Source organism: Schistocerca serialis, chromosome 1 (genome assembly GCF_023864345.2).
Source record: "Schistocerca serialis cubense isolate TAMUIC-IGC-003099 chromosome 1, iqSchSeri2.2, whole genome shotgun sequence".
Taxonomy (NCBI): domain Eukaryota; kingdom Metazoa; phylum Arthropoda; class Insecta; order Orthoptera; family Acrididae; genus Schistocerca; species Schistocerca serialis.
The window spans coordinates 579,179,384-579,323,562 of record NC_064638.1 but is presented as its reverse complement, the minus strand read 5'-3'; the positions used below and the strand labels follow the sequence as shown (position 1 = coordinate 579,323,562).

Here is a 144,179-nt window from a genome sequence, read left to right as displayed (position 1 = left end):
CGTCACCAATAACGGTACAGGAGAGGAATGGTTGGTGTTGTTCACGAGACAACTGATGACGAGCAAACAGAGATGCACGTATGGCCACCCGTTGATTTTTATGATTTTGGCTTCGAGTTTGCGGTACTCATGACCCGATTTTTGAGCATTCCCCCGTTGCATCCAAATGTCGTACGATGATGGAATGGTCACAGTTCATCACATTTGCCAGTTATCGAGTGTAATGGCGCGGATCCTTTTGCATGAATACGTTTAAACGATCTTCATCAAACCTGGAAAGTCTCCCTGAACGTGAAGAGTCGCAAATGTCAAAACTATCTTCTTTAAAATGAGAAAACCATTTTCTTGCCCTGCTCTGTCCAATGTCCATACGTGGCGCAATTGCTTACGGCTGCCTCCGCTGCCACCCTCCTATTGAACTCAGACAGAAAAATGTCGGAAATGTTCCGATTTCTCCATTTGGAACTACATTTTCTGGCATACACAGTTCCACTCATTATCTCCAGATGACAAAATGACAATATGTAAATTCAAATAGCAACAGTGAACTACAGTTCAAAAATGGGAACCGATAAATAAACCCTTAGCAACCGGAAAACCGAAATGCAAACAGAAACGCTACGAACTTAAGCACCAACCTAATACTTTCTTCGAATTCACTAAGAACCCTTACGGAATTACTGTCATGCTAAATGAAAATTGACTACAGATTTTCATGGAAGGAAATAACATCAGTTGGAAGAGCTGTGTAGGCGCATGTATAGATGGAGATCGTAATAAGATTGGCTATTATGCTCTTTGGAAACACTGTTTTACTCACAGAGATGCAGTTGCATCAAAAAAGTGTGAATCCTTTCTTTCTGTTCTTCATTCAGTGAGCTAAGCGGTAGACTTCATTAAATGTCGGCTACTTAAGTCGAGACGCTTTCAAACTCTGGCTTTGATATCAGAGCTGAGCACATTTTCCTGATTTCTTACGATAACTATCACTGGCTTCCACGTGGGAATGTCTTGAAAAGGATCTACGAATTGTGAAATGAACTTGACTCTTACCTTATTCAAGGGAAACATTTGAGTTCGGAGAAGTTCGTAGACAGTGACTGTTTAGAAGCTGGCTTGTCTTTGTAATATCTTTGAAAAACTCAGTTCATTGAATGTATACCTTCAAGGCAATGAGAAAAACGCACTGCCACTGTTAGACAAAATTTCAGCTCTCAGGAAGAAACTACTACGGTGGAAGATAAAGTTGGGTGATAAAGATACACGTTACATTTTCCCTGCTGTTCACACGGTTTTAGAAGACAATGACTCTCAGTTAAGTGAAAAATTGAAGTCTGTGTGTTTGTGGATAATTTAACTGAACTCAATGATTACTTTGTGCAGCATTCCTATAACAAGTTCGAGACAACTGGATCAAAGATCTTTTCAGTACGGAAGTTCCATCAGTACTGACCACTGAAGAACAAGAGAAATTTATTGATATTACTCCAGACTCCACACTGAAATCAAAGTTCGTTTCCTCATCACCGGTTGACATTTAGAGCTTGGTGAAGAGGTGATATCCACAAGAAGGTAACATGACTATTCCAGTTTTGATGCTATCTGTAATATCCTAATACGCGTAGTAGGTTTTTCAGCATTGGCAGTCATCAATACCGACTATAAGGTGTGAATGTATGTAGAGAAAGAGATACAAATCACAATTTTCAATCTTGTGCTGAGATTTGAAGAACTGAAGATGCACAAGAAGCAAGCTCATCCTCCCCATTGATTTCGTTGCAAGAATAAAATGCAATAACATTAAAAGTTCGTCAAAATGTGTTATTGCAACATTTAATAAACAAATAAGTACTGTGATTGATTTTCCTCAACTTAAGTTTATTAACCCTACACGAGTCGGATGTTATTTTGAAAGGAGTCGCGAGTGTTAATGTTGAAGTCAACGGAGCCCCAGATCAAAAGTTTGAAAATCACTGCTCTAGATGATTACATTTGAGACTACCTAATATGTAGGACTGAGCACGAGAGACATGTTAAGATGTAATGCATAACGCTGGAAGGTCCATGAGCTGTTACTGGAAGGTATTGTTGTTTAAATGGATGTTACCTTTTTAATGACGTAACATGTGTCGAATTTGTTCAAGCAGTAACAAGATAAGAGCGTAGCAAACCACAGCCCTGCAGCTAGCAGAAGAGGTACACGAACCTCTGCCCAACACTGTAGTTCAGGAGAACTCATTTTCGAACATGAACTGCTAACGTGCACAGGCTGTTAATGGCGGCGTTGCACTATATGAACCACATTGTGCCTAATTTCTTTGGGACTCTCGGCTTTAGCGAGATGTAAATCTGGAAGCAGAGTATTCGCTCGCTGACGACGAAGTGTTCAGACGCATTCAGACGTCGCTCCTCCGCGTGACGCCTTGGATTTCTTTATAGTGTGTGAATACTAGTCTTACATTTGATTCAACGCCCCCACTCAACATCAACAACAACCGGCTGCCAAGCGGCTACATCAAGCTGGAGTTCGCTTTCCAGTTCCTCCAGGAACTACGCTGGACAACAGGATGGGTGCTATCGGGCACTTTTTACCGGTCGTTCGAGGTGAACCCGGAATACAGCCTGAAGCACGGAAGATTGAGTTATCAGAACAGGATTCCTCCCTTTTTTCCAGCGCGAGAAATAAGCGGCGAACTGAGATTAGTCTGCATTTAAGGAATTTAAAATTCTTCATGGTAGCAGGTACTAATGCATCGAACGTAACCGTTTACCTTTGTAACAGTAGGTTACCTTCTTGTTTCGCTCTCAACCAACAAAATATCTTCAACACTTCTTCCGAATGCGAACTGCAACTACTCAGCGGCGTCCTAAATTCTACGACATACAGACAGTGCTCGTACTTTGTTGATATCGTAAATCTGGATAAAAAAAATAGGCCGTCTGTATCCTATGGCTGTAGTTAAACTCTTGTATCTTTCCTTACCAGAATTCAAGAATGCTTTAATTAATATCTCTTCTCTGTTAGAAACCAAAGCGAAGGTCGAATTGAAAACTCAGGCCAAACTAATTTCTTAGTATGCAGTGAAGTATTAATGGTTAAAAATGTAGTAGCTTACATTCCTTCTTTTGCTGTCCACAAACTGGGAGTAATCAGAAAAATAGGTACAGAACTTGTCGAAGCGGAGATTTTCTAAGTCGTGCATATTTTCTTCCTCGTTTTAGGTGTTCTAAGGTTTACAAAAAGATGGGTAAAGAACAAAGTGTCAAACTGCAGACCTGCTTGTTAACTTCGACTCTCAAACTCTGCCGGAAGCTGTGTCTGTTCATGGAAACATATGCCCTGTACATCTTGAGGTGCTAACTGCCTGGCAGTTGTTTACGTTACTGGTAATGAGCAAACAATGTCAGTCCCAGGTGAGACGCGTCAGATGTAGTTGGCCTCATTCTGTTAAGCCCTACGACTCTCCTATTGCTATCTGTGCTTAATGTGGGGTACAACACCCACCCACAGATCGGTCTTGCCCTGAATATTATATATGGTGGCGACCTCGAGAACTAGGCACGTTCATAACAATGTGTAGATGTGCATCAACAGACAGTCGCCGGTTACAGACCTCCTCAGTTGCAGGCGGATATAAGCGAACGCAGTGAAGTAAGTAAGTGAGTGAGTGGTCTCAGTACCGCAGGCTGCTATACCCCACGCAACACTCAGCCGCACCTGTAAGCAAGAATCCCTATCAGTTTGGTGCCGGTAGATTAGTGACTCCACAAGTACCGAAACAAAGACAGCCTATAGTTCACGATGAACTCATCGATAAGATACGTTATTGACATTGTCCTTCAGAATCTGCGACAGAACAGTGTTGCGAACGATAAAGGTATGCGGCACCTCGTGACAAACATATTTCATTCTAGGATAGTCAGTCCCATTACTTGCTGTGATACTTTCTTCTACTGGCAGCGGTTTCTGTCCTCAAACCTAGATTAATAAACCCTCGCAAAATTTATGATTGGAGTTGAAACCAATTCGCGGTTCTCGCCACTTCCGTATCATCAAAAAATGCTCTGAGCACTATGGGACTCAACTTCTGAGGTCATCAGTCCCCTAGAAATTAGAACTGCTTAAACCTAACTAACCTAGGGACATCACACACATCCATGCCCGAGGCGGGATTCGAACCTGCGACCGCAGCGTCCGTATCATCGGTATAGGGCGTAAAACATGGCATTTCGTACTTATTTTGTATGTAACATACCACTGGAGATATTACAACTGTAATTAACTATTACATAAACTAAAAATTATGATCTGCTTTAAATAAAATATGGAGTGGTAAAATTTACAATGGCTTAGTGACAATGTAAATTTTTCCCCCTTTTTGCGTTCTACGGTTAATACAGTGTGAAATATTAAAGGTCTCTCTGTGCTCAATAATTCACAGAACCAAGCCGTTGTACTCAAGTTACGATAAAATTTCTTCAGAATTACCAATAGTTAATTAAAGTTCTTCAAAACCTCTTTCAAGAAACATAAATGACCGTGCTTTTGTAGACGGTTTCATATCCTCTTTAAGAGGAATTATATTCCTATTTCTGTTTACGTGTATTGTATATATAAAATTCGTTTAGTGTGCCTAGGTGGAAGGAACTGTCTTTTAAATTTATAATAAATCGTCTTCGTCGTGTAAGGTTTGCATTCTCGCTTCGCTAAAACAATGGCACATCAACTTGATACGATGAAAGTCGATCGAAGACAGATACTCTTTAACAGCAATGCTGCGTAACATTAATATACACACTAAGAAAAAAAAAGTCGGCAGATGTGATATATATGTACAGACAAACAAATTATTACAACTTCAGAAACACTGAATGATTCATTTAAAAGAAAAAGCTTCACAAACTGTGCAAGTCAGTAACGCGTTGGTCCACCTGTAGCCCTTAAGCCAGCAATTATTTGGTTTGGCGCTCATTGATACTGTTACCGGATGTCCTCCTGAGGGGCAGTGTGTCGAATTCTGTTCCGCTGGCGCGTTAGATCGTCAAAATCTCGATATGGACTGAGGGCCCTGCGCATAATGCTACCAACGTTCTCAATTGAAGAGAGATCGACCGACCTTACTGGGCAAGGTAGGGTTTGACAAGCACTAGAAACTCTCGCTGTGGGCTGAGGGGCATTGCCTTTCCGAAATGTGAGCCCAGGATGGCTTACCGTGAAGGACAACAAAGCGAGGCGTGGAATAAAGCCGACGTACGGCTGTGCTGTAAGCGTACCGTGGATGACAAACAAAGGGGTCCTGCTATGGAAAGAAATGGCAGCCCACACGATCACTCCTGGCTGTCGGGCCGCAACGCGTGCGACCGGTAAGTTCGTATCCCAACGCCCCCCAGGACGTCTCCAGTTATGTCCTCGGCCTGCAATCTCACTGAATAGAGCTGAACTGCCTTCAGTGGTGAGTCCCCCTTCCAATTTAATTCTATGACCAGTAAATGCGCGTCTGGAGACGCCCCAGGCAGCAGTGGGGTACCAGTCTGACTGTAGCCCAGCATACGGCCCGACAACTCCATCGGTCGTCTGGGGTGCCATTTCTTTTCATGACAGGGCGCCCTCAGTTGTTAACCGCGGCACCCTTGCTGCAGAGCGATACGTCGGCGATATTCTACGCCGAGCAGAAAGTTAAATCATATAATTTACCTGATGTCGCTCAAGCGGAAAATAAGGATGCTGCTGGTCACTAAAGCTGGAACACCACAATTCTCTTACTGCCTAAATTAAAAACCATATGGCAGTACTGCACTCGAACATGAGATCAGCTAACTCAATCGGAGAAATCTTGCAACGACGCTTATTCATTAGTAAGCTCGATATCGTACTACTATGCGAAACTCTCCAAGTCCCTGCAAACTCTCCGCTTTCAAAATGATTTCAGAAAGAAATTTCAATGAATTACAAAAATCAGCTGTGAACGACGGAGAGAGTTGAAAATGTGTGTCCGACCGGGATTCGAAACTGGGATCGCCTGCTTACGAGGCAGGTGCTCTAACACCTTTCTTTTTCTTTTTGGAAGCAACAGGACCTCGTGGCAAAATTGAAGACACAAGTAATAACTCAAAATCTGAAAAGTGGAAAAAAACCATATATGGACTGTAACTATCGGCCGATCGCGTTTTCGTCATGTGTTGCAAAAATGCAGGAGCGCAAGGTAAAAAGAAGACTGGGGTGGTGGCTTGAAAATAGTAATCTGATGCCTCCGAGTCAGTACGCATTCAGAAAAGGAAAAGGGACAATCTGTATTCATACCACGGCAACCTTTGTAACCAAATAGTCGTCGTCGCTTTTCATTCTTCTGAGTTATCAGTCTTCTGACTGGTTTGATGCGGTCAGCAATCAATTCCTCTCGTGTGCCAACTTTTCCGTCTCATAGTAGCACTTGCAACCTACGTCCTCAATTTTTTTTTAATGTATCCCATTCTCTGTCTTTCTCTACAGCTTTTATGCTCTACAGCTGCTTATAGTGCCATTGAAGTTATCCCTTTCTGTCTTAAAACGTGTCTTATCATTCTATCCCTTCTTCCTGTCGATGTTTTCCATGAGTTGTTTCCCCGCCCTTTTCTGCGGAGAACCACCTCATTCCTTACCTTATCAGTCCACCTAGTTTTCAACATTCTTCTGTTCCACCACATCGCAAGTACTTATATCCTCTTCTTCTCCGGTTTTCCCGCAGTCCATGTCTCACTGCCATACAATACTGTGCTCCAAACGTACATTCTCAGATATTTTTTGTTAAAATTAAGAACTATGTTTGGCACTAGTAGAATCGTCTGAGCGAGGAATGCCCTTTTTTCATATATAGTCTACTTTTTATGTCGTTTCTCGCATCCGTCGGCCGTCGTAATTTAATGTATATATTATTATTGTTATTATTATTTTTTGATTGTTGCCGACTTACGTGGCGGGCCTTCATAAAAATGATATTTAAGTTGAACAATGTAATAAACTTTTCATATAAATTTCCTCGGCTAGTCAGTTGACGTTAAAGCAAAAGATCTTTAGTTATTAATTACAATTGCGACCCACACACGCGCGAGAGTATTTTTCTTACCTCCGTTAACCATTGTATTGTAGTCAGAGTCCTGGCTCTGGGTCTCGGCTATGCTACTGAAAATAAGAATCTTAAAGCTAAGTATTTCTGCAACTTCGTGCGGCTGTGGAGAAAAATTAATATTATGCTAATAGCGGGCGAGTTTTCCGCTTCCGCTAATTTTTCATAAGTTAATATCGCCACGTAATGGCGTCGTTGGCTGCATCGGCCGCTGCGATTGTTGAGCTGTAAATTACTTGAATGCAGGTTAATTCAAGGAAGGCGGACATGAAATCGGGATCACCTCTTACAAATTAAAAGTGCACAATAATATTGAATAGTTATATTATATGTTTAACTCATACAAATACGCTTACATTTGTCAGCACACGCAAGATGTCCCTCTAGACACATTCAAGACAAGCGAAGAAGTAAGGTCGACTAAAAAATTAACAAAAGAGTGTAACTGGGCGTCTCTTTAGATCATTCTGTCATAAATTATTTCTTTGCAATCTAAACCTACACAGAGAAATTATTATTTTACGGCTACACGAAAAAAAAAATCTCTTACAAATTATGAATGTCTTCTTTATAAATATTGTCTTTTCGTAGTATGGCACTGGGGACGCTATACGTTCTTGCTCCGTTCGTCATGAGTTATTTTTCTGCCTAGGTAGCAGAATTCCATAACTTCACCTACTTCGTGATAAAAAATTATGATGTTAAGTTTCTTCCTTTTCTCATTTCTGCTACTTCTCATTACTTTCGTCTTCCTTCGATTCAGTATCAATTCATACTCTGTACTCACTAGACTGTTCTTTCAATTATAAGCCACATATTCTGCGGATACATATTGTGTATCCTTAACTGGCTTCCATTGCCATCTGCATCCTCTTACCGTTGATCATTGCTGATTGTTACGTCTTTTAAGCGCACGTTCGCACCCCAAGCGCAAGAGAGTGCGCTGAACTTCTGTCCGTCTCGCAGCCCTCTTTGACAAGGCCGTTGGCTGAATGAAGGTGACTTTTGTGCCAGAAATCTTCGGCCGCCATTGCTGACGTTGAGGGAGCGTATGAACACGTTCATATATCGATTCTCTTGGACAATCTGGCGGGATTCGGAATTCCTTCGATGATGATGTATGGTGCCATTAGCCTAGTCGCTCAAAGAACAATCTGCCAGATTAAAAGGCAGCTTGCACGGAGCTTTTCTAGTCTCCCAGGGTCTGCCACAGGATGCAGCTTTAAGCAATCTCCAGTATACTCTGAGACTCATGATTAGACGACATGATCACTCCCAAAACTGGAATACATTAAATAATATAAAATGTAAGAACTTAAGACATAACTGAGATGTTTGTTGGCGGTTTGCTTCTACAAGTATGGTAACTCAAATTGTTTTATGTGTTTGGTTCAAATGGTTCAAATGGCTCTGAGCACTATGGGACTTAACATCTGAGGTCATCAGTCCCCTAGAACTCAGAACTACCTAAACCTAACTAACTAAGGACATCACACACATCAATGCCCGAGGCAGGATTCGAACCTGCGACCGTAGCGGTCGCGCGGTTCCAGACTGAAGCGTCTAGAACCGCTCGGCCACTACGGCCAGCTTTATGTGTTTGCTTGCGGCAATTGGTACAGCGTGCGCATGCATGTAATTGCTTTCTTCACGTAAATGCGTGTCAGCAGCCATATGGACTCCACAGCAGATGTTCAGTGAGCTTCCTCTTGCGCAGCTGAAGTCTGTTACACTAGTACAACGTCGTTAACGCCGCCAGTATGGACTGCAACCAAGTGACGATGTTGCCACTTACGTAACAATCAATAAATCTGGAAAGCGGCTTCGGAAAATGAGAGTTTGCTTTCGAAGTTGGACGACCATGCGAAGCATGCAGTTCCAGACGCTACTGTTGAATTAAACCGTACGTCCTTCCAACGGAGCCCTCGTAAGTCAGTCAGACAAGCAAGTGTACCAGACACCAGTTCGTGATCTCCCAGATTTGCGCCATCGCATTCCTGCAAATATGGCAAATGTTATTCCTGCAATGCTGCAAAGAACTTGGAGAGAAATAGAATACAGATTAGGTGTTTGCCGCGCCACTAATGGTGCATACAGAGGTGTGTTAAGTGAGCAAAACACATTCTGAGTCACCATATTTGTAGAAACACACCCTCAATAAATATCTCTATTACATCTCAAGTTAGTCCATTTTATATCATTAAATGTTTAACCTGGCCTCCCATCATTACAGCATGCAGGGAATGTATGTGTTTATTCCACTGCTGAGGCCTCTTGCTAGGTAACATCGCACACATCGATGAATAACTGTCAACTAACGGGCTGCAGATTTGGGTTGAGAAATCGGTAGTCGTCCTTTATTACAAATCGCATGGTGCTCACATTGATGGTCACAACGCATGTCATGCTCGATTCCTAGAAATGAAATTTGACTCTCAGTTAAGCTGAGTGATCAAATTCGAACTAAAGTTACTAAGTGTGTAGAAGGTTTAAAGGTAATTCACTAACTCACTCGGCTGTGGTGTGAAGCGCATCAGAGTACCTTACCAACCATGTGCCGAGGGATTATTCGGTCTTGACTAGATTATGGCTGTCTACTGTAACACATGCGATTAAGGTTTAGCTCATCAAACTGGATTCCCTTCAACACAGAGCCATTCGCATCTGTCTTGGAGCCATGCGTTCGACGCCCATAAATGCCTTCTTGGTGGAGGCAAGAGGGAATTCCCTTGAGTATTACACTCTAAATGCTATCACATACACTGAAGAGACAAAGAAACTGGTACATCTGCCAAATTTCGTGTAGGGTCCCCGCGAGCACGCAGAAGTGTCGGAACACGACGTGATATGGACTCGACTAATGTCTGAAGTACTACTCGAGGGAACTGACACCATGAATCCTGCAGGGCCTTCCATAAATCCATAAGAGTACGACGGGGTGGAGATTTCTTCTGAACAGCACGTTGCAAGGCATCCCAGATAAGATCAATAAAGTTCATGTCTGGGGAGTTTGGTAGCCATCGGAAGCGTTTAAACTCAGAACAGTGATCCTGGAGCGACTCTGTAGCAATTCTGGACGTGTCAGGTTTCGCATTGTCCTGCTGGAATTTCCAAGTCCGTAGGAATGCACAGTGGACATGAACGGGCGCAGGTGATCAGACAGGATGTTAGCGTACGTGTCACCTGTCAGAGTCGTATCTAGACGTATCAGTGATCCCGTATCACTCCAACTGCACACGCCCCGCACCATTACAGAGTCTCCATCTGCTTGAACAGTCCCCTGTTGACATGCAGGGTTCATGGATTCATGAGGTTGTCTCCATACCCGTACACGTTCATTCGCTCGATACAATTTGAAACGAGACTCGTCCGACCAGGCGCCATGTCTCCAGTCATCAACTGACCATGGTTGGTGTTGACGTGCCCAGGCGAGGATTAAAGCTTCGACTCCGAAAGCCCATATCGATCATGTTTCTTTGGATAGTTCGCACACTGACACTTCCTGATAGGCCAGCATTGCAGTCTGCAGCAATTCGCGGGAGGGTCGCTCTTCTGTCACGTTGAACGATTCTCTTCAGTCGTCGTTGGTCACGTTCTTGCAGGATCTTTTTCTGGTTGCAGCGATGTCGGGGATTTTACCGGATTCCTAATATTCACGGTACACTCGTGAAATTGTCGTAAGGAAAAATCCCCACTTGGTCGCTACCTCGGAGATGGTGTGTCCCATTGCTCGCGTGCCGACAATAATACCACGTTCAAACTCACTTAAATCTTGCAACTTACCATTGTAGAAGCAGTAACCGATCTAACAACTGCGCCAGACACTTGTTGTCTTATATGGGCGTTGCCGATAGCAGCGCCGTACTCTACCTGTTTACACATCTCTGTATTTGAATACGCATGCCTATACCAGTTTCTTTGTGGCTTCAGTGTAAATGTTATTTGCAGTGCATGACATTCATGGACAGTTCTACCTATAAAAGTAGAGACTGCATTTAGCGATTGTGGAATGCCTCCTACAGAAGAAGCAAACTTTCCGCCGTCTGTACCAGCTATGATTCTTGGTCTCTTATCAACGTTCTATTTGGTGTTCTTCATATTTACCTCTTTTTTCCATACCATCTTGACACACTCAGCTGCCAGATTCCAGTCGACAATTTATTACGAAGAGCTCGGAAAATGTTGATGTAAATTGCGGGTTTAATCGTCTCGTTGCACCTCAATGGCCTGATTATATGTATATGTATATTGATGGATCCAAAATTTCACGGGAGAAGTAGAGTGTGCTTTTCTCTCCCCTCGGCTCGGAGTCCGGAAAGCCTTCAAACTGCCTAAAATGCTTCTATTTTTACGTCGAAGACTGCGACACTTTTGGAAGCACTCAAGTTTGTATCTTCAACTCATTTCTTAAGGATACTAATCGTGTCTGAATACCAGAACGTAAAAAGTATTCGCCACCGGAGATGGAAAGAAACAAATAACTTTTATATATGTTCGCTGGAATATGTTCGCTGTATACGGAGGGGCACACAATCCGTTCCCTGTGGGTGCATTGCCACGCTGGCATCCACTACAATGAGGAAGTTGACGTACTAGTGAAGCAAGCTACCTCTATAGACAATATCCTAGATTGAAATTGCCGTATACAGACTACTTATGTGAGGTCCAGAACAAAGAATGTGGAAAGTGTCTCAAAGAACGTAACGCGGTTATTATGACGTGTTACAACCCTGAATTCCTACGAAGCTGTGGTTTACAAGGACGCATTTGGACCGACAACGATTTCCAATGTCCTTCGACGCCGCTGCAACCACACATATTTTCCTATCCATCTACATTCAATCAACATTTACAACTACCCTGAATACGAGTGTGATCCTGAATCTGAAGCTGATGTAAACCACATCTTGTTTCCGAGTCCCAAATTCTACGCCGAAAAGATGGACTTTTTGAAAACATTGCTCAATATGGGATACCACCTCTATCAATCAGATCCTTCTCTTTTGTTTACAGAAGACATTCGCCTTTATAACGTGACTGTTAATTTCCTTAAGAATAATGGAAAAAATCTTTGGGTTTTCATAGTATTAACAACGCTCAACGAAAGATCCGTGCCCAAAGACTGGAAAGTTGCACATGTAACACCAATATTCAAGATAGGTAGTAGGAGTAATCCACTGAACTACAGGCCCATATTATCAAGTAGATGTACAACAGGATTTTGGTACATATATTGTGTTCGAACATTACAAATTACCTCAAACAGAACGTTCTACTGACACACAATTAACATGGATTTAGAAAACATCGTTCTTGTAAAACACAGTTTGCGCTTTACTCACACGAATTATTGAGTGTTATTGACAAGAGATTTCAAAATGATTCCATATTTCTAGAGTTCAAGAAGGCTTTTGACAATGCACTTTACAAGTGGCTTGTAAGCAAATTACGTGCTTATGGAATATCGTCTCAGTTATGCGACTGGATTCGTGATTTCCTGTCAGAGAGGTCACAGGTCGTAGTAATTGACGGAAAGTCATCGAGTAAAACAGAAGCGATTTCTGGCGTTCCAAAATGTAGTGTTATAGGTCCTCTGCTATTCCTTTTCTATGTAAACAATTTATGAGACAACCCGAGCAGCCGTCTTTGGTTGTTTGTAGATGATGCTGTCGTTTATCGTCTAGTAAAGCCATCAGAAGGTGAAAACAAATTGCAAAATGATTATGATTGATATCTTTATTGTGCGAAAGTTAGCAGTTGACCCTAAATAACTAAAAGTGTGAGATCATCCGCATGAGTGCTAAAAGGAATCCGTTCAACCTCGGATACACGATAAATCAATTAAATGTAAAGGGCTTAAATTCAACTAAATACCTAGGAATTACAATTATGAACAACTTAAATTGGAAAGAACACATAGAAAATGTTGTGGGGAAGGCTAGCAAGGACTGCGATTTATTGGCAGAACACTTAGAAGATGCAACAGATCTACTAAAGAGACTGCGTACACTACCCTTGTCCGTCCTCTTTTCGAGTACTGCTGCGCGGTGTATATCTTTACCGGATCCGATCAACGGAGTACATCCAGAAAGTTCAGAGAACAGCACGTTTTCAGTTATCGAGAAATAGAGAAGAGAGAGGCACGGACATGGTCCAGGATTTGGAATGGACATAATTAAGGAAAACCTTGTTTCTCGTTGAGGCGGGAGCTTCTCACGAAATTTCAATCACCAATTTTCTCCTCTGAATGCGAAAATTTCCTGTTGACACCGATCCAAGCAGGAAGATACGATCATCATAATAAAGTAAGGGAAATTAGAGCTCGCACGTAAAGATGTAGGCGTTCGATTCTTTCGAGCGCTGTTCGAGCGTCGAATAATGGAGGATTATTGTGAAGGTGGGTCGATGAACCTTCTGCCAGGCACTTAACCCTCCTAATACCGTGGTGTCTATAATGACCCCAGGCCGTAATTTTCTGTCAAATATACCTTATTTCCTATTCCTAAAAATTATGAAAATTCGGACTTTTCCTGAATTAAGTAATGGTTTCGTAAAATATTAATATAACTTTTTGAAAATATTTACTTTTGAAGAAAATCAAGAGAGAACCACTGAATACCATTGGGGTTAAATGCGACCCCATTTCTCTCTTGCGGTATTATTATCCAATAATGCTGCATTGAATCCCTAACTGTTGCTGTATTTCCTTTGTTTTATTCTTGTAAATATTGTTTTAACGTGTGATTGTTGCCAATACTTTATAAGCCGACAGTTACTTGTTCCATACAAGTGGAGACTACTGTTGTGTGTGTTGCATTTAGTGGAAAATGTCTCGTCACCTTTCCGAAGACGAAGTGCTTGAAATATTACTGCAGAATAATCCTCTATCTGGAGAATCAAATAGTGATATCAGCGATATAGTTTCTGATGTCTCCTGCAGCGGTGGAGAAACTGACGTCTTAGAAGAGAACATTCCTCAATCAGACGGAAGTTCAGAAGAAGATTTGGACAGCGCAGATGTCCAGCCTGAACTGGAAATAACACATATTTCTGACTTTAATATGTAAGTAAACATTGTATTTTTGTAAATGTGCGCTAGGGTCTAGCGCCAAGATATACGCTTTGTATTTTTCATTTTTTTTTTATTTTGTGTAGGTCTAAAAACAAAGAAGAATTGTGGCACAAACACGAGTTGAGAAGAGCTTGTGGAAGAGAAGTGAGAAGGAACATAATGCGAGTAACACCAGAACCAACAAAATTCGCAGACTCCATAGAATCAGCGTTTCAGTTGTTTCTTAGGAGAAACATTGTTGATGTAATTCTAAAGTGGACTAACAAAGAGGGTAGTCTTGTTTGCGGTAGTAAATGGAAACCAGTAGATGCCATTGAACTGAAGTGCTTCATCGGTGTCTTGACCCTAGCAGGTGCTTACAAGGCCCATAATGAAACAGTTACATATCTGCGGAACAAAGAGGATGGTAGACCCATTTTTAGTGAAGCAATGGCTAGAAATCGCTTTAAGCAAATTTCAAGGTGCATCCGATTTGATGACGCAGATGAGAGATGTCCCAACCGTGCTCCTGACAAGCTGGCTCCCATTCGAGAAATATTTGAAACGTGGGTACACACATTTCAAGAAGCATATGTTCCTCACAGCAACGTAACAATTGATGAACAACTTGTGGCACTTCGTGGAAGATGTCCATTTCGGCAATATATTCCTTCAAAACCAGGAAAATATTGGTTGAAATTATGGGCTGTATGTGATAGTGCAACGTCTTACGTTCTCAATCTCCAAGTTTACACTGGTCGACAAGAAAATGAATCTCGTGAAGTTGGTCAAGGCAAGAGAGCTGCTTTAGATATGGTGAAAGACTTAGAAAACAGTGGCAGAAATGTAACAACTGACAAATTTTTCACTAGCCTTAGTTTGGCGAGAGAACTTCTGAAAAGCAATCTCACACTCTTAGGAACAATTAGAAAAAATAAAGGAGAACTACCACAAGCTTTCACTCAGACTGAAGGTCGAGTAAAATATTCATCGATTTTTGGATTCCAAGAGCATGCTTCAATTGCTTCATATTGACCGAAAAAGGGAAAAGTTGTAACTTTGCTCAGTGCAATGCATTCAAGGAAGGAAGTGGAAGATCGTGACGAATGCAAGCCAGTAATGATTCTGGATTATAATAAAACAAAATCAGGAGTAGAACGTACACTACTAAGAGGATGAGCACAAGGTGGCCAATGGTATTATTTTACAAGATGATTGATATCAGTGCACTGAATGCATTTATCATATGTCTACATCTTACACCAGACTGGGAGAAAGGACCAACTACAAGAGACGGGCATGTCTCATAGGAAAGCAGCTTGTCGGAAGAAAACCAGACAAAATTATTTCCCCAGTACTTCCATCAACAGTGCAGCCAAAAAAGAGGAAGGTGTCCGTTTTTTAAAAGGTCCAAGGATAGAAAATTCACCGATAAATGTTCAAAATGTGGATGTTCTGTGCCTAAAAACCACTCTGTAATTCATTGCTGTAAGTGTAATGCGTAATAAATGTCAATTCGGAATTTAATCAAAAATGTTTGTAGTTTCATGAGAATCGTTTGTAAATTTTACGTAAATAAATAATTTAAAAAAATATGCATTTTAATTTAATGTAATGTCACTGACATCATGTTTTAGATTGTGGAAAAAATAAGGAATGTGATTTTATTCTACCGTTATTAAAAGTCTCCTTAATAAAATATAAATTCCGTTGGGGTCACTAAAGACTCCAATGGTACTCAGTGTAACAAAAAATACTCGGTATTGGGAGGGTTAAGTCTCTTTTGCAGTGTATCCATGTAGATGTAGACGAAGATATTTCATTTTTATGTCTTTCCCTTATGAAATTTCAGAAATGACGTGAACTGATAAATCAAAACTGTCTAATGTACTTCTAAATTTATTTAATAGTTTACTGTAGTCAGAACTGTGATAGCTTTGGCTCTTATATCAACAGTTATGCATTTATGTATCCTCGTCGTACAGAACAGTGTACATTGTTCTCTAGTGTTGTAGATGGCTCAATAGAGTTCACACTCTGGATGCCAAATAAAAAGAGTTCTACGACAATATAACTGCAGTATTATCACATATTTTGGTTGAAGATACCTCTCCCACAGGATAGAGTATTTTACACCAGGAGGCACAAGGCATACCATAAGATAAAAATGTGAAATGGCGGTTGAGATGCATGATGTTAAATTCGAGTTGCTGCCGTGATCGCCAAATCGTTCCGCACACAACCACGAGGTCATTGATCGCCAGCTCAGAGCTAACTGATCTCCTCCTCGTAACCTACCAGATCTGTCCATTTACATCTGGGGCCGTCATATCAGCAGTCAGGTAGGCTAAGCACTAGACCAAGGAAATAGCAAAAAAATGCCACCGTGAATAAACCGACGAAGACCACAACTGCTACAAGTGTGTCTATGAAATTTTCTTGAACCTGTGCTTCACAGCTTATATGTATAGCCTCCACAAATCTGCTAAAATGTATACTGCTCTGGAACTAGTTTCGAGAGTATCTCATCATCTGAAAAACTTTACAATCGTAAATGGTGCCAGACACATACCCATAGTTTCAAAATATACTGACGGAAAAAAGTCTCAACAGAAAGTAGTTGTGCGACATAAACGAAAGTTGGTAGGCGTGTTTCTACTTCTGAAAGATGATGTCTGTTCGGATTTCGCACCAGTCGCATAAGAGTGACGCTATTGGTGCCAGTATGAGGATGCAAACCAGGTTTGCTTTAAAAACACGCTGTAACTGCTGTGGGCGTTGATTGCCTTCGAGCCTGGACGTGGTGATTTGTTATTAGTCAAAAATTCCTTTAAAGGGACAAGGATGCCACTATCAACACCTCACTGAGTCTGAACGAGGTCGTGTAACAGGGCAACGAGAAACTGGACGTTCCTTCCGTGATATTGCAGAAAGACTTGGCAGGAATGTAGCCATTGCACATGAATGATGGCAGCGGTGGTCACAAGAATGTATGGTTGCAAGAAAACCGGGCGGCAGACGGCCATGTGGCACTACCGAGAGGGAAGACCATCGTGTTCTATGTATGGTTGTGGCACATCGTACTGCACCTGAAGCAGTAATTTGAGCAGCAGTTGGCAACACGGTGACACAACGGAGTGTTGCAAATCAGTTACTTCATGGACAGCTCCGAGACAGAGGCCCTGTAGCATGTATTCGACTGACCCCAGACCACCGCCGTTTGGCACTCCAGTGGTGTCACGCAAGAGCTCAGTGGAGGGCAGGGTGGTCGCCTGTAGTGTCTTCTGATGAAAACTGGTTCTGGCTTGGTGCCAGTAATGAATGTGCGTTGCTTAGAAGGAGGCCTGTTGAGAGCCTGGTACCAACCTGCTTGTATGCTAAATACAATGTGCCTACACTAGAAGTTATGGTCTGGGATGAGATTTTGTATGATAGCAGGAGCACTGTCGCGGTTACCACACGCACCTTGCAAATTTGTAGGTCAGTCTGGTGATTCCTATCTGTTGTGCTGCAGTTCATGAACAACATGCTAGGGGGTGCTTTCCAACAGGATACGACTCACGCACATACTGCTCTTGTAATCCAACATGCTCTGCAGAGCGCCGACATGTCCTCTGGTCTGTTCGATAACCAGCTCTTTCTCCAATCTATCACATACGCAACATCACCGGACGGCAGCTCTAGCGTCACCCACGAACGGCATTCTCCGTCCCTGTATTGGTCGACCAAGCTGTTCAACACAATGCATGCACGTTTGCATGCTTGCATTCAACATTCTGGCGGTTATGCCGGTTATTAATGTACCCACATTTCACATTTCCGTGCTTACAATAACTTGTGATCTTTGCAGTGTTAATCACTTAAATATGTTACCTAGGCAAATTTATTCCAGAAATTTTATTACTCTACATTAATTATTTTTTTGCTGTTGTGATTTTTTTTCCGCCAGTATATGATATGTATCTACATCGCCTGACAAAAAAGTGAAGCACCCAGAAAGGCAGGAGGAAATAAATTAAGCTCACTGCTTGAGAGAGCGTCTCATGTCATTTCAGTAATTACAATACCAAATCAAATGCACAAAGGACTTGGTAGTATGAGCGCACTTAACAGTATGAAGCTGCACACCGCTCTGGTCAGCATACATGTAATACAGAATTCCTTGAAGTCATTATATCCTTCGCTGAGAGCAGCTGACCCACAACTGTTGTAAATAGTCGTTAAAATCCTGGTTACTGACATTGGGATGGAGTCTACGTCCTAGCTGGTCCCACAGATATTCTGTCGGAGACAGAACCGGGAACCTTTCTGGCCACAGTAGTACCCCAACATCACACAGACAGTTTGTAGACACACGTGCCGTGTGTGGACGAGCGTTGTCATCTTGAAAAATGGCACCACAACACTGTCACATGAAAGGAAGCACATGAAGACACACTATGAGTAACACTGCTGTGCCTCTCCAAATCATTGGAAGAATTTGACCATTCCTCAGGTCACCGCCGTACTACCCGACGATGTCTGGAAATTGGAAATGTGTGGTAAGGTCTTATGGGACCAAACTGCTGAGGTCATCGGTCCCTAAGCCTACACACTACTTAATCTGACTTAAACTAACTTACGCTATGGACAACACTCACACCCATGCCCAAGGCAGGACTCGAACCTCCGACGGGGAGAGCCGGACGGACCGTGGCAAGGCTCCTTAGACCGCGCGGCTACCCTACGCGGCTGGTTACCCCGGGTACTGCAGAACTATCATGCATCGCTGAAAACAATGCGGCACCTTTCATCAGCAGTACAAGCTTCTTGATCACGGAACGAGTCGAAACGGTACTGTTTGTATTGTGCTGTTAACGGCAGCCATCAAAAGTGGTAGTAATTGCCTGATAGGTAATAGTCGTAACTCTTTATCTGCCGAGACACCGGATATAATTTTTTCTTAAAGATTCGATAGCTATTGAAACAAAATATACAGTGCTGTAAATTTTTTGATGTTTTATATTCAAATAGTGATAGGTCAATTTGCTAAGAACGTAGCAGAGGTGAAAGACCATCAGCACAGTCCAGTTTCTGTACCAAAACGATATGTTTACGTGCCAGAAGATGCTAAATTGAGCTGTGCTGGCGGATTGTGGCTTAACATATGAGTGGTCAAAGTAAAATTGATCTCAAAACTGTTTAAGACATTTCTTGTCAACGTAATCTGAACAGCCAGGAAGTCAACGGTAACCATTCCAATATATTTTGTAAAGAGAAGTTCTTCTATTCATTATGAAGGGTAACTAATTTGATGCCAGACTTAACAATAAAATTCCGACCAAGTTCTGTTTTGACCACATTTTACATAAGTTGATAGTATTGGCATATCCATTATTAAATAGGTGTTTAAGATTTTAAACAACACACAGAAGTACACCATTAATCTTTGCGATTTATTGGAACAGTGGGTTGGACACAACCACGACTTTTATGTGCAATGATGGAAGGGCGAAGTATCACCATGACCAACAAGTAGAAAATCTATGTTTTAGCTTACTGAAAGCACGGTATATGGTGCAACTCAGATGTTGGCTATAACCTATTCAATGGTTCAAATGGCTCTGAGCACTATGGGACTTAACATCTGAGGTCATAAGTCCCTACAACTTAGAACTACTTAAACCTAACTAACCTAAGGACATCACACACATCCATACCCGAGGCAGGATTCGAACCTGCGACCGTAGCGGTCGCGCGGTTCCAGACTGAAGCGCCTAGAACCGCTCGGCCACACCGGACGGCTAATCTATTCAAACGTGATCTGAGTGCTATATACGAGAACAAAAGTACTGTTGATTATTTGTTGCTTGGCCTTCGCTTAGCCTTAGGCTCTGTCGTTAATGATCGTAGTAACTACGAATTTCTGAGCAATATTTCGTGAGACAATTTTGTGCTTCATATTCTAAAACATCACATTTTTCATTTGAAACTCTGGTCAGCGTATGGCGTCCCTTACGAAATTTTCATCGTCTAATCAGTGGCTGTCCCATAATGACTTCGATGTTGAAACTCCTTTTACAGGAACTCTAATATTTAGAACCATGAATATCATTTTATTTATCAATCGCCGAATTAAGATTCACAATAAAGACAAGCAGATTGTAACCCACGAGATACAATAAAATTTTCACAATAAATCTCTAGATAATTTGCCTCTTGCCGAAGGAGACACATGTCTTTAGTTTGGACACCGGTTGTCTCAGGCCCGGTCAAATATTCATTTTATCAATTTTTTTTATCCAGTCTTTGATTACAATACAAAGTCCATCAACGATGACCGGTTTCAGTTAGTAATGACCATCTTCAGTTCTACAATATAAAAAATATATAACTAGTGGGCAGTCTATCTTACAAAATAATACAGTATTTCGTTTCACGATATACTCTCATACAAAATGGGAATGTACAGACATAATAAGGTAAAGCGTACCTGTTCTACACCAAGTGCTAATGTCATAAAACCGTAATTGCATCGTCAAAACATATGTACACTCCCCAAAGCATCGTCACATAGAACTAAAATATTGTGTAAAATAGGCCACATCGTCCACACAGTCAATCTGCAACTGGCGTTACTATACAAAACATGCTGAAGTGCAGTAGCTACGAGAAATATGTTTGCCTATATGCTTCATAGATGTCACTACTGTGGACTTAGAGGTATTCTTCATTTATGTAAGAAGATTCATTTTATCGTCAGGTATGTGATGTTAGGGCAACTATTTTTTCATCACTATACAGCATCGCGGGTAAAAAGGATATATCACAGACAGTACGGACGCGGGCAGCTTCTCTGTGGCCCACTGTTGCCGCCCAGCGATATGCACTACTGGCCATTAAAATTGCTACACCAAGAAGAAATGCAGATGATAAACGGGTATTCATTGGACAAATATATTATACTACAACTGACATGTGGTTACATTTTCACTCAATTTGGGTGCATAGATCCTGAGAAATCAGTACCTAGAACAACCACCTCTGGCCGTAATAACGGCCTTGATACGACTGGGCATTGAGTCAAACAGAGCTTGGAAGACGTGTACAGGTGCAGCTGCCCATGCAGCTTCAACACGATACCACACTTCGTCAAGAGTAGTGACTGGCGTAATGTGACGAGCTAGTTGTTCGGCTACCATTGACCAGACGTTTTCAGTTGGTGAGAGATCTGGAGAAAGTGCTGGCCAGGGTAGCAGTCGAACATTTTCTGTATCCAGAAAGGCCCGCACAGGACCTGCAACATGCTGTCATGCATTATCCTGCTGAAATGTAGGCTTCTGCAGGGATCGAATGAAGGGCAGAGCCACGGGTTGTAACACATCTGAAATGTAACGTCCACTGTTCAAAGTGCCGTCAATGCGAACAAGAGGTGACCGAGACGTGTAACCAGTGGCACCCCATACCATCACGCCGGGTGATACGCCAGTATGGCGATGACGAATACACGCTTCCAATGTGCGTTCATCGCGATGTCGCCAAACACGGATGCGACCATCATGATGCTGTAAACAGAACCTGGATTCATCCGAAAAAATTATGTTTTGCCATTCGTGCACCCAGATTCTTCGTTGAGTACACCATCGCAGGCGCTCCTGTCTGTGATGCAGCGTCATGGGTAACCGCAGCCATGGTCTATGAGCTGATAGTCCAGGCTGCTGCAAACGTCGTCGAACTGTTCGTGCGGATGGTTGTTGTCTTGCAAACGTCCCCATCTGTTTACTCAGGGATCGAGACGTGGCTGCACGATCCGTTACAGCCATGCGGATAAGATGCCTGTCATCTCGACTGCTAGTGATACGAGGCCGTTGGGATCCAGCACGGCGTTCCGTATTACCCTCCTGAACCCACCGATTCCATATTCTGCTAACAGTCATTGGATCTCGACCAACGCGAGCAGCGGTGTCGCGATACGATAAAGCGCAATCGCGATAGGCTAGAATCCGACCTTTATCAAAGTCGGAAACGTGATGGTACGCATTTCTCCCCCTTGCACGAGGCATCACAACAACGTGTTCACCAGGCAACGCCGAGCAACTGCTGTTTGTGTATAAGAAAATGGTTGGAAACTTTCCTCATGTCAGCACGTTATAGGTGTCGCCACCGGCCCGAACCTTGTGTGAATGCTCTGAAAAGTTAATCGGTTGCATATCACAGCATCTTCTTCCTGTCGGTTAAATTTCGCGTCTGTAGCACGTCATCACCGTGGTGTAGCAATTTTAATGGCCAGTAGTGTATTTTTCATATTCTTTCAACAGCTGGATATTGTTTGACGTGCTATTGCATATCTAGTGCTTATAGGCAGCTACACTCCTTGAGCAAGGTTAATTAATAATAAAATTCAAAAATTGGATAACATCACTACAGAAGAACACGACAATACCTACGCTCTTGCGTTAAGAAATGGGGCTATTGAGGGTGTGATGAATAAATTAGGACTGATCTTTCTGCAGTAGTTTGATTTGGTAAGAGAAAATAGTCCTCACCTGTTCTTCATTACTGATCAGACTGGAGTCAGGCTCCAAGAGAAGCCGCTGTAGTTCCATAAACACTTCGTACCACAGCCTGGAAGACGCCAACAGGCAACACAGTAACTCCAGTGTTCAGTCACATTAATGTGACCGCCTGTCGATAGCTTGAATAACCACATTTTTCAGCGCTGTCTGCTGCAAGACGTGCAGGAAGAGAGACGGTGAAGTTCTGGAATGTACCTGCTGGGACATGGAGCCATGCCAACTCCAGTGTCGTGGCCAGCTGTGCTACGTTTCTCGGTTGAGGATCCATGGCACGAAGAGCTTGATTGAGGTGGTCCCACAGATTATTGGCTTTAAATACCCGGAATTTGGTGACCAGGGGAGTACAGTAAACTCATCCTGGTTCCCTTAAAACCGTCTACTGTACCTTCCACAATAATGAGATTACCTCAGGGAATGACAAGGAAACATTCCCCATAACGGTCCCTCCTCCCACCCGGACCCTTCCGGCGATTGTTGCAGGGTCTCACAAGCCAACGGCCCTCTGCCTGTTGGAACATAAAACATAATTCATTTGAAAAGGCCACATGTTGCCAGTCAATGGACATCCAGTGGCGGCACTGGCCAGCAAATTCGAACCTTCGTCGCCGGTGAACAGCAGGCATATGCTGCACAGGCCCGCATGCAGCAACTTCATTGAACGGTCATTGAGGGTTCATCTGTGCGGTCTGTTGCTCAGCAGTTGCGCGTCTATTCACCCGTACACCTTGTAACCCTGCGCTACTGCGCACGATATTTATTAAAGCCTGTACTATGGTAAGTTGACGGGCTTTACCTTATAAGAAAGGATTTTGGTATAAATGTCGACCGCGTGTACCTGAATGGAGGCAGAATCAGACTTTCACCCACTCAGTAACAACAATGATACGTCAAGCAAGTCTGAAGTGCAAATACTCGTTAGGACGGACAAGAAACAACACAGCAGATGCTACCAAATTGTTAATAATACGGTCGCCAGCCTAATTAGGCATTAACTGAGTTTCTTCCCAGTACAAGTTGATGTACGTTCATACAAAACAACACGTAATAACACTGAATAATATGGTGAACTTTGGAACCAGAAAAATCTATTGAACTAATAATTTCACTTTCTGTACTAATATGGACAAACCAAAAATACACAACAATACACTTTAATGTTTACTACAAACTTCGTACTGTCTATTGATCTGATTAAAATCGGGCATAGGTTACCTTAGAAATAGCACTTTCGAAACACACATACAATGTCAATTTTGGAAAAGGTAAAACACTAATAAATTTTGGTTTTATATTGACTTTAACTTTGCTGGTCAAATCAGTTCAGTACACTTAAGAATTTAAATGGATGGAAAAGAAAAAAAGGGGGGGGGGGACCCTGAAACTGTTATGATCACTGTACTGAAAATTTTGATTATGGAATCGTTAAGCACTCAAGATTTCCATTATATGAATTACTACTCTTTTTATCATATTTCCTGCTCATTTAATTACCATTATTTTGTCTCAAATTAATTAAACTTCATTACTAAACCAATTTCAACATTATCTTCCAACTTTGCCACACCTATATTGTTCGTTTATTATTTCATTAACAACAAAGTTCTTTAAACATCATTCTAACATAGATAGGTCTGCAGGTAATTATTATTAACATAAACTTTAAATCTTCATTTCGGGACACTCGGATTGCACAACATGTGGAAAGGACCCTGTCTAGGTTAGTGATGAGGATAATTAAATGATAGGACAGTTCTGGTAAAAGTTAAGTTGTTATTGAACAGTAAGGAACAAAAGTAACACTGGCCCACACGAATACAGTACTAAAAGTTTCAACCTGTTCGTGTCGATGTGGCGGTTGGCGGGCGGCGAGATGGCGAGGCGCAAAGCACACATACAATCACAGCTTTGGTTCTTGATGTATCGGCACTTTGCTTCTTCTTAGCGTCGCAATACTTTTCCATTTAGTGCCTATGGAATATAGCCATGCTGTATAGTCGTCGGAAACGGCACATCCGAGGCTCAATGAAATCACGTTTCCCAGGAGAGCCTCCTCGATCCAGAGCGTGTCTCTCAGACCGATGCCCAACTCCGACTACTACTGCTGAGCCCGTTATGCCGTGCCGCGCCCGTGTGCATTTTCCCGCGCTCGCCTGCCATCCACCTTTTACCGCTCCCCTACAGACAGGGTATTCACCAAAGGTTTTGCATTCTACATATCCTAATACATTGCCTACGTATGGACCAGACGCACAAGTACAACTTTAACATCTTACAAAAGTTTCAACATTTCTTACATTTCCATTTTGTTATGATATTGCTTGAAATTTGACATAAATATTAATATTCGCATCGAAAATTGTTTGCAGTTTCTTTAACATAATGACATGAAAAGAAAAAAGAAATGAAATCAGAACATCGCTTACACTAATTTATCTAAAATCAGAAGAAAAAATTATTATATGTACAATAGAATAGCGTTGGTGTTGTTACAACCTCTCCGCAGCTGTCTTTAATTCCTGTCATCTTTGGCCCGTGCTGTATCACAGTTTGCTCCGGGCTGGTTTTGGATTGCGCCATTTTGTCATGTGTGGTATATTTTAACCACGGCGGCACGCGATCAGTTTACACATTTAACCGTTTCGGAAAAGCATTCACCCTCGGACCGAAAGCTAATGTTCATGACGTTTTGAGCTTCAGATAAATAGCTCCTTTTCGCATTACGGCAGCGACTCCAGTGGTTTTCGTGTCCTCCGGACACGCTTTATATACCATCCACTGCCAGTGCTACCATCTGCTGTCTGTGAATGATTACTGCACATGGACGTCGAACATAGGCGGATCGTGTATTGTAAGCACCTCAGCCTTTCCTGGCGGCCGTTGTGACCGAGCGGTTCTAGGCGCTTCAGTCCGTAACCGCGCTGCTGCTAGCGTCGCAGGTTCGAATACTGCCCCGTGCATGGATGTGTATGATGTCCTTAGGTTAGGTTTAAGTAGTTCTAAGTCTAGGGGACTTATGACCTCAGATGTTAAGTCTCATAGTGCTTAGAGCCATTTGAACCATTTTTTCAGCCTTTCCTTCGAGAATCTATAGCCATTCTGCTGTTGGTTTCAAACACTTTGACTTACAAAGAAAGTAATGAACATAAGTACACCCATATCTACACTCCATCCCACACAGCTATTGGTGGTCCTTAACGCTTTCAACCATTTACAGTAATGCAATTCACGGGTTTTTAAAGTAAATGAAAGTCTGTAAGCCTTCTGAGAAGAATAAGCGACTGCAGCAGACAAAAAGTTAGTCGAACCCAGGAGACATCATGTAAATGCCATGTAATACCAACTCCAGCGGCGAGTACGAGGGAGCACAAGGCTCCCCACAAACGTAATATTTATCTGAAGCCACTCATTGTTCCCGTATAGCTACCAAATAAAGTAGGTGTTCGTTGCTACATTTCACACGTTGTTCCATACAGTCCCAAACATTTCCACTGGGATTAAGAGCGGATGATTTAGCAATCTACTCGAAGAGCGATAGGGTGCCTATGTGATCATCAGACCGGGAACGTATGCGTGCACAACAGAGGTAATGGAGTTTCTCATCTTCGAAGATGGGAGTTTTCACAGCATACTCCTCCTTAAGATGTAGAAAAAAGGCCAATACATGATTACCCAAAACGATGAAATAAATATCTTGGTTGCTGTTCACGATAAGCTGAATAAGAGGACCCAAGACATGGTACCAAAAAATCTCCAGAACGCCACAGAACCACCTTCGGCCTGCGCTACACCCTCCACACAGTCAATATTGGGTTGTCGGTGCACTGGACGCTTTTCACCATTTTAAGAGAGGCAAAATCGTCACTTGTCGGACTACACCATATGCATCCAGTCAACACCTGTCTCCACTTTCTGAGTTGTTTGAAACACTGGGGACGTTTATGTGCCGCTGCGAACAATGGCCTTTTGGGAGGAACACGACTCCGAATGCTTAAAGCAAGCTGTTCCCTTCGTAACGTACGCTCCGAAACTGGTTGATACGGACGTTCATTCACTGACAGCCGCAAATACTTTTGGATTTGAAACTGATCGTCATTGACTAAGCACAAAACTCGTCTCTGGGTTGATGTAGGTTAAGATCGTTCAACGGCCACTCCAGTTTCACCACGTTAGATGGCTGTGAGTAGACTTTGTTGGTGTACCAGCAAGCGAGCAACTTCATTAACTTCGTGATCGCGCACACGTCCAAACACGATGCGTTGCACTCGCCTTTCTGCAACGTCTCCACGTTTATGCATTACACTGCATTGCACTGCATTCGATAAACGGTATCTGACGTTGCCTACAGCAATATACACAGCAGCATAATGAAGTATGAATATGATAGGCGTAACATCCATCAGAATGTGCAAACAAATACAATCTGTACTCCTAGATCTCACCTTACCACCGCGGCGCATTCCGAAAAGAAAAAAAATTACCGCCGACCGAAAGGAAGACAGATGATTGTCTCACTCGCAGAAATTTAAGCTATAGTTAACCACCAGCTCGGAAATCGAGACACACTCTATATAATCAGAGGCATCCAGTTAATTCCGGATTGAGCAGAAGATGTCACGAAAGGCGGATCTGTCAGTACAATAGGAGGCGAGGAGTACTGTGTTATCAGTAGAGAAGCAGTAATAACAAAATGGGTGGATCATGGGAGCTCAGAGACTTACAGAGTGGTCAAGTCACTGGATGTCACCTGGGTAACAAATTCATTACGGGCCTTTCAACCCTTCTAAAGCTGCCCAAGCCGTCTGTTGACTACGAGACGCACGCATGCTTCCTACATCCAACTGAGCGAGTTTGAAAAGGGCCAAGATCGCACGGCTATCACATGACAGATAAGAGGGCACTTGAGCCCAAACGTGTCAACACGAACTATTACGAATCAGTTATTAGCAACGGGACTATAGGCAGGCACACCTCTAGCGTGTCTTCTACTCACGCCACACAATCGATGTGTACGACTAGACTGGTGCCGGCAATAGATCACTTGGAAGATGGAATGGCGCGCCGTGGCCTTTCAGCGACGAAAGCAGATTCTGTCTGCACGTAGTTGATGGTCGGTTGTGTGTACGACGTATACCTGGCGAACACTGTCTGATAGGGTGTATTCGTCCAAGTCACACTGGACTCATCCCAGGCCTGATGGTCACGTGCGCAGTAAGCTACTAGAACTCTCGTTCACCTTTGATGTTTCTGGAGAGGACGCTAACCAACACTTGGTACATGCAGAATGTTGTTAGATTCATTCATGTGCAGTTTTTGCAACAGCAGGTGATGTGTTGTTCGAACAGGATAATGCTCACCCACACCCTGCCCGTGACATTCAGTTACCCCGTTACAAGTGGCTCCAGCAGGATTCAATATCCCATTATACAATGACGTAAAAAATCATAGCACCAAAAAATAATTAATGTAGAGGAATGATATTACGGGAATACATTTGTCTAGTGATTAACGTTGCAAGATCACAGATTAACGTACACGTGCAAATGCGAAATTCTGGTACATTAATAACTGGTGCAATCGCCAGAATGTTGAATGCACGCATGCAAAAGAGCATGCATTGTGTGGGTACAGGTGCAGCATCTTAGTTTATGAGATGGATTACCATGCCTGTTGCACTTGGTCGGCCGATGACATCCCATTTTCTCGATTGGAGACAGATCTGGTCATCGAGCTGTTGAAGACAACATTTCCAAACTTTGTAGAGCATGTTGGGTTACAATAGCGGTAGGTGTGCGAGCATTATCCTGTTGGAAAACAGCCTCCGGGATGCTGTTCGTGAAAGACAGCTCAACAGATCGAATCAACAGACTGACATACAAATTTGCATTCAGTGTGCATAGGATAACCACGAGAGTGCTCCTGCTATCACACAAAATCGCGCCGCAGGCAGTAAGTCCAGGTGTAGGTCCAGCGTGTCTAGCACGCAGACAGGTTGGTTGCAGGACGTCAACTGACCGTCTTCTAACCAACACACGTCCATCATTGCCACCGAGGCAGAACCAGCTTCCATGACAAAACACAACAGACGTCCACCCTGCCCTCCAATGAGCTCTCGCTTGGCACCACTGAAGTCATAAATGGCGATGACTTGGGCCCTTTGGAAAATGTACCTTGCAGGACGACAACTGACCGTCTTCTAATCAACACACGATCATCACTGGCACCGAGGCAGAACCAGCTTCCATGAGAAAACACAACAGACGTCCACCCTGCCCTCCAAAGAGCTCTCGCTTGACACCACTGAAGTCATAAATGGCGATGACTTAGGCCCTTTGGAAAATGTCCGCTACAGGGCGTCCGTTTCGGAGCTGTCCTTCAAGTAAACGATTTGTAACACTTCGTTGTGTCACTGTGGTGCCAACTGCTATTCAAATGCTGCTGCAGATGCTGTACGATACGCCAGAGCCATACGCCGAAAACGATGGTTCCCTCTCGGCAGCGCCACATTTTCGTCTGGAACACGGTCTTCTTGCGACCGTACAATCTCGTGATCACCACTGCCAGCAATCATGTACAGTGGCTACATTCCTGTTAAATCTTTCTGCAGTATCGCAGAAGCAAGATCGAGCTTCTAGTAGCCCTATTACGCGACCTCGAACAAAGTCAGTGAGGTGTTGATAATGGCATCTTTGTCGCCTTCAAGGCATCGTTGATTAACATCAACTCACCACATCCAATCTCAAGAGTAACACTAGCACTCACGACCGTTACAGAGTAAAGCCTAATGTGCATCAAGATAATGGCAGTTTAGACACTTTCCGTCATATAGCGCATCCCGACAGAAGTATCAAATTTGCATGAGAGTGATGATTGTAAAAATGATAGTTGACTTTTTGACTCGCTGCAGTTTACGGATCAACTGAAGAAGGGGCACAACCCGTCAGATTTCACGAGTGACGTCATACTTTACTCACAGACATTAATGTCTATATTTTCGAGCCGCAATTTAATAAATCGGTTATCTTCTATGGCGAGGCGTCATCATTGTAAATCGAAACAAATGAATGTGTTTTTAAAAGCCAGCGCTAGACATTGTGCACGATTTTTGTCCCTCGTATAAATGTAAATCGTTTGTTCGTTCCATTTCATTTGGTGCTTATTTTCATTCTTAGCCCGTTTGAGATACTTTGAAAGAATTGCTTTCCATTCTGGACAATTTTTACTTTTTGATTTGCGTTTTGAGAATGGATTTATCTATTCCTACGAATATGGAAGATTTGAAGGAGAGTTCATCAACTGCAGTAGGGAATAAAAATTTTACAGTTGTCGCTTTCTTTCGCCTTTGCTAGCACTACGGTGTTTTTCAATCGACCTATATAGGTCAACTGAAGAATAAGATACTAGTGCTAGCAAAGACGAAAAAAGCGAAATATGTAACACTAGCAGCCTGCAGCTCAGTTGAACTACAAAGGTAGCATCCTGTTCCTCAGCTGACCTATATAGGTCATCTGAAGTACGGGATACAAATCTTATGTACGAGGGTTGGAACTTTAACAGTGGCAACTATTTATTTACAGCTCGTACAAAATAGATACGTGTTTCAAAGTTTTACTGACCTTCAAAGTAGTCACCAGTATCGTGTATAGCCCGTTGCCAGCGATGTGGAAGTCGTAGGATATTCTTAACAGTGCCAGTTGTGTTGACAGTTCCTTCGGCGCAGTCTGTTGTCCGACGAATTTGCAGCACTTCTGAAGCGAATGTCGTGAAGTGTTTCCTTCAGTTTAGAAATCGAGTTGATCTCACGAGGGCTTAAGACAGTGGTGTGCAGTAGGTGGTATAGCTCTTAGCAGCCCCATCAGTAAAACAAATCAACTTACACTGTACGTGCTTGAGCATTGTCCTGCAAAATAATGGTCAGGTACTGCAGAAAGTGTCATCACTTCTGTCTCTATGGTGTTCATTTTTGGAACACAACCTACGATCAGCTTAGAGACAGAAGTGATGATTTTCTGCAGCACCTGACCATAATTTTGCAGGACAATGCTCAAGCACGTACAGTGCAAGCTGCTACTGATTTGTTTGACTGATGGGGCTGCTAAGTGTTATAACACTACTGCACTCCTCTGACTTAATCCCTCGTCAGTTCAACTCGATTTCTAAACTGAAGGAAACGCTTCACAGCATTCCCTTCAAAAGTGCTACAAATTCGTCGGACAACAGACTGCGCCGAAGGAACTGTCAACACAACTGGCACTGCTAAGAGTATCCTACGACTTCCACATCGCTGGCAACGGGCTATACACGATACTGGTGACTACTTTGAAGGTCAGTAAAACTTTGAAAGACGTATCTATTTTGTACGAGCTGTAAATAAATAGTTGCCACTATTGAAGTTCCAACCCTCGTATGTCGCTATTCTTCGCCTTCGCTAACACTAGTATCCTATTTTTCAGTGGACCGACATAGGTCAGCTGAAGTATGCGATACAAATTTTACTCTTGTAGGTTTTTTCGCCGTCGCTAGTTCTGCTACGATAATTTTCAGTCGATAATATTACACTACTGGCCATTAAAATTGCTACACTACGAAGATGGCGTGCTACAGACGCGAAATTTAACCGACAGGAAGAAGATGCTATGATATGCAAATGATTAGCTTTTCAGAACATTCACAAAAGGTTGGCGTCGGTGGCGACACCTACAACGTGCTGACGTGAGGAAAGATTCCAACCGATTTGTCATACACAAACAGCAGTTGACCGGCGTTTACTGGTGAAACGTTGTTGTGATGCCTCGTGTAAGGAGGAGAAATGTGTACCATCACGTTTCCGACTTTGATAAAGATTGGATTGTAGCCTATCGCGATTGCGGTTTATCGTATCGCGACATTGCTGCTCGCGTTGGTCGAGATCCAATGACTGTTAGCAGAATATGGAATCGGTTGGTTCAGGAGGGTAATACGGAACGCCGTGCTGGATCCCAATGGCCTCGTAACACTAGCAGTCGAGATGACAGGCATCTTATCCGCATGGCTGTAACGGATCGTGCAGCCACGTCTCTATCCCTGAGTCAACAGATGGGGTCGTTTGCAAGACAAAAACCATCTGTACGAACAGTCGACGACGTTTGCAGCAGCATGGACTATGAGGTCGGAGACCATGGCTGCGGTTACCCTTGACGCAACATCACAGACAGGAGCGCCTGCGATGGTGTACTCAACGACGAATCTGGGTGCACGAATGGCAAAACGTCATTTTTTCGGATGAATCCAAGTTCTGTTTACAGCATCATGATGGTCGCGTACGTGATTGGCGACATCGCGGTGAACGCATATTGGAAGCGTGCATTCGTCATCGCCATACTGGCGTATTACCCGGCGTGATGGTATGGGGTGCCACTGGTTACACGTCTCGGTCACCTCTTGCTCGCATTGACGGCACTTTGAACAGTGGACGTTACATTTCAGATGTGTTACAACCCGTGGCTCCACCCTTCATTCGATCCCTGCGAAACCCTACCTTTCAGCAAGATAACGCACGACCGCATGTTGCAGGTCCTGTGCGGGCCTTTCTGGATACAGAAAATGTCCGACTGCTACCCTGGCCAGTACTTTCTCCAGATCTCTCACCAATTGAAAACGTCTGGTCAATGGTGGCCGAGCAACTGGCTCGTCACAATACGCCAGTCACTGCTCTTGATGAACTGTGGTATCGTGTTGAAGCTGCATGGGCAGCTGTACCTGTACACGCCATCCAAGCTCTGTTTGACTCAATGCCCAGGCGTATCAAGGCCGTTATTACAGTCAGAGGTAGTTGTTCTGGGGACTGATTTCTCAGGATCTATGCACCCAAATTGCGTGAAAATATAATCACATGTCAGTTGTAGTATAATATATTTGTCCAACGAATAGCCGTTTATTATCTGTATTTCTTCTTGGTGTAGCTATTTTAATGGCCAGTAGTGTAGTATCGAAGGCGAATAAGAAATTTGTATCCCGTACTTCAGTTGACGTATATAGGTATACTTGAGTTGACCTATATAGGTCAAATGAAGTACTGGATACAAATTTCAGGCATGTCGGCCTTTTCGCCTTCGCTAGTAGTATTAGCAGCTGAAGAATAGGATACTAGTAGTAGCGGAGACGAAAGAAGCAACACGTAGAAAAACTGTACCCCGTGTTTCAGATGGCCTACATAGGTCAACAGAAAAATATGACACTAGTTATAGCAGAGGCGAAAAAGTCGACATGCGTTAAATTTGTAGCCCGTACTACAGTTAATCTATACAGATCAATTGAATTTTGGATTACAACTCAGATATATCAACTGAGGTATTCCATGCTGTTACTTCTGTCCCTTTTCTGTTTCTTTCGTTTTTGCACTAGTATTCCGTTCTTCAGTTTAGCTATGTAGGTGAACTGAAGAGCAAGATATTACGACTCAAATAAGCGCCGTACTTAACATTATGTTCTAAACACGAATGTACGTGATATGTGTCTACCATCTGCGTTCTGTGTCCCGCATTCCTTTATTTCTCGACATTCGTCTTTGCTGTTATATCTGTGCAATACACAATCTCTGGTAACTTCTGACGTCATTGGCCAAAGCCGACGGGTGGTATCCCCAGTTTACACCTGAGCAAAGGCGACAATTGTCGGTAACGACGATCCGTTGCCAGGCAGCGACCGACGAGAGGGGCAGCGCGCGCAGCGGGGGCCCTGTAGATGGACGGAGGGGACCTTCTGGGGCAGGAAGACTTTCTCTTTGTAGAAGAGGGCGCCGAGGAGGAGGAACCGTGGTGGGTGTCGTGGTGGCGGCAGCAGCAGCTGGTGTCGCTGTGGGTGGCCGTGCTGCTGGTCACGTGGACTCTGGTGGCGCTCAGCGACTGGCTGAGAGCGCTGCCCGCGGCGGTCGCGTGCTGCCGGAGCCTGCGGTCGCGGCGCAGGCTGGTCCCGGCTCGGCCTGCCGCGCGGCTGCCGCCGCCAACTGCTGCCGCTCTGGAGGCCGCCCCCGCACAGCCCGCTCCCACGGCCATGGCGACCTCGCCCCGGCGCGCCCCCTCTCCAGCCGCACTGGAGCCGCCGGCGCCGCAGATCGTCAAGGCGGCCCGCAAGCCGGTGCCGCCACAGCGCTCGGACGAGTCTGTGGAGGAGCGGCCAGAGCCTCTCCCGCCCGCCAGCATCAAACACGTCAACACCCTCCTGAGCGGCAGGTCAGCGGCTTCCGAGAGCAGTCGCATAACGATTATAGTGTGTTTAAAATTAGGGTAATTTCCAAGAACGATTGCCTATCGAAGTCGCTGGGTCCAAACAATACATATCGAACTTGCGATCGGAAACCGATGGGTCTAGTTTAGCAGGGGATACATCCCGTCGGCTTTGACCAATGACGTCATAATTGGCCAGAGAGCATGTATTATAAAGAGATGAAAGGGCTGAGAAGAATGATCAGAAACAAAGGAATGCAAGAGAGAAAAACTGTATATACAGGGTGTTACAAAAAGGTACTGCCAAACATTCAGGAAACATTCCTCACACACAAGGAATGAAAATATGTTATGTGGACATGTGTCCGGAAACGCTTACTTTCCATTTTAGAGCTCATTTTATTACTTCTCTTCAAATCACATTAATCATGGAATGGAAACACACAGCAACAGAACGTACCAGCGTGACTTCAAACACTTTGTTACAGGAAATGTTCAAAATGTCCTCCGTTGGCGAGGATACACGCATCCACCCTCCGTCGCATGGAATCCCTGATGCGCTGATGCAGCCCTGGAGAATGGCGTATTGTATCACAGCCGTCCACAATACGAGCACGAAGAGTGTCTACATTTGGTACCGGGGTTGCGTAGACAAGAGCTTTCAAATGCCCCCATAAATGAAAGTCAAGAGGGTTGAGGTCAGGAGAGCGCGGAGGCCATGGAATTGGTCCGCTTCTACCAATCCATCGGTCACCGAAACTGTTGTTGAGAAGCGTACGAACACTTCGACTGAAATGTGCAGGAGCTCCATCGTGCATGAACCACATGTTGTGTCGTACTCGTAAAGGCACACGTTCTAGCAGCACAGGTAGAGTATCCCGTATGAAATCGTGATAACGTGCTCCATTGAGCGTAGGTGGAAGAACATGGGGCCCAATCAAGACATCACCAACAATGCCTGCCCGAACGTTCACAGAAAATCTGTGTTGATGACGTGATTGCTCAATTGCGTGCGGATTCTCGTCAGCCCACACATATTGATTGTGAAAATTTACAATTTGATCACGCTGGAATGAAGCCTCATCCGTAAAGAGAACATTTGCACTGAAATGAGGATTGACACATTGTTGGATGAACCATTCGCAGAAGTGTACCCGTGGAAGCCAATCAGCTGTCGATAGTGCCTGCACACGCTGTACGTGGTACGGAAACAACTGGTTCTCCCGTAGCACTCTCCATACAGTGACGTGATCAACGTTACCTTGTACAGCAGCAACTTCTCTGGCGCTGACATTAGGGTTATCGTCAACTGCACGAAGAATTGCCTCGTCCGTTGCAGGTGTCCTCGTCGTTCTAGGTCTTCCCCAGTCGCGAGTCATAGCCTGGAAATGCTCCGTGCTCCCTAAGACGCCGATCATTTGCTTCGGACGTCTTCCTGTCGGGACACCTTCGTTCTGGAAATCTGTCTCGATACAAACGTACCGCGCCACGGCTATTGCGCCGTGCTAATCCATACATCAAATGGGCATCTGCCAACTCCGCATTTGTAAACATTGCACTGACTGCAAAACCACGTTCGTGATGAACACTAACCTGTTGATGCTACGTGCTGATGTGCTTGATGCTAGTACTGTAGAGCAATGAGTCGCATGTCAACACAAGCACCGAAGTCAACATTACCTTCCTTCAATTGGGCCAACTGGCGGTGAATCGAGGAAGTACAGTACATACTGACGAAACTAAAATGAGCTCTAACATGGAAATTAAGCGTTTCCGGACACATGTCCACATAACATCTTTTCTTTATTTGCGTGTGAGGAATGTTTCCTGAAAGTTTGGCCGTACCTTTTTGTAACACTCTGTATAAGGGCCAGTAGTATTTTCATGTTAACGATATCGCGTGTTGTATCTTAGCATTTCTCCGCAAAATACGATAGAAAGAAATGAATGAAATATATTACTAGCAAAGAATACATCACGTTACATGTACGTCAGTTGTATCTCGAAACTCTTTCGAAATGTATTGCTTAAGTATAGTATGGGATACAAGTTCAGTATACGTCGATTTCTTAGTTTCAACTAGCATTTCTGTCCTGTTGTTCGCTTGAACTATGTATCCCCTGCTTCACTAAACCGTAAATGAAACACCCGATACAAATTAAAACCTCACTCGAAGTGTGTTGCATAAGTACAGTGCGGAATAAGAGTTTGTCGTAAGCCGATTTCTTCGTTTTCACTAGCATTACTGTCCTGTTCTTCACTTGAACGATGTATCCTCAGCTTCAGTAAACCCTAAGTGGAACACGGGATACAAATTGTAGATGTGTTGTTTATTTCGTCTCCGCTATTACTAACAGTCTTTTCTTACCTACATATCAGTATTACTGATGACAGAATGACCTACGTATGTAATATATGTATATCAGACTTCCGTCGACCTCTATATATGGACACTGGTAACGAAAAGTTGGAAATAGACGTACGTTACATTTGCAACCTGTACCTCAATTGAACTGCACGGAGACAAGAAGACGACACATGTACAATTTGTATCCCGTACTTCACTATGAGATACAGTTTTCTTGTTGCCTTGGACGCTAATAGTATCCCATTCGTTACTTGAGATATATAGGGATACAAATTTTAGTTGTCTCGTCAGTGTAAAGGCGAAGTGAACGACGGGATACTAATTTTAGTTGTGTCGGGGGTTTCGCCTGTAATATAGCAAGTACACATTCGAAAATGTCGTACTGATACCAGTGCTGGGAAATGAAAGAAGATCGACAGCTGAGAAATTTCTATTACGTACTTCACAACACGAAAATACACATATTGGTGGAATAAAACAGTGAAATATGTCAAAATAGTGAAGTACAGTGAAAGAAGCAAATGGAAAAGTGAACTTACCACACGGAAATATTGAAGAATAACCGAAGCTCGCCTAGATAGACAGTAACGAAAATTACATACCCACAAAGAGACAAATCCATTTCTGTAAACGAAAATAAGACTCTAAAAATTGTTCTACAATAACAAACTAATACTCCAAATTACCTCAATATCATTACGAATAATTATTTTAATATACAATGATAGCACTTATCTGGAACACAGAACTGTTTTATTATCTATACCTCGAAGTGAAGACATTACTATCTATGACTAATGTATGACGTCACTGGTCAAAGTCGACGGGTTGTATCCCCTGCTTCACTAGACCCAAACCGATCATGCGAATCTGGCGGGCGTTATGAGTATGTTCACGTTGTCACTACAGCAACGACAAAAGAAGAGCGCTACAAAAATACTTGTAATTTCGAAGGAGACGACTTACCTTACTCGTCGTCGGTGTTGTCGTCATGTGAAAGTCCATTACGGTAGTCTGGATGGATAATTTGGAAGAGTCGAACGATGTACTCTTTCTGATACTCGTTACTTTTTCGCACTGTCCGCAATGGAATTGTAACGATATTTCAGCGTCGTTTCAAGGTGTGGCAGGGGGCGAAAGACATTCCGGAGGGCTGAACGGAAAGCCTCTCCAGTTTGTCTGACGAACCGGTTTCAGGCTCTGTCTCAGGCTGATACTGATCTTCGGCCTGACACGGCTGCTTGTCCTGTTCCAGAGGTTGCCCCTCAGTCTGCAAGATCCGGGCAGTTGCAGAGGGTGAGCTTACTGGTAGTTGGGAGCTCCAACGTCAGGCGCGTAATGGGGCCCCTTAGGGAAATGGCAGCAAGAGAGGGGAAGAAAACCAATGTGCACTCCGTGTGCATACCGGGGGGAGTCATTCCAGATGTGGAAAGGGTCCTTCCGGATGCCATGAAGGGTACAGGGTGCACCCATCTGCAGGTGGTCGCTCATGTCGGCACCAATGATGTGTGTCGCTATGGATCGGAGGAAATCCTCTCTGGCTTCCGGCGGCTATCTGATTTGGTGAAGACTGCCAGTCTCGCTAGCGGGATGAAAGCAGAGCTCACTATCTGCAGCATCGTCGACAGGACTGACTGCGGACCTTTGGTACAGAGCCGAGTTGAGGGTCTGAATCAGAGGCTGAGACGGTTCTGCGACCGTGTGGGCTGCAGATTCCTCGACTTGCGCCATAGGGTGGTGGGGTTTCGGGTTCCGCTGGATAGATCAGGAGTCCACTACACGCAACAAGCGGCTACACGGGTAGCAGGGGTTGTATGGCGTGGGCTGGGCGGTTTTTTAGGTTAGATGGCCTTGGGCAAGTACAGAAAGGGCAACAGCCTCAACGGGTGCGGGGCAAAGTCAGGACATGCGGGAACCAAGCAGCAATCGGTACTGTAATTGTCAACTGTCGAAGCTGCGTTGGTAAAGTACCGGAACTTCAAGCGCTGATAGAAAGCACCGAAGCTGAAATCGTTATAGGTACAGAAAGCTGGCTTAAGCCAGAGATAAATTCTGCCGAAATTTTTACAAAGGTACAGACGGTGTTTAGAAAGGATAGATTGCATGCAACCGGTGGTGGAGTGTTCGTCGCTGTTAGTAGTAGTTTATCCTGTAGTGAAGTAGAAGTGGATAGTTCCTGTGAATTATTATGGGTGGAGGTTACACTAAACAACATAACTAGGTTAATAATTGGCTCCTTTTACCGACCTCCCGACTCAGCAGCAGTAGTGGCAGAACAACTGAGAGAAAATTTGGAATACATTTCACATAAATTTTCTCAGCATGTTATAGTCTTAGGTGGAGATTTCAATTTACCAGATATAGACTGGGACACTCAGATGTTTAGGACGGGTGGTAGGGACAGAGCATCGAGTGACATTATACTGAGTGCACTATCCGAAAATTACCTCGAGCAATTAAACAGAGAACCGACTCGTGGAGATAACTTCTTGGACCTACTGATAACAAACAGACCCGAACTTTTCGACTCTGTATGTACAGAACAGGGAATCAGTGATCATAAGGCCGTTGCAGCATCCCTGAATATGGAAGTTAATAGGAATATAAAAAAAGGGAGGAAGGTTTATCTGTTTAGCAAGAGTAATAGAAGGCAGATTTCAGACCACCTAACAGATCAAAACGAAAATTTCTGTTCCGACACTGACAATGTTGAGTGTTTATGGAAAAAGTTCAAGGCAATCGTAAAATGCGTTTTAGACAGGTACGTGCCGAGTAAAACTGTGAGGGACGGGAAAAACCCACCGTGGTACAACAACAAAGTTAGGAAACTACTGCGAAAGCAAAGAGAGCTCCACTCCAAGTTTAAACGCAGCCAAAACCTCTCAGACAAACAGAAGCTAAACGATGTCAAAGTTAGCGTAAGGAGGGCTATGCGTGAAGCGTTCATTGAATTCGAAAGTAAAATTCTATGCACCGACTTGACAGAAAATCCTAGGAAGTTCTGGTCTTACGTTAAATCAGTAAGTGGCTCGAAACAGCATATCCAGACACTACGGGATGATGATGGCATTGAAACAGAGGATGACACGCGTAAAGCTGAAATACTAAACGCCTTTTTCCAAAGCTGTTTCACAGAGGAAGACCGCACTGCAGTTCCTTCTCTAAATCCTCGCACAAACGAAAAAATGGCTGACATCGAAATAAGTGTCCAAGGAATAGAAAAGCAACTGGAATCACTCAATAGAGGAAAGTCCACTGGACCTGACGGGATACCAATTCGATTCTACACAGAGTACGCGAAAGAACTTGCCCCCCTTCTAACAGCCGTATACCGCAAGTCTCTAGAGGAACGGAGGGTTCCAAACGATTGGAAAAGAGCACAGATAGTCCCAGTCTTCAAGAAGGGTCCTCGAGCAGATCCGCAAAACTATAGACCTATATCTCTTACGTCGATCTCTTGTAGAATTTTAGAACATGTTTTTTGCTCGCGTATCATGTCATTTCTGGAAACCCAGAATCTACTATGTAGGAATCAACATGGATTCCGGAAACAGCGATCGTGTGAGACCCAACTCGCTTTATTTGTTCATGAGACCCAGAAAATATTAGATACAGGCTCCCAGGTAGATGCTATTTTTCTTGACTTCCGGAAGGCGTTCGATACAGTTCCGCACTGTCGCCTGATAAACAAAGTAAGAGCCTACGGAATATCAGACCAGCTGTGTGGCTGGATTGAAGAGTTTTTAGCAAACAGAACACAGCATGTTGTTATCAATGGAGAGACGTCTACAGACGTTAAAGTAACCTCTGGCGTGCCACAGGGGAGTGTTATGGGACCATTGCTTTTCACTATATATATAAATGACCTAGTAGATAGTGTCGGAAGTTCCATGCGGCTTTTCGCGGATGACGCTGTAGTATACAGAGAAGTTGCAGCATTAGAAAATTGTAGCGAAATGCAGGAAGATCTGCAGCGGATAGGCGCTTGGTGCAGGGAGTGGCAACTGACCCTTAACATAGACAAATGTAATGTATTGCGAATACATAGAAAGAAGGATCCTTTATTGTATGATTATATGATAGCGGAACAAACACTGGTAGCAGTTACTTCTGTAAAATATCTGGGAGTATGCGTGCGGAACGATTTGAAGTGGAATGATCACATAAAATTAATTGTTGGTAAGGCGGGTACCAGGTTGAGATTCATTCGGAAAGTCTTTAGAAAATGTAGTCCATCAACAAAGGAAGTGGCTTACAAAAACTCGTTCGACCTATACTTGAGTATTGCTCATCAGTGTGGGATCCGTACCAGATCGGTCTGACGGAGGAGATAGAGAAGATCCAAAGAAGAGGGGCGCGTTTCGTCACAGGGTTATTTGGTAACCGTGATAGCGTTACGGAGATGTTTAATAAACTCAAGTGGCAGACTCTGCAAGAGAGGCGCTCTGCATCGCGGTGTAGCTTGCTCGCCAGGTTTCGAGAGGGTGCGTTTCTGGATGAGGTATCGAATATATTGCTTCCCCCTACTTATACCTCCCGAGGAGATCACGAATGTAAAATTAGAGATATTAGAGCGCGCACGGAGGCTTTCAGACAGCCGTTCTTCCCGCGAACCATACGCGACTGGAACAGGAAAGGGAGGTAATGACAGTGGCACGTAAAGTGCCCTCCGCCACACACCGTTGGGTGGCTTGCGGAGTATCAATGTAGATGTAGACGTAGATGTAGATGTAGAACCGTTCTTACGAAGTTTTACACACTTCGCACCACCACGGTCTACACAGTCCCTTCTTTCCTCGTCCGGTAGTACTCCGTATTTGCTACAAAAAGTCGAACAGTTTTCTATTCTGGATAAACGTGGAATTAGATTCTTCCATGTGAGAGAATCCACCGAAGAAACGTCAAGAACACCAGATATCCCATTCACTAACCACATAAATCGTGTGGGCTTCCCTAGCATCTGACAAATAATTCGCGGCGGTATGTAATTTAGAGTAAGTAAGGGAACAACGGAAAACAGATAAAAATGTCGATCACAAATAATTGATCACAATACCCGCCACCACGGTCGCATGATCGATTTCCGATCGCAAGTTCGATATCTATCGTTTGGACCCAGCGACTTCGATAGGCAATCATTCTTGGAAATTATCAAACTTAGTTTGCGACTTTTGGATAAATTCCACTCGCTGGCTTTCAGCAATTACGTCATACTAGAGGCAAGGACGCAAGCACTCTACACATAGGTAATCTGTGAAAGAACCGGATGGCATTCGTAAACAAACGAATGTGGCAACAATGAAATTAGTCATAATTCACGCAATTATTTATTTAGCCACGAATTATATAGAAACGAACTGAAGATAACGAAGATAAATAAGATGTGTGTGTGTATGAAATAAATTATTTTCGTAATTTATGCCAGTAAGAAAAGCATAGCGAACCTTTAAATTCCACTACAATATAGCGCGTTCTGAAGACGTAATATTATAAAATACCGCTAACATGGTAGTAATTACTGAATCTAACGGAACTACCGCGTGAAAGTGGCGGGTTTGGACGAAGAGATGCTGAAATGTAACACAACTACTGGAAAAATGAAATAAATAATAACCTATACAGGTCAATTCTAGTTACCGATTCCAATAATTAATACTTTTTTGCAGTAGTTCAGAGAGGAATGACAAACGCTGAAACGCTATTACATTTCTGTAGACAATTCTGCTGGAAAAAGCGATCTAAATAATGAACCATCTAATGTTGTGTTCCACTTAACCAATTCCCATACGTGATACTTTTTGTGTATTTTCGTTACTTGTGTATTGGCTGTTCTTTTAGAATTTCTGTGTCGATTTGTCCCCATTTCGTGCTACTGTTCTTTGTATGTTTCACATGTTATTATTTATTTCATTTTCTGTTATTGTGTTACATTTTAGTTTCTCTCCGTCCAGAACCCCCACCTGCCCGCCGTAGACCTTTTAAATTCAATAATTAATGTTATTAATTAACGCTGTTTTAAAATATCACAACTTCACCACACGCTATACTGTAATACAGGGTGTCCCACATAAAAGAGCTGTAGATAATAGTAACGTTAAAAAATATGTAGTCACCTTTTTATAAGAGGAGCTGGAAGCGGTGTCAATGGCCATCCACGCTACCTCACGATCAGTTCGACTACATATGATTACAAGCGCTTCAACTACGTATGATTGACCGGTACGTGAGGCGTACCGGTTTTGTGTGGGGACATCTTGTAGATTCAAATGTTCTCTCTGCTTTTCTTACTCGCATAAATTTCGTTAATAATTTATTCCAGATATGTGTATGTCTCGTTTTCTGTTCTTATTTATTTTAGTTATCTTCAATTCTTTTCAATGTAATTCGTGGCTAAGTAATTAGTCACGTGACCTGTGATAGTAGTTTTATCGTATGCTATATTGGCTTGTTTACGAATATGATCAGCTGTTTTCAGATATAGCCTCCGTGCAGCAATTTTGTAATTCTCTGGTCGTTACCTTAGATATGACGTTATTGCTTAAAGCCGACGGGTGGCATCGTACACAGGATCTGATCCCGACTTTTGACAGTTCAGTACGGTGCGAAAGGGGGTAGCGTTGTTAGCAGAGTGTTCTGAGCGCCTCAGCAGGTGACGGCCGATCTGCAAAGTTTTTCAAACGATTTTAAAGAAAGTATTCGGTAACAAACTCTGATTGTCGCTTATGCTATAGCTCAATTTCTTAGCTTCACTATGAAATGCCTGTCACTTCGTTAATGGTCGTAGGTATTGTGATATTTCCATGTTAGTTAAACTTCTGCAAGAAATTCTTAAAGTTTGCAATGGAAAATAGGAATAGCTAAGAATTGCATTTGGTGCATTTTAGGTCATATGTGGCTGCATATGAAATTTAGATAACGGTATTGAATTATTCTTTAAATTTGGAAGGATACCGCTGTTTGTTTCCCATGTTGGGAAAACGGAATGTATCTCAAGCACTCCATGTCGAACGCACGCGTCAGTAAAAAAGCCAGAATGAAATATTCATAAATCTTCGCGTCTTCTAAGCAGTCTACGACATCGAGACAAGACTTTGGCAAATGGTAGCAAGCAGAGAGGACAGTATTCCACGGTCTGATTAATATGCGAAACTTCTTTGTCTAATGCGATATTTAAGCAACTACAGATCTATTCAGTGAAATAATATACACTTCTGGAAATTGAAATAAGAACACCGTGAATTCATTGTCCCAGGAAGGGGAAACTTTATTGACACATTCCTGGGGTCAGATACATCACATGATCACACTGACAGAACCACAGGCACATAGACACAGGCAACAGAGCATGCACAATGTCGGCACTAGTACAGTGTATATCCACCTTTCGCAGCAATGCAGGCTGCTATTCTCCCATGGAGACGATCGTAGAGATGCTGGATGTAGTCCTGTGGAACGGCTTGCCATGCCATTTCCGCCTGGCGCCTCAGTTGGAGCAGCGTTCGTGCTGGACGTGCAGACCGCGTGAGACGACGCTTCATCCAGTCCCAAACATGCTCAATGGGGGACAGATCCGGAGATCTTGCTGGCCAGGGTAGTTGACTTACACCTTCTAGAGCACGTTGGGTGGCACGGGATACATGCGGACGTGCATTGTCCTGTTGGAACAGCAAGTTCCCTTGCCGGTCTAGGAATGGTAGAACGATGGGTTCGATGACGGTTTGGATGTACCGTGCACTATTCAGTGTCCCCTCGACGATCACCAGTGGTGTACGGCCAGTGTAGGAGATCGCTCCCCACACCATGATGCCGGGTGTTGGCCCTGTGTGCCTCGGTCGTATGCAGTCCTGATTGTGACGCTCACCTGCACGGCGCCAAACACGCATACGACCATCATTGGCACCAAGGCAGAAGCGACTCTCATCGCTGAAGACGACACGTCTCCATTCGTCCCTCCATTCACGCCTGTCGCGACACCACTGGAGGCGGGCTGCACGATGTTGGGGCGTGAGCGGAAGACGGCCTAACGGTGTGCGGGACCGTAGCCCAGCTTCATGGAGACGGTTGCGAATGGTCCTCGCCGATACCCCAGGAGCAACAGTGTCCCTAATTTGCTGGGAAGTGGCGGTGCGGTCCCCTACGGCACTGCATAGGATCCTACGGTCTTGGCGTGCATCCGTGCGTCGCTGCGGTCCGGTCCCAGGTCGACGGGCACGTGCACCTTCCGCCGACCACTGGCGACAACATCGATGTACTGTGGAGACCTCACGCCCCACGTGTTGAGCAATTCGGCGGTACGTCCACCCGGCCTCCCGCATGCCCACTATACGCCCTCGCTCAAAGTCCGTCAACTGCACATACGGTTCACGTCCACGCTGTCGCGGCATGCTACCAGTGTTAAAGACTGCGATGGAGCTCCGTATGCCACGGCAAACTGGCTGACACTGACGGCGGCGGTGCACAAATGCTGGGCAGCTAGCGCCATTCGACGGCCAACACCGCGGTTCATGGTGTGTCCGCTGTGCCGTGCGTGTGATCATTGCTTGTACAGCCCTCTCGCAGTGTCCGGAGCAAGTATGGTGGGTCTGACACACCGGTGTCAATGTGTTCTTTTTTCCATTTCCAGGAGTGTATTTAAGGACTTTCAGTGGTTGGTGATATGAGAATTGCTGTGGCTTTTGTAACAATATAAGTGAAGAAGTTACATGGTTATTTTTTTACTGAGAATGGGCTTTTTCGGAACTATTGACCCATCTTTCCCTCAGTTGCTTGTTTAATAATACACTGTTTTAGGATTGTGTCGAAATTTCAACTGCATTACAATGTTAGTGCGATCAATATTTGTAAACTCTGCTGTCTTTTGGCAAAAGAAGCAGATTTTAACATGGAAACAAGGAATGTCACCTATTGCTGAAAACCCGTCACAGTCCTTTATGAATCCAAGTCTCCTCAGCTACTTTCTTGATATGACTGACAACTCGAGACCAGTCCTATGGTGTTCCATTAGGAATGGCTTCTTTCCTCAGAATTTCATCCTCACTGAGCGTAAATTTCTTGCTGTTTTTTGCCACATCACTTTTCACGTAAACCCATGTACTCTCAGACGGATGGGGGAAGCCTGATTAAATTTCCCCCTTTAGCGTTAGCCAGTTGGTCGTCTTGGTGGCGTGGAGTTCTTGGCTTGTACAGAACTATAAGCTCCATTAATTCCGCCTTATACATGCTAGGGTCAACTTATCGAATGGGGCATTTCTTTGCACCCAGAGAAAAATATCCGCTTTCTTCTTTGTTGGAACCTTATCTATCACAACTGAGTACTATGACGCATTTTCTGTCACTACTGTCGATTTCGGAGGAATATTTTGCAGCAGAATATTATGTTCACAGACGGTGAACGTGGTCTTGATTTACAGCTTTTATGGAAAGTCTTCTGTTCAGATGTGCAGCACTGTTATTATTAATGCAACGCCAACATAAAACACTTGTTCACAACACCTGACGACTGCAAAACACTTCAGTGGCCCGAAAATAGCACTTTACAACGCGATGCATCTAATGTGCGACACACCATCGTACAGTTTCTCCACGGCGTGAACCAAACTGCTGGGGCTCGGCAGGCAAAGCCGGCTTGCAATTGGTGTTACGCGGGAACGGCGTCGCGCCCCTTCCCGTGAGCCATAAGTAAAAAGTCGCAACTAACTTTAAAAGCACAATAAACTTCATTATTACTCTGGACGGAAGGAAAGTTGGCAGTAGTAAACAGGGATAATCAAAGAATTAGTTCCACATCGTCGTAGATGTAACGCCTCTCGTAGAAAATCTGTTTACTAATTGAATCTTCAGGTAGTAAGACGTACAGCAAATTATGTTTCCTGCAAATCTAAATTTCGGTCACAGTGTGGCCATCTTCAGTGCACATAGTCCCAACTGGACTACTCGAGCCAGAGCTTAAACTGAAGCCGCTGTTTACAATTACAACACAGCTGGCTTCAGCGTACGTCATACCAATCTACAGCCGGCCGGAGTGGCCGTGCGGTTATAGGTGCTACAGTCTGGAGCCGACCGACCTCTACGGTCGCAGGTTCGAATCCTCCGTCGGGCATGGATGTGTGTGATGTCCTTAGGTTAGTTAGGGTTAGTTAGGTTTAATTAGTTCTAAGTTCAAGGCGACTGATGACCTCAGAAGGTAAGTCGCATAGTGCTCAGAGCCATTTGAACCATTTTGAACCAATCTACAGCGCCCTTCTTATAGGCATGATGCATTGTCAACATGTATTGACTTTATTTTACAACTATTATGTTTTATCACTTTATTTTATACGTTTAACAGAAAACAAATAAGATGGTTATAAATAAAACCAGTGACCAATATTTTACAGGTACACATTGTGGTAACTGTGTGAATTAACCAGTGGCGTCTGTTACTGCTGTACACTTCACAATTCAACATAGTTTTAAAAATACGAAATATCTTGTTCAAATACCTAAGATAATAAATCTTATATTAAACCCATGCTGCATACTAACTACAGTTAAAGGAACTGGAACAGACAAATTGGTGCTACAAGTCGTCGCACCATCAGTGGTATGTCAGAGAGGCCAGGAATCTTTCTGCTTTTGAACTCCTTTCCGTATTAATTTCGAAAGCAAATCAATTACAATTTACAGAGTTTGGTGTTAGAATTATAAACTGTCAACTACATCACTTAATAATGTGGCAAATACATTATGTTTGTCTCCAGAAGCTTTGTACTCAAGTGCGATCTTAGGAACGGTGCAATCATAACTACTATGTCATTATTGTCTGATCAGTGCGTCCGTTGGGGTCGGCACATAGGAGCCGCATCTCAACTATTTTTAAACGGTTCCCAAAGCTGGCAGCTTCTCGTGGCCACCTGCTCATTACACGGTGACATACGAGATGACGCCTGATCACAGTAAATTTCAAACTCCTCAGTCAGGTCCCTTCTCATATAGAGGGAACATCCTCATGTTTTATGTACATAAGTTTTTAAAAAGTATAAAATAATAAATAAAATGATAGAAGATACAAATCGTAAAATCAAGTTAATGCATGTTGTCAGTGCATCATACATATAAGGAGGGCGCTGTAGATTTGTATCACGTACACTGAAGCCAGCAGTATTGTAAACAGCTGCCTCAGTGTGAACTCAATCTCTGACATGAATTGTCCAGTTTGGACTCAACTTACATTTACTGATATGTATTTTAGATTAATTTACATTTCAGGCTTATGTAATTGTACGTTTAATAAGGCATGCACGTCACTTTATTGTAGCTGGTTCTACATCTTTTTTAGCACTGAAGATGGCGACATAGTCACCGAAATCTAGATATGCAATAAACACTGCCTGCGATGATTGCTGGACACTTTACTATTTGAAATGAAAAGAGTAGCTGGACACAACTGTTTCCCTATGGAATCAAACCTGGTAGATGGAATTTGTTGGGATTGTATTCCGTAGAAAGAGAAAATCAGTATCTTTGATTTCCCGTAATACTTCATCACGTGGTGAATTGTGTATTTTCTGTATTTGTTTTCGGCACCTGTACCAACTTCTGAGGTGGCAGTTAGGTTTTGACCGAAGAGTAAGGTTAAACTGCTATGAGTCAAATGAATCGGAACGGCTTTTCCATTAATCACTCTCCCATAAGTTTATCTATTTTGTGTTTTTTTTTTATACGTGCCACAATTTCAAAGGTGATAATAAGGTGGAACTTAAGAGCACAACTTATATATATTTGCACATTACGTTCTGTGTCATGTCGCGCATGTTTATACATGGTGTCCCAGGAGGAGAAGTCAGTATCCAGGGATATGACAGGAACGATCGTTCGAAGAAACTTGGGCTCCAGGATGCATGCCTTAATAGCTAAGAGCACTTATTAATTTTCTATACTGTGAAATTAACCTCTTCTACTGCAAGCTCTTTGCTTTCCATATTTTGGGATGATGGTACACGGACCAAGATAAAAAATAAATTATTTAGTAAACATGGACTTTAACAGGCATAACTTATGAGTTGTGACCACTTCGTATTTGCTACTGCGAAACACATCTCTTCTGAATACAAGTGCTCATAGATATAAGTTAGCAGGCTCCCATGGCCGATGTCAAATTTGGATAAAATAATTTTGGGTACTGCGCCGCGTTATTGTAAACTACTAGAACAACTAAATTGGAGACGTTTCTACCGACTTGCTGTCGTCCTCTTTAGTGAACCGCCTTGAAGATTAACTGCAGCAAGTAAGTCGGAACGTCAGCGATTTAGTTATTTTAGTGTTTTACAATGACGCAGCCCAATGCTCAAAATTATTTTTTCCAAAAAAATGCTCATAGCTCTTAATGTATACATTGTGTAGCGCATGCTTATGTTATTAGTATACAGAATTCTGTATAGTGAAAGGTCCGTGTTTTCGTAAGGAGAATTTCTGACACCAGTGTTCCCTCTCTTCAGCTGTTTCATTCAGTCTTCTTATCTCCTTCCATTTTTCACGTCATCCACATGCTGAATTCTTCTTCTTCCTCGTCCTGTAGTTCCTCCGATTTCTCCTTCAATGACGTTATGTATGAACCCCTCGCGCCTGATTATGTGTCCGATACAACTGGCCTTTCTCTGAAGAATCGTATTCAGAATGGCTTTCTTCTCTCCTACTCTTCTCAATATATCGTCGTTTGTCACCAGATCTGTCCACTTGATCTTCTGTATTCTTATACAGCAACACATTTCAAAACTTCCTTGCTATTTTTTCTCCATTTTCCTCATGGCTCCCGCCTCTACTCCGTACAGTGCAATGCACCAGTTTCTTCCTTAATTCCAAGCTCAATTTGCTGGTCAGCAGAGTCCCTTCTTGTTGAACGTGGCTTTGATCATCGAGATTCTTGCTCGAATTTCGTTTGTGCAGTGGGCATCTTTTGTCAGCAAGCTTCTCAGCTACTTGAACTTCACCATATTCTCCAGTTCTTGATTGTCGACAGTTATCCTCAAAGGTGTCTCCCGTTTCGATATACGCATCACTTCTGATTTCTCGATGTTGATTTCCATGTCAAATTTCCTTCCAGTTTCCACTAACCAATTCATAATGTGTTGCAATTGGCTTCGAATTTTTGCGAGCACTACCAGGTCATCTGCATACTCGATGGTGTTGACGAGTCATCCTCCCGTCTCAGGGTTTCGCATTCTTCCAAAGCTTCTCTTGCCAGCCATTCTCCATACATGTTGAAGAGACAAGGCGATAGACAACATGCTTGTCTAGCTCCACTTTCTATTCCTACACTGTTTGCTTCTCCGTAGTTCAGTAACACCATTACTCTTTGTCCACGTACAAGTTGAGGAATAGACTCCTCTCTTTCCAGTTGTCTCCTGTCTCTTTGAGGAGACTCATCAATTTTGTCTAGTTGACTTTATCGAAAGCCTGCTGCCAGTCTATAAAACAAGCAAAAACTTCTTCGTTAACAACCAAAACTCTCTCCAACAAAATCCTCACCATTCCTATGGCATCTCTGTTTACTTTTCGCTTCCTAAATCGAAAATGGTCCTTTCCTATTACTTCTTCAGTTTTGTGTTCCAGCCGTCTGTTGAGTATTCTTACGATGATCTTCGCCACGCGTGGGATCAGATTAACTGATCTGTAAGCACTGCGTTTCCTGGCTTTTTTCCCTCTTCTCAAGAGCAACCATGGTGATGTTAAAAGGTCGTTTGGCCATTCTCCAGTTTCGTAGACTGCTTTGATGAGTTGGGTCAACGCTTTCAAAACTCCGTTTCCGACTTATTTCGGCAAACCACTGTACGTCGCCGTCTCATGTAGCTTTTCTGCTCTTCATGTCCTTAATCGGTTTCTCTACTTCCGTTGTCAGTATGCTGGGCCGTCTTTCGTCTTCGTCAATAGCCTCCTCTGTCTCTATTTCGTGCTGACGATGTTCCTTATCGTAGAGTTCCTTTACGTTTTGTTCCCATATTTTCATCACCTCCGCTTGCTCATAAACCATTTGTCCTCTATGGTCTTCTATTCCAAAGGTCCTTACTCCATTGTTCTCGGCCCTTCTCAGCTCCTTCGTTTTCTGTTACATGAGGTCGATCTTCCTCGTCTTGGAAGTTCCTCCATTTGCTCGCATATTTCTTCTATGTGCTTTTCCTTCGCTTTGTCTGTTTCTCTCCTGAGTGTGTTATTAAGTCTTTTGTCTTCTTCTTCATTACCGTTTTTAAACTTCCTCCTTCCCTTCATCTTCTCCTGCATCTCGTTGGTGATCCATGGCTTCCTCGCTTCCTCAGCTTCCCTCCTAACTTCACTTTTTAAGGTACTCCGCAATACCAGTTTGACTTTTTGCCACAGCACTTCCGCACTTGCATTTTCACCTCTCACGTCGTTAAACTGTACCTTCAAGGATTCCCTCAGTGCCTCACTGGTCTCTCTTATCTGTTCCAAGTCCCACTTCTGCTTCCTTCTCCCACACTGTCGGATTTTTTTCAACCTTGTACTGAGGTCTGCAACCAAAAGGTTATGATCTGAATCGACATCGGCTGCTAACATAGACTTGTCATATTTCACGCTGCTCCTAAACCTCCGTTTGACGAGATGTAGTCTATGTAGTCTATCTGATATCTGTTAATGCCTCCTTGGCTCTTCCACATGTACAATTTACTCTTCGTTTTCTTGTACCAAGTGTTCGCCACCCCCAGCTTGTTTCGCTGACAGAATTTCACCGGCATCTCTCCTGTGCCGTTTCTCCTTCCTAATCCATATTGTCCCACAATGTTTGTTTCCCTATCTTGTCCAACCACACTACTCTTCATAGTGGATGATGTCTCCTATTTCATCGTAGATTTTCTCCATTTCTTCGTCATCACGTTCTGATATTGGCATGTACACCTGAACTATCAGAATTTCCACTGGTTATGCACTTATTTTCACAAACATTAAAGGATCACTATGGCACACCACTTCAGCCATACTAAGAATTATTTGATTTCTCATCACTCTTGCTACACCATATTCAGCCGGCCGCGGTGGTCTCGCGGTTCTAGGCGCGCAGTCCGGAACCGCGCGACTGCTACGGTCGCAGGTTCGAATCCTGCCTCGGGCATGGATGTGTGTGATGTCCTTAGGTTAGTTAGGTTTAAGTAGTTCTAAGTTCTAGGGGTCTGATGACCACAGCTGTTAAGTCCCATAGTGCTCAGAGCCATTTGCACCATTTTTTTTACACCATATTCAAAACTTTTTCCACCGGAATACACCATTGTGTAAGTACCTGTGACTATGTCACCACTATTTGTCCACCTCACTTCACTTAAATCCATTATGTTCACTTCTCATTTGTCCATTTATTTCTTCAGATTTTCCAGTTTTTCTGCTCTTTGGGAGTGTTCTTACATTCTACGTCCTGATCCTGAAATTAAAGTAGCCATCTATCTGATGACTTCAGACCAAGTTTAGTAGACTATTTATTTCTCATTTTGGTCTATACTACATCCTCTCAAAATATGGAAAGCAAAGAGCTAGCACTAGAGGACATTTGCTTCACAGTTTCGAGTATGACGAACTGCTCATAGCTCATAAGGTATGCATTTTGGAGCCCATGTTTACTAGACTTTTTTCGTTTCGGATGATCTTTCCTCTCACATCCCTGAATATTCTATTTGACTGCAGGATCACAGCTAACAGTTATTATTTGCAGCAAATTAGCTGCGGGGCATGAACTCAGACGTGCTTGACCGGATCCTTGGACCAGGTGGAGATGTTCTTCTTTAAACAGAGCCGTGCATAGCCCCAGTACCTGAAGGACGAGTAACCGCTGGTAAAGACCCAAATAGTTTGTTCATACGGGATGCTGTTAGGAAGAGCAGCTACAATAGCAGTAACTTTTAGGTACCATCGCACAGGGATCGTCCAACGTGTGTACAACGAATTGTGTACCACTTGCAGCCATATAACACGGTATAAGAGCAAGAGTCGTAAAAAGAGGGTAGCTGACATGAACCTAGAGAGTAGTTTTAAGGCGTGTCAATGACAGTCGGTTTCAAACCCGACAGGAATGGCTGTTGTCAGTGAATACAGATCCACCTCATGCAAGGGCATTTGGAGTCCGGTACCTTCCGAAATGCCATTGCCCACAGCAGTACATGCACGCAGTGGGCGAACATTACAGTAACTGGACATTAACTGCATTAACTGACTGGAAATATGTAGTGTGACCCGACGAGTGTGTATTTCGCCTCCTTTCAAATGATGCGATGTGTCGAATGCACCGACAGCCCCGTAAGGCATTTCACCCACTGTGTGTATAGGCAGTACTTCAAGCCGAAGGTGGATCTGTAGCATTTTGGAGGCGATTTTTGTACCAAGAGTTGGGTACACTCATTCAAGTTGTCGTGAACATGAACCAGGACGTTTATTTCAACGTAGTCGGTGGTCAAGAGTGGCCCTTTCTTCTATATTTTCATGATGAGTATGTTGTGAAACTCCTACCTTCCAAGATGACAACAGCCGTGACGACTGGTTTGCATGCTTGCATTCCATGTTTGACCACCACGCAGACATCCTATCGCACTTCGGCTGGAGCGCTAAATCGTCCAATATTAATCCCACTGAAAATGTCTGGTACTGTTTGGAACAGAGGGGGAAACGTAGCAATGAACATCTCCGCAAAGTGACAGGCGTACGGGATCAATGAGGAGCTTCAGCTGATTTAGACGGTCGTGGGAAATCTTGTGGACTCTCATCTCATCGATTTGATATCATAACTACGGATGGAGGTGGCGTTATACGGCTATAGCACGATGTCTCCTGCGGATGACTAATTTTCTGTTGGGAGTGCTTGCTTTATATATATACTGTATATACATTTTAAAAAATGTTATGTATTGGTATAATAATTAAGGACCACCAACACGTATGTCGTGTGGATGGAAGTTTATGGATGTATGTATGTTCACTACTTTCTTTTTAAGTGAAAGCATCTGAAATGTATAGAAGAACGTGTGTCGACGTGCATAGATAAGGCTGACGTGTTCATAACAAGGGTGTTGCCTGTTAACGTCTTGCAGGCTGTGGCACGAGGCATCACTGGAGCTGCTGCGCCTCGTCTCGGAGCCTGAGTCCAGTCTGGTCAAGAATGAGGAGCAGGCGAGGACTCTCCTCTCCTACCACCTCAAGATACTTCAGAAAAGGTCAGTCCTAATTTATTCTTCACACTCTGCCTTCTTTCTTACTGCAAAAGAGCTTAAAGGGCCGTGTACTTCCGTGTGATTTTTGTATTCTATTTTTAAAAATTCTTTCTCTTCTAATATAGCTGGCTATCGATAATAAATATGATGTACGAGGTTACATAATATTCAGCTGTTGGAGGAATAAGTACGTCGCTGGCCGACAACATTGGGCATAGAAGACGTTGGGTTGGGTTGTTTGGGGGAAGAGACCAAACAGCGAGGTCATCGGTCTCATCGGATTAAGGAAGGACGGGGAAGGAAGTCGGCCGTGCCCTTTCAAAGGAACCATCCCGGCATTTGCCTGGAGCGATTTAGGGAAATCACGGAAAACCTAAATCAGGATGGCAGGACGCGGTATTGAACCGTAATCCTCCCGAATGCGAGTCCTGTGTGCTACCCACTGCGCCATCTCGCTCGGTGCCATAGAAGAGCTTTCCGCTTCCGTGGTACAGCCTTATGACCCCCGATGCTCGCCAGTCGTGGAAAAAAGAGTTGTACTAGCACCATACCTCTGATGATTAAATTAAAATCTGAAAAGCGGTATCTACATCTACATCTACATGGATACTCTGCAAATCACATTCAAGTGCCTGGCAGAAGGTAGAGACAAGTAGTATACAAATTTTTTGTGAAAAATTTTCATGGTATCTGTTTGACTTTATTTTGAATATTTATGGAGCTCTGGATACTAAAAGAACAAAAAATATATAAAATTTTAGAGCCTTTAGTAGCCACTTATTGACATGTTGCCTGTTGGGTTCTTTGGCCGACGCTTGCTTGACGATTTTTCCAACGTTTCGCCAGTTTGAGAGGCTGGAATCGTCAAAGCTTCACCCTCCATTGCTTGTGGCGGAGTGAAGTCGTCCTCGCGGCCTCAGATTGTCTGCAACCGTTCACATCAACCTCTGAGGACTTTTCATGGACGTTACTGCTGTGGTTCTCCCCTTGCTACCTGCAACGCTCGTACGCTGCAGCACGGGAATCCAGGATCCGTTCACATTGAGGCTTTCTTATTTCTTACTGGAGCCGTTGTCATTTTATGTATTTCTATAGCTTACCTGAACAAGCTGGTGCGACAGATCGTTTCCGCAGCAAGAACAGCTACCTCAGCGAATTTTATTATGTGGTCTGTGGTATTGCCCAAAGATTGTGATGCTCCATCGAAGCTAGTAACGCGCGTCGATACCACAGACATTAGCTCTGTCCCGCTGCAATCCGCAACGACGAATGGTAGGCGCTCCTGAAGACACCGCCTCTCTCTAAGTGTTGCAGCGCCATCGCATGGACTTCAATACAGAGTAGAGCGTAGGCTCGCTCTGTCCCATTTGATGACCTCCGATAAAACTGTCAGCATCATCTTATTAGGATACCAGAGCTATTCAAGTTTCAGATAATTTACACTTATGTAAATGCTGAACTTGGATTTCAAGATAAAAGTTTGTGATTGTGTGCATCAAGTGAAGCTTTACTGTTCAAAGACAGTTGTAATTATTCCCTGTTGTGGCCATGAACTGTCCAAAGATAAGTAAATCTTACCGTCATTCCCGTCATAAAGTGAACTAACGTTTCATATATTGTAGTTCGATCAGCCATTTCCCAGAGTAGTCAAAGAGCCCATAGTCACGACCGGACAACTGTAGCTTCGACAGGTCATAGCGTGGTCGATCTCAACTCAGTGCGTGCTCCGCCACGGTCGATTTCTCCACTTGTCCCTACCTTCGGTGAGCCTGGTATTGATGAATCGTCAGGCATTCCCAACACAGGCTCTTCTACATGCACAAGGCATGTGGTATATTCCCGACGATGTGAGTTTCTTTTGTTCTTTGCCGTTAATATACACTTTTTGATCTTCTTGACCGGTTCGTAAATAATCTTTACTCCGCGTTTGCGCGTTATAATGACAACTTTCTACGTTACCCTAGGGTGTGTGGAAGGCCGACCAGAGTTTCAAAGGAAAAAGAAACAACGTGTGCTCCCCTAGAATGTAATGTAGAAAAGTGGCAAGCGCAATTTGCCTTAGAAATCCATAGCTCGTATGGTCATTAACGACAGAGAATCAAAGTCACGGATGACTAAGCGACAAATAATAAACAATATTTTCGTTCTCGTATGGAGAACTCAGATCTCATTTGCGTAGATTCTAGCCAACAGCTGAGTTGCACCATGCACTGTGCTTTCATGAAGCTGTTATCAAAGTGAAGTGAAGCTAAACATACGCTTACTCTTTCTTGGGAAAGATGGGAAAAACCGATCAGCTGAACCCAATATGTCTTTGGTCTAGGTTATAAACGTTTTCTTTCTTTTTTACTAATAACCAGGTAAATTTGCCATAGTAGTTTAGCTAAACGTTTAGTTTTTTACATAAATTTTATTTTAAAAGCGCGTTGTGTATTGTCATAAAATTTCAAATACTTTGAAATATTGGGTTATTACAGGTCAAAAGAGAAAAGCGATCATCGCTATTTTAATAACAACGCTGACGGTTAGAAACAAGCAACAAATATGTCATACAAGAATCTGTACAACATTTGTGAAACAATAATAAGCTTAGTGCTGTGTGGCGGGGCCTGTTAGACAATGCGTCTTTGGGAGAGAGTAAAAGATATATGCCAGGCTTGACTTTTCTAGACAAAAATATTTATTTTTGGTGGGAAGTTCTGTGGTATCATCCTTGAGTAATATCGTTTCTAACGAAAGGAGCCGACTTAAAGATAACACATTAAAGAACAAGCACTATGAACAGACTGGACAATAAATAGCGACCCATGGATTAATTCATTATTGAACTTACAAGTTATTAGGTAATTATTCGTAGCCAATGTTAACTTTTGCCTATTATCTCAATTGTTCACTTGAATGTTTTGAAAGAGCAGTTTCAGTTCTGCCATCAAAAAATAAATTGTGTTCGAATTCGTGTTAATAAGTGAATGAACATTTTTGACTACAAAATTGGTTTTCCATTCGAAATAATTAAACCAAAATAATGCTACAAATTTTACACAAGAGTTGCCATAAAAGGGAAAGAAAATTTTGGCAACAGTATTAAATTAAAATCTTAAAAATTCATTCATAGTTCATAATAAAAATAGGAAGTAGATGATCGGCTGGCTTTGTCTACATAGTATGTATTTACCTAGTTGTAGCGCTTGGAAACGGACAATTTAACACGAAAAATATTTTTCAACCTCAGTTTTCACCCTTTAGCACTGACCAATCGTAATGTCCAAATTCTGGTATGATCCTCAGTTACAACATGATCTTTGAGCAGAGTTTCAACAAATTAGAATTTTTGTAGTATTCAACCGTCATTACTTTTCGAGAAAAACAGAAAACGGTGGACGGACTTCATTTCCTTTTATTTACCTATTTTACTTGTTATATTGATTGTGCGAGGGTTGGAACTTAAATAGTGGCACCTATTTATTCACATCTGATACAAAAGAGTTATATGTTTGCACCTGTTACTGTCCTTCAAAGTAGTCACCAGTGTTGTGTAGAACCCGATGCCAGCGATGTGGAAGGCGTAGTATACCGTAAGCAGAGCCGGTTTTGTTGGTGGTGCGAATGGAGCGGTCTAAAATTCTGGTGTTCTCGTGTACGACTGTGATGGTGTTACGCTAACGCATTACGTTCCTCCACGGCAGACGGTCAATGCACGGTATTACTGTTCGCTTTTGGAACATCACCTGCGACCGACTTTGCGAAAGAAACGGCGGCACTTTCTGCGCAACCCACCCATCAGTTTACACCACAATGCGCGGGCGCATACAGCGCAAGTTGTGACTGCTCTGTTCGCTCTATGGGACTGGGAAGTCCTGTACCATCCACCATACTTCCTGGACTTAAGTCCTTGTGACTTCGATTTGATTCCGAAGATGAAGGAACCACTTTGTGGCATTTGCTTCAGAACTGTTCCAGAGATTCGACAGGCAGTAGACCGCTCCATTCGCACCATCAACAGAATAAGCTCTGCTAACGGTGTACTACGTCTTCCACATCTCTGGCAACGGGATCTACCCAACGCTGGTAACTACTCTGAAGGACAGCAACAGGTGCAAACATCTAACACTTTTGTATCGGTTCTGAACAAATAGTTGCCACTATTCAAGTTCTAACCCTCGTACATATCTTGAAACGTGTAATGTGAAAGTCTGAAGGTGTCTTAGAATTTTTCAATCTCGGTTTGACGTCTACATTTATTGCTGGAAATAATAACAATAAAAAACATAAAATTGGAACTCGGGCGTACCCCCCAGCTGTTACAAGTAACCGCAGAGATCAACGATGCACTTCCGGATTTTGTTTAAGCTCGTAAAAATCTATTTTGTTAACGAACTAGAGAATATTACGAATTTAGATAAAAGATGGTCAAAACAGAACTCGTCCGGAATTTATTTCATAAGTCTTGCATCAGACAGGCCTAAGTTGCCCTTGATAATGAACAGAAGAATTCTGTTCACAAAATGTTTATCGCTTCCTTCCTTTCTGCTTAGATTACGTTCATCCGAACAGTCTGAAGCACTTTTTGGCTCAAGTTAAGACACAATCCGCCAGCACAGCTTAATTTAGCATCTATTGGAACGTAAACTCAACGTCGTGTACTGAAATTGCACTGTGCTGACACTCTTCCACTTTTACAACGTATTTAACACTTTACCTACCGTTATTCGAACATAAAACATTAAAAAATTTACAACACTATATATCTTGTTTCAAGAAGTACGGAATCATGTTAAGAAGTACATCATCTTACTAAGAAAAGTATAGCTTTGGTGTCTCTGTAGATAATAAGATTACGACTCCTACTGCCCGTCATCGAAATATTCGTCTTATTGCGAACTATTACTTCCTGAAAGTCTTGTCACATAGGTATATGAATATAAAGAAACAAAATACATAATATTGTAGTGATGAGTGTTACTCATAAATGAATGAACATTACCTTCATGCTACATGCTGATAAAGCAATGAAGTAAAGTAGTACTTCTTCACAGAAGTATTGTATCACGAACTGCCCTCAAACAATACCGATACAAAAAAACAACAAATATTACCACTCCAAAGCATCATTGTACCCCCGCCTTGTTGGCTTGAAATACACTATATCATCTGCCATCGAAGTTCTTATAATGTCGACAAAGACAAGTTCACATTTATGCTAACGAGATAAGCTCGAGAATCTTGGTTAACACACAGACCTCGTCCAGATAACGCCGGATTAAATTGTCGTATCATTTTAGTTCTGCATAAATCCTCCAACACAGCAGTTCTACGTATTGTTCGACAATTTTCTTTAGAACGCCACAAAACTTCTAAAATCTATTTTCCTCTCCAATTAACATCGACAGTGTCTCATTATCTAGCTGATATTAAGGTTTTGAAATGGTGTGTTCCACGTGTCCGTAATATCAAAATATACTGCCTAGAAAAAACAAAAAAACAAAAACAAAAAAATGTGAAAAACCCAGAAGGGGAGGCGAACACGAAACTAAACTTCGCTGGTTGAGAGAGCGTCTGATGTAATTTCAATGAAAACAAAATCCAATCAAATTTAGAAAGAACGTGGTAGTATAATCTTCATCACCAGTACGTAGTTGCAGCTCCTCGGGCCTAAATAAATGCAGTAATTAAGTTGGAAAGGTTCTCCTAAGGCCGTTGTATCCTTTCCTGAGACACGATGGCCCACAGCTGTTGTAACTGGCTCTTGATGTCCTGGATACTGACGCTGAGACAGAGTTGAGGTCCGTGGAGGTTCCACACACGTTCGATCGGGAGTAAATTTAGGCATTTTGTAGTAATATCTCAACTTCACACGGATGGTTCACAGAGACACGTGTTTTCTGTGGATGAGCATTTTCCGGTTGACAAATTGCACCACTATACTGTCACAAGAGTGGTGGCACATGAAGGTGAAGGGTGTACATGTAGTGCCGTTGTATGGTCAGAGTACCCACGATCACTACTGGACACTGTCTCTCTCTGAAACATTGGAGACCTGGGACCACTCCCCACATCGTCACCATAACAGCCAATGACGGTCATCTGGGAGCTGCACAACTGTAATTCATGGCTGATAGCAATATGACACCATTTATCAGCAGACTACGCTTCCCGACACAGCACTAATCTAAATGCACCCACTTGTGTTGTGGTGTTAACGACATGCTATGCATGGAACAGTAACTCGCTTGTCTGGCTTCTACTAGTCTCCGTTCTGTTGAACACAATTATACAGAACATTGTAGAGAGTCCATTACTTGTTCTCGGATGGCAGGCACAGACATGAAGTTGTTAGGATGTTTTTGGTGCACAATATGGCGGTCTTTCCCTCTAGTGGTAAGTCGTGTTTCAGCAGAATTTTGGCGACAAGTGTGCGTGCTCTCACACTCCCATGCATTCCAACAATGGCCCACTGCCACATATGGATTCCCAACAAATCTGAGATATTACACGATTCGACCAGCTGGCCAAATGGAGGCCCACTATGAGGTCCCTTCCAAATTCAGTCAGACTGTTGTGACGCTGTCTCCCATAAGAATGCAGCATCTCTGTGTTATTTACAGAAATCGTGCAACATCTGACACTGTTAATGATCCTAATACTTGCAACCAGGCCTGATAATTGCACTAAACGTGAAAAAATACTAATGCACTCCGGTGGCTGTTCTACCTGTCACAGAGAATGGAAACTAATCACTTTCACACCCACGATGGTATGCACATGTACGATGTTACACTGACATCCAACATTTCTGCTGAGCGTTTTACATTTTTTGTCACGAAGTGTACAGTAAACATTTAGAACTCTGAAAGTAAGTGAGCATGGGGTTTACCCCAGTTTAGATGATGTCGTGCCATTATCCAGGCCAACTAATCTTCACAGAAATAAATAAATATACAATGCATTTTAAAATTATGTATGTATATTATACGCAATTTTAATATACCTTGGTCTACCAGATGATGAGACACCATCGGAGCTAGTTCCAGAGCAATAAAGATTTTAACTGCTTTGTGGGGCGTATACATTAAAATATAATTCACAAAAGCTGTGAAGCAGCTTAAAGAACATTTTATCAACATGTTATTGACACCTGGGTAGGAGTTGTAATCTCCAGAGAGTGACTGCACGTCAAGTGTTTCACAGGCTTACTCATGGCGGCTCTTTTTTGCCATTTCCATTTATACCTCACTGCTGAGGTGATGACTCCACATTTGTACTCTGGAAGCCACCTTATGGTGTGTGGCAGAGGGTACTCTGTGTACCACTCTGATTTCCCTCATTTTCTTTTCCATTCAAAATGGTATTCAAGAAGAAGAGTTGCTTTTAAGCCCCTGTGTCACCTCTGAACTCTCTAATTTGACTCTTACCTACATAGAAGTAGGGGCGCTGGATACGTTCAAGTACTCACTGCACTTCTGCCAGATTTCCAATGACGTAATCGAGTTACTTTTGGTTACCCGATCCCCCTCCCCCCTCCTCCACTACCGTGACATCACAGTGGACACAGGCAAATTTTCCTATGTATAGAATGCTGGGAAATTAAAAAAAAATTGTTAATGAGAAGTTAATATGCAGGAGGACTGACAACCATTCAACAAGCACTAACCAATCTTCTTCGTAGTCAAGTCTCAGTGTTACTACATGTGCATTTATTTTGTGTGTCCACTTGGTAGCCAGCACATTTGAGAATGAAACATGTTTGTTTATGCTAATTTCCAAGTAGAGTTGTGACCATCAAACATGCTGGAAATACAGGTGTTGAAAAAGTACGACATTTTACAACAGTATAGTTCGATAGTCTAGTTGTGTTTAACCCCTTGAGATGAAAAAACTGCCAGCAGTGGTAGACACCAGACCCCCATCGTCTAATAGCAGTCAAGAGCCACATCAGTTGGATAGTTTTTGCACGGGGAAGTACCTGTTCGTTATCTCACACGAGAACTTATGGCCCGTTGCTCATAGAGGAGTCATACGTCACCATTTTCAGCAGAGGCTCCGCCAAGGTACACCAGGCAGGTAGACTACTGCTGCCCTCCTAATTAGTCGACACAATTGCCAAATACACAAGTGTGCAGACGAATCTACTTCTGCGAAAGTGTGCAGAACAGTTAACTGCCAGAAAATATGTGTCACACAAAGACCTTAAAGACAAGAAAAACATAACACGGAGCACAGTAAGCGAGCTAAGAGACTGTTTGCTAATACCACTGAACACACGCCAGGACTCACAACGTGAACGTGACGATGATTTACACCATCCTACAGTCTTTAGGTCTATATTTTAAAGCAAAACCAGTCACTGCATTAGTCTGTTGCAGACCCCTCTTTCAGCTACGCAGCTACTTAGCAGGAAACATGTGATGTGACACCCTATAAGAATGCTTGCATTCAGCAGCATAATGTTTCATTCAGAGAGACGATCGAGATATACAAGGATTTTCGAGAGGTTTGGCTCACTTCGTAGGCATCCCAAGGCAAATGCTGAATCAGTCCACATAGCCACTTTTATAAAGTCAGGGTTTGTATCTTGGCAGAAATAGTATGAATGTCTTGTACTCACAAGTGCCTCAAATAGTTCTAGAAATTGTAGAGTAGTCCATTTGACTGGTGTAAGTCTTTGCCTTGTTTCATACCACTTGAAAAATGGCAAGTGTCACAGGTTTGCGATCACAGATAAACTGCAGCACAATACAGTTGTTAGGAAGAATTGTGGACGACTTGCAGATTCGTGGAACATACCCATCCACAAATGTGTATCTCACGGGAAACCTCAAGGTCAGAACACCAGTGTGACTAGAGACGCTAATGTGAGTGCAAACAGTTGATAGAGACATCTTCTGCCTCTGGGAGTACGTTGTTGAACAGGTGGAGAGCTATCACACTTTAGCAACCAACTGTCCTCGTAAACCACAATTATGAATGTAATAGCGCTTATCATATATGTCAATAGAATGTAATCTTCGTCAGATAAACCTTACGGAAAGCGATCTAGCATTCAAGGTACGCATATCAAAAAAAAGTTTTGTATCACCTCGATCCCAAGAGTTCCAGAACCTATGCAGAAAATTGGAATAAAGGTCAACATACACATCATTTCCGCCCTTTTTATTGTTCATGAAAACCATACATTGCATGTTATAGCACCACACAGCGAGACCTTCAGACGTGGTTGTCCAGATTGCTGTACGCACTGGTACATCTAATACCCAGATGCACGTCCTCTTGCATTGATGCATGCCTGTATTCGTCGTGGCATACTGTCCACAAGTTCATCAAGGCGCTTTTGGTCCAGATTGTCCCACTCCTCAAGGGCGATTCGGCGTAGATCCCTCAGAGTGGTTGGTGGATCACCTCTTCCATAAACAGCCCTTTTCAATCGGTCCCAGGCACTTTCGATAGCATTCATGTCTGGAGAACATGCTGCCCATTCCAGTTGAGCGATGTCGTTATCCTTAAAGAAGTCGTTTACAAGATGTGCACGATGGGGGCGCGATTTGTCGTTCACAAAGACGAATGCTTCCCCAATATGCTGACAATATGGTTGCACTATCGATCACAGGATTGCACTCACGCATCGTACACCCGTTACTGCGCCTTCCGTTACCACCAGCGGCGTACGTCGGCTCAGACAAAATGCCACCTCAAAACAGCAGGGAACTTCAACCATGCTACATTCGCTGGACAGTGTGTCTAAGGCGTTCAGCCTGACTGAGTTGCCTCCAAACACATCTCCGACGATTGCCTGGTTGAAGGCATATGCGACACTCATCGGTGAAGAGAACGTGATGCCAATCCTGAGCGGTCCATTCGGCACGTTTTTGGGCCCATCTGTATCGCGCTGCATGGTGTCGTCGTTGCAAAGATGGACCTCGCCATGGACGTCGCGAGTGAAGTTGCGCACAGTTTGAGTCGTGGCTTCATGAAAAGTATTATTCAACATGGTGGCGTTGCTGTCAGGATTCCTCCGAGCCATAATTCGTAGGTAGCGGTCATCCGCTTCAGTAGTAGCCCTTGGGCGGCCTGAGCAGTGCCTTTCATCGACAGTTCCTGTCTCTCTGTATCTCCTCCATGTCTGAACAACATCGCTTTGGTTCAATATGAGACGCCTGGACACTTATCTTGTTGAGAGCCCTTCCTGGCATAAAGAACCAATGCGGACGCGATCGAACCGCGGTATTGACCGTCTAGGGTGCGATGTAAGCCTATTGTTTTATGCATCTGTTCAACTACTCTTGTTGATAAAGGGAATGGTCTACACATTTTTCCAATCAGTGGAACGCTTCGCTCCAACAGTGCTACGGGAAGAGGAAAACGTTCTTTGACACTTTATGCAGTATAGTGTACAGGATGTTTAGCTGCTGGGTTTTATGCAGTCCACAACGACTTCAAAAACAGAGCATGAGATTTTCATATCACCTCTCTCACTACGCGCGAACTATTAGTCTTACAGAGAAAATAAACCGGTCCTTTTGTAGGAAATGCAATGCAGTTAAATTTTGTTCTGGAATACATTCTCGCTGGAGGCCACAGTTTTCGAGTTATTCAAGGAAACCACACAAAAGTGACCTTCAAACACGTTTTTGATGTATAACACGAAAACCATGGTCTCCAGAAAAAAACATATCGCAGTACAAAATCAATCTGCGTTAAATTTCCTACAAAATATATCCTGCTATTTTTTCTGTTTTTTTCTAATAATTTCACATAGCAAGTGAGAGAGTGTGGAACTCTCAAAGGTGGGTTTTTGAAGGTGTCGCAGGTTGCATAAAACCCATACGCAGGGGCACCTGAATCACCCTGCAGTTATTGTATAAGGTCTATACACTTTTTCTCTGTGGAACTATTTCAATCGACTTTCTAAACTGGGGTCATTTATGTTTGGTATCTGTTATTTTGACGTTTGTGCCATGATCTAAAGGAGATGTTAACGACTCAAATATTGAGAAAAGGTGACTTATAAATGTTATGTTAACACTTTTCATCTGCAGTTATTATATTTCTCTCTGCACATATGTAGTATCCTGAGTTGACTTAGACACGGAACAAATACTTTACACTCTGTACTCTTGTGTTCTCGGCTTGACCAGTTTGCTTACTTGCTGCAAGCGTTATCATACAAAAACACTTTTGCAAAAACTTTTGAGTGTCACTGTGATTTAGACATGAAGATGACAGATGGCGGTGGTTACAGAGCGAGCCCGGCGGTGCTAGCACAGATAGTGGTGCACGTGTCCGAGTGGCTGCCGGACATAGACGACCGCTGCGCCCTGCTGCAGTCCATGGGTCGAGACCTGGCCGGCAGCGACGTGGCCACCGCCGTGTGCCAGATACGTAGAGCGGAACTGCTGCTGCAGCAGGAAAACCAGAAGGGGGAGGAGCAGCAGGGCGCCGCTGCCGTGGACGCCGCACTGGTAGGAGAGAGCGCTGCCGCTGCCAGAGAGACAGGGACTAACTAGGGGGTACTGACGGAATACTGCAGAGTCACTCCACAGTAATTTACACTGCTCACCAAAAAAAAAAAACTAAAACGCCCAGAAGACACTGTCGTTTATCGATGTGCCTGATTTGGTGTACTTACGCATCATCAGCGGGTATCTAACTACAATTTAAGACAAAAAAAAAATGACGCACAACGGAGGAATTAATCGATTGAGGACGAAAATCGGTAACTGTGATGCATATGTACAGACAAAAAGAAGATTACAATTTCAGAAAAATCAGATGATTTATGCTAGAGAAAGAGCCTCGCAAACTGAGCAAGTCAGTAACACGTTGGACGATGAATCGTTGTTCCATCCAATTCTGGAAGACCATCATGGTGAATGTAGTGGCAGCCTGGAAAGAGGTCCCATTTTTCATTGTTTTTTAGACGAACTATGTTGTTACTGTTGCCATCGTAATGTGATGAGCCATCAGGTGTGAGTTCAGTTTACAGCTGGTAGTGATTTAGGGAATCCTGACAGGGCAATGGTGTGTCATACACATTCTGTATCCTCAAGTGACAGTACTGTGGTGCCAGTTTTCAACAGGACAGTGCTCGTTCACACATACCACGTGTCTCTATGAACTGTTTGCATGATGTTCTGGTGTTAACATGGCTAGCGAGTTTGTCAAATCTGTTCCCAATAGAATACGTCTGTAGCCAGCTTAGCAGTCAACTCTGTTCCGGTGTCAGTATGCACGGTATCAAGGGCCAGTTACAACAGTTGTAGGCCACATTGTCTTACGAGAGGATACAACGGTTTTATCACATTCTTCACAACGGAATCAGTGCATGTGTCCAGGCCAGAGAGGGAGCCACATATAAATGGGCTCATGCCGCCAAATTCACTGTAAATTTCACTCCGTTTTGTAGCCACAGGAACTACATTACTTATTCACTCAACCCTTGAACTTCTTTTCTTCCTTCCCTTGTAGGTGCTTCACCTCTTTTGTCAGGAACTGTATATAAAGGGTGTTTCAGGGGCAGCAGCATGTATCTTAGGATGTGGTAATATGCACTATTACGAAATAAAAGTTCCCCAAAACATGTGGCCGATTTTTGTTGGTTACAGAGATACAACCGTTAAAATGTAACCCAAACAAGTACTCACGGAAGATAATGAACAAGGAAAAACGATTAAATTCAAAGCCGATTCATAAATTTCACTTCCGAATTCAGTGTGCTTACAAATTCTCTTGACACCACCATGTGTAGGTCTTCCAAGGTCGTCTTCGCTTTCTTTTATAAAGGTACCACTGTTACTAAAACGAACGATGAATCTGCCTCCTGTGTTTGTAGGCTTCGCGTTTCAACCAAACTCACACGCAGAAATCGAAAGTTGTAAGGTCTGGGCAGCTTGGTAGCCACGAAACGTGACCATTTCTGCCGAGTCTCTTCCACGGAATGTTAGGTTTACATTATAGTTTTCCTGGCGTGTAGAATGTGCAGGCGCTGGAAAAACATACCCATCTTTGTAGCCAAAGAAACCTCTTCCTACAATGCTGAAAGCTCTTTCTCTAGAAAATCTATATAACAGTACCCTATATACAGAACCGTTTTACACATAAATTATTCATTAATGTGAAAGGCTAATTCTGCAGTGGCCATTCATTTCTCAATCCGTCATTGCAAACACTACTGACATTATAAACACATTGTTTCATAACACTACACGCACTACATACCTATTTAGCTCACTTCAGGACCATTTTCTGTACCACAACTACCTATTTGATAGCCTGAGAAACTGAGACAGCATTCCTCTATAATGCCTGAGATGTTGGGCATAGAAAGATATTAGGTCTTGGTATTATCAATTGCAAAGCTTTGGGAGCTCGTTTTAACGGGAAAATAAAAAGAAGGAAAAATTGTGGTGTGAATGACAGATGTTTTATTGACGTTATTATTATTTATTTTTGTTGTATTTTTACCACACCTCACCTCTGTTTGATCTAAGGAAGCCAGTGTTAGAATATATTACTTCATATGTTCTTTCTAATTGCCTTTTTAAATAAGCTTGTTTTATCAATGTATTTATTACCCTTTGGCAATTTATAGTACAGTTTTATTCCTTAGCGGAAAACTCTGTTTTGAGTTTTATGTTAATTCTTTCTTAGTAAATGTAAGTTCAGTCTAGTTCTTGTTCCACGGTCATCGACAGAGCTGTTTACACAGCAATTTTCAATGTTATTTTTGATATGTGCAACTCATTGGTAAATGTGTTCACATTTAAAATTCCCAATGATTTGGAAAGATCTTTACAATAAGGTCAGCTACTGTTGTTGCTTATTATTCTTATGAATCTTTTCCACAGATTGAAATTTATGTTCATGTTTTGTGCATTTTTCCCCAAAAGAATGTCATAGCTAATAGCTGAGTGTACATATGAATAGTATGTAACTAACAGACATTGGCTGCTACACACTGATGACAGGACTCTGTTGTTGTGATCTTCAGTCTGGGTTGATGCAGCTCTCTATGCTACTCTATCCTGTGCAAGCATCTTCATCTCCGAGTAACTACTGCGACCTACATTCTTCTGAATCTGCTTAGTGTACTCATCCCTTGGTCTCCCACTATGATTTTTACCCTCCGCACTTCCCTCAAACACTAAACTGGCGATCCCTTGATCCCTGAGAATATGTCCTACCAACTGATCCCTTCTTCTGCCTAAGTTGTGCCACAAATCCCTCTTCTCCCCAGTTCTGTTCCGTACCTCCTCATTAGTTGCATGATCAACTCATCTAGTCTTCAGCATTCTTCTGTAGCATCACATCTCAAAAGCTTCTATTCTCTTTTTATCTAAATTGTTTGTCGTCCATGTTTCACATCCAAACATTGCTACACTCTATACAAATACTTTTAGAAAGGACTTCCTGACACTTAAATCTATACTCGATGTTAACATATTTCTCTTCTTCAGAAATGCTTTCCTTGCTGTTGCCAGTCTACATTTTATATCCTCCCTACTTCGACCATCATCAGTCATTTTGCTTCCCAAACAGCAAAATTCATCTACTACTTTAAGTATCTTATCTCGTAATCTAATTCCCTCATCATCCCCTGATTTGATTTGACTACATTCCATTATTATAGTTTTGCTTTTGTTGATGTTCATCTTATATCCTCCTTTCAAGACACTGTCAATTCTGCTCACCTGCTCTTACAAGTCCTTTGCTGTGTCTGACAGAATTACAATGTCATCAGCAAACCTCAAAGTTTTTATTTCTTCTCCCTGGACTTTAATTCCTACTCCAAACTTTTCTGTTGCTTCCTTTACTAAGGCTCAGTATACAGATTGAACAACATTGGGGATAGACAACAACCCTGTCTCACTCCTTTCTCAACCACTGCTTCCCTTTCGGACGTGATCGACTGTCATCTAGTTTCTGTACAAACTGTAAATAGCCTTTAGCTCCTGTATTTCACCCCTACCGCCTTTAGAATTTGAAAGATGTGTTTCAGTCAACACTGTCAAAAGCTTTCTCTATGTCTGCAAGTGCTAGAAACGTAGATTTATCTTTCCTTAACCTATCTTCTATGAGAAGTTATAAGGTCAGTATTGCCTCGCGTGTGCCTACATTTATATGGAATCTAAACTGACCTTCCCCGAGGTCGGCTTCTACCAGTTTTTCCCTTCGTCTGTAAAACTGATAGTTCAGTAATTTTCACATCTGTCATTGCCTGCTTTCTTTGGAATTGGAATTATTATATTCCTCTCGCAGTATGAGGGTATTTCGCCTATCTCATACATCTTGCCAACCAGATGGAAGAGTTTCGTCATGGCAGGCTTTCCAAAGCCTATCAGCAGCTCTAACAGAATGTTGTCTACTCCTAGGGTCTTATTTCTACTTATGGTTGTCAGTGCTCCGTCAAATTCATGAGGCAGTATCGTATCTGCCATTTCATCTTACGCCATAATATGTTGGTGGCATTCTGTTTGTATGCATCTTTGTCTATTCGCACCACTTCAACCGAGAAACGATATTCACGCCCAGAAATTTTGCATTTGTTACACAGTCTACAGAGGTGGTATCTACACTTAATTTAGCAATGTCATTGTACCTCTTCCGAGTGGAATTCATTGCTTTTATTTTGTTAATATTCAGTGTCATTTTGTTGCTTATTTACCAACTGTAAAAATTCTTAATGATCTCATTTGCTTCTTTGGCATGGAGGGCTCTTGTTTTCTAAGTGACTATAATATAGCTGTCATCATGAAAGAATTTTTCCCCTTGACTAACTCTATTGGAAAGTCTTGATTTATAATAAGTACAGTATTGGTCCAAATAAGCTACCCTGAGGAACTGCTATATTGTTTTGTTTTGGTTCTGATAAGTGTAGACTTATTTGAGCTGTGTGTTATCTCTGCCTTTTGTACACTACCTGCTAGGTGAACCAGTCATTTGCTACCCCTCTTATTGCTATTGCTTCTAACGTATTTAATAGAATCTTATGGTCAACAATATCTGAAGCCTTAGACAGACCTAAAAATACGCCTGTGACACACTAGTTTTTGTCAAGACCATTAAGTACCATTTCTGTGAATTCTACTTTGAGTGATTCTGTACATTTACCACTTTGGAAATCAAACTGCAACTCACTTAAAAGTTTGTTTCCTCAAGTAATTCAGTAATCTTTCATAATTAATCTGTAGTTTTTGACAATGACGAAAGCAAGAAAATAGGCCAGTAATTTCCTACTTCTTTTATGTTATCTTTCTTCAGCAAAGGTACAACTATTGAGGTTTTAATGGTTACTGTGAAAATTTCCTTGGTGCGAAAGAAGCAATTATTAAGGGAGCTCATATACTCTCTATACATTATTTCTGGACACATTGGTATTTCTTCTAAGCCTACTACATGTTGTTTTTTAATTATTGTGCAGTTTTACTGACTTTATGCTCTGTAGTTGGTAGTAACATCATTGTCCTTAGTGCATAATTGTTTAAAGGTATTACATTTGTTTTTAGTAATTTTTGTTGCAACTTCTCTGCAATTCTTAAAAAATACACTTTCACATGGTTTGCTATGGGGTGTGAATCATTTATAAAGTTATTCCCTTCCCTTATCAGTATGTTACTTTGCTATTGTTTCCCTGTCCCTGTTTGCTTTCTCCTGAAATCCCAGACTGCTTTGTTTTTATTCTGTGCACTGCATATTATTTTGTTATTAAATGACTTTTTTGAAGCAGTCAGCACTGGCTTATAAATATGATTTTACCTTTGACAGTAATTAAAGAATTCTGGCAAACTGTAACTTTCTCATAACACTGGGGTGTTTACTGAATTACAGTTTGGGAAGATTTCTTTATACCTGTTGTAATCTATTTGTTTTTGTGAGACAGACTGTTGTCGAGACTTTCAGAAATGCCATTTAAAAATTCAGTGTAAATAATGTTGAGAATGTAGGGAATTTTACTTTTACATTGGTATCTCTATGCACTTCATACCAGATTCGTCTTGCTATTTCCTTCGAAAAATTTTGTATCTTGATTTTTAGTAAATGTGTTTTGTAGACTTCCAGTATGGGGAACTTTTTCGTACCAGATTATACTGTTATTGTTAGACAGATGGTATGACAGTCCAAGATCTTGTACAGCTGTACAATACTTTTCCCTGCCCATATTTGTTTGCACATGTTCAATGAATAATGCAATCACTGTAGTAGCCTTTTTTGCATTATTGGCCAATAGGAATGTACCAAGACTCTGAAGAGTAAGGGTCATGTTACTTTCATTTATCATATTTCTGTTTACATTTATATCTCCACACAAAGTTTATGACTTCTGTACTTGAGATGTTATTTAGAAGTTTTGCTAATTTTTTGGAAAAATTATCCAACTGTCACTGGGGGATCGATGCATAAATAAAATTATAAATTTTTTGGTGATATCAAGCGCTATTACTTCATTAGCTAGTATTGCAAACTGTACTAAGATCATAAACAGTGTTGCTTTTCTGATATAAATGCATGATTCCCCAGACTTTGAAGTAATCCGAAAATGAGAGTTTGTCCTTTAATACAATGATACATGTTGATTTTTGTGTTTCTGCACCGGTGCTCTGTGACACAACCTACTTTGCCGTTCAAAGATTGGAGCTCAGCTTCGAATTGTTTTATTTTTTTATTTTTCATTAATGGCATGTTTTGATTAAGGTTTTGTAATGCTGTGTAATGTCCCATGTTACTTTTCCTAAAGGTTCATTCTCCTTTATGACATGTGTCATTTGGTGTGTTAGAATCTATCTTGTGAGTGAGTGTTTCAGACTTTTTTAAACTAGTGAAGATATTTTTTAAGCAGGGGAAATTGTTGTCTGGATTTATCCTAAAGAAGACCAACTTCTTCTATCCAAGGCAATCAATATTTGATCATGGAAGACCTGACATCCAGCCCATATACTTTCATGAATCAGCTGTACCAATATGTCCTTCAAATTCCTGTTTGGGTCTAGGCCATGCCAAGTGAAATACCATCTGTTGATAGTCAAGATACTCACCAGAGCAACATTTGTAAGGTCAGCTGCCGTCTGTAACGCCACATTGATCCACATACAGCTCCATTAGAGGGTGGGCAATCATGACACTGGAGCAGGTCAATAAAGTGTACATTGGTGTCACAAGTCACAGAAGACATCTAGCCCAGGCCACCTACTATGTAATATGGAAAGTCCCTTTTTAAACTATTTCCCACTTCACCCACCATCACTGCATGGTCCTGTTTTGAAAAAGTCTTACACAAAGAGCTAAGTCTTTGAATTACCCTATATTTGGTTTGATAATGCTGGTATCTTGGTACGTCGCCCCTAAGTTTTCCTCCCCCAGGGGTTCTCATCTCTTTTGCGAGTACATGCTTGATCAACATGGGGCCTCTGCCACTGCAGCGCTACTTCCCGTTTTGTACTGCAAATCCATCCTTCTAATAATCTTTTTCCACTTTTTCTTTTCATTGGCTGGTCTCCTTAATGCCGACCCATGCTAGGGCTTGGTTTGTGGTTTTCGACTCAAGTTTTTTTTTCTCTTCCAGCGCTTCATATAAATTTTCATCCCTCACTAAATGGTCCCCATTGTTTAGTGTGCCCTACCATTCCTCCTCCATAGTTTACAGAAGTGCACATCATGTAGGGAATGTGTACTTTTCACCTTTCGTAACTTTCTACCTTTTCACCCTTCCTTTCTGGCAAAAGTGATACATCCAAAATCCAAAACGATAGCCATCCTGTTGTGGGGAGCAGTCAAGTACCTGCAGGTGGCAGCCTCCTGACCACACAGGAACCATACCATTGGTGCCTGTGTGGTAAATTCCCTGTGTATTTCAGGCAGCATGTGCCCATCGTGTCTGTGGCATGGCGTCTCTAGGCTGTGGTTACCCAGTCACTGCTGTGGCTTCATGGTGCCCATTGGGAAAGCTCCTGTACAGAGTAAGTGGCACAACAGCAAATGACTAGCCTATGAAGTGCACAAACCTTTTTCACTGGTGGCCGCACAGCCCCAAAAGTATCTTGTTTAGGAAAGGATGCTGCAATGCAGAGAGATATTACCCCATTGCCCTCAAAATGTTCCCTTCTCTGCCTATGCCTTAGTAGGAATGTAGGGTAAGAGGTAAGATGAGACATATTCCCAACAATACTTAGTTTGCTCTAGAACCGACAGGGATTCCTTTGTGTTGATCACGTTGAGCACAGGTTTGGGGAAGTAGCAGCAATTTCGAAAATGAAAAGTTGTTCAGTTCTGATTAAAATGACATTTCATGCTCATTTGTGGTTGCTCACCTGTAATAAGCTGGGTAACGTTCCTCAAATTATTAGTCTCAGTATGGTACAGGGTATTGTCTTCCACAGCGACGTCCATTTACAGACGGACGACGAGTTACACGCCAATTTGAAGTGATGGGTGTGTCTGTCATGTCCAGAGGAGACCAAAGGATAATAAGGTTATACTGAGGCCTTTATCTTGGCTTTTGAAGGCGACCTGTTGCGTGAAAAGTTCAAAGTGATGGTGTATCGACGCAATGTGAAACCCTGTGTTTCCCCTCCCACGCAGTGCTTCAAATGCATGAGATTTAGGCACATGTCTTCACTTTGTAGCAGCAGCGCAGTCTGTAGGGATTTTGAAAGTCAGTTACACACAAACGCTCCTTGTGACCCTCCCCCCCCCCCTCCTCCCCCCCCCCCCCCTCACTGTGTCAGCTGTGGCGAGCACCATTCCCTCTGCTCATCAGACTGCTCCGTCTTCCAAAGAGAAAAGAAAATTCAAGAATACAAGATTCTCGACCGACTCGTGTACTAGGAGGCCAACAAGAAATACGATTGTTTGCATCCAGTATGTATGACGACGACGTTTGTTACAGCTACGACGATGTCAACTTATCTGGTGACAGTGTCCTCACCCTTCAGGACTTTTATGGAAGTCATTGGGGTCGCTCAATACCACCCACTTCACTGGTGGTCGGGGCCCTCTTCCTACTTTTTGTCCCAAACCCAGTTTGTGAGCGTTGACCCCCCACCAGGAACATAGATCACCAACCCACAGCCAGAGAAGCAACACCTTCCTCCAGCGTCACTCACCAGGAAGGGGTCCATCAGATCATTCCACCACAGGACTCTTCTTATCTGCAATTGAATATCGGCCAGCAGATAAACGAGCCACAGATTACTGGTCATAGGACTTCTTATTCCTTCTCTGTCCCTGAAACTAAGGCATACTAGCCCTGGCAAATATCGAAGTAATCCAAGGAGAATAGCTGTAAAAAGAAGACCTCTCCATGCCTCCAGCCCCCTCATGCTCCTACTCAGTACCTGAGGTGGAGACCCTGGTGGCACTAGTGTATCGTCCCACACAACCTGCTTCGAATCCAACATTTGTTGTTGCCATATCCTCGCAACTGGTGACAGCAGGCTGCCCAGGGGCATGACTTGCTTCCTTGGTCCCCTCACATCACCACAGGATACCGATAGCATGATCCTCCAGTGCAACAAAACTGGTTGTCTCCACCACTTGGCTGAGCTATGACGTTTCTAAATCGTTCCCCCTTGCTTCTTACATTTCCTCTCAGAAAATTTGGTTCCCAACAATTATGCATCACTACCCTCCTTGGCTACTGGGGCGATTTTAAGAATCAAGCTGACTTTGACAGAGAATCAGGCAGACATTGCATGTACATTCTGGACTCTGACTACAGTGAACATAAGTCACTTGGTACAACTTTGGAGACTGTGACTGTTCATGTGGCGACATCTCTGGATTTTACCATCTGTAAAATGTATATTTCCCCCAATGGTGAAGTGTTTCAGAAAACATTGTCTCCACTGATTTTTCAGCTCCACCAACCCCTTCTCATTTTAGGTTATTTAAGTGCCCATTACCCTTTGTGGCGTGTAGCTACAACTTCTGGCCGCAGTAAAGCTATCGAAACTTAGCTCATGGAGCTGAATATTTGTGCCTTGAATACGGGTGGTTCCACACACTACAGTATGACGCATGGATATTCTCCAGCCATTGATCTTTCAGTTTGCAGCTCTGGTCTTCTCCCTCCGTCCATTGGACAGCCCATGATAACCTGTTTGACAGTGAGCATTTTCTGATCGTCCTGTCTCTTCCTCATAATCACTTAACCTGGGTGTCCACCCGTATAGACACTTAACAGTGCTGACTCGGATGTCTTTGCCTCTGCCATTGCCCTTCACACCCTGTCACATGGAGGTTCCAATGCTGCTCTCCAGAGCACAACCACAGATATTCTGTCTGCACGAGACTTAGCAATCCCTATTCCTCATAATCTCTCCCCATTATAAGACAGTACCGTGGTGGAGCTAAGAAAACACCGTGGCCATTACTGGTTGCAGACAGGCTCTTCAATGCCATTAGTGGCGTCCATGGATGAAGCATCTCATTGCCCTTAAACAGCGCAGCGCCCAGTGCTGCCACCTCGTAAAACGAGAGAAAGAAGAATGTTTTGAACAGTATGCTACTATCATTGAACAGCATATCCCTCCTTCGCAAGTTTGGACAAAAATACTACACCTCTATGACAACAGTGCATCACAGGTGACCCGATGTCTACCTGAAAGACATCTAAACTGAAAACGATGCTGTCACCAAGCATTTGGCTCTACATTATGCTCTGCATTTGAGAACTATTGTCGTATCAAACAGAACATCACATAGAGCCATATAATGGTCCATTTGCGAGTGGGAATGCTTCCATACCATAGCTATTTGCCCTGACATGGCCCCAGGGTCAGGCCGCATCTACAGCCAAATGCTCAAACAAGTATGAGTGGATTTTCAATGCCATGTCCTTGCCATTTTCAACCATATCTGGAGCGAGGGTAAGTTCCCATCTCAGTGGCGAGATAGTGCGATCATACTGGTACTGAAACTAGGTAAACACTCTCTTGAGATTGACAGTTACCACCCACTTAGTTTCACTAATGTTCTCTCCAAGTTGCTGGAACGTATGGTGAGCTGGCAGCTGTGTTGGTAACTTGAGTCTTAGTGTCTTTTTGCTCTGTCTCAGGGTGGTTTATTCCAATGCTATTCTACTGTTGACAATATCGTCCGCCTGGAGTCTGGTATCTGGTCAGCTTTTTCCCAGTGTCAACATCTTATTGCTGTCTTCGACTTGCAGAAGACGTATGCCACCACATGCCATCATCACATCCACGTTATCCTCTGAGACCTCTGAGAGTGAAGTCTTAGGGTCTGCTCCTGGTTTTCTTCTTGTCACAGCATACTTTGCAGGTACGAGCTGGTGCTTCCTGCAGTAGCGCCCTCCCTCATATACAAGAGAATGGGGTTCATCAGGGCTCTGTATTGAGTTTTCTTCTTTTTCTAGTGGCTGTCAATGGTCTAGCTGCAACTGTGGGGTCTAAGGTGTCACGTGCCCCGTGTGTTGACTATTTTTCCATTTACTATTGCTCCCCAACTGTGGATGTTGCTGAATGCCATATAAAAGGCATAATCCTGGACTCTCATCCATCGCGTCGAGTTTTCAGTTGCCAAGATAATCATCATGCACTTCTGTTGCTGTCGTACTGTCCATCACAAACAGAACTCTGCATTGACGACTAGCTGCTCACTGTGGTGTTTGATCGCTTTCCGTGAGTGGTCTTTGGTGCTGGTTGACGTTACTTTCCCATCTTCGCCAATTTAAGTGAACACATTGGTCATTCCTTAATACTCTTCGCTGACTCAGTAACATTAGCTGCTGTACAAATCGCTCTATACTTTTGCCACTTTACAAAGCTCTGATTCTGTCCCGTCTTGAATATGGGAGTCTGGCATTTGACTCAGCATCGCTTTCAGCATTACGGGAGCCAACACACGACTGTGATGTCTGGCTTGCAACAGCTGCATCCCAAACCAGCACTGTGAACAGCCTATTCACAGAGGCTGGGGTTCTACACTACAGCTCATGGGCCAACAACCGCTGCTCTTCTACGCTACACACACTTGCTGCTCCCCTGAGCGTCTGAACTACCATGTCCTTTTTCCTGTTAGGGAGATCCACCTTCCACAAAAGCAGCTCAGGACTGGAGTCAAATCGCAGTTTGTAGATAGTGTCTCTTCTCTGAACAGCAACTTCCTTCACTGTCGCCTCTTGTCACGGAACAATCACGTAAGCCTCCACAGTGTGTACCACATCCTTAGATCTGTCTCAAATTGTACTTTAGACCGAGAGGTTCTTCTGATGCCATTGTTTTTCACCACCTATTCCTGGTCGTCCTTGCAGCATTTCCGACTGTGGAAGTGGTATGCATTGACGGCTCTATGGGAAACCAGTTTTGCCTACATACATGCAAGGTGCAGTAAACTACACTCCCCACTGCACAGACGCAGTACATTCAATGCAGAATTGGTGGCCATCACTCGATCCCTCAGTCATTTTCATTCTTGCACCAGCGAAACATTCTTAATCGGCAGTGACTTCCTAAATAGTCTTCAGACTATCAGTAAATGCTACCCTGGACACCTTTGGATGTAACTATCCAGAATTTTCTTTCTTACCTCCACCAACATGGATGGTCAGTCGTCTTTGTCTGGATTTCAGGTGATGTTGGGATCCCAAGGAACGAACTTGCTGACTGGTTGGCCAAGTTACCTACCACAATACCGACTTTGGTGATACGGTACCACAGACTTTTGGCCAACTCTGTGGCTCAGTTATTTGTGGCTTCAAACAAGGATTGGTGCACCCTGGGTTCTCCAAACGAACTGTGCGCAATAAATAGGACCACGACCAAGTCTCTAGCTTCCCAACACAGTTCTCGCAGGGAATCTACCTTTTTCTGTCACGTTCACATTGGCCACACCTGGCTGATCAATGGCCACATCCTACAACGTGAGTATCCACCCCACTGTCGATGTGGTGCCCTTCTAATGGTGGCCCTCATCTTAATAGCTGCCCCAATTTGGCTTCCACATGTCGAAACCTTAAACTTGTTCACACACAGCCTCTGGTGCTATTGGATGATACCATAGTGGCTAATTTGGTTTCACATTTCACCTGTTGGTGTCTACTTTCTCTCTGAAGACTATTCACAGCTTTACACGTGTAGTATGGAGGGTCTGATTACCTAATAGTTGAGTCCCTTTTCCCGTCAATCCAATCCAGTCCTAATAAATTCCCTGTAACTGAGGACCTACTCCTCGTCCGTGGGTATTACCTAGCAGCGATACTTTCCTCTTAGTGCACATTCCTAGTCTTCCCCATCTTGGCTGAAATGCGCTGCACATCATACCACCAATGTGAGTACGTATGTTCCTGGTATCGATACGAGTGAAAGTGGCTTTGTCAGTTAACAGTATTAACGGATTACTAAGCGATTTCAGATTAACGAAAGATAAAATGCCACTTACCTACGTTCGTCTCCTTCTTAAAGATGTTGCCTCAATCCTAAATGATAGGGACAGAGGCCATGCGTATATAATGTCCGCTATATTTTTATATGTGGAACACTGATACGTGTAACAATTCTGTGTGTGGTTGTTGGTGGAGTAAGTTGTATCAACTGAATGCTGCACGTTCAGATGATATAGATTGTTGGGCACCACCAGTTTCGCTCATTTTAGTGAAAAGACGAGTAAAGACCCTCGAAACTGGTGTTTTGGGGTTACGAAGTCGTCTAACACATTCTTCACAATTAACAGTAACGTTTCCATTACAAAACCCGTACAACAGTATCACATTGGCATACACACTATCTTTAACTTTGTGTGTCATGCTTTAATGCAATTGTAGAAAATATGAAATTGGGTTCAAAATATTTGCTTAAATACTTGGTGAACTCTTATTGACTTAATAGCAAATTATTTTATTTTAAAAATGGTACAAAGTCATTAAAATGCATACAATATGCAGAGACTTTTAAGTCCCGATAGAATTATACAGACGAAGTACGTAAAGATACTGAGAAGTTGCAGAAGAATCATACAGCTAGAATTATTGCTTCTGGTGAGACATAAAAACACTTCTCTTTTTAATTAACGTACACAAAAATTTTATGTTCTCAACCCTTTGAATATGGTGTACGTTCCAACTTAGTAGATGTGCAATGTTCACATCTGCCTCCTGAATTAACAAATGCTGGCCAGTAAGATCCTGTATTCTGGAAACGTAGATCGTTTGGTACGGAAAACGCTTTCTCTCTTTTCCTTGAAGCTGATAGAGGAGAATTTTTATCCTTTTTGGGCCTTCCCGGTTTCTGGCCATTTGCTTTCTAGGTGTGAGTAGACCAAGTGTAGTTGTGTTTGAAATCAATGGAAGTGTCCCTTCTACGTCACAATATGAAATATAGGAATAGACAAGGGTCATATCCACCACTGCATAAACCAGTCTGTGTCAATACTTCTTTGATTTTATGTTTCGTAAAGAGCAAATACTGTGGCAGCTTTAGCTACGCCACCCACGTGTTCATTATCATATTGTACAGCTATCAGTATCCTCACCTCAACTTTTGTCCCATCTTTGTGAGTTCTGGATGCACTGCATACTTCATTTCCATGATAATTTGAAAGAAAGTGAACAGCATGAGTGTTCATCCATACTCTGTGAAGTACTAGCGCATACGAGTACCTAAAGGGATACCAGTTTGAACATTTGCTTCATTGTCTGCCTCTTCCTCATTAGTACTTAGTACAGGTCCTGTAATATTTTGTGAAGTACAACACGCCTGAAGAGTTTTTACATTATTGTTCCGAGGAGTATCACGCATTATTTCATCTTCCCTGTCATCACTACATTAGAGGGTGTATCAACGCCATGTAAAAAATTTTCTAGTTCAGTGTGAATTTCTTCGTCTGTAAGACCTCTTCAGTAATAGGTAGCCACAGCCTGAAACGAAACAAAATCTCACTAAGTTCACTTATATTTTTAAGCCACGGTTATTTCTATTTAAAAAAAATGAAATGCTGTATTGTCCTTAACAAATATATATTTTAATTTACGGAAATCCCTAAAAGCAGAAAAAGCTGTGAAAGTCAAAGCAAAGCAATCGAAAGTCAGTGTAACCTCAGCTTGTGATGCCACTACCCTGACCTGACGGTACTGACAATGTCAACCATGTTGTCCGTTATAATTGAATATTGCAAGGATACTGTATTGAAATTTTATCAAAATTAAGATTAGTTGTATAAAGGCAACTACATAGAAACTATCACGTACCTCAGCTCACATATGAACCTTTACTTTTATTTACGTAACCTTGCAGCGTTACTTCACACACCAAGCAGCCATTTTCATTACAGCTACCCATATTTCAGGCTGATGTATAGGTTTGGAAATGATGTGCACACTTTACTCGGATCCCACGTAGCAAGTACAAACTGTATAGAGAAGGACCCGTCTATTATTATTTTCTCTCTCTCTCCCTCGCTCTCTCTCTCTCTTATACAGACACAATAATGTGGACAGTGGGCCTTCAGCAATTAGCACTGAAGCTATCGTTCCCAGGAAATGATCTTACTGACTGAAATATCGAACTATGCCTTTTGACATACTCTTATTTCACTTTCCCAGTGTCTCTCTTCTACTTAGCAAACTTAGAGACGTACTGATACTGGCAGAATGAGTTTTGAGTCGGCCCATGAAACGTGGATGGACCTACATTATTACCCTCATGCTAGGCGAAGTCGCAACAGCTTGGACTCACATCAGCTAACGCTGGCCTAAACGACCAACATCGGCCCACTCACCCCGCTACCAATGAGAAGGCTGCTGTTTGCCACTAGGACTCGGTTATTACCGTTGCACATGCATACAGGGCACTTCCCTCTCATGCCACATCCTACGTCAGCGAAAGAAGCGACGACAGTGCTCGACATCTGTATGTGCAATTGTGCAGCTACAAGCAGCAGCATCGGGTGACATGCCCTGGAGTCCTGCGTGCGGACGACAAACTCTGCTACAAGATCGGTTCGAGAGCAGACCAGCTGTTTCCATATAACCGCACCCATAAACTGTGGAATGTTGTAGCTCGAGAGTAAGGCAACAAAATAAGCTTTACTTAGGAGAATAAGGCGAGACTGCTGCGCTGTGCATGATATTTACAAAGGGAGAAATTTTCATGAAGAATCTCGTCATCTACGTCATCAACTACGAAGTCCACCAAACTCTTAGAATTTACGGACCTGAGTATATTTACATTCGATTATCTTATCAATGAATTAATAACGAGTATTTCTTATGTGATCACGCACTTTGAGCGGTTGATTAGCTTGGCAGAATGACTGACGACTGCAAGTAGAGGAAAGTGACTCACCATAGCAGGAGGTGTCTCGTTTATCAGTTGCCGGCACGGTAGCTCAGCATGTTTGGTCAGACGGCTGGCTGATCTGTGTAATTAAAAAAAAAAAAACAAAAAAAAACTGTGTAAAGCATTCAGTGATAAAGGCGTGTCTTGTGACGCCCGCCCAGACCAAATGCCGATGAGGAAAGGAAAATGGCTGTGGCATCTGTGACAAGTAATTTGCTTCATGGTAGGTCCTGGGTTGAACTCATCTACATTTTAAATTTTAGCTGGCTTAGCAACAATCCTATCGCTTGTTGTGTGTTCAAAATCGCATCTTTACTCTTTACGCAGCACCGCAAAGTACATTTTCATCTAATATAGTATGTTATTATCTGTAAGTGTATATATGCTTATCCCAGTGTATCACACGCGTTACACTGCAAATAAAACACATTGAACAATCAGGAAATTTTGCTGATATTTGATTGTTGGGAACATAATTCATCAGTAATCAACGTTAATGTGAAGTGCTTCGGTGAATCTGCACTACTGGCCATTAAAATTGATACACCACGAAGATGACGTGCTACAGACGCGAAATTTAACCGACAGGAACAAGATGCTGCGATATGCCAATGATTAGCTTTTCAGAGAATTCACACAAAGTTGGCGCCGGTGGCGACACCTACAACGTGCTGACATTAGGAAAGTTTCTAACCAATTTCTCATACACAAACAGCAGCTGACCGGCGTTGCCTGGTGAAACGTTGTTGTAATGCCTCGTCTAAGGAGGAGAAATTGTACTATCACGTTTCCGACTTTGATAAAGGTCGGATTGCAGCCTATCGCGAATGCGATTTATCGTATCGCGACATTGCTGCTCGCATTGGTCGAGATCCAATGACTGTTAGCAGAATATGGAATCGGTGGGTTCAGGAGGGTAATACGGAACGCCGTGCTGGATCCCAACGGACTCGTATCACTAGCAGTCGAGATGACAGGCATCTTATCCGCATGGCTGTAACGGATCGTGCAGCCACGTCTCGATCCCTGAGTCAACAGATGGGGTCGTTTGCAAGGCAACAACCATCTGCACGAACAGTTCGACGACGTTTGCAGCAGCATGGACTATCAGCTCGGAGACCATGGCTGCGGTTACCCTTGACGCTGCATCACAGACAGGAGCGCCTGCAATGGTGTACTCAACGACGAACCTGGGTGCACGAATGGCAAAACGTTATTTTTTCTGATGAATCCAGGTTCTGTTCACAGCATCATGATGGTCGCATCCGTGTTTGGCGACATCGCGGTGAATGCACATTGGAAGCGTGTATTCATCATCACCATACTGGCGTATCACCCGGCATGATGGTATGGGGTGCCATTGGTTACACGTCTCGGTCACCTCTTGTTCGCATTGACGGCACTTTGAACAGTGGACGTTACATTTCAGATGTGTTACGACCCGCGGCTCTAACCTTCATTCGATCCCTGCGAAACCTTACATTTCAGCACGATAACGCACGACCGCATGTTGCAGGTCCTGTACGGGCCTTTCTGGATACAGAAAATGTTCGACTGCTACCCTGGCCAGCACTTTCTCCAGATCTCTCACCAATTGAAAACGTCTGGTCAATGATGGCCGAACAACTAGCTCGTCACATTACGCCAGTCACTACTCTTGATGAACTGTGGTATCGTGTTGAGGCTGTATGGGCAGCTGTACCTGTACACGCCATCCAAGCTCTGTTTGATTCAATGCCCAGGCGTATCAAGGTCGTTATTGCGGCCAGAGGTGGTTGTTCTGGGTACTGATTTCTCAGGATCTATGCACCCAAATTGCGTGAAAATGTAATCACATGTCAGTTCTAGTATAATATATTTGTCCAATGAATACCCGTTTATCATCTGCATTTCTTCTTGGTGTAGCAATTTTAATGGCCAGTAGTGTAAATAATCTGGATAAATAAATCAGAATACTTTTCTTTAAAGAAAGGTCACTATTTTGTGAAAAGATTTGTCTAAAATTAAGAAATAAAATTGGTGAGAGAAACATCTGGTGCACCTCATTTACTCTACATCATTTAGGGCGTCTTTCTCAGGCAAGTCAAATGTTTCTATAACATATCTTATTTCTTTCTTTTAGCCAAATCGTTTCACACAAAATTTGACCATTTCTCCTTTGCCATCCTACTGTCTCCTGTTCTCGAAGTGTCCTAAATTTAATATTTGATTCGATGGAAGCCTTTTTGAAGGCTAAATATCACATCTATGTGTGTTTTTATGCAAAAACTAGCTTCAACTTGAAGAGGTGACCTTTTTGATGCTTCAGCTACGTGGGTATCAGCATCTGTTCGTGAAATATTTCAGTATTCCCTCAACTCACCAAGTTTTTCTGATTTTTGCTGATTACTTTACTTTCAACTTTTTGTGGAAAACTATATCTCACGCTCGGTGGTCAATATGCTCATTTCCCAGACTTCGTTTAGCTAAGAAATTTCAGAAAAAAACCCAATGTGTAATTTATATGGAGTCTTATTTCCGCTCCACTCAAACATGTAACCATACGTTTCAAGTGTTAATCTTAGAGGAAATATGTGTCTCTTTGCCTGCTAGCATTTGCAGTAAACGTTGTTTCGACATCCTGAAAGGTTTACGAAATGTTACGATTTTTACAACCACATGATTTTCGATGTATAGGGATGGAATCGGGTCACTGCGCGTGACCAATCATCCAGGTGTAAAACCCCGAGAACAAAGACATATAGTTCGGTTCTCAGGTTTAAACAAAATTTCTGTATGTTGGCTACATTTGATATGCAGATATGTATGACGTAAAATGAACTATTTGCAAAGTCAACACAATGCGTTTTTACCTCTGCAAATTCATAAAAATTTCTTACAGTTATTTACTTAGTTTCATTCAGATCAGTAACTATGATGAAAACGTTAAGAAATTCAGTCCTTCATCAAGTGAAAATATGTAAGATGCAAAACAATCAATTTTTTCATCAAATAGTTTTTTTTAAATCAAATGATAAGTATCTCATGGCAGCTGGCGCGTCTTTTCCAGCACTCCGCGAAGAAGGGTCATAGCTATCACTGTCCCTCTTACACGTGCTGCAGTGGCTAGATTCAAACACGTTTGAATTCAAATGTCGCCAGTTATAGCGAATGACCCGCAGTGGCATGGACGTTGCCGACTTAGCTGTAACTAGGGGGCGTGTTTTGTCGCCTGAAGCTGTCGCGCGCTGTTAGTTGCTTCAGTCGCCTTACAGTGTTTCTCACTCCTCTGACAGCAGACGTCTTGCTGTTTTACTGAATATGTGAGAACATTTCTTGGGAAAGTTAGGCTCCGAGTTCCAGTCCTGCTTCAACATACAAATTTGATCTCGCTTATCTGGAGGCTAGCTTAGCAGGTTATGTACAACTACAGTCTGCTAGTGTACTGGTCCTTGCCATCAGCCGCTGCTGGTGGAGGTGGAGGAACGGCTTGTGGAGACTGCTGAGGTGGTCCCCCAGGAAGTGTCCGCCTCCTGCTACCGCCTGCTGGCGCAGTGCTACTCCACCAAGAAAGACCTGACTCGCTACCAGGACGCCGCGCTCAAGCAAGTACCAGCAAACACCAAGGGCTGCCGCATCCGCTGATTCATTTCTCTGACTTCCCATATGTCCTGGCAGCCAGCGGGACGACACTGCATTCATCAGCCTCTACAGGCGGAGATGGGAGTCTCGCGTATTCACAGAATCACCAAAGACTTCGGAGGCGGTGCCGTTTTGCTGGGTACCAGAACACAGGGGAACTCAAGGAAATGACTTAGTTGATGTGGCAACCAAGAAACCGTTTACTCTAATTTATGGGTCAGTGTGCCGCCTCCACACTTGCTCTAACACCACTGTTGAGATACAGGGTTATGCTCCAGTGGGAAGAATAGTGGCTGGAAGTGACGGAGAATAAGCTCAAGCAGGTAAAATCAAATACTTGGTCGTAGCGTACCTCCTGCTGGCCACTACGGCAAAGTGAAATCCTTCTCATTCTACTAACGATAGTTCACTGTGGAATGACATATGCCTTTCTGATCTGGCAAGAGACCCTTCCAGTTTGCGTTACCTGATGTGTACAGATGGCAGCTGAGTTTATTTTGTATTAGACAAGAGGGACAGGCTAGTTTACTTCATCTGCTGTCTGTGTATTTTAACACACGATGTACCACTTTTAATATTTTATGAAATGTCGATTGGTTGCTAAATTATTAGAGAGAACATTTTACTATATCATTGGAGTGTCTAGGTAATCATTGGTACTTTGTAAGTGAACTGCCAGCTACACTTTCCTAGTTTAGCCTTTACCATATAATTCAGTTAGGAAATTAACGGCGCATTTTAACTCTGATCAACATAACAAATTTACGTCATGTGTGCTCCGATGTGATTGGGTGAATGTGAAAGAAAATGCAAGCGAATCATTGGTATTTCACCTGAGTTTGTGTTACATGCATTTTTAGTGTTACCTTATAGCTACATTTGTCTAGTGCTATTTTAGCAGTTGCGGTAGGGAGAAAGTTGCTCAAAGCTCAAAACAATTGGAAAACGTAGAATGAAATATATTAATAGGTTAAACATGAAGATTTGCTCATATATTCCTAGAAGTAAGTGGTTGGATCGACTATATCTCTAGAAATATTAGAGACTCGTCTTCATTGTGCAGTTCACAAAACATCAAAGTTATTGGGTAACGAACAGACCTTAGCCTGATGTTACTGTGAGAGGCTGATGACCTCTTATTGGAGGAAACTAGTAAACTGAATTAGAAGAACTGCACTTCTTTCCTTGTATAGAAGTCCTGATTCCACAAGTAGCAAAATACAAGCAGCAAAACTAAACAATTTCCGCAATTTACTGACGTAAGAACCAAAGATTGATTCTCTGATGGAACTTCGGAACTTTGTGAAGAGGCATTGAACCCCATGTCATGATGAAAGCTGATGGCAACGAAAAACTTTTGGGCTCAAAGTCAAAGATAAAATTGTGATTCTTCCAATGGAAAACTCAAATGTCGTATATACAGGATGCAGGAAGTTATAATAATATCATTTCTCTTTTTTGTTTCTTTTTTCTAATGTGCCACAATGATCACAAACATATAATGAACTGGTTAGCGATTCGGTACTATGACTTTCAACCTACGGTATAAAATCTAAGTTGCACACATCAAAAAGCAAATGTTATTACCACCAACTTCTTTCGATAGACCTGATCTTATGCTGCTCTTGTCACCCTTGCATTGGTCATTTCTTGCAATACTGCTTCCTGCATACGAGTATTCCTTTAATTCTTCTACTTTACTCATATCTTCGTCAAATTTGATTTGTAAGTGCTTATAATTCTTATATTAAAAACCTAGCAAACTCATTTTTATGGTTCCTCCGGTTCCTAGGATAAGTAAATTCTCCATCTTAAACAGGCTTCTTTTAAGCCTCTCTCTGTTCTTCAGCCACAAAGGCAATGTCCTGTGCAGTCTTACTGTCACAGTGCATTCTCCGTTCACTTCTACTCATTTTGCACACTTTCGGAAGAAATGGTTTCAAGGCCCTATTCAGCTATTCTTTTCCATTGTTTTACTGAAATATTTCTGTCGAATGCCGCATAAATTCCTCAATAAGTGATTTATTTCCCAATCCTAGTCCAGTACGAGTTCCTGTCAACGGAACTTTTCACTATCCTTTCCTCTGTCCTCAAAACACAAGTTAAACAACAGTTCCGTAATCCACTCAACTCCCTTAGAATCTCTCTTAACACAAAATTATTATTCTTATAAACACTTGCTTTTCTTACCTATTGGAATTTCTCGTTGTCCATCGATCTGTTTTTTATTCATTTACCTACCTATTTTTTTCATGAGAAATACGGGCAGCGAATAATGAAAATAATGGCTATCTGGAAATAATGTCAGAAAAGCCATACAAAGCCTTTTCCTTTATAACGAAAGAGAAGGCACCTGGAGGCGGTTAGGTTGATGCTGGAGGCAAAGTAAAATAGAATAAACTTGAAAATCTATTTACAGAATATCGCGGAAGAAGAGAATTTTCCAAAACTGGAATAATGCTGTAAATGTTGTAGTTCGCAAGGAAACACACAGGCAAAACACTAAAAATATGCACACGACAGTGTTATACGCATCATACTTAAGATACCCAGTAAATTATTAAAAACTGTTCTGAAGAAACTGCATATCTATAAAGCATTGAAAGCAACTGTCTTTAATGGGGGAACCACTGCCAAGTCGTGAAGGAAACTACGGAATGGGGCAATGAGTGTGAATTATTAGTTTTTCTGAGATTCATAGATTATCCGACAGCTTTTAAGTCAGTTCGAACAAAATCTGGACCAACATCCCTTGGGAAGCGATGTATTGATTCAACTTATGTTAGCACCCTGAAGAATTTACCCATCATTGCTCCACTACACATCATCAGATTAACAGAAATTCATAAGACGGTAAATACTGGAGTGCCTACATTGCAAACAATAACTTTTACACATTCGTGTGTTACTAACGACGTGTCCCTTTATTATCTCGCCTCCTGACAAAATAGCATTAATCCTAGAAAATCTAATGGTATCAACTCATGTTCTACAACTGCATCAGAGGATACTTCAGGCAAACGTACGACTTAGCGAACGGAGACCAGACAGTGTTACACCATAATGAACACAAACCAAATGGCAATACATTGTTTGACTCTTTTCATCTCAATAGTCACTCACCAAGGAGAAATGAATCTCCTTTTTAGGAACTTCAGAAGTTCATGAGGTGGCTACTCAACACATTGTGACAACTATATGTATGCGACAAAATTCTTTCTTCTGGTCAACTTCTTTTAGACATCGGAGCGTCTAACGTGAAACTTAAGTTACCTCCTTTTGCACAACAACAAGATACCAAAGATAATAGCCGACTTTTTTTATAAATGAAACAGTGTGATCTAGCACCCAGTAATTCCTTCCCTAAAAAGGAAAGTTCCAAGTGCTGAGTGTCAGTCCCCAAAAAGTGTGATTCTGTAGAATGGAAAAGTGCATAAACATCCCGGAGAATATTTACAGTAAAATGTCAAATACAGTCTAACTTTTACTTTCCGCCATGATCCTCCGTGCACAGGCGTAACAAAAGTGTGCAACTAACACTCCTGGACACATTTCGCACCTGTATAACAAGAAAATATGTTATATAAGCACTGGTTCACAAACTCTTCATTTTCAGATTAAAATTCATTTTCTACAAATCTTCATACTGCGTCAGGTTGTAATGGTTTTGCATTTTCGATCAGACATCAATGATTTAACATGCATTGTTGATTAGGCCAAAATTCCATCACCTAATCAGCTAAGACTATGTGTCCTATTGCCAGTCATGTTAAAGTCTTGATAACATGATATTAAGAACTTTCTCAATTTGTTTGATTGATTTTGTTCTTGTAGCTTGAATTATTGTCTTTGAGGAATCGGCAATTTGCAGATTCAGCTGTTAAAGCAATATGGCCGTGCTAGCAGTCGTTCACAGCTACCGCTTGATCGTGTGCCGTAATTCGGGCAATCTACCCACACAATTATTAACGACCTTCCAGCACTTTACGCACCCATTTATTAACGACACCCTGGCACTTAAAGCGCCCACCTATTAACTACCCTTTCAATACTTAATGCCCCCAGCAGCAGAGGATATTTCTTGCCCGTGCATTCAGATTTTTAAGTTGGCGACGTTCTTGGAATGGCCTTCAATAACAACAAATTGAGTTTGTTCGCAAATCTGATTTCATTAAACGGCATGAAATTTAGAAAAGCCAGTGCCACAACATACTCGAATGTTCCCATACATCCGAGTTCGACAATAATGCTGGAAACTGATTTCCAAACATTAAAAAAAGTGGACCTTCTACATTCACAGACTAAAGGTTAGTACACTTACACAAATTACTATTTTACACCACAGAAGTTAAATGTACTTCAGTGGTTGTCACGTTTGCGCTATTGTAGCTGTTAACTTGCTCAAAAACTTTCCTGTTGCTGATATTATGGCGAAGTTAATTCACAACCAAAGATACTGCACACTTTTTTTAGAAAGCATTACAAAATTCAGGTGGCAAAAATATCTTACTAGATATGCAAGTGAAGTTGACAAAAAGGTACTGTATTTTAGCAAAATAACGAGTCTTTACATAACTTTAAGCAATACACCACTAAATCACTGAGCACTTGTCTGAGTTGTTCTTATGGTGCTGCAATAAAACTCATCTACCTTTATTAACGTTGTAACTACCCGATGTTTTCAGCGGCGTCGAGCGTCCTGTAGACTCCTCTCCTTCTCTTTTCTGGAATTCATCATTCTTGATGGCACATTGTTGGAATGGAAGGAATTCCAGGTGTCAAATCGGCTTTCCTTTATATTGGAATGAAGCTTGCAGAAAAAAAATGCCAAATATTCTCTGAATTTCAAAAATGTATTGACTCATTTCAGAAGTCCACCATGTGTCTACGGAACCTCGTCAAGTGGCACTGTTGTAGAAATTTTTCGCCTACTTCGTTACCAGGTTGCACCACCCAATGTGGAACCAATATTCTAACAGTTTTCTGCCTCTTTAATGATGAACATTTCACCACATTCCTGGCTGCGTACCTTCCTACCAATTTTTGGATTCAGAATCTGTTTTCAACCTCTGAAAAGTTAGTGACACGGTAAAGAGTCCCCGTAACCCGCATACGTGCTGCTCAACCTTGTTACAACGCTGATTGCATACGTGCGTATGCAATCACAATCACCAACACTGTTTCACATATCTTTACACTACGAGAAGACTCATTCCATTCTGGCAATGTAATAGACACAGAACTAAATTTACCAGTTTGTCTGTCACTTAGATTAATTCAGTGAAATTGGGTAGTCAACACGCATTATTATGTCTGCAGCCAACATGTGATGTGTTTCCTACCGACCACCGACCTTTCCTCCCTGCCACAGACTATGTTGCCCCTTACCCCAAAGACAAGCGGCTTCTCCCTAAGAAGACGGCCCCCATTGGCTGTGATTATCTCTTTCTGACGGGTTTTTCTATTAACTTGTTCCTTTCAATTTCCATTTACATTTCACTCTATTTCAGAAATTCAAAGAGGTCTCCACACTATGTCTACCAGTCATCAGTCACTCTGGAACAAGACCTTATATGGGCCCAAGGAAGACGACACAGCTTCACTCAGAACAAGCGTCGTAAGATTTCTCCATACCTCGAAACTGAACGTACCGAAAATAAAAAAGGTTTTTTTTGCATGCACCATATTCGTTAGCAAACTCTTGTGACAGCCAGAGCGAGAGCACCAGCAGCAGCGAGTACTGTTTGTATAAAGCGTTTATTTTGCATTTTGTTTACGACCTTCCACTAAGGAAGGGATTCTATTTGTGTTTATCTGCTCTGCATAGTAACTAACAGTTCTTGATAAAACTTTACGTAGTTTTCGTGTTAGATTTCTTAGTGTTTTCTTGATCGTTTAGAACAGAAAGCGCCCTAAAACCGTCTTTTGTTTGTTTCGCGGCCGTTAGCCACTAGTCACTTGAATCAGCAGTTGTCTTGTGACAGCCAGAGCGAGAGCACCAGCAGCAGCGAGTACTGTTTGTATAAAGCGTTTATTTTGCATTTTGTTTACGACCTTCCACTAAGGAAGGGATTCTATTTGTGTTTATCTGCTCTGCATAGTAACTAACAGTTCTTGATAAAACTTTACGTAGTTTTCGTGTTAGATTTCTTAGTGTTTTCTTGATCGTTTAGAACAGAAAGCGCCCTAAAACCGTCTTTTGTTTGTTTCGCGGCCGTTAGCCACTAGTCACTTGAATCAGCAGTTGTCTTGTGACAGCCAGAGCGAGAGCACCAGCAGCAGCGAGTACTGTTTGTATAAAGCGTTTTTGTACTTATTTGCTGCGCTTAGCTTTTAAATAGTTTTTCTGGGAAAACCTAGCGTAGTTTTCGCGTCTCGTATTTCAGTGAGTGTTTCTTGATTATCATAGTAGCTCATAAGAAGATTATCTTGGGAATTTGTCACCGTATAGAGTAGGGTAAACAGTCATGTGTAGGGACTGTGGTTGTTGTGAGCGGACGCAAGGAGAATTGGCCACTCTTCGGGGGCAGGTGGAGGCTTTGTCTGTTAGGCTCATCGAGCTCGAGGCGCAGGCGTCGGCTCGTAGTGGCGTTGGGGCAACTGTGGTGAGACCTATGCCTACTTCGGTGGCCTTGGAATCACATGGAACCCCTGATGTCGCTGCGTCTTCCGGCAGTGAGCATCTTACCGGTCAGCCATCACTCCAGGGTGAATGGCGGACAGTGGTGGGCTCACGCGTGCCTGGCCGAAAGGCGAAGGTGGGATCTGGCCGCGTGGCAGCTGCCTTACCCCTTTCCAACAGGTACGGGGTGCTTCCTAGTGGTGATGACATCGTTTCCGAGCCACCACAGGATGCCTCGCCTGTTGGGCCAGTGGCCGATTCTCCGGCAAGGTCCCGACAGTCACAGAGGGCGGGCCTATTAGTTATAGGGAGCTCCAACGTTAGGCGGGTTATGGAGCCCCTCAGGAAAATAGCGGGTAGGTCGGGGAAGAATGCCAGTGTGCACTCGGTGTGCTTGCCGGGGGGTCTCGTCCGTAATGTGGAGGAGGCCCTTCCGGCAGCTATTGAACGCACTGGGTGTGACCGGCTGCAGATAGTAGCACATGTCGGAACGAATGACGCCTGCCGCTTGGGTTCTGAGGCCATCCTTGGTTCCTTCCGGCGGCTGGCTGATTTGGTGAAGACAACCAGCATCGCACGCGGAGTGCAAGCTGAGCTTAATATCTGCAGCATAGTGCCCAGAGTCGATCGCGGTCCTCTGGTTTGGAGCCGTGTGGAGGGTCTAAACCAGAGGCTCAGACGACTCTGCGACTATAATGGTTGCAAATTCATCGACCTCCGTTATTGGGTGGAGAACTGTAGGGCCCCCCTAGACAGGTCAGGCGTGCACTACACACCGGAAGCAGCTACTAGGGTAGCAGAGTACGTGTGGCGTGCACACGGGGGTTTTTTAGGTTAGAGGGACCCCCCCTTGGGCGAAACGATAAAATACCTGACGGCTTACCAGAGAGGACATTATCATCGTTGATAAAGAACGTCCGTCCTCAGAGACCAAAAACAGGAAAAGTTAACGTAATATTGGTAAACTGCAGGAGTATCCAGGGCAAGGTTCCTGAATTAGTATCTCTTATTGAAGGAAATAGTGCGCATATAGTATTAGGAACGGAAAGTTGGTTAAAACCGGAAGTGAACAGTAACGAAATCCTAGACACAGAATGGAATATATACCGCAAGGATAGGATAAACGCCAATGGTGGAGGAGTATTTATAGCAGTAAAGAATTCAATAATATCCAGTGAAGTTATTAGCGAATGCGAATGTGAAATAATCTGGGTTAAGTTAAGTATCAAAGGTGGGTCAGATATGATAGTCGGATGCTTCTATAGACCACCTGCATCAGCAACCGTAGTAGTTGAGCGCCTCAGAGAGAACCTGCAGAACGTCGTGAAGAAGTTTCGTGATCATACTATTGTAATAGGGGGAGACTTCAATCTACCAGGTATAGAATGGGATAGTCACACAATCAGAACTGGAGCCAGGGACAGAGACTCTTGTGACATTATCCTGACTGCCTTGTCCGAGAATTACTTCGAGCAGATAGTTAGAGAACCAACTCGTGAAGCTAACGTTTTAGACCTCATAGCAACAAATAGACCGGAACTTTTCGACTCAGTGAATGTAGAAGAGGGTATCAGTGATCATAAGTCAGTGGTTGCATCAATGACTACAAGTGTAATAAGAAATGCCAAGAAAGGAAGGAAAATATATTTGCTTAACAAGAGTGATAGGGCACAAATCGCAGAATATCTGAGTGACCACCATCAAACGTTCATTTCTGAGGAAGAGGATGTGGAACAAAAATGGAAAAAATTCAGAAACATCGTCCAGTACGCCTTAGATATGTTCGTACCGACTAAGGTCCAAAGCGAGGGGAAAGATCCACCGTGGTATAACAATCATGTACGAAAGGTACTACGGAAACAAAGAAAGCTTCATCATAGGTTTAAGAGTAGTCGAATCATAGCTGATAAGGAAAAGCTGAACGAAGCGAAAAAGAGCGTAAAGAGAGCAATGAGAGAAGCATTCAACGAATTCGAACATAAAACATTGGCAAACAATCTAAACAAGAACCCTAAAAAGTTTTGGTCATATGTAAAATCGGTAAGCGGATCTAAATCCCCTATTCAGTCACTCGTTGACCACGATGGCACCGAAACAGAGGACGACCGAAGAAAGGCAGAAATACTGAATTCAGTGTTCCGAAACTGTTTCACTGCGGAAAATCGTAACACGGTCCCTGACTTCAGCCGTCGCACGGACGCCAAAATGGAAAATATTGAAATAAACGATATCGGAATTGAAAAACAACTGCTATCACTTAGTAGCGGAAAAGCATCCGGACCAGACGAGATACCCTTAAGATTCTACAGTGATTATGCTAAAGAACTTGCCCCCTTTCTATCAGCAATTTATCGTAGATCGCTGGAAGAACGTAAAGTACCTAGCGACTGGAAGAAAGCGCAGGTCGTTCCCATTTTCAAGAAGGGTCATAAATCAGATGCGAATAATTATAGGCCTATTTCGCTTACGTCAATCTGTTGTAGAATAATGGAACATGTTTTGTGTTCTCGTATTATGACGTTCTTAGATAATACAAATCTCCTTCATCATAACCAACATGGATTCCGCAAACAGAGATCATGTGAAACTCAGCTCGCCCTATTTGCCCAAGAAATTCACAGTGCCGTAGACACTGGCGAGCAGATTGATGCCGTATTCCTGGACTTCAGGAAGGCATTTGATACGGTTCCGCACTTACGTTTAGTGAAAAAAATACGAGCTTACGGAATATCGGACCAGGTTTGTGGTTGGATTCAGGATTTCCTAGAAGAAAGAACACAACATGTCATTCTTAACGGTTCAAAATCTGCAGATGTAGAGGTAATTTCGGGAGTACCGCAGGGAAGCGTGATAGGACCTTTATTGTTTACAATATACATAAATGACTTAGTTGACAACATCGGTAGCTCCGTGAGGCTATTTGCAGATGACACGGTTGTCTACAAGAAAGTAGCAACATCAGAAGACTCGTACGTACTCCAGGAGGACCTGCAGAGGATTAATGCATGGTGCGACAGCTGGCAGCTTTCCCTAAACGTAGATAAATGTAATATAATGCGCATACATAGGGGCAGAAATCCATTCCAGTACGATTATGCCATAGGTGGTAAATCATTGGAAGCGGTAACGACCGTAAAATACTTAGGAGTTACTATCCGGAGCGATCTGAAGTGGAATGATCACATAAAACAAATAGTGGGAAAAGCAGGCGCCAGGTTGAGATTCATAGGAAGAATTCTAAGAAAATGTGACTCATCGACGAAAGAAGTAGCTTACAAAACGCTTGTTCGTCCGATTCTTGAGTATTGCTCATCAGTATGGGACCCTTACCAGGTTGGATTAATAGAAGAGATAGACATGATCCAGCGAAAAGCAGCGCGATTCGTCATGGGGACATTTAGTCAGCGCGAGAGCGTTACGGAGATGCTGAACAAGCTCCAGTGGCGGACACTTCAAGAAAGGCGTTACGCAATACGGAGAGGTTTATTATCGAAATTACGAGAGAGCACATTCCGGGAAGAGATGGGCAACATATTACTACCGCCCACATATATCTCGCGTAATGATCACAACGAAAAGATCCGAGAAATTAGAGCAAATACGGAGACTTACAAGCAGTCGTTCTTCCCACGCACAATTCGTGAATGGAACAGGGAAGGGGGGATCAGATAGTGGTACAATAAGTACCCTCCGCCACACACCGTAAGGTGGCTCGCGGAGTATAGATGTAGATGTAGATGTAGATCAAGAATACTAGTACACAGCTTAGCGCTCGCCAAATACATGCTACCTATTAGAGAGAAAGATCACATGCCAACACAAGCAATGACATGAGTCATACGTCAACATTATCTTCGGTGTAATACTATTCAAAACAGTGTTTGTAAATTCAAGAATTACGACCCGACATAAACAACAGGGCATTTGAACATTTCGTGTAAGGAAGTTTGCTGGTGTCACGCAAGTACAATCAGCCCCTGATTTTTACCGTGATTTATGTCATACGAAGAGTTGACGAAAATGAGCTCTAAGAAAGAAATAAAGCGTTTCCAGACCTATGTCCTCCTAGGGAGGATCGGAAATTAAAACAATTTTTTTCTCCTCTCATATTGCAGCTGGAATGTTCAAATTTCACTAGTCTGAATTTTGCGCTACAGATGGTATTTTGTTTTAATGTGCAGCTCTAGCGAGATATGACTGAACTACGATACGAACGTGGTGCGTGCGCATTTTACTGTCGTCAACTTGTGAAGAGCAGCGAAGTGAAGCCCGATATTTGTGGGCCACAGGGATAAACCGAATGAAATTCACAGGGACATGCGTGGTGTGTATCGGGTAGCGATGTTTCCAGGTGGTGGTATGCATTCTTACAAGAGGACCGTGCGACTGGCGTGTGGAACTGCGAAACTTATCGAAGTAATTCAATATTTCCTATGATGCGGTGTACGAAACTGTTCACGACACGTTGAAATTCCGCAAAGTTAGCTCTCGCTTACAGCGAATGATGATATGCTCGGATCACTTAAAGCGTTACGTTGCAGAAGGACGTGATTCTGTAAAAGGAATCGTGACTGGTAATGAGTGGGCAGGCATCACACTATACGTCTGAAACCAAGGAGGCCTCTATGGAGCGGAAACATGCTGGTTCCCTAGTACGAAAAAAAATTCAGACTCTCAGTCTGCTAGAAAAGTGCATGGCACAGTGTTCTGGGATATGCATGGTATGTTATTGTGGACTTTGCTGAACACGGGAGCACTGTGGATGCTGTAGCCTGCATTAAAACTTTGGTTAAGTTGCGTCGTGCTCTTCGTGACAAACGCCGCAACATCAGTTTCAAACTTCTTCATGACAATACTCGCCCCAATGTTACTGTTCGTGAGAAAGTCGGCAAATTTGGGTGAGAGGTGCTGCAGCATCCACCATACAGTCTGGACCTTGCACTGTCTGAATTCATCTGTTGCGTCCTATACCAAATTCCTGGCCCGCCAATGGTTTGCGGCAGACGCAGAAGTGAAATCAGCAGTCCACACATAGCTATACGCCAACCAAACGGACTTGTGCGAACGGTGCATACTGAAACTGGTTTCTCGATGAGAGGAATGTGTTGAAGATGTTGGCGATTACGTAGTAAAGCAGGTAAAATATGTAAGTTCATTTATGGTTTACATGCCTTGTTACCTATTAAACTTTTTGGTAGTAAAATTATTGCGCATCACTTTCTAATCTTTCCTCGTAATTTCTTCTTCACGTACCTTGAAATATCGGATCTGAATCTTATGGTCACTCCTTGTATACTTATTGTTATCGTCATTGTTGTTGTCGTCGCTGTGGTCTCTAGCTCCCCACACTAGTCTCTCCTGTGCAAAATCTCTTCGTCTCTGCATAACATAATGCAACCTCTATGCATCTGAACCTGCTCACTATATTCAAGTCTACAATTTTTTACATCTCATACCTCTTCCGACTACCAAAGTAACTTGTTTCAACCTGTCCCTTCGTTTGGTCAAATTGTGCCTTAAATATCTTTTCTACCCACTTCGATGTAATACCTCATCATTGTTTATTCGGTCTATCCATCTAATCTTTGACAGTTTTCTACAGCACCATATTTCACATGGAGGCTTAACATCTATTGTTCTTCCCGCGAACCATTCGCGACTGGAGCAGGAAAAGCGGAAAATGACAATGATACACGAAGTACCCTCCTCCACATACCGTAAGGTGCCTTGTGGTACATGTCTGTAGATGTAGATTTGCAAATATTCAGTTCTCCTCTGACTACTGTTTACTGTCAATTTTTCATAACCATTCAAGTAAAACTTCAGAGCAATACTTTCAGAAGTGACCTCATAAAACAGAATTATGCTTGACGCTAGCAACTTTATCAGAAATGCTTTCCTTGCTATTGCTAGTCTGCGTTCTACATCCACTTTACTTTAGCCGTCGTCAGTTATTTCGCTACCCCAATAGCAAAACTCACCTGCTACTAAAGCTTTGTGATCTTCTTCTACTTCCCTCAGCATCATCTACTTTAATCCTATTACACTCCATTACACGTGTTTTACTCATGTTAATATTCGTCTTACAACCTCTTTAGAAGACATTACCCACTCCATTTAACGAATCGTTCACAATCTTTGCTGCCTCTGCCGGAATCACAATATCATTGGCTAAGCTTAAAGTTTCGGTTTCTTCTTCCTGATCTATAATTTTTTCCACTTTATCGTTAATTTCTTTCACCGCTTGCTCTGTGTATAGATCGATTAACTGGTGGATGCTCTGCACACATGCCTCACTCCCTTCTCTGTTCCTACTTCTTTCGATATTCTTTGACTCTCATAACTACAATCTGGTTTCTGCACAAATTGTAGGTAATCTTTCGCTTCCTGTATTTTATCCCTACTACCTTCATAATTTCAAAGTTTGTACCTCCATCAGCTTTGTCAGAAACTTTCCCTAAATCTCCAACTGCTTTAAATATGGATTTACATTTACTCAACAAATACTGCATGATATGTCGTAAGACGAAGGAACTGCTTTGCGTCATGTGTTCCTAATTTGTCCTTAAGTCAGATTGGTCTCTCAAGTGATCGATTTCTACCAATTGTTCCAGACTTCTGTAGATAATTTATGTTAGTATTTTAAAATAATAAGCTATTATACTGAAGATTCGGTAGTACATCTGTCATCTTTGATGTTGAGATCTGAGGAAGTGGAACAGTTTTGTCATGGTTCATTCTTCCGGGAATCTGAATTTATTCTGAGATGGTGTCATCTACTCTGCGTGCTTTTATTTGCTTTAGTTCTTTCAATGATCTGTCAGAATCTTGTTGCAGTGTTGTATCACTAATGTCTTCTTGGTCCACGTACCCTTCCCTTCGCATAATACTGTCTTCAGTTTTTCTTCCTTGTATAAGCCGTTCTAGCATACATTCCTTTCACCGTTCAGCCTTCCTTTCTTTGCTTAGTGCCCGCTTTCAATTTGAGCTCTTTATAGTCATACAGCTGCTTTTACTTTCTCCAAAGGCTTCTTTAATATTTTTATCTATGTTTCCTGTATTCACGCATGGCTCTACAGCTTTGCTTATCTCCTCTAGCCATTGCGCCTTCAGTCAACCTAATTTTATCAAAGTCTATACTCCCATTTTCTGGTTCTTTCTCTGCTTAATATTTTCATTTTCCGTAATTTAAATTTAGTATCTCTATCCTAAGTTTCCTACAAGGCTTTCTCAACTGACTTCACAATTTCATCCTTCAAACCTACCCATTCATCTTCTATACTATTTACTTCACCTATTTTAGGTAGTCGTTGCGTAATGCTTCCTTCGAAACTCTCAAGAACCTCTGGTTGTATCAACGTTTCCAAGTCGCATCTCCTAATTTTCTGCCTTTCTGCATTTTCTTCAGTTTTACTCTACGAGCACACTCCGCGAATAAATCGATTAATCGCTTTTCCCTACCGTTCGGCGGAAACCTTCCAAACGTAAATTTTATAAACATCTGCGGGTTGTTCACATATCATTTTGGTGCGAATCGATTGCGACCTGTCTACACGAAACCCCAACGAAGGCCTCCTCCTCACAGAAAGGCTCGTGACCCGTAGCGTATGGGCATTGTTAAACGAAGCAGCAAGACAACACCTCCCCCCCCCCCCTGACGCACTCAGCTCCGAATGTTCCAGAGAACCGGCAGTACGTAAGGAAGGGGTAAGACAGACTACAACGCACCATTATCGATAGTAGCACCCCCTACAAGGTATCTTCCACATATACTTGATAACAAGATAAAATCCCTATGCCATGAGTTAAAGATGTCAACCTAGTAAAATTACTTACGAATTAACTGCAGCTAATAGCAATTATAATTGTCTATTTCCTTAAAACACATACTACTTCGATGCATTTGTTTAATAGAAATACAGTTTGAAACTCTCTGTTCATATATAGCGAGTCCAAAATGTCTACGTATCTCCTTTTTTCGGCAGGTACCTCTGTCACGTGGACCCGATGACCCTACCTGAGGAAGAACGGAAGTTCTTAGCGACGGAGCTTGTTGTCTGCTCCCTGTTATCAGAAGACATAAACGCCACGGCCGAAATGGTAGGAACTGATTCGAATGCCTATTACAACAAGTGTTAAATTTTAAGCAGATATTAAGGAAATTGTCCTAGATATTTCGGTACTGAACTACTTTAGAATTGTAAGTGATCATAGACAAGTAAGAAAAAAGTATACAGGGTGTTTCACAGACACATAGCCTCCTCTTTCTAATGTTCAAGATACTGACTTTACGATCAACTCCAGAGAAAAAAGATCATATTTTCGTGAGACAAAGAAACAAGCAGGTTTTAGAAGAAAGTATATAACACAAAATAAATAGATATTCGTTTTTCTCGTGCACCATTCGCGAATGGCATAAGGAAGGGGGAAAACGACGGTGGTATCAAAGGTAGTTTCCACCACACACAGTACGCATGTAGGTGTACAGTGAGATACCCTCCGCCAAAGATCTTACAGATGTAGTGAAGTATCCTCCAACATATAACGTACAAATGTAGATGTACAGAGAACCATTTTCTAGTCGTGAATGAAATTATACAACGGAGTAATGAGCATGAGTTACCACTTCGCCTGGGATTTGGTTCAGTTTCCATAGAAATAAATCTGTACTAACAGCCATTGAGCAATAAGGCACTGTTATCACCTATATTGTACTAAAGAATTTATACGTCAATGCAACAGCTTCCACTGCAATGCAACACGACAATAGGAAACTAAAAATTGAAATATGAGCTAGTTACAGAAATTTAATATCACTAAAACTGTTCTAAATAGCCTTGGAGGAAGTTTTCGGATCTTTAATCTGATCTGTAGATAGCAAAGTCGTTTCTTTGAGTACGTCGTACACCAAGAGAGACCTAGAAAGAATAGCTGGATTTTTATATTTATAGCAGTTGAAGACAACGATTGGATAGAGAACAAGAAAAGGTGGGCGGAACGTACATCTATGCGGACAAATGGGAAATGAACTGAGAAAGTACTTTGCCATATTCCAAGCGACAAGAGAAGGCGGTGACGAAATAGTGGAAGGTCGGCTGATGGCATCGGAAACAGTTAAAATTCGTATCACATAAGACTGCAATGCGTATACATGAAGCCTTTACCCAGGAATGGATTTCAAATTGATGACTGATTGATTTCAAGAGTGGAAAAGGAAAACGTTGCAAATCTGACATTGGTCAAGAAAATGAAAACACAATGTATTTCTTTTTGGAAATACATGATTTGTTTCAAAAAAATTGAGAATATATTCTGATACCACAGATATACTCAGCTTACCGTATAACCGCAAAAAATGATGAGAAAATTAGAAAATACTTTATTAAAAATGTTCTAAGTGCCATTCCAAGAAAGTGTGCCAATAAGAGGGTTTTTACTAGTTCGTCCTTGTAAACAAGAAAACAGCAGCCATCCACTGTTAATAATGCTATTTATTTACACAAATAGCGCCGTTACCGGTTTCGAACCTACAGGATCATCTTCAGATTGCTTTTCACGTTTATATTACATTTTTCGTTGTTCACATTAGTTGTTGGCTGCCTGTTACTAGAAATTAAAGTAAAAGCCACAAGATATATAATATAAAGAGGAACGGAAATATTCCAGTTTTCGAATCAAGAACAACTGCCAACATGAGTAACTTAGAAGTAAATATCCTTGCTGCAGCGAAGCAGCTTTAAACACTTAAGAAAGAAAAGGCCTCCGGTCCAGATTTTATACCACTCAGGTTCCTTTCAGAGTATGCTGACACAATAGCTACATACTTAGCAATTATATACAATCGCTCGCTCTTAGAAAGATCCGTACCCATAGAATGGAATGTTGCATAGCTCACAACAATACCCAAGAAAAAAAGGTATAATCCATTAAATTACAGACTCACATCACTAACGGCGATTTGCAGTAGTAAGAGTATTTTGGAACTATACTGTGCTCCAACATTACCGTGCCTCGAAGAAAACGATACATTGACAAATAGTCAGCATGGATTCAGAAAATATCGTTCTTGTGAAACGCAACTAGCTCTTTATTTCCCGCCCGCTTTTGGAGTATTACTGTGATTAATGGGATCTGCATCAGATAGAACTGACGGAGAACATCGAAAAAGTTCAAAGCAGGTTAGCTTGGTTCGCGTTATCGCGAAATAGTGGAGCGAGTGCCACAGATTTGATACACGATTTGGGGTGGCAGTCATTAAAGTAAAGACGATTTTCGTGAAGAAACTTTCTCCTAAAAGTGTGAAAATTTATTATTGGCGGCCACCTACCATAGGAAATATGATAATCATAATAAAATAAAAGAAATCAGAGCGCGCACCGAAAGATTTAAGTTTTCGTTTTTTCCTCGCGCTGTTTGAGAGTGGAACTATAGGGAAGCAGCTTAAAAGTGGTTCGATGAACCCTCTGCTAGGCACTTAACTGTGAATTGCGGAGTAATCATGTATATGTAGATGAATAGCCTTCGGAAGATGGACCTACCTGTTCGAAACCAGTAACGGTGCTATTCGTACAAATAAACATCACTGTTAACAGTGACTGGTTGCTGTTGCCTTATTTGAAAGAATCATCTTGTATTTTGACCACAACAGTACTGAAAACGCATTTTATGAAAAAATGACACTCCTAACGTTTTCCATTTTCAGTCCACCTACAGTTCTCTCATTACTCGCAATCTTATTTCCTGGTGCAAGATTGTTCTTTGCCCTAATACCTCTCTCACTTTGTTTGTGTCCCCTCTTCCTTATCAAATACTTCACTCTCGAACTGTCAACTCAACTGGCACTGCTAAGAGTATCCTACGACTTCCACATCGCTGACAACGGGTTATACACAATGCTGGTGACTACTTTGAAGGTCAGTAAAACTTTGAAACACGTATCTATTTTGTACGGGCTAAATGAATAGTTGCCACTATCGAAGTGCCAACCCTCGTACAAAGAGCTCCCACAATTACATTCAAGGATTAGCCTCTGCATAAATACTCGTAGTTATAAAATCATAGTTATTGTTTAAATGCTTTAATTAGACATTCTAGTAAAATAATGCTGTGCAACTGTCATTTGACTACTGCAATAAACGGCGAGCGTAAAGAATTAAACTGTAAATTTGGCTGGTTTCCTGCAGTTCCGATTCATAGTGCGAAATGTAGTATATGAAAGACAGTTTTAGCTGGGTGTAGAATTAATCTGTATAATACTGAAATGCAAAAATAGCTTAGAGATCTATCTTATATGTTTATTGTAAAATGTGCTTAAAAGCTGTAAATAATTTCAATTGGTGGTCTATGAGTTAAACACTATTTTGTGTAAAGTAGTGATCACATAACCAAGTTGTGGAGAGAGAAAGCTGTGCAGGTTCACGGTCTTTTGTCAGTGTTCGTGGTGAGGGTAAGAGCTGTGAGGGCTAAGAGCCGTTGGTATTAGCGAGTGTTTGCGTCTGATAACATTATTGGCAGTTTGGACTTAATTTACTCTTGATACAACAGTTTGCAATTGTGGAGATGTTTGTATTCGTTATCTTGAACAGATGTTGCTTATCTTTGTATCAGACTGTGTGAACCCGAAAACTGTGGTGAACTAATCGACATTAGTGTGATTTCACAAAAGTGAAACATTGCATTTGTAGGAATTTTTTGCTTGCACTGTTTAAAAAAAATGTTTATTGATTATGAACATTAACCTCTGTACGGCCACCAATTGAGAAATTTTTTTTTTGACTGAAACAAAACTGTGTCTGGGTACATTATTATAGAAATGGACCATTCCCAGATTATTTGATATTTTCGTAGTCAAATATACTTCAAATTATTCATTTATTGTTCATAGGCTGGTATATTATTTATTGAATTACTGTAGAGTTCAAAGCAATGGTGTGCAACCAAATCCCTGTCCAGACAAGCCATCTAACAGGTTGTACACTCGCCCTCAGGTAACGTAGCGATCTTATATCCTTTTTCAAAATGCTTTACATCCTTTTCAGCTGCACTTCCAAGTTCTTTGCTGTCTCTGACAGAATTATGAAGCCATTGTCAAACCTCAAGCTTTTATGTTTTTCTCCCTGAAATTTAATTCTTTCTCCGAAATCTTTTTTGGCTTGCTTTTCTGCTTGCTTAGTGCAAAGACTGAATAACATCGTGGGTAGACTACAACTCTGTTTCGCTCCCTTGTCAACCACTGCTGCCCTTTCATGCCCCTCATGTCTTATAACTACCACCTGGTTTCTTTACAAGTAGTGTGTAGCATCCTCTATCTATATCTTACCCCTGCTACCAAATAATTTCTGGGAGTGTGTTCCAGTCAACACACTCAAAAGCCTTCTCTACGTATACAAAACTGTAAACAAAGGTTGAGCTCTTCTTAATCTAATTCTTAAGGTCAGTATTGCCCCACAGGTTCCAACATTTCTCTAGAACCCAAAATGATATTCGCCAAGGTCGGAATCCACCAGTTTTTCCATTCTTCCTACCTTCCCCCAAATTCTTCAGTTTTAATCTATAGTCCGTAATAACTAAAATACGGTCAGAGTCCACAACTATCCCTGGAAATGTCTTACAGTTTAAAATATGGTTTCGAAAACTCTGTCTTACCATTATATAATCAGTCTGAAACTTATCGATGTCTTCAGGTGTCTTTCTCGTTTACAATCTTCTTTTATTATTCTTAAAGTCTTAGCGGTGATTAAATTATGCTACGTGCAAAATTGTACCAGGTCACTTCCTCTTTCTAATACCACTGAAATGTGTTCTAAAAAGTGCTCCAGTGGATTTTAACAGCATGTTCCTGTGGCTTGTTTATTTCTTCTTACTATTATCGTCCCAGCTACAAACTAACAGCGTAATTCACTATGGGAGTTAGTATGCATTTGATAGTACCATTCTAATCAGTCGCTACAAAGTTATTTATTATGGCGAGAGATCTTTGATATACACAATTTGGATGTGTTTCTAATAACTGTACAATTCATATTTATGCTGCCTCAATTATCGTTTCATCAAATATATGTAACGACTATGTTGTTACACTTACAGCATGGTTGCTGATAATTTTCTGCAAGGAAATTCATTTGTGCTAAGTTAAAAATTGACCCTGAGGCTGGTCCGAAGATGTGACAGGACAGTTTTTCAGAAACAGCCTAGCCACATATGCATATCAGTAATGAAACTCCCATTTAATCAGAATACTTAATTTACATCGATAAAATCGACATACCAAAGTATTAGTGATTGTCAGTAGATAACTACAGTCTTGCTGTTCTCTTACGTTTAATTCATATTTGCATGTGATGTTTTAGTGGGAAATATTGAAACACTGGGAGGCAATGAGCCGTAAGAGATTCACACCACAGGGACAAGTTCTTGGGAAGGCCGCCGCTGGTGGTCCGAGGGATTACCGACCACCACACACAGGCTTTTGCCGTGCAGAAGTACTGCCGAAAGCCGGGCCATTGTACAGAAACGCAGATATCAGTCCCATAGAGAAAAGCTTGATGAAATGTTTTGCGATAAAGAAATGAAGTGAGAACTCGTTCTCTTTACCTGCAATGCACCTTTGTACGGAACGTGTCGAAAGCTAGCCGTTTCCGTAGAAAAGCACAGAAAACTAAAGATAAACGTCTCAGTGATTGGTAGAGGATACTCGGTCTTGGGCATTTCGAACTGTGGAAGACCATAGAACGCTCTGACTTTCTGACGACACATTTTTGACTACTCCCGCCAACATTCCATTTACGTTTTTCAACCCATCCCCACACGAAGACCACTATGCTCTACCAGCTCTGATCTTGACAGACATGTGTGACGTTACCATGCAGTTTAACCTGGATGTAGAAACAAGGTTCAGTTTGGTGTTTCTAAAATATACAAATTACACAAAGAGACAGAAATCGCGTTACGTAGCAAGAAATATCTTAGGCTCTGTGATGGATCTGAATCATAAATTTTCAGTTTGTCATCTGACAGCGACACTAATACACCCAAGTTTTATTTGTGGCTATCTTTCGCTTTTTTCAGTTTATCAGATATGAAGTGCTTCTGTGGCATTATCACTACTGTATTTTAACATTGTTGTAGAGGTGCCTGTAGTAACTATCATCGAAACATTGCCTCATGTGTGGGATCCTTCAGCTTCTATGAGCTTGCCTATTCCTTACAATAGACTTCCAAGGCCACTTGCGCTGACATAACATTTTAAACATAGTCAGTTTACTGCCTTCCAACATCTGGCAAATGAACTTGGTCCTTATATCTCTGTAACAGTTTGAGCGATTCAAATAGAATCTAGTTTGTCAACCTATTTGTTTGAGTCCAGACAACAACTCCGTCTCCAATAGGGTGCATACTTTCGCTCCCTAATGTCGACAAGTTTTAGCTCCTGATTCAAAGCATCTACTGCATTTTTACTTTTCTTTAGCTGATGGTAAAAAGCATTTAGGCGGGATTTGTTTCTGTGTTCTGTCTAAGAGTTCAACGTAGTAACTCTATTGGGTACAGTTGCATTTTAGTCTTACACGATCATGACATCTGCTTGCTAACTTGGTAACTGAGCGTGTACAAATTTACAATTATTTTACTTGTTTTATTTCATTTATATGCTTTTAAGCGTGAGGTTCACGGTTTACTGACTGTTACAAATCGTATAACTACCACAGAAAGAGGAGGTTGTATTATAATCTCATTGCACAATTTTGTTACTTGAATTGGAACATAATGTGTACGTTACTTACTGCAAGATGTGCGTCTCTTTCTTTAATTTTACCTCATTCGGATTGCACCTAGTTTCTAGCAAATCATTAAAAAGTTTCATTCGTCTACTTACTGTGCGTACGTCCAGAGCAACCACAAATGAACACATTGGTTAACCACATTATCTATCACTGGTTCCTTGACGCTCCAATCCTCCTAACTTACAGCCATCTAACATTTCCCTTAAACACGTTCAACAACACTAAATTTGTTTAATGGACCAGTTTTTAACATCAGACTTAATAATTAAATACTCCATCAGTAAATTAATCTTGTAACCTGCTCATTAACATTCAGTTTTATAGTTTTATAGTTAAATACAAAGTTTTATAGTTTTATAGTTATATACAACATAAATTGACACGAAAAAAAGATATCTTCCAATACTGCGTCGGAACTCCTCTCGTCCGGTATATTGCAGCAACTCGACGAGTTGGAATTCTTCTGCAGAAATATTGAACCATGCTACCTCTGTGACCATGCATTATTGCGAAAGTGTTGTGCTCGAACTAACCTCGAGATTGTGTCCCATAAATGTTGCATGGGATTCATGTCGACTGATCTGGGTGGGCGAATCATTCGCTCGAATTGTCCAGAATGTTCCACAAACGAGTCGGGAACAACGGCGACCCAGTGAGATAGCATCGTTGTTTGAGAACATGATGTCTATGAATGGCTGAAATGGTCTCCAAGAAACCGAACATAACTACACTCCTGGAAATTGAAATAAGAACACCGTGAATTCATTGTCCCAGGAAGGGGAAACTTTATTGACACAATCATGGGGTCAGATACATCACATGATCACACTGACAGAACCACAGGCACATAGACACAGGCAACAGAGCATGCACAATGTCGGCACTAGTACAGTGTATATCCACCTTTCGCAGCAATGCAGGCTGCTATTCTCCCATGGAGACGATCGTAGAGATGCTGGATGTAATCCTGTGGAACGGCTTGCCATGCCATTTCCACCTGGCGCCTCAGTTGGACCAGCGTTCGTGCTGAACGTGCAGACCGCGTGAGACGACGCTTCATCTAGTCCCAAACATGCTCAATGGGGGACAGATCCGGAGATCTTGCTGGCCAGGGTAGTTGACTTACACCTTCTAGAGCACGTTGGGTGGCACGGGATACATGCGGACGTGCATTGTCCTGTTGGAACAGCAAGTTCCCTTGCCGGTCTAGGAATGGTAGAACGATGGGTTCGATGACGGTTTGGATGTACCGTGCACTATTCAGTGTCCCCTCGACGATCACCAGTGGTGTACGGCCAGTGTAGGAGATCGCTCCCCACACCATGATGCCGGGTGTTGGCCCTGTGTGCCTCGGTCGTATGCAGTCCTGATTGTGGCGCTCACCTGCACGGCGCCAAACACGCATACGACCATCATTGGCACCAAGGCAGAAGCGACTCTCATCGCTGAAGACGACACGTCTCCATTCGTCCCTCCATTCACGCCTGTCGCGACACCACTGGAGGCGGGCTGCACGATGTTGGGGCGTGAGCGGAAGACGGCCTAACGGTGTGCGGGACCGTAGCTCAGCTTCATGGAGACGGTTGCGAATGGTCCTCGCCGATACCCCAGGAGCAACAGTGTCCCTAATTTGCTGGGAAGTGGCGGTGCGGTCCCCTACGGCACTGCGTAGGATCCTACAGTCTTGGCGTGCATCCGTGCGTCGCTGCGGTCCGGTCCCTGGTCGACGGGCACGTGCACCTTTCGCCGACCACTGGCGACAACATCGATGTGCTGTGGAGACCTCACGCCCCACGTGTTGAGCAATTCGGCGGTACGTCCACCCGGCCTCCCGCATGCCCACTATACGCCCTCGCACAAAGTCCGTCAACTGCACATACGGTTCACGTCCACGCTGTCGCGGCATGCTACCAGTGTTAAAGAGTGCGATGGAGCTCCGTATGCCACGGCAAACTGGCTGACACTGACGGCGGCGGTGCACAAATGCTGCGCAGCTAGCGCCATTCGACGGCCAACACCGCGGTTCCTGGTGTGTCCGCTGTGCCGTGCGTGTGATCATTGCTTGTACAGCCCTCTCGCAGTGTCCGGAGCAAGTATGGTGGGTCTGACACACCGGTGTCAATGTGTTCTTTTTTCCATTTCCAGGAGTGTATTTCCAGTCAGTGGTCGGTTCAATTGAAAACAGAGGACCCAGTCCATTCCATGCAAACACGGCATGCACCATTATGGAGCCACCATAATCTTGCACAGTGCCTTGATGAAAACTTGGATCCATGGCTTCGTTGGGTCTGCGCCACACTCGAACCCTACCATCAGCCGCTACCAACTGAAATCAGGACTCATCTGACCATGTCACGGTTTTCCAGTAGTCTAGGGTCTCATAGATATGGTCACAAGCCCGGGTTAGGCACTGAAGGCGATGTCGTGCTGTTAGCAAAGGCACTCGCGTCGTTCGTCTGCTGCCATAGCCCATTAATGCCAAATTTTGTCTCACTATCCTAATGGATACTTTCGCCGTACGCCTCACATTGATTTCTGCAGTTATTTCACGCAGTTTTGCTTACCTGTTAACACTGAAAACTCTACGCAAACGCCGCTGCTCTCGGTCGTTAAGTGAACGCCGTCGGCCATTGCGTTATCAGTGATAAGCAGTGCCTGAAATTAGGTATTCTCGGCACACTCTTGACGCTGTGGATATCGGAATATTGAATGCATTTTGAAAATCCCATGTGTCTAGCTCCAAGAACCACTCCGCGTTCAACGTCTATTAATTTCCGCTGTGCGGCCACAATCACTTCGGAAACATTATCACATGAATTATTTGAGTACAAATTACGGCTCCGCCAATGCACTGACCTCTTATACTTCGTGTACGCGGTAGTACCGCCATCTGTACATGTGCATATACACTCCTGGAAATTGAAATAAGAACACCGTGAATTCAATGTCCCAGGAAGGGGAAACTTTATTGACACATTCCTGGGGTCAGATACATCACATGATCACACTGACAGAACCACAGGCACATAGACACAGGCAACAGAGCATGCACAATGTCGGCACTAGTACAGTGTATATCCACCTTTCGCAGCAATGCAGGCTGCTATTCTCCCATAGAGACGATCGTAGAGATGCTGGATGTAGTCCTGTGGAACGGCTTGCCATGCCATTTCCACCTGCCGCCTCAGTTGGACCAGCGTTCGTGCTGGACGTGCAGACCGCGTGAGACGACGCTTCATCCAGTCCCAAACATGCTCAATGGGGGACAGATCCGGAGATCTTGCTGGCCAGGGTAGTTGACTTACACCTTCTAGAGCACGTTGGGTGGCACGGGATACATGCGGACGTGCATTGTCCTGTTGGAACAGCAAGTTCCCTTGCCGGTCTAGGAATGGTAGAAAGATGGGTTCCATGACGGTTTGGATGTACCGTGCACTATTCAGTGTCCCGTAGACGATCACCAGTGGTGTACGGCCAGTGTAGGAGATCGCTCCCCACACCATGATGCCGGGTGTTGGCCCTGTGTGCCTCGGTCGTATGCAGTCCTGATGTGGCGCTCACCTGCACGGCGCCAAACACGCATACGACCATCATTGGCCCCAAGGCAGAAGCGACTCTCATCGCTGAAGACGACACGTCTCCATTCGTCCCTCCATTCACGCCTGTCGCGACACCACTTGTGGCGGGCTGCACGATGTTGGGGCGTGAGCGGAAGACGGCCTAACGGTGTGCGGGACCGTAGCCCAGCTTCATGGAGACGGTTGCGAATGGTCCTCGCCGATACCCCAGGAGCAACAGTGTCCCTAATTTGCTGGGAAGTGGCGGTGCGGTCCCCTACGGCACTGCGTAGGATCCTACGGTCTTGGCGTGCATCCGTGCGTCGCTGCGGTCCGGTCCCAGGTCGACGGGCACGTGCACCTTCCGCCGACCACTGGCGACAACATCGATGTACTGTGGAGACCTCACGCACCACGTGTTGAGCAATTCGGCGGTACGTCCACCCGGCCTCCCGCATGCCCACTATACGCCCTCGCTCAAAGTCCGTCAACTGCACATACGGTTCACGTCCACGCTGTCGCGGCATGCTACCAGTGTTAAAGACTGCGATGGAGCTCCGTATGCCACGGCAAACTGGCTGACACTGACGGCGGCGGTGCACAAATGCTGCGCAGCTAGCGCCATTCGACGGCCAACACCGCGGTTCCTGGTGTGTCCGCTGTGCCGTGCGTGTGATCATTGCTTGTACAGCCCTCTCGCAGTGTCCGGAGCAAGTATGGTGGGTCTGACACACCGGTGTCAATGTGTTCTTTTTTCCATTTCCAGGAGTGTAGTTATGCTATGACTTTCGTCACCTCAGTGTATCTGAGAACCACGTCCCAGTAACGGCGTGCGACGCGTGTCAACTAACAGGGGCACTCCGTTCACCAGACCCCCTAAGCGCTGCTCCCTGAACGTCTTGCTAGATCTCCTCCTAAGCTTCCGTTACTAACCATTTTTAACAATTTACAGCACTACTGATTGTTTCATCGCTTGGGTTTTTGAGGCGTGCGGGGAGAGTCAGACCAGCGAAACACTCTCTGTTTGGTCAAGTTGCTAACATATCTTCAGAGGTACCTACCGAACATGAAAATTAAGTAATAATTTGTCTTCCACTCTGATTATTATCCGTAAACCGACGACAGTTATTTAAGCTTTTAACGTATTATTCGAACTTTTATAGGAAAATAGTTTGTCCTACTACTATTAGCATTCATTTGCAGCATCATTGACAGGACCGATTTAGGATCTCTGGTAAGAGCCGAATGGAGGATCGCAGGCTGAAGCTCAGACGGTTCTGTGCCCATGTAGGCAGCATATTCGTTTACTTGTGCCATAAGATGGAGGAGTATCGGCATCCACTTAATCGATCATGTGTCCGCTACGAGAAGGAGGCGGCTACACTGGTAGCAGGGTCTATGTGGCGTAGACTGGTCAATTTTTAGGTCAGAGAGTCTCGGAAAGGTTATAAAAAGGGGTACAGTGTCGAAGGGAGCAGCTCAAAAACAGGGCGAGTTAATGGCTAGAAAACACTCGCGTTAACGTTTTAAATTGTTGTAGCTGTGATGGGAAATTACCGGAGCTCCAAGCGCTCGTACAAAACACCGGAGCAGAAATCGATATTGATTTTGAAAGCTAGCTGCTGCAGTCTCCACAGACGCCTACTGTAGCAGCAAAACCGCAGACAGACCAGCGATGCGGGTTGCCGACTCCGCTGCGAAGTCTGACGCCACGCGGAGTGGCCGCTGGGTTTCGGGCGCCATGTCACGGATTGCACGGCCCCTCCCGCCGGAGGTTCTAGACCTCCCTCGGGCATAGGTGTGTGTGTGTGTGTGTGTGTTCTTAGCATAAGTTAGTTTAAGTAGTGTGTAAGTCTAGGGACCGATGACCTCAGCATTTTGGTCCCTTAGGAATTCACACACATTTGAACATTTTTTAAGTCTGGCCGACGCAAGAGGGTTTGCAAACAAGTACCACAGTTGACAACGAACACGTAGGTGCGGCCAACATACATCAGAAGGCATCAACCAGCAGCAGAGGAAGGTGGCGCGACGATCAACGAACTATTTCCTGGCGATCACGTGTGTGCAAATAGTCCCGGACATATCCTTCCTCCCGGGAATATATAAGCCGGCGCCTGGCCGTTCAGGAGGCAGTTCTCGACTCGCCGAGCGCGGGGAAGATCGACCAGTCCAGCAGTGTGCCACCTCTACCATCTTCTTTCCCGCAACGATTGTGATTCGTCGCTTCCGTCGTGTTAGGCTATGTAACAGCTGCTAACAGCCGACTTCTACGTAGGACAGTTGTACGGATATAGAGTGAAGGGAGCTCTGATTATAGGAATTAGTTGTTATTTACTTGATCCGCAGAAGGGATCCTTATTGTTTTTTTGGTTTTGAAGAGTGTGTTACTGTTGGTGATTTATTTGTAGTTTCCATGATAAAAACAAAGTTGGCGAAACGAGTTGGTTCTTGCTCTGTAGATTTAGCAGTAGCAAAAGTAGGAGATACGTTGAGCTGAAGCTTTCGCCAAGAACCAAATGGTGTTCAGAATGATGCATTCAATTCAGTTGATGGTGACGTGTTTGTTACTGTGAGAAGTAGCTTATCTTACAATCAAGTGGAAGTACACAATTTGATAAAAAGTATCCAGATACCTACCTATTAGTGTAAATTAATTTGCGGTGAGTCTGTTGGGGACAAATTCAGTGAGGTGTCTGAATGTCCGTGGAGGAATGGCACCCAAAATGGTTTGTGTTAGATTCAGGTCGGCACTCTGGGTAGTCGGTCCATTTTAGGACTGTTACTGTCCACAAAACTTTGGCTCACAGATGCTAAATTTTGACAGGGTGCATTATCACGCTGAAACAAAAAGTAATCGCCTCCGAAACGTTTTCCACTGCACGCAGCACGCAATGTATTAAAATGTATTGATATCGTACCGCATTTATTATTTTTATAAGCACAATGCGGTAACTACATCCTCACAACGAAAAAGACACCTATGCTATAACACCACTTCATCCGTATTTCACTGTTGGTACTACATATGATGGCAGGCAGCGTTCTGTAGACAGTCACCAAACTCAAAGCATTTCATCGCTTTGCCACAGGGTGTAGCGTGTTTCATCACTTCAGATCACTCTTTTTCAGTTATCCACTCCAGTGACATCGCACTTTACATCAATTCGAGCTTCGCTTAGCAGCGCATATAGAAATGTGTAGCTTATGAGGAACTGCTCACCGCTGACAGCGTTCTTTTTAACTTCCTACGCCCAATCGTTGTGCTAGCGGACTACTGGTAGCACTTTCGAACTCACGAGCGACTTCTTCCGCTGATTAAGAGCGATTTTTTGCGAACACCCTCCGCAGTGGTCGAAGGTCCCTGTCCGTCGGCACATAATGTCTGCCTGCTGCAGCACGGTAGACGATGCAAACCAATCGTGGGAACCAGTGACCTGGCAGAGGGTCAAAACTGCCTTTAAGTCTGCCCTACGTACTGCTACGCCACACTTGTACACCACAAGTATCTCGATTAAATAGCGACAGTAGCAAGCGCACAACAGAGTCAAATGCGCGCCTAAATACTGCCATATTTCGCACAAGCGACGCACTGCTTTGACTGCCAGTTACTGTTCTTCTAGGAAATACAGTATTGAGTGGATTATTTGACAGTGTTGTTTCTGGAATGGTTGGAGGGAACCAAGGCATCTGTCTTACGATCAGAGGATTGCCTGTGTAACAGAATATCAACACACCGCTGACAAATCTACATTGACCAGCCAGAAGATTATGACCTCCGACTTACCATCGATATAAACGAGTCCAAGCGACAGCAGCGTCACCTGGCGAGGAATGAATGCTAGTCATACACATGCACGTTGCATTAGTATGTGTGTAGGACGGGGAAGGCGCGCTATCTATCTGAGTTTGACCAAGGATAGATTGTGATGACCCAGAGGCTCGGGACGAGCATTTAGGGAACTGCACGACTTGCCGGGTGTTCGAGGAGTGCTGTGATGAGTGTCTTCAACACGTGGCGAAACCACGGTGAAACCACGTACAGACATCGTGGGGTTGTGCGGCAACTCCTCATTATAGATGTCGGACGTCACTGGCTGGGCAGACTGGTAAAACAAGACAGGTGACGAACTAAGGCAGAATTAACTTCCGACTTAAATGCTGGGCAGAGAACAAGTGTGTCTGAACACAAAGTGCAGCGAACACTCCTAACGACGGGCGTCTGCAGCCGACGACCAATACTTGTGCCAATGTTAACATCACGACATCGGCAATTACGACTGAAATGGGAATGTGACCATCGGCACTGGAAGTTGGCGCAATGGCAGAGCTTTGCATGGTCTGGTGAATCCCGGTGCCTTCTTAATCACGCCCATATGAGGGCATGAATCCGTCGTCTTCCAAGAGAACAGCTCCTTAACACCTGTGCTGTGGGACGAAGATAAGCTGGCGACGGTTCCATTAAGCCCTGGGGAACATTCACGTGGGCATCCGTGGGTCGAGTGGAGCTCTTGCAAGGCATCATGACGACCAAGGAGTATTGTACACTGATTGCAGACCACATACAACCCTTCACGACGATCATGTTTCCCGACAGGAGTGGCATTTGTCAACAAGATAGTGCGTCATGTCACAAGGCAATGAATGTGATGAAATGATTCGAAGAACACAGTGGCGAGTTCCAATAGATGTGCTGGCCTCCCCACTTGTCAGATCTGAACCCGGTCGGACACATCTGCAACGTGATTGAAGTGGTATCAAATCTCATCGCTGCCCCTCCCGGCCCCTCCCCTATGGGAATTAAAATTAGGTTACTTTTGTCTGGAGATTTGGTGCCAACTCCCTCCAGCAATCTACCAAGACCTTATTGTCTCCAAGCCACAATTTGTCGCCGCTGTTATCCTTGCCAAAGGTGAAGTATTAGCTATTAGCTAAGTGGTCATGATGTTTTAGCTGACCAGTATAGGTACAGATGTATGTCAGTATGAGAAATTTTAAAAGTGTGCATGCTCACATTAAATATTTTTCCAGCTGGTACTTAGCTGATTTTTATGCTGGCTTCCTTAACTTTTTCTGCAGAGTATCATTGGCTCGAATTTTTCCTGTAGGACAAAATCTTTAATTTTCCAGAATTGTTCGATTTTGTGGGAAACTTCAACTAGAAAATAATAATAGTTTGTTGCTTTATGCTTCTGCATTTAAGAATTCTCAAACGACTGGTTGATAAATAATACGCAACTTCCATATTAATACGAAATACATATGTTCACATCAGCTACAAAACCCTAATTGTTCCTTATACCTCCACAAAAATATGTACGACCATTTCAGCTAGCTTTCTGAGACTCTCTCCCAAAGTACTCTTCCTCCTAAATGCGAGAGAGATGAGCGATTACTTTTCTAGGCAAAGAATCCGACTTACATCGTTGACATGGAAGGTATTTAAAGTGACCGATAAATACTCTTCACATAAATTTAGCAAAAACTTAGTAAAATATACACTTAAAAATTTTTGTGATAAATAACATAAAAACAATTCTGATCATATCAAATATAAACAGCGGTATATGATGTATGACATTTTCATGCTTAAATATAGTTTTGTATAATGTCATTTTTTTAAACTTAAAATTATTGATACACATTTGTATCAGACAGCTCATAATATACATCACAACAGTGAAGACCAAAACTGGTAATTTCATAATGAAATTCTTGCCAATATGACTGCAAATAATTTACTTTAAAGGTCGAGAAACGGTACGAGTAGTCATGTACGTTAGAAAGGACAGCGCCATATATTACAGAAAAGCTCTAGCGTCTGTAAATATTAGGTTGGTGCATAACTTTTCCATGAGTTTAGTTAACAGAACAGATACATATGACAGAGTTTGGTCGTCAGTAATATATTCTCATTCAATATTTACAGCAATGTGCCAGCGCTGCGGTAACTCCTTGATTCCGCGACTGTATAAGTCATGTGGTTTTTAGACGAAGAACTCGTTTTTACATAAATGTTCGGAGCGCATTTTTATCAAGAAAGTAAGTTCCTTGAAAGTTATTCGATAAACAGCGGAAGATGTGAAAATCTGAGAGCGCAAGATCAGGTAATGAGGTGGATGTAGAATGACTTTCAAACCAAACTCGCATATGGTGTTTATCGTCAGTCTAGCAGAATGCGGGTGGGGGGTTATCGGGCAGTAGCATCCCTCACGTAGTCTTCCTGGTCGTTGTTGGACTGCGCCTGCAAGACTTCTCATCTGTTGACAATAAATGTCAGCAGAGATGGCTACACCTCGGGGAGGCAATTCGCAGTTCAGTAGATCGATGCTGTTGCCACCAGATGCAGCGTGGAAGCGTGCAGGTCTTTGTACAGGGAGCCGGTCTCAACCATTCGTTTCTTTTTCTTACGTTAGCATAAGACACCATTTCTCGTCACCAGTATGGATATAGGATAGGAATGTTCAGTGTTATTCACCACCCAGTTGATGATGACCAAGTAGAGGTGTACATATGGCAGTCTGCTGATTTCTGTGATTTTGGCTTAGAGCATGCCGTACCCACTCCGTGCAAATGTCGGGCAATAGTGGACTTACTACAGTTCATTACATTTGCCAGTTCTCGAGTACAATGAAGTGGATCATTGTAGGTTAATGCGTTTAAACGATCCTTATCAAACCTCGAAGATCCTCCCGAACGTGGAGAGTCATTAATGTCAAAGCGATCCTCCTTAAAACGAGAAAACCAATTTTTTGCCATGCTCTGTCCAATGACATTATACCCATGTTGTTGTGGTCTTCAGCCCAGAGACTGGTTTGATGCAGCCCTCCATGCTACTCTATCCTGTGCAAGCTTCTTCATCTCCCAGTACCTACTGCAACCTACATCCTTCTGAATCTGTTTAGTGTATTCATCTCTTGGTCTCCCTCTACGACTTTTACCCTCCACGCTGCCCTCCAATACTAAATTGATGACCCCTTGATACCTCAGAATATGTCCTACCAACCGATCTCTTCTTCTAGTCAAGTTGTGCCACAAATTTCTCTTCTCCCCAATTCTATTCAATACCTCCACATTAGTTATGTGATCTACCCATCTCATCTTCAGCATTATATACACGGCACAAACGTTTCTGTCCGACACCGCTGATGTTACCATTCTATTGAACTAAAAAAGAAGACTATGTCGGAAATGTTCCGATTTCTCCACTTGGCACTCCGTTTGTAGCGTCCACAGCTCCACTCACCATCTCAAAATGACAATATGTAAACTTGATTAGCAACAGTGGACTACAAATAAAAAAAGACAGTCGATGACTAAACACATAGCAGACGGAATACCAACATGCAAAACAAAACCACTACGGACTGCATCAGTCTAATGGCTCTGGCTGTGCTGGCAGCGGCTGCGGCCGGTGCTGTGGGCGCTGGAGGAGTCGCCCAGCCGGGGTTGGCTGCCCGCGCTGCTGGAGGCCACGGACGACGGCGACGTGGAGGCGGTGCGCGCCGCGGGGCCCCTGCTGCAGCGCGAGCCGCGGCTGGAACACAGGCAGCAGCTGCTGGAGGAGAAGGCCGCCACCAGGGCGCTACAGGCGGTGCGTGCCCGTCCCACCACACACTCACCACTATGAGCCCCCAAGAGAAATCACGCTATTCCGCTAAAGCTATAATATTCAGAAATTCAAAAGTATTCAAATATACACTACTGGCCATTACAATTGCTACATCACGAAGACGGCGTGCTACAGACGCGAAATTTAACCGACAGGAAGAAGATGCTGTGATACGCAAATGATTACGTTTTCAGAGCATTCACGCAAGGTTGGCGCCGGTGGCGACATCTACAACGTGCTGACATGAGTAAAGTTTCCAACCGATTTCCCATACACAAACAGCAGTTCACCGGCGTTGCCTGGTGAAACGTTGTTGTGATGCCTAGTGTAAGGAGCAGAAATGCGTACCATCACGTTTCCGACTTTGATAAAGGTTGGATTGTAGCCTATCGCGATTTCCGTTTATCGTATCGCGACATTGCTGCTCGCGTTCGTCGAGATCCAATGACTGTTAGCAGAATATGGAATCGGTGGGTTCAGGAGGGTAATACGGAACGCCGTGCTGGATCCCAACGGCCTCGTATCACTAGCAGTCGAAATGACAGGCATCTTATCCGCATGGCCGTAACGGATCGTGCAGCCACGTCTCGATCGCTGAGTCAACAGATGGGGACGTCTGCAAGACAACAACCATCTGCACGAACAGTTCGATGACGTTTGTAGAGTATGGACTATCAGCTCGGAGACCACGGCTGCGGGTACCCTTGACGCTGCATCACACACAGGAGCGCCTGCGATGGTGTACTCAACGACGAACCTGGGTGCACGAATGGCAAAACGTGGGGTGCCATTGGTTACACGTCTCGGTTACCTCTTGTTCGCATTGACGGCACTTTGAACAGTAGACGCTACATTGCAGATGAGTTACGTCCCGTGGCTCTACCCTTCATTCGATCCCTGCAAAACCCTACATTTCAGCAGGATACTGCACGACCGCATGTTGCAGGTCCTGTACGGGCCTTTCTCGATATAGAAAATATTCGACTGCTGCCCTGGCCAGCACATTCTCCAGATATCTCACCAATTGAAAACGTCTCGTCAGTGGTGGCCGAGCAACTAGCTCGTCACAATACGCCAGTCACTACTCCTGATGAACTGTGGTATCGTGTTGAAGCTGCATGGGCAGCTGTACCTGTACACGCCATCCAAGCTCTGTTTAACTCAATGCCCAGGCGTATCAAGGCCGTTATTACGGCCAGAGGCGGTTGTTCTGGGTACTGATTTCTCAGGATCTAGGCACCCAAATTGCGTGAAAAAGTATTCACATACCAGTTATAGTATATTTGTCCAATGAATACCTGTTTATAATGTGAATTTCTTCTTGGTGTAGCAATTTTAATGGGCAGTAGTGTAGGTTGCTCTAAAGGAGTATAATTTTTGCATGCAGGCCAGGATACAAGCAAAAACAAGTATTTTGACCAGTTATTGGCGAAAAGCAGTGCTCATACCACAGTCGTCTTATGCCCATTTTCCCACTCTCACGAAAAAAAGTTAATATCAAAATACACTGACGGGAAATTTTCGTAACACCACAATATCATTAATGTAGACTAATGAAATTTCGGGAATGCATTTGCCTAGGTGGTATAATTAAGTGGTTAACATTACAAGATCACAAATTAATGTACGTGCTAGGTAAACCATTTCAAGTATGAAATGCTGGTACATTAACAACCAGTGTACCGCCAGAATGTTGACTGCAAGCATGAAAAAGTACATACATTTTGTGATACAGATGTCGGATGTCAGATCTGCCCTTGGTCGGTCAATACGGTTAACGCTGTTTGTGGATGATGCTGGAATTGTCGTCCAATGATGTCCCGTATGTCCTCGATTGGAAACAGATCTGGTGATCGAGTAGGCCAAGCAAACATGTTGACACACCGTGAAGCTACAACAGCAGTATGTAAGCGAGAGTTATCCGGTTGGAAAACACTCCTGGCAATGCTGTTCTTGAATGGCAGCCACAACAGGTCGAATCACCAGACTGACATACAAATTTACAGACAGTCAGGGTGTCTGGTATAACCACGAAGGTGCTCCTGCTGTCATACGAAATCACACTCCAGACCACAGCTCTAGGTAAAGGTTCAGTGTGTCTAGCACGCATAGAAGTTGATTGCAGGCCCTCACCAGGCCTCCACCTAACCAGCACATGACATCACTGGCACTGAGGCAGAACCAGCTTTCATGAGAAAACGCAACAGACCTCCAACCTGCTCTTCAATGAGCTCTCACTTGACACAACTCAAGTCGTAAATGATGGTAGTTTGGGGTCAGTGGTATCAAGCTACCACGCACCTGGCCCAGAGCTGTCCTTGAAATAACCGATTTGTAATTGAATGAGATTTTCACTCTGCCGCGGAGTGTGCGCAGATATGAAACTTCTTGGCAGATAAAAACTGTGTGCCGGACCGAGAGTCGAACTCGGAACTTTTGCTTCTCGCGGGCAATTGTTCTACCATCTGAGCTACCCAAGCACGACTCACGACCCTTCCTCACTGCTTCAGTTCTGCAGTACCTCGTCTCCTACCTTCCCGACTTCACAGAGGCTCTTCTGCGAACTTTGCAGAACTAGCATTTCTAGAAGAAAGGATATTGTGGAGACATGGCTTAGCCACAGCCTGGAGGATGTTTCCAGAATCAGATATTCACTCTGCGGTGCAGTGTGTGCTGATATGAAACTTCCTGGCAGATTAAAACGGTGTGCCGGACCGAGACTCGAACTCTGGACCTTTGCCTTTCGCTGGCAAGTGCTCTACATCTGAGCTAACCAAGCACGACTCACGACCCGTCCTCATAGCTTCAGTTTTGTCAGTACCTCGTGTCCTACCGTCCAAACTTCGCAAAAACTCTTCTTCTGGTTCGCAGAAGAGCTTCTGTGTAGTATGGAAGGTAGTAGACGAGGTACTGACAGAATTGAAGCTGTGAGGACGGGTCGTGAGTCGTGCTTGGGTAGCTCAGATGGTCGAGCACTTTCTCCCGAAAGGCAAAGGCCCCGAGGTCGAGTCTCGGTCCAGCACACAGTTTTAATCTGCCAGAAAATTTCCATTTGTAATAGTTCGTTGTGTCACAGTGGTACCAACTGCTGCTGAAACTGCTGCTGCACATGCAGTGCAATGAGTCAGTCATACGCCAAACATTATGGTCTTCCCTCCCAGAAATGCCACTTGACCGTCCGGAGACCGGTCTTCTTGCGACCGTACATTCTTGCGACCAACGTTGCCAGCAATCATGTACAGTGGCTACTTTCCAGGCACGTCTTTCCGCATTCATGCTTCTCGTAGCCCAATTGGACGACCCCGTTCAAACTCTGTGAGGTGCTGATAATGGCTTCTTTGTCGCCTTCAAGGCATTCTTGACTATCAACAGCTCACCATGTCCAGTCTCAAAGGCAACTAACGCCCATGACTGTTACTGCGTGTATTTAAAGAAAATCTCATTTGCATACTTGTGGTGGCACGACTAGCGCCACTCTTATGCGACTCGCACGAAATCTGAACAGACATCATCTTTCAGATGCTGAAACATACCTACCAACTTTCATTTATATTGCACAACTCCCTTTTGGTTTCCCGATTTTTTCCGTTAGTATGTTCGAAAATCCTTTGCTTTGGAATTGTCAGTGAATGTTCACGTCCATCGGCTTTCCAGGTTCAATCCAGTACCTTCATTTATCTATTCATCCGTGTGCTACATGGCATTGTGTTGCCAGAGAAACTTTTTACATTCGTCATTCCTCTTTCTTCACCTTGTCAACCGATTCGACCAATATTTAGTGCTGTGCATCGTCTCCGTTGCCGAGACAGGCTCCGTAGCACCACAGATTATGGATTGGGTAAGACCATATACTGCTCGTTCGGCTGAATAGAGAGAGCATGTTCTACAGACTTTCGAAGAAGAGCCAGGTATCAGCGTAAGGCAGGTGGCCATGGCAAGTGGTACATCTCCAAGTTCAACATGGGGAATACTTCACGAGCAGCTCGTCTATCCGTGTCATCTTCAATGTGTGTGGGACCTACGCCTGCTGATCACCCAGCACGTGAGAACTTTTGGAGATGGCTTGTTGCACGAACTGCCAGTTCTTCAGTTTTGTTTACACACGAGGCAATATTTGGAAGACCTGCAATAAGGAGTTTCCACAACCAACACATATGGGCTGACCGCAGTCCTCGTGCTACTATGTAGGCTATACAGCATCAGTCTAAGGTTGACGTGTGGGCTGAAATTGTAGATGACTGTCTGGCAAGGCCTTGCATTCTCACAGCATATTTTACAGGTGCTGCCTACAGGGACTTTATTCAGAACACTCTCCAAGCCCTACTATAAGATGTGCGCCTACAAATAACAAGAAACACGTGATTTATGAATGATGGAGCTCGAGCAAATTTCGGTCTCAGTGTTAGAGATGCACTGGTCGGTATCTTCCATGGCAAACGAATAGGTAGAGAAGGACCACGTCCCCCCGACCTCAGTCCTTTGGATTCTTATCTATTTGGGCACCTCAAACATTTGCTCTTTGCAGCAGACCATCTGAAGGCAGAAATTTTTCATTGAAGTATCATGGAATCTCGGAAAACCATTCGAAACCGTCAGGGAGTATCTGAAAGAGTACGACAGTCCGTGGTGCGACGAGGGCATGGGTCTTTAGCAGCAAGACGAGGATATCTCAAGATTTTATTATAGTTTATGTGTAGACTAGCTCCCATCACCTAAATTGTAAACTTCTATTAATAACTCGAAAAGAAGGAATTTGTGACAAACTTTTACATGAACTTGTTCCGATCTGAGGAGTCTCTCCCCATTGTTTGTAACGAATATTTGAAACACCCTGTATATCAGTCTCTGACAGGTTTGAAGAGGGCGGCCGCGAATTACTCTCTTGTGTCAATCTCTTCATCTCAGATTAACGCTTGTACCCTATGAACAGAATTATTTGCTCTGTTTATACCAAGCTCTGTCTCCCACCTTTCTTTTAACTTCTCTAGAATCCTCTAGTAGCATTAGATCCTGCAGTCTTAGCACATATCCTATCATCTTATCTTTTCTTCTTGGCAGTGTTACCCATTTGTTCCTATTTCCACCGATTCCGAGAAGAACATCCACAGTCATTGTCTCATCAGACCATCTGATTTTCAACAGCCTTCTATAGCACCTCATCTCAAATTTTCGATCCTCTTCTTTTCCGAATTTTCCACAATCCGTGATTCATAAACATAAAATGCTCTGCTCATCTTCAAATTAAGGTCTATGTTTGACGCTAATAGACCTCTTTCGGCCACATATACCCCCTTTGTCTGTGCTAATCTACTTTTTATGCCCTCTTTTCTTCGGTGGTGTTGTGTTATTTCGTTTCCAAAGTTTATCGTTAATCTCATTTCTCCTACTCCTGATTACTTTCGTACCTCTTCGGTTTTTCCCTCAGTCCATATTCTGTACTCAGAAGAGTATTCATTCCAGTCGATAGATCCTATAATTCTTCGTTTTTACTAAGAATAGCCATGTGATCAGCGAATCCTATCAATGGTATCCTTTCACCCTGATTTTTGATCCCATTCTTCTTTCATTTCCGTCGTTGCTTCTTCGATGTATAGACTGTAGACGGCGAGAAACTGCATCCCCGTCTTACACCTCTTTCAATCTGAACATTACCTTCTAGCTATGTCATTCTTTTAGTTCTCGCTTGATCCTTGTACCTACAGTATATTACCCGTCTTTCCCTACGGCTTACTTCTATCTTCCTCAGAATTTCAAAGATCCTGCACTATATTGCATTGTCGAACGTTTTCTCCTAAGTCTTGGTTCCATTATCAAGCACAACGTCACAAATGCATCGCTGGTGCCTTTACCTTTCCGAAACGGTTTAAGGAATTCCTAAGGAGTTGTCTATCTCTCGCAAGTCTCCCAAAGCTTTATTAAACACTGACTGTATTATTCTCTCCCCGTTATACCCGTGTCGATGCCTATTTATTTCTCTGGCACGTCCTCAGACAAGTCTTCCGTCTCGTTCGCCCTTCAGTGTACGACTTCCATCTATCGATTCTCTCCTCTGCATTTAGCAATAAAATTCCAATTTCACTCCTAATATTACTGTCCTCCGTTTTAGTTTCCAAAAGACTGTTTCGATTTTTCTGTATGCTGCATATGTTCTTCTGACGACCGTTTCATCTCCGATTTATTCACTTTTTCCTGCAACCATTTCGCCTTGACTCCCCTGCACATCCAGTTTATTTCATTTCTATGTGACTTATATTGCTTATCTCTGTCTTTGCCTGAAGATTATTGTACTTCTACTTTCGTGGATCAGCTGAAGTATGTCACCTGTTACCCAAGGTCTCTTCGCAGTTATCTTTCTCATACCTTTATCTGTCTGCATAATTTCGTGATCGACCTTTTGAGAACTGTCAGTTGCTCTTCAATTGTCCTACCTCTTGCACTATTCATTATGGCACCGTCTACAGTCTTGGAGAACTTCAGAAGCATCTCAACAGTGTCCCATTGCTTTCCACATTGATTCTTCCCGACAAACTTCAGTGTACGCTTCATCAATACTAGACTGTGATATGGTTCTACATCTACTACTAGATATGCCTTAAAATCCAGTATCCGAGTTTGGAGTCTCTATCTGACCATGTTGTAATCCAGGTGGGATCTGCTCATGCCCCAGTGTTTTTTCAAGTACACTTCCTCCTCTTGGATTTCTGAACAGTGTATTAGCTATTACTTGCTGAAATTAATTGCAGATCTCAATAAGCCTTTCTTCTCTCTCAGTCCTACTATCAAGACTATATTATGCAGAAACACTTTATTCTATTCCTTCCTCTACTTCCGAGATCCAGCCCTCCACGTTTATTATGAGGTTACTTCGAAATATAAATTAAACAGTTATTATGGCAGCCTAAGTAAGTTTTATTGAATGCTTCATTATACCTCAAAGTGACATGGATACATGAGACTATTTTTCAACGTAGTCAGCAAGGTTCTTTAAACAACAATCGGGATTTTGTACCAATCGTTCATTTCCTCTAGAACAGACATCCAATCCTTTCTTACTGAGCCATTCCAGAATCGCTGTGTGAACATTCTCATCTTTAGAAAATCTCTCATTTCTGCAAATCAGCTCCTCAATTGTTGGGGCGAAATTGTCTGTGGTCGATGTTCACGGATTTCCTTCCTGATCAGTAGCATCTATGTCTGTGTGGCACTGGTCAAATTGTTGGCACCATTTGACTACAACTGGACACAGCATTGTATTTTGTTCATATATCGCCAGAATTTCACTGTGAACCTACTCCTCCCCTCCACAGGTCAAGATCAAGGCTATCTCTCCCCCTCCCCCCATCCCTCACTGCAGATTGGTTGTTGATGGGGACAAAGTATTGCCCCCTTAACCCTCTCCTTAACTGGTTCTGGACCCGCATATACTTATGTCGGAAAACTGTTCTTCCCTCAAAGTCAAAAGATCGGAGACGGGGTTCCAAGGTTGCTGGTAGCAGACACAGAATTTGAGATCAGCTCATAATTCAAGGATTTCCAGGTAGTCCTTGTAACAGAATCCTCACCCCCTTCTGCCTCCTCCAGAGAAATTTCAAGGTTACAGAGCGGATTACTCCGTAACTTGCGTGTTAAAATCCGAATCCCTTGTATAACCTATTATGGGGGCCCCTTGCCATGCCAAACGCAATCAGTCATAGAGACTAAGTAAAAAACTATTGTGACTCTTCTCGCAATCATACATTTTCTGTTCAAATTGTGCACCTGTGGTTCCAACAAGGGAAATCTTTAATGGGCAATCATGCGCCTTGCCACACCCTTTGCATCAGCCACCGACAGTCGTTGAGACATTATTATAAACAGTAATTGGCCTTACTACACTGACTTGCAGCAGTTATGCTGTGACAGAGCCATCGCATCTTGTGAAGGCATTGAGCATGCGGCGAGCCATATGCGTGAGACACACTGCACGTGCCCATACGACCTCTCACATTCCTGTGTTTGACAATGTTGTCTCATCAAACCGGTTCGCCGTACAGTGCCCCATCCCGCCTTCCTGTGACAATCCCGCAGCCAGGATGCCAAGATTCTATACATCACCCCCCCCCCCTTGCTACCTCATAGGCTGCCAGCCGCCACCACCCTCACAAAGGCAGAGCCCCCGACAGACAGCTGCTGTCTCTGGCCGTTTCTCTGTCGTTTTGTGGCTCATAAAGCTAGTTACAGTAGCACTCTTAAGTTAACATTGCTTTAAAAATTTTCGGTTTTTAAAACCAAAGATAAGCTTTAGGAACCGAGTAATTCTCTGCCGCTGTTGCCACCACAAGCAGAATGCTCTGTGTTCGACGGCTGCTGCCATGTATAAGTTTCTTAAAATTTCTCACTCAACGTAATTATACATCCTTAAATGTGCAATATTTCTATGTCGTATTTAAACAATTAACGTCATGTTTCATAGAACCACCGCCATTCAAAAAAGGAGATCGACAGTAAAATATTTATACTGGCATTATTTTTAATAGCATAATTGCAGCATCATGTTGCTGAGTTTGATAGCATAATTTACGCCAAAAATGACACAGTCCTTAGCAAGAAGAATTTAAATGTGGTTACGTCTATCACAGAACCGTTTTATGACAATATAACGGTGGTTAAAATCTATGCTTAGGTGAACTACCACCAAAAATCAGAGAATAGACAGTCTGTCATGTTGAAGAAGGTTAAGCTTTGTTAAGCTTTGTGCATTTAATCGTTATCTATACGACAAATTCTCCAAATTCATCTGTGCGAGCCTCAGTGTCAAAATCAAAAATACCATTTCTCCTACATAGGAATGATAATGTGAGAGCAAGAGGAACACTGCGCAAATTAAGCAAGAAATCCCCTAAATGTCCTGTGCTCGTGTCACATAAAAGCGGAGTCGGCTTATGTTAAAATGGGTTTTCTGATGGGTCAACCACCTCAAATATTGCAGCAGCTTTTGGGTCATCAGTGCACGGGTTCAACACTATGGGCACAGGACTGCATCCCTGTCTTACAATTTTTGATCGAAGTACTTCTCTCTTGGACTTACATTCATATCTGTATCATGAATCTTTGATTTCATAACCATGCGTAAACTGGAACAGTTTGGGTATCATCAAAAAATACTTACTTTTTTACCTTTACAAACCACACATGACATTGTTACTAATCTAATTTACAGGATAGAAGGACGACTTACGCTGTCATACAGTGGAAACTATACAACGCTTCCATGAAATAGCCTGCTGACTACTAGTACTACACATTTATATATGCCAGAAATGAGGCATGTTATGCTTTCAGCTACCCGCTCTCAACTGAAAATCACTGAGACAGTGTAGCCGCTCCATCCTAGCATTTTAACTTCATCTTGCAGTACAAAACGCTTTACTTCTTCTTCTGGTAATGCTGACATATGTATTCGCACAGTACATGACATTTCGCCACATATATCGTTATTTCACATCAAAATTATAGCAAACTGGCACCTATTTATCGGCATATTATAGCGAAATTTCAACAAATTACCCCATACACCTTCATGTTACGCACACTTGTAGCAAGATCGTACGAAAAATATTTGCTGCTGTTTTTCCAGTTTACATTTGTGTGCCTGCATTCTCAGAGTATTGCATTCCTGGCTGGATATGTATCTTGGCATTGATTTCAATTATGTGGGTTCTATAAATAGATCCCGCAACATTCCAGTGAGGCTACATTTACCTATCTGTGGTATCAGGATGTCACATTCCTGGACATCCGAACTTCACAAACTGACCCGTACATCACTATGTTATAAAAAAATTGTAACAAATTACCCCTTACATTATAATGTCACAGCAAAATTGCTACAAAATGCACCATAAATCGCCATCTTACAGCAAGATTGTAACAAATTGCCCCTCTATCCAATACATCACCATGTTGTAGCTAAAACTGTAACAAATTATCCCACGCTCTATCACTGCTACATGAAACTGTACAGATAGCCCCATACATCGACACGTTTCTGCAAGGTTGTAACAAGTTGCCCTCCCCACGGTACATAACCATGTTATAGCCGTAACTGTAATGAATTGCGCAATACATTGCTGTATGCTTCCTGCATTTTTTGTCTTAACTGTTTTCATTGACGTAATTCTCTAGAAGCTTAATAAGCCTAGTTACCACCTTCAGTCTCAGTTCTCTATAATTAAATTTAATGTTCTTCCTATATTACACTTACTAGATCAAGCTCCCCCTGTCCCATGCAAGCTGCTGTAACACATGAAGCAGTATCACTATACACATCTAGTACATATGCCATGATTGTCTCCTATTTGCCTTCATTCAAAATCTGTGACGTCCTATACTATCGTTTATTAACACCATTATTATGGTACCAAATGTTCTGACATCTGCAGAACAAAGTGTGGGTCTTACAGGAAAATTCCACTTCAGAGAAAAGGCGTTATTCATGTCACTTCTTACTTGCCTGACCTATATAATTTTGTATAGAATTTTTAGCTACGTAGTTGTGTTTATTTTGAGTCTGTGACGCAAATGATGTGGTTCTGCACGCACCATTTACACCTTTTGCTGTTGTTATGTCAGCCGGTGTGATGCACATTGATAACAGCAATCGTTGAGAGTTCTCTTCGTAGCCCTATACAATCCCTCTCCAGTGACAGAGGAAAACCATTAAAATTTCATAAATTTGTGTTGAAATTCGTTGTCTGTATGTACTATACTGTGTATGACCATTTTTTTTTGGATAGTTGGAGCCACTCCTACTGTCGATGTTTTTCATTCGTTCAGATGTTCACACTCTCTTACCCAACGTAGGTTTGCAAGAATTGCGTCGCAATTCTTTCAAGGAATACCATTTAAGTTCCACTGAGCATTTATGTTATATTTTCCTATGGGGTTGTATCGACCTATTACAATCCTGCCGGCACCCCTCTGAAATCGATGTCTGTCGTCATGCCTTATTGATAAGAGTTCTAAACACGAAAAAATATTCCAGAATAGACATCACTAGTGCACTATATACAGTTCCCTTTACAGATACATTCCATTTTGTCCAGACACCTCCATTCACTTTCTCACGAGCTCCAAACACTGGAACAATACTCCAAAATAGATAACACTAGTCCCTTGCATACTGGTTCCTTCACAGATGCATTGAATTTTCCCAGAATACTTCCGTTCTTCATCCGTTGGACTGATTTTTTGTGATCATTCCACTTAATAGTGTTTTCCGTAAACATGTGCACAACATCCACCGCTAATCATCTAATATGATTCTTTCAGATTTCAGGTTTCGCCTCAGCGAAATGTTCCGATTACAAACAGTAACGCTTGCCGAACAAAGAATTTCACTCACGCTGAATGTCTTCGTAGGTTTCTCATCGTGTCCTTTAAACACGCTAAAATTTCACTGTAACTTAAGCCAAGAGTTTCTAGTTCGGAGTCTTGCTATTTACAAAACACAGTTACAGTTTCTATTTGTCCCTGCGGATCTTATTATTACTCACGGAATTAAACATCTTTTCATTGTATTTACGTAAAGAAATGAGTATTTCATAATTTTTTCTATAATTTTTATTGTCCTTTGCATGGGTACTTACATTGTACATTTAACTTGGTGAGCAAATGTTTATGCCAGATTAACCCGATTTTGTCTGAAAATTTGCTACTGTACAGGCTCAAACCTATTCAAGGTTTGGACAACAGGCATTACCCGTGTCACGGGGAAAAATAGCACACCGTAGCTCCAACAAAGAAGCTTTATATTTTAGCATACGCACAACTTTGCATTGAAGTATATGTCCATTATCATTAGTTACAAATACAAGGGTCGTTCAATAAGTAATGCCCACAACTTTTTAAAAAGTCATTAATATACATAAACAAACGTCCTTGTTGGTGCTTCACATTTGATGTTTGTTCAGTGCACCGGTGAAATTTCGAACATTTCTGGCAGATGGGAGAGCCGTAGTACAGCTCCAGAGCCGTAGTACAGCGCGAAATTGGCGTCCACATATGACCCACGTTACAAGATGGGTGCCGTTATTGAATTCTTGTGTTCAGGAAAAGAAACCGCCGTGAACATCCATAAACGTTTGTGTGCAGTGTATTGTGATTCTGCAATTAATACGAGTACAGTTGGGCGACGGGTAAAGAAAGTTACAGCCTCAGGATATGCTGAAACAGAGCTCGGGACGTCCTGCCACAGCCACTGCTCCAGACGTCCCGAATCCTGTGGATGCCATTATTCGTGCCGACCGGCCCATCACAACTCAACAATTGGCTCTACAGTTGTTGGTCAACATTGGAAGCACGTCTACACTGTTCGAGACAAGTCTGAGAAACCGGGAACACATCGCCAAATTGGGTTTGACATCATTGCCTGCCGGCCTCGGTGGCCGAGCGGTTCTAGGCGCTTCAATCCGGAACCGCGCGACTGCTACGGTTGCAGGTTCGAATCCTGCCTCGGGCATGGATGTGTGTGATGCCCTTAGGTTAGTTAGGTTTAAGTAGTTCTAAGTTCTAGGGGACTGATGACCTCTGATGTTAAGTCCCATAGTGCTCAGAGCCATTTTGAACCACCATTGCCTCATCCACCTTATAGTCCAGACATGGCACCCGCAGACTTCCATCTCTTTGGGCCGCTAAAAGGTTCTCTACAGGGAACACACTTCGAAGATGACGAGAGTGTCAGTTATGCAGTGAAAACATGGCTACGCCTACAGGACAAGAGCTTCTACTGGCAGGGAATGCATGCTCATCCACGACGTGGGCGTACAACCATGGAACGTGACGGAGACTACGTAGAAAAATAGGACATGGGCAAGACATGTTGATGTATATTGTCAACAAATGCTTACTCTTAACAATAAACATGTTCTGAGGAAGAAAATGTGGGGCGTTACGTATTGAACGAACCTCGTACTTAAATTATTTAAAGCCAATGAATTAGGTGTCTCATCTAGGATCAAGAATTTCATTTTATAAACATAAAATAGGAAAGGGTAGGACAACTACACCTAAAATATTAAAACCATTAGAAATATTTACATTTTACTTCCAGTGGTTGTCTGAAAAGCCCATTTTAATTTTAATCAGTTGAAGGTCGTGGTTAAAAGTCCGTTTCCTTGCGTAATAGAACTTAAATACATGCACATGCTCATAACAACTGTTTGCTTATAGAAAGGCAATAACTACTTACGAAAAGTTAAAACTGCTATTTAGTGCTATGCAATGACGCTTTGGTAGGTCACTGGAGGGGATTGGCACCACATCTGCACACACAAGTCACCTAATTCCCGTTAATTTCAGGAAGGGAGCGATGAGCTCTGAGTCACGTTCAATCACACAACATATCGATCGGGTTCAGATCTGGCGAGTTGAGGCGGCACTACATCAATTGAAACTCACTACTGTGTTCTTCGAACCACTCCATCACACTTCTGGTCTTGTGACATGGCGCATTGTCTCGTTTGCAGATACCGCTGCCGTCAGGAAACATGATCGCCATGAAGGGGTGTACGTAGTCTGCAACCAGTGTACGATATTCCTTGGCCGTCACTGTGTCTTGCACGAGCTTTACTGGATCCGTGAACGCCTACGTGAATGTTCCCCAGAGCACAATGGAGCCGTCGCCAGCTTGTCTCCGTCCCGAAGAATAAGTGTCAAGGATCTGTTCCCCTGACAGTCGACAGATTCGCGCCTTCTCATCGGTATGACGGAGAAGGTATCGGAATTCATCATACCACGCCACGCTCTGCCACTGCGCCAACGTCCAGTGCTGGCGGTCATGTGCACATTTCAGTCATAGTTCCCGATGTCGTGGTGTTAACATTGGCATATGCACGGGTCTTTGCCTGTGGATACCTATCCTTTTTAGCGTTCTGTGCACTGTACGTTCAGGCACACTTGTACTGTGCCAAGCATTAAAATCTGATTTTAGTTCCGTCACAGTTCGCTACCATTCCTGCCAGCCTGTCTGTCCATTTACGAAGTCCGACATATGTAATGAGGGGTGACCGCTCAACCCTAAAATGCCTGGACGTGGTTTCACTTTGATTTCGCCACGTGTTGAAGACGCACTCCTGGAACACCAGACAAGTCATGGTGCTTCCAAAATGCTCGTGGCGAGCCTCTGGGCCATCACAATCTGCCGGATGGCCCGCCTTCCCCATTCTGCATATGGACAGCATGTTCATCGATACTATGTGCACCGTGCATGTGTCTTCCCTCGCCAGGTGACACCGCTGTCTCCTGAACGGGTTTATATAGATGGTAGGTCGGTGGTCTTAATGTTCTGGTTGATCTGTGTATACTGTGGAGAATGGGTGGCAGAAGACATGACATGAGTGATAAGGTAACTAAAATTGAGACCAGATCAGGATTATGCAGGAAGTAGAAAAAGATATTATGGGAATGGACTAGAGAGCACTGACGTCAGAAACGATAGGGCGCATTTAAATTTCCCTCACTAGGTAACGTGATGGAACTGGTGTCGTGTTTTCGGAACGTATAGGATACACACAGACGTTCACTGTTCCAGGGTTGTTCAGTAAGTAATGCAACACATTTTATCCTCGGCCAATTTCGGTTAAAAAATGCGGAAATTGTTGTGGGTCATCGTGGAGTATTCCCGCTTCAGCCCTTAGAGTTTGACGAAGTTCCGATGTGTTGCGAAACCCAGAGCATCGCAAATATTTACCGGCGCTCGCAAAATAACTACAGAGACCTGGAAGTGAACAGAAACACGGTGAATCGTTGGACGAGGTGTCTGTCATCATCGCAAGGTGGTGCAAACTTGACCGATTTTTCGCGTGAGGGCCAGCCGCTCACAGCTGTGTCTCCTGCAATGCTGGAACGTAACACCTCACTGCTCAACTGGACATATCTACCACTGTGATTCTTGAGTTTGTCCCTGCGTATTTGATAATCAAAATATCCACGGATGTACTGCCGGTCTATAGTGTCCAACGGGCACAATATTTCGGCGATCATACATGTCGCCATCATCAGGTGAACTGACGGGCTGAGCTCCTGTGAACGTGCCGGTACAGAGATCCGTACGCTATGGCTGCTCAGGGGGAACTGGGTTCGGTCGCGGCGGCGGCCAATTTAAATACCCTCCGCCTGCGGCGCACTCCCTCCGCCGTCCGAGGCCCGCGTCACGGCGATGTCGTTTGCTAAGTACTCTTACCTTTCTGAAGAGATGTCGTTCAGAGAATGATGTTCCAAATTTTGCTAAGGTTATGAATCACATCGATTCTGCAGCAGCTAAGAGAATCAAGAAACGAGCCAGCCTCGCATTGGTACGTGAGAGAGTTCAATTCACCCGCCGGAGCCTTGAGTTTACCTCACAGGAATTACTCAAACTACATTTGCAACTGGCTAGTAATTTCACTTCTTTTTTCTGGGATTGGATTGATGGTGTCACCTGGGTTGCAGCTGATTCCGCCCATAAGAAGGCAACAGGACGTCAAACAGCTAAGTTCTCACGTCTCCTTGACAAACCATCTCTGCAGGTTCCGTGCAAGACTGTCATCAATTTGAGTGGCATGGTGTTGAGTGATGATGCGGTCTCGGTTTTGCAGAAAGGTCTCAACTTCGCTCCCACCCCCAAGTTCACTCCGGTCGCAGAAATTGTTAGTGCTGTTGAACAGGTTGCAGCTCGACTTCCGCCTGAATCAGCTGAGGAAATACGTCGTGAAACTCGTCGTGCGTTGACGAAATCCAAGCCGATGAAGTCAAATATCACCAGTAAAGAGAGGGCGGCCATTCGTGATCTGAGGGAGCGCTCTGAAATTGTTGTCTTACCGACTGACAAAGGCAATGCTACAGTTGTTGTCTCCCATAAGGACTACATTGACAAGATGCAGAGCCTGCTAAATGACGATTCCTACCGGAAGATCAGCGTTGACCCCACAAAGAAGGTGGAGAACAAGACGAGGTCGCCTCTCAAGGACGCAGATTTACCGGAGGGTGACGCCAAGAAATTGTTACCCCAAGGTCCGGTACCGCCTAGACTAAATGGACTCCCGAAGGTTCACAAAGAGGAGGTACCATTACGCCACATTGTCAGCAACATCAGGGCACCTACGTATTTGTTGGCCAAATACCTGACGGGAATATTAAGTCCTTATGTGGTTAAATGCCCTCATCACATCCGTAATTCCGTGGATTTTGTTAAACGCCTTGATAGCTTCAGGTTGGATGAGTCAGATATCGTGGTGAGTTTTGACGTCGTTTCCTTGTTTACGAGGGTACCCCTGCGAGAGTCACTAGAATTGATTAGTCAGAAGTTTGACGAGAAGACCACTGAACTTTTTAGGCATGTCTTGACTTCCACGTATTTTCTTTTTAATGGAGAATACTACGAACAAACGGAGGGAGTCGCCATGGGTAGCCCACTCTCACCGGTAGTAGCGAATTTGTACATGGAGAACTTCGAGGAGGAAGCTCTGTCGTCATCCGAATGGAAACCTACTTGCTTTTTCCGTTACGAGGACGACACGTTCGTCATCTGGCCACATGGTATGGTTAAACTCCTTGACTTCCTTACACATGTAAACTCCATACACCCCAACATCAAATTCACTATGGAGACTGAAACGGAGGGTAAATTACCTTTCCTTGACGTCTTGGTCAAGAGAAGGGCTGACGGCACCCTAGGTCATGGGGTGTATCGGAAGACAACGCACACTGATCTGTATTTGCACGCAGACAGCTGCCACCACCCTTCACAGAGGAATTGTGTACTTAAAACTTTAGTACATAGGGCGCGCACTATCTCTGACGCAGAGAGTCTTCCCCAGGAATTGGAATATCTGAGAGCTGTATTTCGAAAAAATGGGTACTCAGAGTGCAGATTCAACGTGCTCTCCGCCCAACCACTACAGCACAACCTGTGGAGATGGATGAAATCACGAGGGAGGAGGTAGGCACTGCATTTACTCCATATACAGGCGCACTTTCGGGGAAAATAGCCCGCATTTTGAAGAAACACCGGGTCGGAACTGTGATTTGTCCTCCGAATAAAACTCGTGCTCTGGTGGGGAGCGCCAAAGATGACCTCGGTTTGAGGAAGGCCGGCGTGCACCAGATTCCGTGTCAATGTGGCAAGTCGTATATTGGTCAGACGATGCGTACCGTCGAGGATCGATGCCGTGAACACCAGAGACACACTCGCCTGATGTATCCGAGCAAGTCGGCGGTCGCTGAACATTGTTTGTCGGAAAATCACGCTATGGAGTTTGAACGCACGAGGATTCTGGTACAGACGTCGATATACTGGGACAGCGTTGTTAGAGAGGCCATCGAAATTCGCACCAATGACGACCTCATAAACCGTGACTATGGCTATAATCTTAGCAAGGCTTGGGAACCAGCGATTGGGTTAATCAAGAGTAAATCGAGCAAACGTATAGTTGTGACGACCACGGCGGACAGAGCCATCACACCGACGTCATCACAGACGCCGTCGCAATCTGTTCCACCGCGCGACCGTGGCGCGGGCCGCGGACGGCGGAGGGAGTGCGCCGTGGGCGGAGGGTATTTAAATTGCCCGCCGCCGCGACCGAACCCAGTTCCCCCTGAGCAGCCATAGCGTACTGATCTCTGTACCGGCACGTTCACTGGAGCTCAGTCCGTCAGTTCACCTGATGATGGCGACATGTATGAAAGCCGAAATATTGTGCTTGTTGGACATTATAGACTGACAGTACACCCGTGGATATTTTGATTTCTACCTCTGTTGGTAGAGCTGAACACACTTCTACCAGTTGAGGTACTAAAAGATGTGTGCACCCTGGGTTCCTATCTACCTCACACAAGACCACAGAGGGCAACGAGGGACTGTTGGAAATACTTGCGAGTTACGAGGCTGACGGTGACAGTATCCGACAAAGATGTCGGATATTGGCACAGGTGATGAAACATTGTTTCATCACTTCGAACCGGAAACAAAACGGCAGTCCATAAAGTGACTTCACACCACCTCTCCTCCGAAGAAAAAATTTAAAGCCGCACCCTAGCTGGTAAAGTCATGACGACGGTCCTCTGGGACTCTGAAGGGGTTGTTCTGTTTGATGTCTTCCCTCATGGTGCAACGATCAACTCTGAAGTGTATTGTGCTACCTTCAGGAAACTGAACAAACGTCGCCACAAAAATGCAAACGGACTACCACTTCTCGGTGACAAGGCATGGCCTCGCACAAGTCTGCTAACCCGAGCTCAGCTCGCACAACTTCATTGGACTGTTCTTCCTCACTCACCTAACAGCCTGGATCGCCTCACCTTCCGACTTTCATTTGTTTGGACCAATGAAGGATGCACTCCGCGGGAAGCAGTACGTGGATGAGGGAGGTTACCGATGCATCAAGTCGTTGGCTCTGAAGTCGACCAGTAGAGTGGTACAATGCGAGCATATGGGCTCTGCCAGTAAGGTGGAATAAGCCTATCGCATTGAACGTATATTTTGTTGAAAAATAGGGTTTTTTAGCCAATAAGTTGGTTCAAATGGCTCTGAGGACTATGGGAATTAACTTCTGAGGTCATCAGTCCCCTAGAACTTGGAACTAATTACACCTAACTAACCTAAGGACATCAGCACATCCATGCCCGAGGTAGTATTCGAACCTGCGACCGTAACGGTCGCGCGGTTCCAGACTGTAGCGCCTAAATCCACTCGGCTACTCCGGCCGGCAGCCAATAAGTGGGGAATAATATGGCGTAGTAGAATCCTGAATAAAAACAACCTGCTTTCAGAAAAAAAAGTGTGGCATTACTTATTGAATGCTCCTCATGGAAGACGAGGAAGGAGAAATTTATGATATGGTGAAGGTAAAGGATAAGGGTTAGTTTACAATATGTCATATAGGCCTAACAGTGAATTTGATAGGAGGGATATAAAATGATAGGTGGAGATTATGAGGATTGAAACTGAGGCTCGATTGTACAGATTAATGCCAGAGTTTTGAAAAAAAGTTTACGCTGAGAGTACTGGTTGCACTCAGGAGGTAAACTAGTTGTAATGTACTTGGAGCGTAACTGGGTGCCCTATTTTGATGCTAGTCAGTTGTCAGGATGAGCATTACTGCAAAGGGCATTTGATTCTAAAGCATTATGTTAGGGTGAAAACGTTAAATAATTTACTTTTTCTCTCTTAACAACAAATGGGCAGGGTGGGTTCTTCCTTAGCTCGGGTATGAGATAGAATGAAACAGCATTTTTACATAAGATAACATTTATTGAAAGTTTTGTACAATGGTTTCCTTACTGGATTGTTCTGGCTGGGAGAGCGGCAGCTGTGTCGTCTGCGAAACCTCTGCTGCGTGAGCGGCGGCGTCTGATTACACCTGGCGGTGTGTATCTCGTGTCACTGTTTCGCCCAGTTGACTGGAGACGCGCATCGTGCTGTGGCCCGTTTAATTATTGAGAATGATGTCGCGAATCGGATGGTGATACCTTGGATGTGGCGTCCCACTGTTTCTCTTCTCTAAGCGGCCGCGTGTGTCAGTGTTGTGCGTCGGCCAGCGGAGCGGCGTGGCGGGGGAAGGGCAGTGTCCCAGACTCAAACAGCAGACTCCAGCTTGCCAGTCCTCGGCTGTCAGATCTTCATCCCAGCTCACAGGTGACTGCTGATGTGAGGCTGTCTCCTTCCCGTCCTCACGAGTTACCCGGGTACGTAAAAATCAGTCTTCAAATACCTTCTAACTTCTGTCTTCTGGCGGCGAGGCTGCTGCTTGCTGTTCCATTACAGCAGCGGACTTGGTTCTTCTGTGTACGATGTAGTCTCTTCCTGCATGACGGTCTTCAGCACCGAAACTCAACTGAAAACTACTCTGTCGGGCCCACTGCGTCTCGCGTATTTATTTACTTCAGTTCACTGGAGGTGAACGACTTCATGGTCATTGCCTCTTCTGTCACGTTGAAAAGCTTCTCGAAGAAACTTCTTAACGTCGGTCATTGGCTCTTGGAATGTAGGCGAGGGCCTTTGATCACATGTGACAATTGAGAAACGCGTGAGCTGGTCGGGTAATGCCCTGATGGCTGAATTGACAGCGTCTGCTTATGTGGGGAGGGCAATGGCTTCTCCTGAACGTGCTGAATTCACGGTCATTGCCTCTTCTGCTCTGCCCGCTGTTTGCCAGTGCGTAATTCTTCTAAACTAAACTAAGCTTTTCATTTATTTTCTAATTTCTACTTCATTTCACACTGATATCACAAATTTATTTACCTATCTTAAGTACCACTCAACAGGAGTGACCGTTGGAATTTCTGGAGGACTGGAAGGGAGAAAGAGAGCCGACTGTCCAAACCTTTGACAGGTGTGCCGATCGCAGCGCCACCTCTCCATGGAGAGAGCGGCGGCGGCCACCCACCTGTCTGAGGACGAGGCAGAGCAGCTGGTGCTGCGGGCGCTCGCCAGGGGCGCCATCGACGGCCACGTCGACAGGTCCACCCTCATCGTGGAGCGCGTGCGGCCCAGTCCCGTCGGCGTACTACAGGTAGAGTGTTACTAGCGCACATATCGTGAGCTTCAGCTTGCTGTAGTCGTGTCTTACCTCCTGCTGCAACCAGTGGCTCATCATCATACACTCCAGAACCCAGACATTAATGATAGGACGAACCAACTGTAGCTTCCAATCAATCAACGACTCCTGCTCCCCATGTACAAGCATCGTAGCCAGCTAACAAATACACTAAAATATCTTGGAGTCACCCTCGACCAGAAACTAAGGTGGAAACCACACCTACTAACATTCAACAGAAATCTCGCAATAGATTAAAATTAGTAACGGTACTTAATGGCCGAACTTGAGGGTTACACTTCTCCACTGTCTTCCGTATCTGCAAACCAAGCGAGGACTCGCATTTGGTAGGACGACGGCTCAAACCCACGTTCGGCCATCCTGATTTGGTTTTTTGTGATTTCCCTAAATCGCTTCACGCAATTCCCGGGATGGTTCCCTTGAAATGGAGCCGCCGATATCCTTACCCATCCTTCCTTAATCAGACCTTGTGTTCCGTCTCTAATGACCGCGTTGTCGATGGAATGTTAAACACTAATCTCCTCCTCCTCCTCCTCCTCTCCCTCCTACTCCCGGCCACAAAACCATGATCTGACCCTATTTTCCGAAGAAAATTTTGTTTCATGGGTATCCGCTCCATCAACGACCTATCAGTCTCTACAAAATCCTCGAACATCATGCACTACCCCTTGCTTTCCGCTCCGTTTATCTTTGAAAACATGGGCCCTTTACCATCTCATCAAAGTCACATCTCTTCTTGCTCACATGGAACACCTGACCGACTCCCAGTTTCTAGAGCTCCAAGCGGCTCCTAGTATGGCACACGGAGCAATAGTGACAAACCTTTTAAAACACATGACACTATTACGACGGTATGTTTCAGTTGACTCCGAATTTCACATTGTAATTGGTGGTATGTAAGCAGACACATTTATCAGTGTACAATCATTAGTTTTTTCCTATTGGCCATTTTCGACTGTGTAGTCATTATCAAGCAACCTACAAAACACACCAATTATGGAAAGAATAAAACATGTAACTTGATATAAAAGTCCAAAAAACTGAAAAAAATCCAAATGACAGACTAGTCGTAAATTCGACACACAGATCATATGTATGCAACATACGCAACAGAAGTGATTTATAAATTAATCCACGAGTGTAACCACATATAAACGTTAAAATGAACTGTGTCGAGTATAAACAGAAAGTTTATAGGCTTACATCTGAGAGAATCGTTCAAATGGCTATGAGCACTATGGGACTTAACATCTGAGGTCATCAGTCCCCTAGAACTTAGAACTACTTAAAGCTAACTAACCTAAGGACATCACACACATCCGTGCCCGAGGCAGGATTCGAACCTGCGACCGTAGCGGTCGCGCGGTTCCAGACTGAAGCGCCTAGAGCCCTCTGAGAGAACCATGTACAATACAGCTTATGTACGTATTTGACAACCAAGCACTGAAAATTTACATTATTCCGTACATGAACCTCAACTTATTCTCTTGATACATCCGTGTTCAGACTGGAGTCTAATCAGTTGTTCTAAGGTATAATAAAGTTATTGTCAAACACAGGACACGTGTATATCTATAATACACTGAAGTGCCAAAGAAACTGGTATAGTCGTGCGTATTCAAATACAGAGCTATGTAAACAGGCAGGATACGGCGTCGCAGTCGGCATCGCATATATAAGACAACAAGTGTCTGGTGCAGTTGTTACATCGGTTACTGTTGCTACAATGCCAGGTTATCAAGATTTAAGTGAGTTTGGACGTGGTATTATAGTCAACGCACTAGCGATGGGACACAGCGTCTCCGAGGTAGCGATGAAGTGGGGATTTTCCCGTGCGACCATTTCACGAGTGTATCGTGAATATTAGGAATCCGATAAACATCAAGTCTCCGAGATCGCTGGGGCCGGAAAAAGATCGAGGAAGAACGGGACCAACGACGACTGAAGAGAATCGTTCGACGTGACAGAGGTGCAACCCATCTTCAAATTGCCGGGCCATCAGCAAGTGTCAGCGTGCGAACCTTCAACGAAACATCATCGATATGGGCATTTGGAGCCGAAGACCCACTCCTGTACAACACAAAGCTTTACGTCTCGCCTGGGCCCGACAACACCGACATTGGACTGTTGATGACTGCAAACATGTTGCCTGGTCGGTCTCGTTTCAAATTGTATCAAGCGAATGGACGTGTACGGGCATGGAAACAACCTCATGAATCCATGGACCCTGATTGTCAGCAGAGGACAGTTCAAGGTGGTGGAGGCTCTGTAATGGTGTGGGTCGTGTGCAGTTGAAGTGATATGGGACTCCTGATACATCTAGATACGGCACTGACGGGTGACATGTACGTAAACATGCTGTGTGATCACCTGAACCCATTCATGTCCATTGTGCGTTCCGACGGACTTTGCAATTCCAGTAGAACAATGCGACACCCCACACGTCCAGAATTGTTACAGAGTGGCTGTAGGAACACTCTTCTGCGTTTAAACACTTCCGGTGGCCACCGAGCTCCCCAGACATGAACATTATTGAGCATATATGGAATGCCTTGCGACGTGCTGTTCAGAAGAGATCTCCACTCCCTCGTAGTCATAAGAATTAATGGACAGCCCTGCAGGGTTCATGGTGTCAGTTCCCTCCAGCACTATTTCAAACATTAGTAGAGTCCATGGCACGTCGTGTTGTGGCACTTCCGCGTGCTCGCGGCGGCCCTACACGATATTAGGCAGTGCAACAGGTTCTTTGGCTCTTCAGTGTATATGCCTATGTATTATACATAGTTGAATGGAGTTATGAGAGGTATAATTAGATGTTTCGTTTCTGAAAAACGCTATCTGTAACACTGGTTACAACGTCAGTGTAAAATAATCCTGATCTATGCAAAACATATAAAAAGAAGTATATGTAGATTTTATACTTTGCACTCACTTGGTATGTTTTGTGGGTTGCTTTATAATTACTTACAGCCTAAATTGGCCAATAGCAAATAAACTGAATATTGTGCAGCCAATAATGGACAATATTTTCTTTTAAAAAATACTTACCACTGAACACAGATTCCTTTCCTTCACACATAAATGAAATGATGTAAATTAGGTTGGACAATGTTACCACATGTATAACAATGACTTAGTCAGCAACGAGGCGCGTATGTATTTTCAGCTGTATAAAGAAAAACAGGTAAGGCCACTTGTTTAAGTGCCTTGCAACATAGAAATAACTCAAACATTCTAACTGACAGCCAGCGAGAGTGTCTATATTATTAATGATTCCAAACTTTACGCGTTTTAAACGATAAGTTTAGCTGCTTTTAGCGCCCTACAGGAACGGAATTTTTGTACTGTGCAATTAAAACAGGCCTTTACCTATAAGTCATCATACCTCCTACTATATTCTACCGTTATGTAGCACAGAATCTACCTCAAAGGTTCAAACATTCACATTACTAGGTAATGATCCTGCGTTTGTCGGTTACATATTTTTGTATAACCCCATTCACATTCCCACTCCACTAGCAGTGGTGCACTGACTTCGGACCTTTACTAATCAGCCAAACATCCGTAAGGTAATTGTATACGACACTAATCTCCGTCAATTTCGATTATTTTCAGTGCTACCACTTTTCCACCCCCACCCCTAGGTCTAGTGTTGTTACAAATACCTTATTTCTAGTGGTTTCCCGAATAGCAACTCTTATATAACTTAAATTTGGTTGAAATTATCCCATATCTGTAGCGGCCATTTTAGGGGTTGGTTTTAATTGTTTCTTCTTTTTTGTTTAATAATTATTATTGTTTTGTTATGTTCCACATATATTTTTGTTTATAATAGAAAGGCCTACGAGAACTTTGACCATATTTAAAGAAATCGTTTGCTAGAAACGGAAGAAATGAAAAAGTACAGCTTGGAAAAGCAGAGAAAAAGACAACGAAATAAATATAGTTCGCAGTTTAACTCTATATGTGCAGTAAGACTGTTTGCAGTGTGCGAGTACTTGCATTCTGAGTGATGCTGAGGAGCTATGAATGAAACACGGGGTCGCCTGCATTTGCTATTTAAACTTGTTTCAAATCAGACTACTGGACAAATTAGTCATCGATCTTACAAATCGTGCTGTGCTGTATACACGCAGTCCAGTCACAGCGATGTGACCGCCTTTTGCAGCGCAGTCTGCTGCCAAACGTGCTGGCCAGAGTGTCAGTGAGGTTCTGGAAAGTCAGGGATGTGAAGCCATACTGATTCCATTGCAGTGGCCAGCTGCACTAGGCTACGCGGTTGAGGCTCCGTGGTGCGAACAGCCCGATCGAGGTAACCCACAGATTCTCAAAATGGTTCAAATGGCTCTGTGCACTATGGGAGTTAACATCTGAGGTCATCAATTCCCTAGAACTTAGAACTACTTAAAACTAACTAACCTAAGGACATCACATACATCCATGCCCGTGGCAGGATTCGAGCCTGGGACCGTAGCGGTCGCGCGGTTCCAGACTGAAGCGCCTAGAACCGCTCGGCCACAGCGGCCGCCACAGATTCTCGATTGGGCTTAAATCCGGAGGCTAGTACAGTAAACTCATACTGATGCTCTTCCGACCACGCACGTACACTGCGTTTCATTGTCCTTTTGGTAGATGCCATCGGAACGGAGAAAAACAAACTGCATGTAGACGTGGACATCATCCCGAGCATACATACACAATTTTGTTGATCCATCGTGACTTCGAGAATGACGAGATCACCCAGGAAATACCACGAAAACTTTCCCCAGACATTAACGCTCCCTCCTCCGGCCTGGACCCTTCCGACGATTCTTGTAGGGTTCAAATGGCTCTAAGCACTATGGGACTTAACATCTGAGGTCATCAGTCCCCTAGACTTAGAACTTCTTAAACCTGACTAATCTAAGGACACCACACACTTCCATGTCCAAGGCAGGATTCGAACCTGCGACCGTAGTAGACGCGTGGTTCCAGACTGAAGCGCCTAGAACTGCGCGGCCACCGCGGCCGGCGATTGTTGCAGGATGTTTGCTTCTGTCCGAGGGGGCATAAAGCATTATTCATCTAGAAAGGAAACCTATCACCACTCAGTGGACACCCAGTTGCGAAAATGGCACGCAACTTCCAGCCTTCGCCGCCGACGAAGAGCAGTCCTGGGTGCATGAAACAGGCACCTGCTGCAGAGTCCCACGCACAGCAAAGTTCGCTCAAAGGTAATTCAGGACGCACTGTTGGGAACCCCTTAGTCTATTTGGGTGGTCAGTTGCTGAACAGTTGCACGTCTATTCGTCAGTACACATCTTCAAAGCCGTCGTTCACCCCTGTCACCTATGGCCCTTGGTGAACCACAGTTGCCTCAGCGCCTGTTTTGGATATCACCAATTTGTCGTGCTCGGTATACTTTAACCACGGCCACACGTGAACTGTTTACAAGTTTGGCCATATCGGAAATGCTTCCGTCCTTGGTCCGAAAGCCAATGATCATGCCCTTTTCGATATAACTCACTCTTTTTTCGCATTAGGACAGCGATTGCACTGTTTTCCGCTTACCCCCTGACACGATTTATATACCATTCACTGCTAGTGCTGCCGCTTGCCGTCTGTGAAAGGTTATTGAACCTTGACATCCAACAAAGATGGCGATCACATTAATGTGGCTGGACCGTGTAGAAATCTGTATTTCATACTACATTAAGCTGTGTCCACTACATTTTTCATTGCTTTCCAGTTATCGCTCGAGCGAATTGTCGCGATGGTAAAACACTGGACTCGAATTCTGGAGGACAGTGGGTCAAATCCCCATGCAGATATAATAATTTGGGTTTTCAGTAGTTTCCCTACATTGTTAAGGCTAACGCCGGGGTGGTTCCTTCGGAAAGAACACGGCCAGTTTCCTTCCCCATCCTTCCCAACAATACCCAGCGCTCTGCTTTCCTCTGCTAAGAGACGACTACCGTGCTATCGGCGAAAGTTATAAAACAGCGGACACTTGTACGCAAAACCGTCTTAGATTTGTTTTTCGGCACATTTACCGGAGCACATAAACCCTCACGAAACATGTTCACATTTTTAGAAGTCAGGTAAGGGTAAAGGTCACGCGAAGATTACGCTTTCATATTGAAGTACACACAACTTGAATTTCACCGTATGCTGCATCATCACTTTATACTATGTGTGAGTACTTTCAACGTTCTCAGTGGCCAGTGATGATTGTTTCTCTTATCTTCTCCCCAAATACTAAACTTATATTGTCTTCTTTTTACTTGCAGCTGCTCCCTGACATCAAAAAACTGGACAAGTGGATCGAAAACATCTCCGAGCAGGACACCAGGTTCGCCGGCCAAATGGAAAGCATCATTTCTCTGTAAATCTACTAAATGCCTTCGGGGATAATAAATCTAATAGTTAATGTCACGATTCAAAATTCTGCACTAAACTGTACTATCATGTACGCTACAAAATCTTAAACTGTGGCTGGATAATCTAAGTTCTGAAATGAAACCCAAAAGTAGGTAGAATTTCTTTCCTGCAAACAGAGGCGTGCTAACAGCGGGTTCTTCTCCTGGGTGGAATATTTTTCAATACGTTTTTACATGGTACAGACCCTACATAAAATATTAAATGTAGGAGCGAAACATTTATCATGTAGTTAAGGAAATACTCCACAACATG

The 144,179-nt window shown here is 43.3% G+C and overlaps 1 protein-coding gene across 1 annotated transcript; it reads left to right on the top strand.

Moving 5' to 3' along the window:
• The first annotated feature begins 64,668 nt into the window (after nt 1-64,668).
• LOC126416757 (uncharacterized) lies at nt 64,669-143,875 on the top strand. Its single transcript, XM_050084636.1, has 5 exons — nt 64,669-64,917; nt 84,184-84,330; nt 116,725-116,916; nt 137,283-137,462; nt 143,777-143,875. The coding sequence occupies exons 1-5, from the start codon at nt 64,669-64,671 to the stop codon at nt 143,873-143,875; spliced, it is 867 nt and encodes a 288-aa protein (XP_049940593.1).
• The last annotated feature ends 304 nt before the right edge of the window (nt 143,876-144,179 follow it).

Excerpts from the sequence above, each read along its gene's own strand:
- LOC126416757 (XM_050084636.1), top strand. The coding sequence starts at position 64,669 with ATGAAGATGACAGATGGCGGTGGTTACAGAGCGAGCCCGGCGGTGCTA. Across the intron at positions 64,918-84,183 it reads CTGCCGTGGACGCCGCACTG|CCGCTGCTGGTGGAGGTGGA; the intron begins GTAGGAGAGAGC and ends CCTTGCCATCAG. Across the intron at positions 137,463-143,776 it reads GTCCCGTCGGCGTACTACAG|CTGCTCCCTGACATCAAAAA; the intron begins GTAGAGTGTTAC and ends TTTTACTTGCAG.